We start from the raw sequence: 137044 nt of genomic DNA, 5'->3' as shown, positions 1-137044 counted from the left end.
AATCTTTTAAAGAATTTTTAATTTTTTCAAAAGCAAATTATAAAGGGAAAAAATGCGAATGGCAAACCTGAAGAACAACATTCAGCATCAACAATTCTCCCCTCATCCCATGTAGCTTTTTTTTTTTAAGATTTATTTATTTTTATTGGAAAGACAGACTTACAAGAAGAGAGACAGAAAGATCATCTTCTATCCACTGGTTTATTCCTCAAGTGGTCCCAATTACAGGGTCCCAAGGCTCTGAGCCTATCCTCTGCTGATTTCCCAAGTCATAAGCAGGGAACTGGACTGAACATGAAGTAGCCAAGACACAAACTGGTACCCATATGGGATGCTGATGCTTGCAGGTAGAGGAGTACCCAGCTGAGCCATTGTGCCACCCTTCTTCTGTGTTTCATAAACTGAGGTGTGCACATAAGTTTATACAAATTGATAGGCTGAGTTGGCTGATGGTGACCAGTAGAGAATGGGATGAAGCAGGAATGGGCAAGGCTTCCTGGCTGACCATCTCATCTCTGCATCTAGAAGCCAACACTCCAAACAGCCCTTAGCCACCTCTCTCTCCAGTGTGTCCTGCAGGGTGTAACGCACCCTACAGTACTGGCATCCCCAGAAACTTCTCCACTGCCTCACCACAAGGAAGCAGTGAGATCTGCCAACATCAGAGACACTTCTGACAGCAAGACTACCCCTTCCAACATCCAGTTCTTGGACCACAACTCTGTGGGTTACTCCAATAGGCTGGGCCTTGTGCCTGGACCCACTGGGAAGATCCATCTTGCTTATCTTCTGCCTTTGGCAGCCTGAGAACAAGGAAGAGCTAAAAGTACCAGGCCAACCAGGCCCCAGCCGGCCCACATTGCAGCCATGACACAGGAGGAGAAAGTGAACATCCCACCTCCTGGACTCTTCACTGCCCTTCCAGGACTCATCTAGAGGAAAGAAAGCACTGTGATGGCCCCAAATAGGATACATGCAACTATTCCCGGCATCTCCCACAGCAGAGCTGCCATCTTGTTCTGAGGGAAGAAAGCAACCCCACCGCTCCCCACCGGGCCCCTCATCAACCCAAACAAGGTGAGAAGGGGCAATGCGGCATGAGTCTGCCAGGTTGCACATCACCAACACTGACTATGCCAGTTCTGCCCTGGCCCTGATCCCCGGGCCTCCTGCCCTTGCTGTATTCTGCCAGGCACTGAGACACACGTCTCTCCGCCAACTATTTCCCCAGGAGACCATGATCACTGAGGCAGAGGGGAACAAAAGCCTCCAAGGTCTCCAGTGCCCCATCCGGTCGCTGCCCGGTTTCCAAGTCCCTTCAGCCCGGCCCACAGCCCACTCCCCAGTGCCCCCTTTCTCTGCCCCAGGCCCCATCATGGCAGCTGTTGCTCCACTCCCAACCTGGGAACATTGAGGTCACCCACCTACCTCCTCTCTATTGTTACCCACTCACCAGGAAAAGAGACTGCAGAAAGCCCCCGTTTTTCAGATCTCTGCACGGTTCCTCTTGGGACCATGAGCAGAAGACCCTAAAAAACAGTCTCAGTGAGTCTGGGTCCAAAAAATGTCTCAGAGGCAGCCTTTCCTGAGCTGTGCAGCCCGGGGAGCTCAGAATGAGATCTGATGACCATCAACCAGCATCCAGCAGGCAATGGCCATGCCAGGGATATGAGGAGTGAACCAGTAAGGACCAGCTCCTCAAATACCATGCTATAGTGGACACAAAAGACAGGCACCTGCAGGGGAAGGGAGGGGCCCACACAGTAGGTTCAGCCCACTCCCACCATCTCCCCCAACCTAGGGGCTATCCCAACTCCAGCCTCACCCCTCCACCCTCCCTTAGAGATAACCAGACTGGTGTACCCAGTCTGTGTTCTGGCACATGGAATGGTTCAGAAACAATGATAAGACGATGACAACAGTGTAGCAAAGATGTGGCTACCAACTCCACGCCAGCCAGCACTGCCCTAACAGCGCCTCAGAGGTATCCCCAACCCTGCAAAATAGAGAAAGAAATTGAGCTGGCAGAAGTGGTGCGCTGGGCCAAGTGCGGTAGCCTAGTGGCTGAAGTCCTCGCCTTGCACGCGCTGCAATCCCTTGTGGGTGTTGGTTCTAATCCTGGCTGCTCCATTTCCCATCCAGCTACCTGCCTGTGGCCTGGGAAAGCACTCAAAGATGGCCCTTGCACCCACATGGAAGACCCAGGAGAACCTGGCTTCTGGCTTCAGACTGGTTCAGTTCCAGTTGTTGCAACTGCTTAGGGACTGAACCAGCAGACAGAAGATCTTTCTCCCTGTATCTGCTCTCCAATTTAAAAAAAGAAAAAAGAAAAGGAAAGAAAAAGTGGCATGCCAAGACCACACAGCTAGCAAATGGCAGAGCCAGGACCAGATAGTGACTGACGGTTCCCTAGTCTACTTGGGCTGGTTATGGAAGCAACCAGAATGCTCCGACTTCCAGGACTGAACCCAATGGCTGCATTTCTCCTCCCCGTGCTCATGCTGCATGGGACCCCGAGAGAGGAGGGACTGGCAACCAGATTTGGGTAGACTCTCACCTCACCAACACTACCCGCCCATCATCCGATGCCAGGATGTTGTAATGCTGGACCATAGCCAGAGGGGGCCCAGGTAGCTTGGGACAGCACCTCCCTCCAGGCTGGGACTTTGTACCTGTGCTGGGACTAGCAGCTAATACCACACAAAACACCCTGGACGGATGGCGCCTTCAGGAGATAAGGATCCCTTGGCTCTAGGCCTCCCCACTCCCCTGCCAGCCAGTCTCCCGACATTTTGCCACTCACGCTTACAGTGGGAGCGGGAAGCGTGGAGATGTCTTGGGATGGATGGGTATGGAGAAGACACAGCAGAAAGGCCTTGCAATGAGAAGGAGAAACTGGGCTGGGACAGGGAAGTCGGAAAGAAGGATCCTGGCCTCAGTTGTACAACCAGAGCTAGAATGCCCCGTCCTGGGCCCGGGCAAAGTCCCCCTGAGTGTGTGAGACCCCTCAAAGGAACAGCCAAGTAAAGGCACCGCAGCAGAATCCTGCCCTCTGACGTGCGGCCATCAGCACCAGCTCCCTCAGTGGTCTCCAAGGGGGGCTTTTCTTCACTTTGTTCCAGGGTCCATTCCACCATCCTATCAGAGGGAGGACTTGTGTGGCCACCACTGCATCCAGCAGGAGTGGCTGCCCACTGCCCACCGCCCACCCTGTGACCCTCCAGGAAGAGAGGTCAGACAAGGCAAAAACAGGAACATGATGCCGTTTATTTGCATTTCTCAGAATACTGTACAAAGGGAGTAAAAATCCTATTCACACTTTGCTTAGAAAGGTTTTGAGGTGAAAGTTCTCTAGGATCCCTGGGGTGGGGGATGGAGGGCCAGGGACCTCCAGGCCCCTCTCTCAAGAACACCAGCCCTGGTCCACTGGGGGGGTACCTAGGCTCCCACCGTCCTCTTCTACAGCACCTGCTGGCCAGCCCCTACCTGTGGGCCATGAACTCTGAGTGGGGCCTGCCACCCGGAAGCCCTGCCCCAGCACCTGTCTGTGTGAGGTGGTTACAAGGTGAGGGGCTGGTGAGGGGCTGTAGCAAGGACCCCCTCCCATGGTTCCTAAAACAGCGCCACGGCAGGCCACGTCCCACTGGACCTGAGCTGCCTATGACTTCAGGCTTGTCCACCCACATCTACCCCTGGATACCAGCCCCAGAGCTCCAAATCCACAGCGGCCTCCCTTCCCTAAGTACCACCCCAGGCAGGGTAAATGACCCCTCCAAACCTGCCACCCTCCCTCCTGTACACCACCACCCCCTGCCGCTGCTATCCCATACACCTCAACTCCTCACCCCCACCCTGCAGCAGGGCCAAGGAGGTTGCAGCCCCAACCCCTCACCTCAAGGACCGGGCCAACCACACCCCCACCCACCTTCCCTCTCCTAACTCTCCTCCCCCCACTGCCTGCCCAGCACCCGGGATGGGCACCGAACCAGGCTGAACCCATTCTAGAGCCAGAGCAGGGCACCCTCACACACCTGCACTCGTCCAGACCAGCACACACTGAGTGCCACCCAGCAGACCCAAGGGGGAAAAGTACCGTCCCTCCACTCCCCTGGTGGGGTTAAAGTGCGTTGGCTACTTGAGGGTCAACAAGGGACAGGGGTCTCCGGCCCTGACCTTGCAGACCCATGTTCAGCCCAGGAGCCCGGCCCATTCTATGACCACCCCCACAGAGTCTTTTTATTCAAAAGGCAAAAGGAAAAGATCAAAAAATCAGGAGTCAGAGCCCAGAGGGGCTTACCCCAACCCCACTACAAGCTACTCCAAGTCAGCTACTGGGGGAAGCAAGGGGGAAAACGAGGCCAAGAGGCTCGGCCCCCATCTCTGGCAGTGTCCAGAGGCTCCTTCCGGCTTCAGAATCACGGCCCAGGCCCTCCAGCCCTCCCCCGCCGTCCAGGGCAGGAGCAGGGACTGCACTCTCAGTACTTATTGATTCCAAAAATGCGGACTCCGTGCAGCTGGGGCAGCTTGGGGATGAGCACACTCATCAGGGACACGGTGTTGAGGATGAAATGGATCTGGTCGTACTTGGTGTAGAAGCTGGTGAGGAAGTACCTGCAGAGCCCAAGGTTGCCAAGAGATCAAGACTGGCCAAGGACCGTCCCCTACCTCCTCCCCTTCCTGGTCAGAAGACCTGACAGCTAAGAATTATGGAAAAGACTCCCACACCACAAGTGATCAGTAGGGCGCTAAGATTTCCCAGGCTAAAGCAGTCCCTCTAATGTCACCCTAGGCTGTGGGCCTCCCCGACTAGCAGGAAGGAGCTCCAGCTGGGGCCAGACAGGACCACAAGTGTCCCAGTACAGGGACACTTAGCTAAGCCCAGTACAGGACCCCAAAGACTCCAAACTACCATTCCGTTCCCATGCCAGAGATCAGAGCTAGGGATGGGGTGAGCCTGATTGGGCTCCCAGCTCCCAAGACCTAACCCCGTCCTGCCCTGCCCCACCCCGTCCTGCCCGGCAGTGTCTTCCTCTAGCCCATGCACTCACAGCACAATGGGGGTGATGGTCAAGAACTTCCGAGAGGCTGTGAACTGGACCCCGTAGTCCATCTGCTCCCAGTGGGTGAGCAACCGTGCCTTGCCCTGGTCCGGAGTCTCGAAGGGCGTCCCCTTCACTGTGTGCAGGAAGATGTACATGCCCTGCAAGGAGAAAGGCCCAGCTCAGCTCCTCACCTGACTCAGTCACAGGCAGCCATGGCTCTGTGTGACCAGGGCAGGGGGATATGGGCTGGAGGTCAAGCTGGAGCAGCTGGGAGCCTGGCAGAGGACGTGGGGACCCGCTGGAGGACAGGGCAGGCCTGGCCTGAGGAAAGCGCACATGGGAAGGAGTTAGCCATGGAACAGACACAGAATACTGCCTCTGTAGCCCCATCTAACCCCCTCGGCTGACGGGGAGGGAGCAGGCTGCAGCAGGCAGTGAGGGGGCAGAGAGAGGCAGGGGTGGGAATGAGCTGAGACCCAACTTGGGAAAGGGGCATTTCTGCATCCGTCCAGGCAGCACACTCCTGCTCCTGGGACCCCCCCATCCAGCTCTCCGTGGTCCCCCTTCCAGGCCCATGAGCCCCCCAACCCCAAAGGCACGGACAAATCTGCTGATGTGATTCTTCTTATCGATGTGCACGGGCTGGAACCCAGCCCAGCAGGGGCAGTGGGGCCGTCAGATAGGAGTGGGGCCCAGGCTCTGGCCACAGATGTAGACAGTACAGCACCCTGACATCTGGCCTGTGCCCACAGGCTCCTCCCACCCTGCAGCCACGCCAGGGAGCAGCCCACACACAGCTGCAGGCAAGCTCTCACCATGTTGTGGATGAGGTTGGTGAGGGTCCAGACGACGGGCACGCTCACAAAGGGGATGCTCAGCAACACGACATGGAGAAGCCCAATGGCCAGCACGTAGGACAGCCAGATGCCGCGGCTGTTCATCACCCGCGTGTTGGGGTTCACCTCGCTGTGCGCTGTGCCCACGTTCATCGTGCCACCCCTCTGCCCCGCGGCCCTGCAAACAGGCAGCACAGGTGAGACGGGTCACACCACTTTCCCTGCCCCCTCACTCCCTCTGCATCCCGCGGACAGGCAGCAGGCTCGCCCTTCCTCACAACTCTCTAGGCCTGCTTTCATTTTCCAGCAAGGCTGGACAAAGTCTATCTGGCCTTAGCACTGTTCACTCCCTGCTGCTGGGCAAGGACCAGCACCAGGCCAGCCCAGGAGGCAGTGTCTGGGAAGACAAGTCAGCAAACAGCCTCTAGCCCAGAGCAGAGAAGTCAGGACCCCGGGCTCACCCCAACCTCTGCAGCACTACCTTAAGGGTCCTCCTTCCTGCCTTCCCTTGTTCCCAAATTCTCACGAAGCAGAATTCCCTCACCAGAGGCCTGACATGAGGCAGCTCCCTCCCTTATGCCTTTTCCATAAGGGGCAAAAGGAGGTGTGAACACAGTGGGTGAAATATTTGGGTGGAAGGAGTCACTGCTTCCACCCACCACCCTTAAATCTCCCACCCTGGATCCCCCGGTCTCAGTCCAGAATTGAGAGGGCAAAGAGGAAGGAAGGAAGAACAAAGGAGAAAACAAGACGGAGTAACCTTTGTCCAGATCTAGAAGGCTCTCTCTCTCCAAAACACCTTCATTCATTTGGCAGCCACTTGGGCTCATGGCTGTGATGCCACCCACTCTGCGGCCAAGCCAGCAAGGCCTTCTGTCCCACCCGAGTGAAGGCATAGGTGGCCAGAGCACAGCCAACATCGGCAGCCCCCATTCACGGAGCTCCCACAACACACCTCTACACAGAGCCACCCCAGGGGCCTCGCTCCTGCCCTCCTGCTCCTCGGCCCTGGCCATGTCCACCTTGGCCTCCCTGCCCAGCGGCCTGCCCGCCCCCGACCAGCTCCAACAGAGGAAGCTCTACAGCAGGAGGAGCCCAGAGGGCTGTCCCTGCCACCTGCAGTGGAGAAGGAAGCTGGGGAGTGACATGTGCCCTTCTCACAGCCCAGCTGTACACTGACCACTGAGGGCCCTTGTGAGCAGAGGAAGGACACCAGTGCACTGGCTCATGGCCCTACCCGAGTTAGGCTCCTGTCTACTAAGGACCCAAGGTTGTCCCCAAGTTCACAGTCCCATGTTTCTTGCGAATGGAGAAGCACCCAGCAGCCTGCCTTCCTTCCCTTGCAGTGGCCACCCCCTGCTGGGAAGTCACCTATCTGGGTACGGGATCTTCACCAAACCTGCACAGGGGCCAGAATGCTCAGGAACCAGTTCCTTACTTCACGGAGAAGGAGAGCAAGTTTCCTCTTCTGGGACAGCTCCTGAGCTCAGGGGTATGTGGCCCACAGCACACCTTCCCAGCAAACAGACCTAAGCCGGTCTAGGGTACAACCTGGCTAAAGGATGCTCCAAGGGCCAGCAGGCTAGATCACTGGGCCTAACAGAAACCCAAGGAACCAACAAACCAGGGCTGGTGCATTTGTTTACCATGGGGCTCCAGTTACTGTAGCACAGCCCCTGGGATGCACAGCTTGCTGGCGTGGGGGCCTCATCTGGCTGAGGAGTGGTATTCCAAAGCACTCACTACTGATGGAGCAAAGGAGGGCCCCAAGTCTGACCAGAAACTGCTGCCCTTCCCTTCACTGTAACCAGACATACAGGGCTGTAGAAGTGCGCACGCACATGCGTGTGTGTGTGTGTGTGTGTGTATTTGGGGGATGAGGAGGAAGAGCTAAGGCTGCCAAGAGCCTTACTGAGTCCCAGCACACAAGACCCTACACCGTTTTCTGGCTGAGAAGAGGGCATGTAGCAACACCCGACAAGCCCAGGAGAGGTCCAGGCCTGAGTCCTAGCTAACACCCAGAGGGAAATATGAAGCCTTATGCTGACAACAGGAAAACCCCAGGAAACTCACCCAACGGCAGAAAAGATCAATAAACCAAAACCCAGGCAGGAGGCACTCCTGAGACTTTGCTGTGACACCAAGCACTCATCAAGTCCACCAGCAAGCTGTAGAGAAGCTGGGAGAAGTGGCCACGAGCAGTCCAGGCTGTAAGTTTTGCTGCCACAGCTGGCAGGTGGCTGCCAGCCCCAGCACCCCCCTGCGGTTTCATAACCTGCCTCCAACCAGGGCCTGCACCAACTCTGTCCTGCCAACCACTTTCCTACTGGAAGCTCTTTCCTTCCCTTCCCTCCCCCTCAGCTCCACACCCACACACAACCCAGACGGTCAATAGGACTGAGCCCGGGGCAGGTGAGCTGTTTCCCATTCCCTCCTCCCCCTCACTTCAGGGCGGCCTTTTAAAGAGCAGACCTCTGGATGAGGGGCGCCGGTCGATCAGCCACACCTGTAGCCCGAGGACCCCAATCTGGAGTCCGTGGCAGCTGGCACAGCGCCTGTCCCGTCCTGCCCACCCTTCCACCCACCGGGCCACAGCTGCTCACCTCTCAGCTCTGGCCCAGCCTCCCGCACCCAGAAGTAGAAAGAGACGAACCCAGAGGCAAAAAAAAAAAAAAAAAAACCCGAACCCAGAAAGAGGGAGGAGCGTGGAGGCGGAGTCCTGATCATTGTTGTTAGGGTTTTGTTAAGTGGGACCTCGGGGCCTCCCCAGCCCAGGAACTCACCCCAGGTCCAAGGCCCCACCTCCACGCGCTCACACAGCCCTTGCAGCAGACAAACCTTTCTCCCCGAAGCCCAGCCGCTCCCCACCCCCCACCTCCGGCTCCTCCCGACGTCCCACTCCCACTTTTCTCCTCTTTGGCCATCTGCTCGGTCGTTGCACTCCCACAGACCCAGTCAGCCGGCGCGGGGCTCCTCCAGCCTGGGACGCCAACCCAGCACCCCCGTCCCAACACACACACACACACACACACACACACACCCCTTCACTCTCGTCCTTCCTCTAGCCCCGGGGGCCTCCTGGTTCGGCTCTTCCGAGGCCGCGGGCGCCGACTCACCGTGCGGGGTCGGAGGTCGAGAGCCCGGGAGCGGTGCTCGGGGGCGGGGGCCGCAGCTACTCCAGCAGCTGTAACAACCCGCGGCCACGGACACCCCTGCTGGCAGCTCCGGCCAAATCAGCTCCCTGCGCCGGCCCCTGCGACGTCACCGGCCCGCGCCGGCCCGCCCGGCGCCGCCTGGGAATTGCAGTTCTCTCCCTGCCTCGGTGCGTGCTCGCCCGGCGCCTCCTCGGAGTTGTAGTTTCTCCGGGCCCTCGGGGGCCAGGAGGTTGTACTGTGACGCAACAGGAAGATCGGGCGATCTTTGGTAGCCGTTTCAGGTTCTGCGTCTGCGCTCTTCCAGTGTGGTTTACCCTTGCCCGGCTTTTGCCGATGAAGAAATTTGGAGTTTTAAATTAACGTGCGGACCGGAAATCACATATTCTGACTTCCACAAGTGTGGTTTTTCCATTTAGACTTGCTGCCTCCACCCGGAGTTCCCCACTTTGGCTGCTCAGAAGTGGACTAGCTGGACTACGTCAGACGTCACCACAGGCCCTGTGTCGCAGAAAGGGTCTTTGATAAAAGAGTTTCGCCCCCGGTGGGCTCAGGGTACCTGGGTAGGAGGCCCTGAGCTGCAGTTTCTTTGTCGGTAGATTTAGCCTGGAAAGACACCAATTGAGCACTTCTGTTTGCCAGGCATGACCTCAGGCAAATTTCACTCCAGTCTCAATCTCTACTTCCACCTGTGTGGTTGTGTGAATTCAACAGAACACGGGACTGTTTTCCCATAAATGCTTCTTGAGGTCTCCTGAGCCACTCCCCCCTCCCTCAGAAGGCCTTGCCTGAGTGGTTTCCAACCTTTCCCCCTACCATCAGCTGCTTTCTATCCATTGAATGCAGGGCAGAGCTGCCATGGCAGGTTCAGGCGACATCAGGGCATGCCAGCCCCACTGGCTGGAAACCCACCGAGCTCCAAATGTGAGGAGACCAGGAGGAGAATGCCCCATCTGACCCAGGGAACCCAAGGTGCATTTCCCTCAGAACCCAGCCCTTGTGGGGTGAGAGGGACTTCCTGGACACAGTGAGAGGACTAGAATGAGGCTACCCTCCCCCCACCAACAGGTGTCTGAATCATCCAAGACGGAACAATCAGCTGCTCCAATAGTTCCAGGCCCAGTGACTCATAAGGACCCACATCAAGACCTAAACAGACAGCCTAGAGGCTGAAAAAGCTCTGCCTGGGGCCTCCAGAAGTCCCCCAACCCCGGCGTGGGAGTGGGGGGTTGCAACATGCAGACCCCTTTCCATTCTGGTCAGCCTGCTGCAGACAGAAGTAAGCAATTTTTCACAGAGACCTCCTGGGTCTCTGTTTCTTTCCATAACCCCTTGTACAAAACCCCTTCAGGCCTCGGAGCGGCAATTACGTCCCTGGTAGCTGTTCTATAGATGTCACATTGTGGAAAAGGTGCTGGAAACAGCACGTGTGACAGCTTATGTCAGTAACATGCATAGTAGTAAAAAACTGAAAGTGACCAAAAGCCCAAGAAAAAAATTGCTGGCTGTCTCTTAGGTGGGATAGTATAAAACGGTCCCCGGCGGCGTGGCCTAGCGGCTAAAGTCCTCATCTTGAACGCGCGGGGATCCCGTATGGGCGCCGGTTCTGATCCCGGCAGCTCCACTTCCCATCCAGCTCCCTGCTTGTGGCCTGGGAAAGCAGTAAAGAATGGTCCAATGCTTTGGGACCCTGCACCCATGTGGGAGACCAGGAAGAGGCTCTGTGTTCCTGGCTTCGGATCGGCGCAGCACCGGCCGTTGTGCTCACTTGAGGAGTAAATCATCGGACGGAAGATCTTCCTCTCTGTCTCTTCTCTCTGTATATCTGACTTTGTAATAAAAATAAATAAAAATCTTTTAAAAAACTGTTTACAATATAGTTGTAAAAACTAGGTGGCATTATGGAAAAATTTTGCTGTATTGTGGGCTAGCATGTTAAACTTCTGCCTACAACACTGGCAGCCCATGTAGGAGTTCCAGTCCAGGCCAGGCCACCTGGCTTTCATTCCAGCTCCCTGCTAATGCATCTGGTAACACAGCAGAAGATGGCTCAAGAGTTTGGGTCCCTGCTGCCTATGGGGGAGACCTGGATGGAGTTCCAGATTCCTAGCTCAGACCCAGCTGCTGCAGGCATGTGGGAAATGAACCAGCAGGTAAAATATCTCATTCTCTTTGTCTCTCACTGTGTCACTCTGTTTTTCAAATAAATAGGTAACAAGGAAGAAAAAGAACTCCAATTGGTAATGACCATTGGGAATCCCCTTTATAAGTATTTTTTCTGGGACTGGCATGATGGCTCAATTGGCTAATCCCCTGCCTGCAAGTGCTAGCATCCCATATGGGCACTAGTTCATGTTCTGGCTGCTCCAGTTTCCATCCGGTTCACTGCTTGTGGCCTGGGAAAGCAGCAAAGGATGGCCCAAGGTCTTGGAACTGTACACCTGCATGGGAGACCCATAGGAGACTCCTGGCTTCAGATCAGCTCAACTCTGGTCATTGCAGCCATTTGGGAAGTGAACCAGTAGATGGAAGATCTTTCTCTCTGTAAGTCTGCCTTTCCAATGAAAATAAATATTTTTAAAAATTTTTTTCTATTAAATTTTCTCTTTTTAAAGATTTATAAATTTATTCACAAGGCAGAGAGAGAGAAAGAGGTCTTCCATCTTCCATTTCATTCCCCAAATAGTTCCAACACCCAGAGCTGAAACTCCATCCTGGTCTTCCATGTGGGTGCAGAAGTCCATACACTCGGGCCATTTTCCTCTGCTTTTCCAGACACATTAACAGGAGCTGGATGGAAGTGGAGAAGCCAGGACTCAAACTGATGCTCAAAAGATTTTGGCGTAAGTGGCAGCTTAGTTCACTGTACCACAATGCTGGTCCCTGACTATTCGTTTTATTTAAAAACCTCCCTTATCTTGGACCCAGCACGATGGCCTAGCAGCTAAAGTCCTCACCTTGAACACACCAGTCCCCTGCTTGTGGTCTGGGAAAGCAATCGAGGATGGCCCAATGCCTTGGGACCCTGTACCTGCATGGGAGACTCAGAAGAAGCTCCTGACTTCGGATGGGTGCAGCTCTAGCCATTGTGGTCACTTAGGAAGTGAATCTTCAGATGGAACATCTTTCTCTCTGTCTGTCCTCCTTTCTGTATTAAAAAAAAAAAAGAAAACCTCCCCTATCTTTAAAAATCAATCTGACTAGAGCTGTGTAGACATAAAAGAAACAAGATGGGCCAAGAGGTGATATTTATTGTAGTGTCATAGAGATGTTAGGTTCCTTACATTATTTTCTCCATATTCTTATGTTTGAAATTGTCTCCACTAAGGGTGTTTTCAGGGGCTCACATTGTGACACAGTGAGGAAAGCCACTGCCTACCCTTCCAGCATCCCACAGCAGAGCCTGGGTTCTGTTGCAGTCCCATCTGCTTGGCTTCTGACCCAGCTTCCTGCCAGTGTGCTTGGGAGGCAGTGGAAGATGGTTCCAGTCCTTGAACCTCTGACCACCCATGTAGGAGACCCAGATGGTGTTCCAGGTGCCCGACTTTGACCTGACCACTGTGGCCATATAGGGAGTGAACCAGTACACTCTTTCAGTCTCTCTGTGTGTCATACTGCCTTTCAAATAAAGAAAATAATTTTTTAAATGTGTTTCTAAACCCACCTATGCATTAATGATTATTCTAAGCAGAAGTAGAGCAGCCCCAGGAAGCTCTTGGCATCATATTGCTGGTAGATTCCTCTACTACCCAGTTGTGTGACCTAAGTCAGGTCCCTGAGCTTCTCTGTGCCTCATTTCAATGATGGCCACAGTAACACCCACCTCTGTAAGGGTTAATTGTAAAGGTGACTGTACTCCTGGAAGTCTGGAATCTCCAAAGAGACACCTGCATCCTGTTACGAGCAAAGCTCCTGCTTTCTGAAAGACAAGGAGGCTGGCAGGAGATAGGGATAATCTTGGAGTATTTGGATTTATGGGAAAGACAGCTACCTTCGAGGCATCCTATTTTATTACTGTCTGCGCTGAAGTGATCAGGACCCCCAAGCCCATAGGTTGTAAATTCCTGTCTCATGCTTTCTGTTTTGTGTCACTGCTAGCCCCTAATCATGTACTTGCTCACTGTCACGTAGCTTTTCATTCTTTTACTATAAAAACCCCACGATTATTTCCTTCGGGGCGCTTCTTGCTTATGGCAAGAGGTTGCCACTTGGACTAGACAATAAAATCATCTCACTCGCCTTGGAGTCTTGCTCGGATTCATTGAACCCCAACATCCTCAGATTCAGCACGTATGCAGGGATCACGGGGAGTAATTCCTGGCACACAGTTAGATGCTCAATATGTGCTGCCCTTTATCAGTTCATCCCACATTGAACATGTGAGCCTCCACCTGACTATGGAAATTCAACAAAACAGAAACAACAGAGCCTGTGTTTGGCTCAGGAGACTCTGGGTGATCTTTTTCCTTCTTGAGTTTCAAACCTTGTGTAACATGATAGTACTTGTAAATATTTTATGAAACGTGTGCTTGAAATGGAGCAAGTCCACGTCACGGATTCTCCCTGCCCTCTGAGTGCCCTGTGCCTGCTGAGGCAGACACATTCCCCAGCCACGGGGCGGATCCGTCTATGGCAGACACACCCTTTGTGGGCCCAGATAGCAAACTCAGGCAGGATGATAAACAGGGATCCCAGCAGCCACACAAAGCTGGGAGGAAGGGCATCTGAAAGAGAAGCCTTGCTCCAGCCTGGCCACGGGGCCAGGGCGCCATAGCCCCAATTCAAACGAGCCCTGTTCACTCATCCCTGGTCCCCTACTTCCTGTGTATTTACTGTTGGGATATTCTGTTTGGGCAGGGCAAAAGTGAAACAAAGAAGCGCGGAGGGAACCCCCGCAAAGCCCCAGAGCCGGGAAAGCCGGGAACCAGACAGAGGGTACTGGAAGCCTCCACTCAAGCTGGCCTCCCTCGCCCCACTGGCCGTTGGCTCTTTGGGGCTGCTCCTGAGGGGAAGGACAGAGCGAGCCAGAGCGCGGAACAATCACCTGGGAACTGGAAACCTCCTCCCTCTGGGAACCAAGGACAGAGTCGGGCTCTAGGAACCCCTCAGTCTTCATATTCTTTGACCTGGACAATTAATAGTCTCACCTGTGAGTGATATCACGGAGCAACAGGACCATGAAGGGGCACTTGTCTGGTGCAGCCGTTTAGGCAATGTTTCAGACACCCACAGCCCGTGTCAGAGTGCCTAGGCATTGCAAGTGAAGCCACTGTCTGCAGCTCTGCACCCCGTATGGGCCGCTCCATTTCTAACCTGGCTCCCTGCTAACGCCCCTGGGAAAGTAACAGAAGATGACCCAAGTGCATGGGTCGCTGTACCCACATGGGAGATCAGAAAGAAGCGCCTGGCTGATGACCCGTCTCCAACCACTGTGGCATTTTGGAGAGTGAACAAGAGTAGATGCCAGAGCTCTCTCATCTCTATCTCTCTGTAACTCTGCCTTTCAAATAAGCCAAAAAAAAAAAAAAAATTAAGATTTATTTATTTTTATTGGAAAGGCAGATATACAGAGAGGAGGAGAGACAGGAAGGAAGATCTTCTGTCTGTTGGTTCACTCCCCAAGTGACCGCAATGGCTGGAGCTGAGCCAATCCAAAGCCAGGAGTCAGGAGCTCTTCCGGGTCTCCCATGCGGGTGCAGGGTCCCAAGGCTTTGGGTTGTCCTCAACTGCTTTCCCAGGCCACAAACAGGAAGCTGGATGGGAAGCAGGGCCACCAGGACTAGAACTGGCGACCATATGGGATATGGGCGCGTGCAAGACGAGGACTTTAACCACTACGCTATTGCGCCGGGCCCAAATAAGCAAAAATTTTAAACATTTTTTTAAGAACCTCCATCTAAAGAGAGAGAGCTGCCTCTGCTTCCTATTCCAGCTTCCTGCTAATGCACACCCTGGGAGGCAAGAGGTTCAAGGAGTTGGAACCTGCTGCCTACCTAGATAGGGTCCCTGGCTTTTAGCTTCAGCCTGGCTCAGCCCCTTCTGTTGTAGTAGATGGGATCTCTCTCTTTCTATTCAAAGGCATTAAATTTATACTTAGATAAATAAATTTAAGGGAAATAGATATAAAAACAGTAGCTCTAAGACAAAACCCCCTAACACCCTTCCAAGAGAGGATTGTGTTTATTTATCTTTATTTAAAAGGCAGAGTGGCAGAGAGGGAGAGACAGAGAGATCTTCCATCAGCTGGCTCATTTCCCAAATGTCCACACGTCCACAGCAGGTAGGTCTGCTCCAGGCTGAAGCCAGGATATCAGAGCACCATTCAGGTCCCCCCCCCCAAGGGTGGCAGGGGCCCAAATCCTTGGGCCATTTCCTGCTACCCTACCAAGTGCATTAGCAGAGAGCTGGATTGTTAGCAGAGGAGCTGGAACTCAAACCTATGTCCCCAGTATGGAATACCAGCATGCAGCTAACTGCACACCGTGTTGCTCCACAGTTCTTCCATGAGGCCTCACCTATCTAGAAACTATCTAGAAATGTGGGGTGGCTACTACCCCCAAACCATCATTGCCCCTTGTGTAGGGCCAGTTCTTCCTTCAATAACAAGCATAGCAAATATTCCTCCAGGTTTTCTGTGTATGAACTCCCCACTAGAGACTTGCTCCATGTCTCACCTTCGTTTGCGTTTCCTGCACTGAGTGAATTCTCAGTACACATGAGCTGAAGTGTGCCGCTACAGCACATCTTCCGGACTGCAGCTACACTAAACTTTTCACCTTCACCAGAATCTGCTAACTCTCCCTCTTTCTCCTCTCCCCGACTATAGCATTTCCCCTGCTACTCATTCCATGTGGCAGACTCCTCCTCGTCACTCTACAAAGTCTAGCTCACCCACTACTGTCCCTTGCAACACCTTCTCCAACATCTGGGCAAGGGCTTCTCTGACCATGGCAGATACTTCAGCCACAGCTCACCCCCAAGCTCTGAGATGGCTGTATTTGTGGATACACTGCCTAGAAAATGTTTAATTCTCTCTGCAGCTCCAGTGCTATACAATAGGTGTTGTATCCACAGAGCGTATCCAGGGATGGGGGCACAAGGTGCTTACGTGCTTTGGGAGAGTCCTTTGCTGCCCCTCCTCCCTAAACCCCCCAGCAGCCTAGCTTTAGGTGGGCTCTCAAATGACCTGATGGGAAGTATCTAGCCCTTCTCCTTTTCTTTTGATTGCTCCTGATTCAGGCTGTACATGAGGGTCTCCAACATCACGGAGGAAGAGCCCAGAAACCTGCTGAACTTGTTTCCCTTTCTATTCACTCTATGGTCCCGAGCTCCGGTAAGCACACTGCTTCCCCATGTGGGAAACCCAGCCTTCTCGGCCTTGAAATGACACTGCTCCGTGAAGCCTTCTCTGATAGCCTGGGGAAAATGAGCACACCAGTTTCAAATGCTCTCAGTGGAAAACTGCAAAAAACTCAAGTGAGGATTCTGACCCTGGGTTGTCATTAGAATCACCTTAGGAGCTTTTCCTAATCCCCATCCCTGGACACACGCCAGATCAACACAATCAGAATCTCGGTGGGTGAGCCCAAGCATCAGTAATTTTCAAAGCCTCCTGTAATCGAATGTGCAGTGGAGAGGAGAAACACAGAAGCCAAGGTTTGTCTTTCTTAACTAATGAGCCTAGAGGTGGGTGCTTACTGGGGCTGCTTGAATAGATCAGTGATGGCCAGGTCAACATCTCAGAGATAATTTTAAAGCTTTTATCTACTCGATTTGAGAGACAGAGAGACAGACAGAGCTCCTACCCACTGCTTCATTCCCCAAAAGTCAGTGAGCCAGGAACTTAATTCAACACAAATGGCAGGGACCCAACTACTTGAGTCACCACCTGCAACCTCCCAAGATTCACACCAGCAGGAAGCTGGACTCAAACCCAGGCACCCCAACATGTAGGCAGGCATTTGGCGTGGCATCCTAACTGCCTGGCCCTCAGTGATATGCCCTTGGTCTTTTTTTTTTTTTCCTGTTCTGCTGTCTCACCATCACAAACAAGCCAGAGTTCATCATGTTCAAAATAGGAAAAGTCATAGGGGAAAATGCAGAACCCAGCTCCATCCTCTGTCACAACAAGTCAGACTATCCCAGAAACCGCATCAACAGACTTCTATCAGCTACTGCTATCACACCAGGGCCACCCCAACCCTGCAAAGCAGGCTGGACCAGTGGGCAGCAGGATATCTTATGGGTTGAAGGATGAATCTGGCTCTGTCCTTGGGGGCTGAAAACATTGGTATTCCCAAACTGGTGTGTGTTCTCAAGCAGGTAGCTAGCGGGTTTTTGCTGTGTCGTGTGTGCTCTTTGTGTGCCTCACAGCTCCTTGTACACACCCCAGCTAGGGTAGACATCACATTAATGCATGTGGGAGCATGTGGAGATATGACTGCATCTCTCTCATGACTGACAGTTCTCATCTCCAGCTTGCACGTGAGAAATACCCAGGGAGCTCTGGAAAGACGTCACTGCTTCCAGCTCATCCTCAGCAATTTTGATTTAATTGTTCCAAATGAAGTCCTGGCATAACTCATTTCTCAAAGCTCGCCAAGTGACTCTAAGGTGCAGGCTGCTTCACATCCAGCACTGCTTCATAACCAGCGCCTTAGAGCACCTGGGCGCGGGGCTTGTGGTGCAGTGGGTTAGATCCTCCTGTCCAGGCTGACGCCTTGGGATGCTTACAATCTATAGCCGGGCTCAAGGAGCTGGTTCAAGCCCTGGATCCTTCACTATCAACTCAGCTTCCTGCCAATGTGCCTGGGAGGCACAATAATGGCTCAATTATGTGAGATCTTCCACTCCCCCTACCGACACTCCCGGACACAGAGAGACCCAGATGGAGTTTCTAGTTCCTGGCTGTGGTGTGGCCAAGCTCCAGATGTTGTGGGCATTTGAGTGAACCAGCAAATACATCTGTTTCTCCCTGAAACTCTGTGAGTCTACCTTCGAAAGATAGATTAGATAAGTAAATAAAGCCTTTAAAATTTTTTACACCAAAATTTCTTTTCTTTTTTCCCCCAAAGATTTATTTATTTTTATTGGAAAGTCAGATATACAGAGAGGAGGAGAGACAGAAAGGAAGATCTTCCATCTGACGATGCACTACTAAAGTGGCCACAACGGCTGGAGCTGAGCTGATCCGAAGCCAGGAGCCAGGAAACTCTTCCAGGTCTCCCACATGGATGCAGGGTCCCAAGGCTTTGGGCTGTACTCCACTGCTTTCCCAGACCACAAGCAGGGAGCTGGATGGGAAGCAGGACCCCTGGGATTAGAACTGGCGCCCACATGGGATCCCAGTATGTGTGAGGTGAGGACTTTAGCCACTAGGCCACCACGCTGGGCCCTGATCAGATTTAAAAAAAAAAAGAAAGAAAGAAAGAAAAGGAAAAACAGAAAGATTTTCCATCCACTGGTTCACTCCCTAGTAGCCTCAACAGCCAGAGCTGAGCTGATCCAAAGCCAGGAGTCAGGAGTTTCTTCTGGGTCTCCCACGTGGGTACCAGGCTCCAAGGCTTTGGATCATCCTCAACTGTTTTCCCAGACCACAAGCATGGAGCTGGATGGGAAATGGAGCAGCTGGGACACAAACTGATGCACATATGAGATCCTGGTACTTGCAAGGTAAGGATTTAGCTATTGAGCCATTGCAACTCCCCCCGCCCCCACCTTTTTAGAGGAAATAGAGAGGAAAGGGGCTCCTCTCTGGCTGATTCTCTTCCCAAATGCCCACAACAGCCAGGGTTGGACCGGGATAGAGCCAGATGCCAGTAACAGTCCAGGCCTCCACATAGGGAGCAGGAACATGAGCCATCACCACTGCCTCGCAGGGACCACATTAGCAGAAAGCTGAAATCAGGCACCAGCACCAACAAGTGAGCCCAGGCACTTTGGTATGGGACATGAGCATCTTGACCCATATCTTAACCATTAGGCTAAATGGCCACCCTATAAACTTATCTTCTAAATCCATTTTTCTATAAAGTTTTAGAAGTACCCTCTAGGGCTGGCAGAAATCATGAATGAATGAATGAATGAATGATGGCAGAGGAAGAATTTCTGCCTCAATCTTTGTCAGTCCACAGAGGGAGGGGTATGCTGTCCTGTGTCTCTCTTCTTCAAATCCTGCTTCTTTACTGAGTAATGTATTTAGCTGCCCTTGATGAACCACATCTGCAGCCCAGCTGGACTCTCCTCCAAGCCCACACCACCTGCTTCTCCTACAGCTGCCGAGCCAAATAGCTCAGTCCTGCTCTGCTAGCACCTGCCCTAGTCTGAGAAGGAGATAACTGGCTGTTAACAACCAGGCCCAGCCCATGGGGCTCAGCTATACTGTCTGAACAAAGTGAGAGAACAGCAGGATGGGGGGACTCCCCAAGCTTTCTACCCCACAATCCACCATTGCCCCAAAATGGACACCCAACCATTCAGCAGCAGAGTGCCTGGCCTCATGAGCAACACACAGAGAAAAATTTTGCTTCTCCTGCCCACATGTAGAAAACGAATTTTACCTGATTCTCTGGACCAATGTGAGTCTGAGAAATGCCCCTACTGACATCAGAGGGATGAGTCAGGGGTGAGTACATCCCAGAGCTGATATCATATGGTCCCTGACACCATGTGCTTCTGAAACTACCTGTTCAAAGGTAAGCCACAGGCTGGCCTTCCAGAGCGGGCAACCTGTGCACTTGTCCAAGGCCCCAGCTCTGTGGTCACAAGCGCCCTACACTTGATTTTACTCTCTGCTACCACTGCCATGGAATCCTTAATAGTTCTTGCACAAAGCGCCCCACATCTTATCTTGCACTGGACTTGGCAATTACATGTCCAGTCCTGCTCACCTATAATCTCTTACAAAATCCAGCCAGGTGTTTCTTCTCAGAAAGCTCTGCACACCATCCAATCTCATCTTGCTTCAAGCAAATCTCTCCTCCTCAGGCTCTGTGATACCCTACTCCGTTACTCCCCTCCACCCATCTCGCCTAGCAGGAGTGACCCAAGGGGTCCCTACTCTACTGTGAACATCACCAGGCATTACAGGCTTATGCAGGACATGGCAAGGGTACCATAGGGGAAAGAGAGCTGTTGACGGGAATGGAACAGGGTTGGAGGAATCAGGAAATGTGGCCACTGACCTGCCGTGTAGTTCTGTTCACACTCCATACTCTTGGTCTCAGTTTACCTGCCTGTAATCTAAGAGGACCAAACTAGACGGTCCATTGCTTAGAGATCTGTCCATCAGTTGAGGTTCTAAATTCAAGAATAAATGGGAGATTGTTATGAGTGGAATCGGATCACAGGAGACAAGGCTGCAAGGTAGCCAAGGCAACCGAGGTGTGGATCTGAGGGCCAAGGGAATTAAGGGAACCAGGCTCCAGAGCAACAAAGGAAGAGGACTGTCTGGCCTGCAGGATGTATAAAAGCCTGCAGAGTCATCTGAGCTGGCCCCACCAGGCAACCAGAAGCTGGACTCAAAATTTAATAAATCTCTAGCAGGCTAATTTTTAAGCTGATAATTCTGTATGGCCCATGAATGACGTTTTAAATATCTGAATGGTCCTTGAAAGAAAAAAAGTTCCCCACCCATGAGTATAAGATGGCCTCATCACACTCGTGATCCTTGTCACCACCCTTGCCCCTGCAGTCACAGGAGACGATGTGGGTGGGAAAACCCCGACCTGGCTGCTAAAATCATACAGGAAGGCTGTAGTGTATTCTGGAATACCTTCACAGGCACCTAACCCTAGGTGACCCTGTCAACCCTGCAACAATGTCCCCCTGTCCAAAGGCAGACACAAAGGTTCAGAGGGGTAAAGTGATGTGCCCAAAGTCACAAACAAAATATTGAGGCCAGTTTTGTGGCCCAGTAGGTTGAGCTGCTCCTTGCAATGCTGATATCCCATAACTGAACACCAGTTCAAGTCCCAGCTGCTCTGCTTCCAATCTATCTCCCTATTAATGCAGCTGGTAAAACAGCAGAAGATGACCCAAGTACTTGGGTCCCTGCCACCCACATGAGAGACCCTGATGAGGTTCCTATCTCGTTGCTCCTGCCTGGCACATCCCCGGCCACTCCAGCCATTGGGGAATGTGAACTAGCACGTAGAAGATCTATTTCTTGATCTCTGTCCTGCCTTCGCTCCTTCCCCCACATCAGCTCTGCCTCTCAAAATAAATAAATAAATAAATAAATAAATAAATAAATAAATAATGGGTCCTCCAGCTTCAAAGCCTTTTTTCCCACCATGCAGTGGACATTAGGAGAGGATGGTGTATTGAAGTGGCATGGGCTACAAATGAGGCCCTGGGGAATAAGTCACCCAAGTCTTTGGTTCTTAGGCATGAGGAAAAGTTCAAAGCACCTACCTGGAAGTCCATTTCCCCACTACCAAACTGAGAGAATTTGAGTCTGTCTTGATCCAAAACAAAATATTCAGCATGAAAGCCCCTGGATGACCTTGTCAGATAGGCAGGCCTTCCAATTCCCAGTTACCATCCACTAATCACACGGAATACAAACTAAAATTTAACCATAGCACCCCCTGGCTGGCAAGAGCTTTGGGCACTGTGAGGAGCCAGGAGACAACATTTCTAAGAAAAAGTCTGGGGAAAGTTTTCCTACCCAGGAAGAGGATGTAATAGGATAGGTGGCAGGGCAGAGGCCAGTAGGAGGAGAGATGGTGCTGAGGGGATACAGGTTGCAGGAGGCAGTGGATGGTGAGATAGGGCCCATCCTGTTGTGCTCACCAGGGCTGCCAAGCAAGGATCCTACTATTCAGCCAGGTTTTGGACAAGAGAAGTTTGGGAAGATAGTCTCAGCCCCTACTGGGTAAGGGGTGATGCAAGATGGCAACATGCAATCTTGGGAGTGGAGGCCACAGGCATGGAATAGAATTGGGGTCTCCCAGCAGCAGTTTATCAGAGTCCAGGATCTGCCCTCTCTTGGCATCACCTGGCCAGGCCATGGCTCAGGTATCCGACACCTGGGGCCCAGAGTCATATGCCAGGAAACCCAACACTGCCGGGGCCCCAGCCCCCAATACCCAGCAACTTCACGCAAACAGGACATCTGGAGGAAGAAGAGGGTCTCCAGAGCCGGGCAAGCACTTCTGGGGAAAGGGCAGCAACTCTGAAGGCTCTGCCAGCAACAGGGGTGAGAAGCGCTGGGAAGAGGGAGAGGATGGGAGGGCATGCAGGGCAGAGAGGACAGAGCTGGAGCAGGCAGGAAGAGTGGATGCTCCTGGGAAAGCACTGTGGAGCCAGAGGTGCGTTGTACCCAGGTGTCTGTCTAGCTGGACGCTTCAAAGTCCTAGCACTGCTCTGTCTTCCTTGTCTCCCTTCTTACTAGTGCCAACCAGACCCTAGGTGCCCACCTGGCCAAGTTGGCAGCCACCTAGGTAGGGAGGTAGGAGGGAAAAGACTTCATTCTAAGGAAGGAAATCAATTCATGGGCAAAGACAGAAATTTAGAGACCCCAAGATCTGGAATGACCATCGGGGTATTGGGCTAAAAACTTGGTTAACCCTCTAGAATTAAGAGGCCCTAGCAGAGGTTCAAGCCTGGAAGACCTTTTACTCAAGGCTCCTACTGAGGAGTCCTAGATCAAGAGACCCACAGCAGAGAACAAGAAAGTCTCTCCAGCTAAGAGAGTCCCCAAGGCAAGGTGGCAGCCCAAGAAGACCACAGAGGGCCCCGAGAAGAACAGCACTGGCAGTGGGGATGGAGTTCTCTGTACTGACTCTTCCCTGGCCTGGTCTTTTCTCCCCCAGGTCCTGCTCCACTCCAAGACTATGCCAACCTATGGCCTTGCTCCCATCAACCAGCTGCCTCCTGTCCCTCCTGCTGCTGATAGGCACAGGGGGTACTGTGCCCAGCCCCCAGGCGCCTCCTCAGGGCTGCTATGTGGCAGAGGAAGCTGGTGAGCGGACGTTCCGCTGCAGCCAGGCAGGCTTGAGTTCCATGCCCACTGGCATCCCCAACGACACCCGCAAGCTCTACCTGGATGCCAACAAGCTGGCATTGGTGCCAGCTGGCGCCTTCCAATACCTGCCTGTCCTGGAGGAGCTAGATCTGTCCCACAATGTCCTTGAATACCTCTCAGGGGCTGCTTTCCAGGGCCTGGAGGGCACCCTGCACCTCCTTGACCTCTCTGCCAATCAGCTGGCCTCAGTGCCTGTGGAGGCCTTCGTGGGGCTACAGATTCAAGTGAACCTCTCTGCCAACCCATGGCGCTGCGACTGTGCCCTCCAGGAAGTGCTCAGGCAAGTGAGGCTTGCACCGGGCACCGGGACAGGCATTGTGTGTGGCCCTGGAGCCCGACCAGACCTGGTCGGACAGGAGTTCCTGCTACTGGCCGGGGAGGAAGAACTGTGTGGGACCGGACATGGCGGGACCCAGAGGAGCACCGATGTGGCCCTGCTGGTAACCATGGGGGGCTGGTTGATTCTCGTGGTGGCTTATCTGGTCCACTATATGTGGCAGAACCGGGATGAGACCCGACATCCGCCCAAGAGGGCCCCGGTGGTAGCCGTGCGCTCAGAGGAATCTTCTACCCTCAGCACAGCCGTGTAATGATGAGAGAACCGTACCCTGCAGCCCCACTTCCTCCTCTGCAACCCCACCCAGCCCCTCATCCCACCCCACCCTGTAGACTCCATATCTCCTAAATATCTGGTCTCTCTTTTTCTCCCAACACTGTCTCAGATGCCTGATTTTGAAGAGAGTCTACTCTTCGGCTGGATTTGCTAGACTCAGAATCCTTGGTGGTGGGATAGGAAAAAACACAGGGCGACAGCAGGTGGCCTGCATGCTAACACGGAAGTGGCAGCAGCAATGGGGGAACAGAGAGTGACGACAGGTGGCCTGCATGCTAATACGGATGGATGTGGCAGCAGCAATGGGGGCACTGAAGAGGGAGCCAGTCCCTGGTGGTGGTTGAGCTTGAAGCTTTCTTTGTAGAGATGTTTGAACTAATGCTTACAGAATGAGAGGGAGGGATCCTAGATGAAAGGTTGTGTACAAAGCCACTCCCCTCCTGACTTCTTATCCCACCATGCTCTTCTCACACATGCTCCTGCTACGATGCCACCTGCTCTGACAGGATGCACCATGCATGAAGCTGTTTGGACCGCCCACCTCTAAAACTGTGAACTAAATAAACCTCTTTTATTCGTAAGTCACCAGTCTCTGATATTTTGTTATAGGAATGGCAGATATTCTAACACCCTCCATTCTCATCTCTGTCGGGAACCAGGAATCACAGGGCCCGGTCCTGAGATGCCACTGGGCTAAAGCCCCCAGGGCAGCATCCGGGTGCAGGAGCGTGTGCCACCTATGGTGACAGAGCACGGCCCTCTCCCTCCACAGGGTCCTCCGCGCCCACTGAAAACACTGCAAGGAGATGAGCATCCCGCACAGCCCACTCGTGATCCTACCCTGAACCATCTTTCCTGCCAAGTGCGGTTGCAGGGAAGGAACAGGACTCAAGCCCCAGACCTGTGCCTGGGAGTCGGGGGAGCTGCAAAGCGAGGCGGGTGCAAATGCGGGCGGTCCCGGGCACCACCGTCCTGTACCCCAACCTCAACCCCGGGCTGAAACGGGGCGCTGCAGGGTGAGGCAGTGGACGAGAGGCTGAGGAACCAGAGAGAACCGCCCGCGAGAGCGTGGACTGTGGGGCGGGGATACGGAGGACATCAGAACACGCAGTGCGCAGGCCTCGAGGCGAGGGGGCGGGGCCGGGGCGGGGGGCAGGACTAGAGCGGAGTGGGCGGGGTTGCGGACAGCGAGGCTCGGGGCGGGGCTGAGTGGTAGCGCGGAACTGTGGGACGGGAGGCGGGGCCCAAGGCGGCTGTGGGCGGAGCTGCGTCCAGGAGGCGGGCACGGACGCCGAGAACTGGAGTTGGGTTGGAAGGGACTTAATCTAGGAAGCTTCATCTAAAAAACTGCTAAAAAGATTATTTTATTCATTTGAAAGACAGAGAGGCGAGAGAGAGGGGCATCCTCCCTCCACTGGTTCACTCCCCAGATGGCTACAACAGCCCTGGGCTGGGCCAGACAGAAGCCAGGAGGTCCGTGAGGGTCTCCCACAGGGGTGCAGGGGCCCAAGTTCTTGGGGGTCCTGCATTGCTCTCCCAGGCGCATCAGCAGGGAGCGGGATCTGAAGCAGAGCAGCCAGAACTCCCAACAGGTGCACATACGGGATACTAGTCATCCCATGATGTCTAGGGCCCGGCAGCGTGGCCTAGCGGCTAAAGTCCTCGCCTTGAAAGCCCTGGGATCCCATATGGGCGCCGGTTCTGATCCCGGCAGCTCCACTTCCCATCCGGCTCCCTGCTTGTGGCCTGGGAAAGCAGTCGAGGATGGCCCAAAGCTTTGGGACCCTGCACTCGCATGGGAGACCCAGAAGAGGTTCCAGGTTCCTGGCATTGGATCGGCGCGCATCGGCCCGTTGCGGCTCACTTGGGGAGTGAATCATCGGACGGAAGATCTTCCTCTCTGTCTGTCTTCCTCTGTGTATATCTGGCTGTAATAAAATGAATAAATCTTAAAAAAAAAAAAAAAAAGAGTGAACCGGCTAGTGGGGACTCTCCATCTCTTTGCCTTTCAGGTTAAAAAAGACATATCTATTTTTTTTTAAAGATTTTTATTATTATTGGAAAGCCGGATATACAGAGAGGAGGAGAGACAGAGAGGAAGATCTTCCGTCCGATGATTCACTCCCCAAGTGAGCCGCAACGGGCCGATGCGCGCCGATCCAATGCCAGGAACCTGGAACCTCTTCCGGGTCTCCCATGCGAGTGCAGGGTCCCAGTGCATTGGGCCATCCTCGACTGCTTTCCCAGGCCACAAGCAGGGAGCTGGATGGGAAGTGGAGCTGCCGGGATCAGAACCGGCGCCCATATAGGATCCCGGGGCTTTCAAGGCGAGGACTTTAGCCGCTAGGCCACGCCTCCGGGGCCCGCCGGTTCACTCTTCATATGCCTGCAGGAAGTTGCAGTCAGGAATGGAGCTGAGACTCAAAGTCAAGCGTGCCAGTGTTGGGTGATGAAGGTGCCCCAAGCAGCCCACGATATGCACCAAATCGCCTGCCCCTGTTTAAGATGCTTTCAATTGAGAGAAAGCTGGGCGACAGTGGGCATTCTGGGCCAGGAGACCAGGGTCCAACCCCACACCACACACACATACTTCCCACCTCTGCAGGGTGAATGGGCCTGGTCCTAGCAAGCCAGTTTCGGGTAAGGAGGCAGAGATGTGAGCAGTCACGGCCAGCAGCATCCTCTGCTTGCTGGCGCTGGCCAAGAGGTGAGTTGGGTGCAGTGTGTGGTGTGCCAGCCTCCCAGGTTAGGCCCGATGATACCAGGAGGACCAGCCACACAGTTCATGGATGCCAATGCAGAGCAAAAATGCAAAGCTCCTTGTTCAAAAATGTTTACCAGTTATTCATTTTTATTAGAAAAGCAGATTCACAGAGAGAACGAGAGACAGAAAGATCTTCTGTTCATTGGTTCACTTCCCAAATAACCACAACAGCCAGAGCTGAGCCGATCCGAAGCCAGGAGCCAGGAGATTCTTCCGGGTCTCCCATGCGGGTGCAGGGTCCCAAGGCTTTGGGCCATCCTCGACTGCTTTCCCAGGCCACAGGCAGGAAGCTGGATGGGAAGTGGAGCAGCCAGTATACGAACAGGTGCTCAGATGGGATCCCAGAGGATGAAAGGCAAGAATTTAGCCGCTAGGCTACTGTGTTGGGCCTTTGGATATGGTTTTATTACAGGGAAGACATACTTGTACTGCCATAAATAATTGCCTTTGTAGTGTAGGAGATGGAGGGACTGTGAATGTGATGTTGTTGAAGTACAAAAGGGTGTGGAGGCAGCCAGTGTTCCAGGCCCTGGTGGAGCCCCAGCATAGCATAGCCCCAGCATGTGTGTAGGGATCTTCCACACAGTGACCACTAGTTACCCACATAGGGAGGAGAGTAGGGAGAGGAGTGAGGGATCCCGGAGAACTCTCGCAGGCCAGGCCCTGCCTTGCTGGCCCTGCTGCACTGCTGACCACGAGGGGACAGGAGAGCAAGGGAGACCTGTGAGGTGGCATCTGCTTCCGGGTGTAGACCAGGACTGTGCAGCGGCCTCCTTTTCAAAGACAGTCCAGAGAGGACGACAGTGAAGAGGGTCAGCAGCATCGAGGAGAGAAGAGCCAAGGCCAGCAGTCTCCAGAAAGAGCAAAGTCAGCAGCCCCCAGAAAGCCCTAAGGCACAAGATGGCAGAGACAAAAGCAGCAGCTCCACCAGCTGAGACTTCACCCTGTTCCGAGGCTGAGTAAACGCCATCCATCTGCTGTAGTCACCCCGCAAGAAGACGTGAGTGTAACTGGTTGCCAGCTTGCTCTTTGCCCGTTGACCAGATTGTGGGACTGTCTACATGTTCTCTGCAGTGTGGAGCTTTGATTTATTTACCTAAAGATGTGTCTTTTGGATAAAGATGTGTGTGTGTGTGTGTGTGTGTGTTTCTCAGTACAAAAGGTTTTTACTGGGCATGGCGCAATAGCGTGATGGTTGGGGTCCTCGCCTTGGACGTGCCAGGATCCCATATGGGTGCCTGTTCTAGTCCCAGCAGCTCCACTTCCCATCCAGCTCCCTGCTTGTGGCCTGGGAAAGCAGTTGAGGACAACCATTCAAAGCCTTGGGACCCTGCACCTGCGTGGGAGACCCGGAAGAACCTCCTGGATCCTGGCTTCGGATTGGCATAGCACCAGCCCGTTGCGGCTCACTTGGGGAGTGAATCATTGAACGGAAGATCCTCCTCTCCGTCTCTCTTCCTCTCTGTACATCTGCCTTTCCAATAAAAATAAATAAATAAATCTTTAAAAAAAAGGTTTCTACATTATTTCATGTCTGATCAAATTGAGATTTTTTTAAGAACTTCATTTTAAATTTGTAATAAAAGTTTACAACGTGCTTTTCACAAGGTCAGCAAACTACAGACACCTGTTAATAAAGGTCTTTTGAAAGAAGAATTCCTGGGGCCGGCATCTCAACAGGGTCATCCTCTACTTGCAAGCACCAGCGAATGCTCCACTTCTGATCCAGCTCTCTCCCTGGAAAAAGCAACAAAACAATGGCCAAATGCTTGTGCCCCTGTCGCCCACGTGGGAGACCTGCCATGATGACCCACTGTGGCATAGCACTAGCCACTATTCAGACATGTTATCTGCCAACAATCCCCAGCAGCCATCACAGCTGGGGCAAGCAGAGCGGGGCTTGAATATGGGTCTGGAGCAGCTGTTGAAGATGGAGAGGAGGTGGGACTCCAAGCCTTTCTTAGCTTCAAAAGCTCCATGCAGGAGCCTGTCTCTCTCTCCCTCTCTCTGTCTATCAATATTTGTTTACATGAAAAGCCCAGAAACAGAGCAGGAGATCTTCTGCCAACTGCTTTGCTTTCCATATGACTACAACAGCCAGGGCTGGGCCAAGCCGAAGCCGGGAACCAGGAACTCCCTCCTCATCTCCCTGCAACAGCTTCTCCACCCTGGGACCCAGTCTCATTCCAATTTTAGTGTATGTGCTGCCCAAAGCTCTGAAAGTTTTGGGAAGGCCCAGCAGTGACAGCGAGGACAGAGCCTTTTGCTGTAGCCAGGAGGGAGACAGCAGCTATAACACCTGTTCCTGCTGCATCAGCATGGGCCGGCCACAGAGTCAGCTGCCTGAAGGGCAGTGCCTGCTCAGCCAGAGGTTGAAGAGGTCCTGGGCTCCAAAATTGACCTGGAAATCTGGTAAGTAACCTCAAAGGCATTCACTGGATAAAAAAAAAAAATACCATGAAGATTTTCCTCTGCTTAGAAGGGATCATTTATCTAAGCAGAGCTCACTATCTGTGCTCCCAAACGTCCAACCTCCCATACAAGGTTTGAAACACACACCAGCCCTGGACAGCATTCTCCCTGCCTCTCTCCCTTATTCTACTCCATCTTCATCCCTAACCATTCCACCTCCTCTTGCTCAGAGCAGGTGCTGGTCCTGACCTGGCTATTGCAGAGTGTGACGAATGAGCCTGCCATTGCAAGCCCTCTCTGTGTCTAGCTGTGTTTCCAACTCATAACTTTTAAATATATGACTTCAAAAAATAAAAGAGAGGAACCAGCTCTGGCCATAGCAGGTAAAGCCACCACCTGGACACTGGCATCCCGTAACGGCACCGGTTCTAGTCCTGGCTGCTCTATTTCCAATCCAGCTCCCTACTAATGTGCCAGAAAAAGCAGTGGAAAATGTCCGAGTTCTGGGCCCTGCAGAAACCCGAGAGAAGCTCCAGGCTTCTGGCTTCTGTCTGACCTAGCCCCAGCAGTTGCAGCCAACTGAACCGGCAAATGGAAGATCTGATTCTCCATCTCTATATAATAACAAATATTTTTTTTTAAGATTTTATTCATTTTTTTTATTACAGCCAGATATACACAGAGGAGGAGAGACAGAGAGGAAGATCCTCCATCCGATGTTTCACTCCCCAAGTGAGCTGCAACGGGCCGATGCGCGCCGATCCGATGCCGGGAACCTGGAACCTCTTCCGGGTCTCCCACGCGGGTGCAGGGTCCCAATGCATTGGGCCGTCCTCAACTGCTTTCCCAGGCCACAAGCAGGGAGCTGGATGGGAAGTGGAGCTGCCGGGATTAGAACCGGCGCCCATATGGGATCCCGGGGCTTTCAAGGCGAGGACTTTAGCCGCTAGGCCACGCCGCCGGGCCCAACAAATATTTTTAAAAGAAAGAAAATAGTGCAGTTCCCCGTGGGTGTCTGTCTGGAATACATTATATGTCACAGAGAGACATTAAGGAGGCTTCCTGCCCTAGCTAAACCCTTTCCTTTAATCTCACCTCCTAACAACCCCACGAAAGTCCCTGCCTTGGTCGCCTGGCAGTAGTGATCTCTCATCACATACCTTGACTGACCACCAGAGGGAGATAGAGAGCAACGCCTGCCGTGTGCCTCAGTGCCTGCCTCCACCCTCCAATTTCAACATTAAGCTGCTTTTCACGGGCCTAGGGAGCCCTGATGTACTAAACTTAAGTCTCCTCCAATGCAAGGTAAATTTTATTCCATCTCCTCATGATCATACACCAGCACTCACTCCAAGGAGGAAACTGGATCCTAAAGTGACTCTGGTCCCTCCCTAAGACCACGGATGTAAGAAGTAAAAAATAAATAAAAACATCCTAATTGCTCCACTTCCAGTCCTGTGGACAAGCTGATGTAACATCTGTAATCTATCTATCTATCTATCTATCTATCTATCTATCTATCTATATAAAATACCACACCATATATATATACACCATACCATATATATCGGGCCATATATATATACCATCATCTATATATACCATCTATATTTGGCATATATATAAAATATGTTTAAATATTTTTATATTTATATTATATTTATTTTTATATATTTATAAATACAATGCAATATACATTCTATATTATATATAATATGATATGATACATTCTATATAATGTATTATATATTATACATTTTATTTATATATTATATAATATTATGTGTTCTAATTATATTTTATATGTAAAAACATCCTGCATGAGAAGGACATAAAGAACAAGCCTGAATGTGGATGTTGTCATTACAAAAGCACAAGATTTCACCCTGGTTGACCCCAAGGGTGAAACTCTCGAGTCCGCTCCTGGAAGACGGTTAGGCAGTTTGGAGCAATGGGGGATTGGGCAGGGAGACTGAAGGAGGGCTGATGGAGTGCTCCGAGGTCACAGTGGATGAAGAAACAAGAGGAATGAAAGGAGGAAAGTCTGGGGGTCAGAGGAGAATGAGCCAGCTGGGCAGTCTTGGGGTCTGCCAGAAGAGACATGTGGGTAACTTTGCAAACCCACTGTTCTCCATGTCTTGGGAAGATGAGCTGGACCAGAAACCCTGGCTACAATAAATGGGAGGAGACACCAGGAACAACCTCCCAGGGATCAGTGTTGGGGCACTTTAGGTTAAGCCACTGCTTCAGACACCAGCATCCCCTATGCGGGCTAGTTCAGGTCCTGGCTGCTCCACTTCCATTCTAGCTCCCCACTAATGTGCCTAGGAAAACAGCAGAGGATGATGGCTCAATAGCCTAGGCCCTTACTATCCATGTGAGATACCCGGATGAAGCTCCTGGCTGGCTCCTGGCTTCAGCTTGGCCCAGCAGTGGTTATTGCAGCCATTTGGAGAATGCACATCAACTCTGTGTGTGTGTGTGTGTTACTCTGCCTTTAAAACAAACACATCTAAAAAAATAAGAGTCCCAGAAGTGTGCCCAAGGCACCAAAGCGGGGTGGACTTCCGATGGGGCGGGTACTGGAGCTGATGAGAGGCAGAGCTGATGCAGCCCGAGGACTTGCAGGTGTCAAGAGAGTGATCATGAGATGGAGCGGAAGAACCTGGAAAAACAAGACCTCGAGATGGCAAGACCACAACGCACGCTGCCCCTTTTGACACGCAGGTGCGGGTGAGGCAGGGGCCAAATGACACCTGACAACCTCCCCACACACGTCCGCGGGGCAGAGAGCTCTCTGGCTGTGCTAAGAGAGCTGTCGGAAGAGGTGTAAGAGACGGGCATGCCTGGGAAGGGGGACGAGCCAAAGTGGCAGAGGTCAGGGGCCAGAGAAGCAGCAAGGCAAGGTTTTATCTTGTTTTGTTTAAAGATTTGTTTAAAGACTAGGAAGAAGGAGAGAGATCTTTATCTTCTGATTAACATCCTCAAAACCCAAAACAGGCAGGGCTGGGTCAGATGGGAACCAGGAGCAAAGCACTCCAACTGGATCTCCTGTGTGGGTGGCAGGGACCCAAGCACTTGGGCATCATGCATGACCTCCTAGGTGCATTAGCAGGGAACTAGATCAGAAGCAGAGAATAGTACTGAGAAGGGGGACACAAGTGTCTCCCTGTGCCCCATGCTACGCATCTCCGCTGTCGGTGCCTGCATGGTACACGCTGTCCCATGGGAAGCAGTGTCGTGGAATACTGAGCCTTCTTAGACCCACACATCTAGGGGCACTTGGGGCTGCCTGTGAGCTGAAACAAAGGGAGGGAGGTGCAGAGACACACCCTGCTGAGTGGAGAGGAGGCAGGCCCATTCTGTGTCTGCTAGACTCTGTGGGCCAACAGAGGACTTCTCATCCCCTTATCACGCCTGCACCTGCAAGGCAGGCGACAACAGGACTTGCTGATGCCCACGACAGTGACAGCATAGATATGTCTTCCCTCATCACTCACACATACGCCCTTGCCATACAGCTCCCCAACAGCGACTACGGGCCAGCCTTGAGCTGTCACCTCTTTCCCAGCCCTGGCTGCTCCCACCCACGCTGGCACCTGCCTGGCAGCTCTCCACCCACCCCCTCAGCCCTCAGGAGGCCAGTGCCCAGGGCCTGGGGCAGGGCACACGTGGAACAGGTTGATGCTGTTCTCCCGGAAATGAAGCAGGAGGAGGGAATTGGGTCCCTAAAAGCCTCCATCCCTGCCTCCAGAGGCATAAAACAGCCTGTTCTGGCAAGGGACAGTCATTCACTCAACCTAGAGACCGAGGGAACCTCGCACCATCCCCGTACACCCAGCTGTGGACAGGACCCAGCACCACTCCCTGGTAAGAGGAGGCAAGCCTGTTTGGGGTGCGGGGTAGGAAAATGGGTGGGACCAGAAGGGCATGGGCCTCTCTGGAATCCCACGGGGGAGATAGGCCTTGGGGAGAACAAGGAGGGGTATCCCTGTGAGCCCCTCTCTGGTGAGGCCATCACAGTATCAGCTGGTCTAGGAAGCTATACAGCCATCCTGGCCCTCCCAGCACTGAGCGGTGAGAAGGCACCTTGGATCTGGTAGGATGACTCCTCATATACATGCCCATGCCTCCCACTCCCCTACCTTCCAGGAGGCACCTGCAGGAAAGGTGGGGTGCTCCTAGGGTAGCTGGGCTGCCCTTTCCCACCCACAGGGATAATTTGGGTGTGCCGGCTGGCCACCCAGCCAGAGCGCCTAGACTTGAAGTTCAAAGGCAATGAGCTAAGGTAGTAAACCTTTGGCCGTCACAGCCGTCACGTCTCTGGGGGCCCTCTCACCCCAGAGCTGCAATCTTCCATCTGTTCATTCTTTCCACACACACACATACACCGAGCTCTGGCATGTTGCATGGTGCTGATGCTGTGGACGTGACAGAGATCCAGTCAAGTGGGTGGGAGGCATAGGAACGGATCAAATGAGGTGGCAGGTGTTTCAGAAGGAGATGGGCAATGTGCCAGCAGCTGCCTAAGGAAAATGTGGGCAGGGGTCATGGGGAAGTGACCCTGCCTGGGTCCCAGAGGGTGACTGGCACCTCTTCAGATAGGGGGAGGGATGTGGTGAGCAGGGGGAGCAAACACAAGAGCATCAAAGCCCTTGGCTACGTGGGGTGGGTGCTCCCTGGAGGGAAGTGGTCTACACGTGCCCCAGAGCCAGGAGGTGGGCATAGGAAGGGCCAGGGTACTGCGGCAGAGTGTACCTGTACCCAATGAAGGGACAACAGGGGCAGGTGCACAGCTCTCCCCACCCAAGGAGTGGCCACTTCCCTTCCCTGGGGTTGTTTTCTGATGTGAGAGGAAGCTGATAAAATGCTCCTGGTAACAGTCTACCAGGAGAAGGAGCGTGCAGCGAGAAAGATCTTTGTGCCCTTGACAAAAGAAAGGGTCGGACTGGCTTCCCTAGTCAGGGTGGGAGTTCTGGAGCTCTGGCTCACTCACCGTGCCAAGGAGACACCTCGGGTGGGGCTCCACCAGGGCCTTGCCCTGTCCTGGTTCCTCTGGGCAGCCTTTGGAACCTCTCCCCTCTTTCCACTTGGCCCTCACAGAGACAATGACTATGTTTGAAAATGTCACCCGGGCCCTGGCCAGACAGCTCAACCCTCGGGGGGACCTGACACCCCTTGACAGCCTCATCGACTTCAAACGCTTCCACCCCTTCTGCCTGGTGCTGAGGAAGAGGAAGAGCACGCTGTTCTGGGGGGCCCGATACGTCCGCACTGACTATACCCTCCTGGATGTGCTGCAGCCTGGCAGCGCCCCTTCAGGTGAACCTAGGCCTGGGCTCTGAGGGTGGCCACCTGGCCTGCGGGGGAGGAAGATTCTGAGAGTTCCTCTGGCCAGACGTGGGTGGCCAAGGCAGCAAGAGGCACAAGGGGTGAGACTCGGCCCAACCCGCTTTTATCTCCTCCCTCCTGCAGATCCAACAGACTCCGGAAACTTTGGCTTTAAGAACATGCTAGACGCCCGAGTGGAGGGAGAGGTGGATGTGCCAAAGACGGTGAAGGTGACAGGGACGGCGGGGCTGTCACGGAACAGCACCTTGGAGGTGCAAACGCTCAGTGTGGCACCCAAGGCCCTGGAGGCCTTACATGAGGAGAGGTGAGAGGCATGGGGGGTCCTGAGGCTAGCAGGGAGCCAGGGTGGGGCAGCACGTGGAAGGGTGCTTTCAGTGTGAGCTAAAGGGTGAAGCCTTCACTCTGGCCTGTGCCCATAGGGCCACTATGACATTGCCCTGTGCGGCCTGCCTGTGCGGCCAGGCCATCCGCTGGCCCCTGCGGTTGTCTGCCTCCCCACAGGTGGGATGAGAATGCCCATATGAACTTCTGGTGTGATCTCTTGGGACCCTGATTTTCTTCCCTGCAAAATGATGAAGTACCAAGCATCAGCGCTAGGACTATGAAACGTACCAGAAAGGCGGGGTCGCCCTGGCCTGCTCTCTTGCGGCCGAGCACAGCGTGCTGCTCCCATAAAGGAAGCTTCCCACCCAGCGTGAGGCACACACTTGGCATGCCCTCAGGAGCGCTGCCCCAGCAGTAAAAAGGGTGTGGCTGATACCATGCTGATGTCTGGTACTCCGGATGTTTGGCCTGGCCGGGAAGCTGACTTTTAAGTAGTAGTTAAGTAGTGTTTGGATGGAGGGGAGAATTGGACCGGCCAGAAGGAAGGGCTGAGGCGCTCAGGCAGCCAGCAGCAAGCCTCCTGGAGGGCAAAACGCCCTACTTCACGCTAGGGTTCATGTGGCACATCCTTCTCCAAGAAGTTTGGAAGCTAGGAGAGTGATGAAAATATACAACAGTGACTAGAATCCAAGGCAAGCAGCTGTAAGTGCTCCAGAAATTATCTTGGTCTTGGGGCAAGTCAGAGGGACTTCTGGCTGGGAAGGTAAGGAAAGTTCTCTCACAGGCAGGTGGTAGCCCTTGACCTAGGCCTTGAGAGGCAAGCAGAAGTTGGACCTGCAGAGCTGGTAGAAAGATGTCTCAAAGGCAGCCAGTTGAAAGAACTCTCAAAATTAACGTTGGCGGCAAGGGCTGAGCAGGAAGAAAAGAGGATGAGAGTTTGGGGCAACAGTCAAGCCACCGCTTGGGACAACCATATCTCACATTGGAGTGACCGGGGTTCAAGTCCCATCTCTGCTTCTGATTCCAACTTGCAGCTAACATGCCCTCTGGGAGGCACCAGGAGGAAGCTCAAATCCTTGGGTCCCTGTGGGAACTCAAGGATTCCACCCACGTGGGGGGCCTGAATGAACTTCTGGTTTAGGCCTGCCCTTTCCCCAGAGGCTGCAGGCATTGGAGGAATGAAGATAAAAGGTCTCTCTCTGTCTCCTTCTCTCCCTCTTCTGTTTTTTGGTTTTTTTTTTTTTTACTTTTTTTTAAACCAATAAGGGACCATGAATACTTACAGTGACCCAAGCAGAAAATATATGAGTGCAATAGGTAGGTGATGCAATGTGGGTCAAACCACAGAGAAGCCAGGTTGAAACACCTACATCCTATAGACAGAGCGGCCTTGATGAGGCTCTGATGTGTCTCATGATTAATCTGGCCACATGGAGCAAGTGCTTCAGATGGAGACAGGGATTGGAAGTGGGCAGACTGGGCAAGACACGCGCAATCTGTGCATCAAGAGAGGGGGGACACTGAGACCTGAGCTGGGGGTCAGTACTTAGGCAGACGAGGGGAGGACAGCGGCCAGGGCCACTGCAGCACACTGCAGGGCAAGGCAGAGGGTTTCATGAGAGGGGACCCTGAGACCCCATCCACCTGTGGCACTGCACACTAGGAGATGGCCCCTGACAGACAACAGGGAGGCAGAGGGAAAGGTGGATCTGGAAGGGACCTGGAATGGGTTCCTGCTGGATGTTTGAACCTGTGGCTCTCCTGAGAATGGTCAGCAGGTAGTTAGAACAAGGATGTGATGCTCAGAAGAAAGGCTTGGGGGGATATATAGCTGTAGTGGGTAGTCATACATAGATTACAGCCACGGGAAGTGGACAAAGAACAGAGATGAGAGGATAGAACCTCAGAGGACATAGCATTTCAGCAAACCAAATCAACTGGAAAGCGGGATGCAGGCAGAACAGACAAAACTTGGAAGCCAAACCAGACAGATAGGAGACCCGGGATCAGACAGCGCGAATGGAAGGTGAGAGAAGATGCTGCTCTGTGCAGTCTGCTCAGCAGGACCTGGTGTTGTCATAGCCGGGGAAGGTCACTGGGCTGGTTGGGAAGGAATCGCTGTGGTTTCCACAGGGAGGAGAAAATGGAAGCCAAACAGTCAGGAATTCAGGAGTGGGGAGTGGGGAGAAGGGAGGAAGGAGACAGACGGAGTGTGTGTGTGTGTGTGTGTGTGTGTGTGTGTGTGTGTGTGTTTGAGACACTGGCCAAGGGAGTGAAGGGAAGGAGGGTGGTGACATGAGGAAGTAGCAAGATTAAAGAAGTGAAATGCTTAGCGTCAGGGAGATGCGTACATTATGAAGCACACAGAAGGAGCAAGCAGTGAGGAGGAATTGGTGTTACAGGCAAGAGAGGGGAGAGAAGATGGAGAGAAACAAAGAGGGATGGGAGGAGGAGGAAGCAATAGGCCCTCCTCCTCCTCCCCTCCTGCTTCTCCACCTGTCCGGGCCAGGTGCTGCACCACGTCATCACGGTTTATCTTAACAACCCTGGAGCATGGCATCACCACACTCATTTTGTAGTCCAAGCAACTCAGACCCAGATGAGCCCCAGCTGGTCAGCAGCAGCTCTGTGTTTCAAGCCTGGGGCTCTCGCTGCTCCCCCAATGCCGCAGCATGCAAGAGAAGAAGACACGGCATGTGTGGGCAGGGGTGCCCAACAGCCTCCCTGGCATTTCTACCCCTGCAGGAAGCTGGCAGCAGACCACCCATTCCTGAAGGAGATGCGAGACCGGGGAGAGAACCTGTACGTGGTGATGGAGGTGGTGGAGACGGTGCAGGAGGTCACGCTGGAGAGAGCCGGCAAGGCAGAGGGCTGCTTCTCCCTCCCCTTCTTCGCCCCACTGGGGCTCCAGGTCTGAGTCAAGTTCACAGTCATGCACATGCGTGCACACACACGCACAGTCATGCACACCTGTGCACCCCCTCATACTCACACAGTGACACACACACGGCCAACTGATCCCGGAAGAGAAAAAGCAAAGAAGGGAGGGGAGGAGGAGGCGGCAGCAAGGGAAGGCCCAGGGAGTTCTTGCTCACAGAGCAGACACGTGTGCTGAAGTCCAGGGGACACAGGTTTTGGAAGATCCAGCAGGAAGAAGCAACGCTCCATCCACCTATCTTCACTGAGCCTGCCAGGGCTGGCTTGGGATTTGGAGCCTGGAGGAGGAGCTAAGTCACAGAGGCTGGTTAAGTTAGGTGAGCATGGGACAGGTGGCAAAGTACAAGCAGGACCCAGGGCCTGCCTGGGAGCTCGAGGTGGGCCAGAGAGGTGCACAGGCAGGTGACGGCACAGGTCTGCCCAGTTTGGTTCCAGCATCTGAAGCCAGAAGACAGAGGTTGTTAGAGAAAATGTCACAGGAAGGGAATGGGAGGGCTTGGAAGCCCCACTCACCAAGTGCAGGCCAAGAAGAAAGCTGATCAGAGGCAACACTTTACCCACTTTCTTCTCTCCCCAGGCACCCCCAGCCCTGGTTCTAATCCTGCCCTCCCTCTGCACCCCCATCCCCAGTCTTAGGACTCACACATCTTCCTCTTCTAACCCTAGGGATCTGTGAACCACAAGGAGGCTGTCACCATACCCAAGGGCTGTGTCCTGGCCTTCCGAGTACGACAGCTGATGGTCAACGGCAGAGATGAGTGGGGTAAGCAGAGACAGCACCTCGTCCCTGCAGAAGGAAGACGCATAGCAATCCCAAGGCCTGCTGGCCCCCTCTTGTGGCCAGGACAGGAAATGACCGAGGGAGGCCAGGAACCCCCGGGCTGCTCAAGAGGGAGGCGTGAAGAGATTTCCAGGTTCTGAGGGTGTCTTTCGTGGGAGTTGGCGGAATGGGTACAAAACTGTATAAGCACAGCTTCCACCCGCAAGAAATCCCTGGCTACAGGTGGAAGCAGGAACTAGTACTTAGGAGAGAATTTACAACTTCCTTGAAGGCACTGGATGAGATGGGAGGGGTGAGGTCCCAGTTCTTACAGAGCCCTGGAGCTTGGGCTAGGAGCAGGACTGATGGGGCGGCTGCGAAGTGTCATCCTGCTCTCCCTCACTGTCCATCACAGACATTCCACACATCTGCAATGACAGCATGCAGACCTTCCCTCCCGGGGGTAAGTGCGACCACTGCCCGGTCCTGCGTTCCCTGCTGCAGTACCCCGCCTCCCCTAGAGTGCACACAGCGACCCCTCAAGGCGCCCTGTCTTTGTCCCGCAAGTCCCTGGAAGTATCGAGCCCCAATTTCAGGAAACCCAGAGACATGCAAACCCTACCCACGAGGGACAGAGGGCTAGAGGGAGACCAGAAGGCACCCCTGGAAGCAAGAAAGGCCACGTGGAGACAGGGTGTGCTCCCAGAAGGCGACTTTCCTAATCAGCCTAGATCAAGTCCCCCAGAGAGCCACCTTAGACAAAAAGGCAAGGTGAGTTTCATGCTGATGGTTGCCGTTGTTTCCACCCTTAGAAATGCCAGAAGAGAAGTTCACACGTAAGTGCGTCCTTTCCTTCTACTGACTTTCTCACTCAGAAACTCCCACCTTCTTCTTTCCTTCTCTGTGGGATGGACAAGGAAGATGGTGGTGCTGGTCTTAGTAATACCCATCCCTGCAAGGTGGCCCAAGTTACAACAGTAAAGAGGGAGCGGGGAGGCCCTTGGACAAGAAGCCCAGGGTGCTGGAGGTCTCACAACTGTGCAGTTGTACAGTGTGCCATCCACGGCCGCTGCCCGGCCACCAGGGCAGGAGACCTTGAGTCACAGCAGTGCCCTCTCACTCCTGGTGCCCCTTCCTTCTCCTCCCAACTCTGCCACCAGAGAGCCACCCCCACCTGCCCCGGAAGATGGATAGGATGTAACCCTCACCCTCAGTAGCTCCGCCCCTGGGGAGGGCTGCCACGCTGAAAGGCTCCGTTCTTACCAGTTTTGTTGTTCTTATTTTCTCAGTTATCCAGGCATCTGATGTCGGTAAGGAATGTTGTTTTTTCCAAGACTTTGGCATAAAGGTGGTAAGAGAAGGATTTGGGTAGAAGCAGAGGAAGCCAGGGGGGCTGAGTCCTAGGTCCTGGAGTTTGAAGTCACTTCCTAGCACTCGGTATCTCCAAAGCAGGCGGATCATAGCCATGGGATGCCAGGCCCCTAGGGAGCCAGGCTACAGCTCCCGGCCCCACATCCCAGACAGACCCACTTCCTTTAGGCACAGCCCTGTCCTAGCAGCCATGCTCTTGCCAAAGTCATTCTCCTTCACCAGTTCCCCAGAAGGGGAGCTAAATGGTCCTTCTCCGCTTTCAGCTGCACTCTTAGGGAACAGGGAGTTAAAGGTGTCCTTCCAAAGGATGGACACCGAGGGGCCCCACCTGCCTCCTCGCCCCAGCCCTCACATGAAGGCTGGTGGACAACTTGATAACCACGCTATTGCTCAAGCTGAGAGCAGGGCACAGGGTGCTGAGGAGGCCCGGGTAGAGGAGCCACACAGGGAGGATGCTTGCTGCTCGGTCGGGTACCAGCTGGCCAGCTGGTGGCCACATTCACCATCCCCTAGGAGAGGCACACGAGGACTTCAAGACCCTCAAAGAAGAGGTTCAAAGAGAGACCCATGAAGTGGAGAAGCTGAGCCGAGAAGGACAAAGCTCCCTGCTCAGCTCCCTCAGCAAACTTCTAGGGAAGAAAAAGGAGTTGCAAGACCTGGAGCTCATGGTGAGGGACCAAGCGGGAAGGAAATGGAAGGTGTGCGGGAAGGAAATGGGGGGGGCAGGCGCCAGCTGAGGATCTGACAGTGACAGAAGGTAACCAGGGCCATGAGAACCCACGGTGACCCAATTGTCACCTTCCTCCCCTGACAAAGAGTAAATAGCAATGATGGCCCAAGGCACAGACTCTCTCATAAGGCCAGAGGGCAGGCAGCAGGCCTGAGGGATTCTCTCTTCTGTGTCCAAAGCCCAGGGGCAAAGGAAGCCGAGAGGCTAGAACTTCACCACTGGATAGCTCAGAACAAGAATGACCGGAAAAGGGTTAGCACACTTCCTGGGATGATTAGGTTCTAAGTGCCGTGTTGGCAAATCCACCTGCCAACATCAGTAGTCACCCATCTTTCCCCACAGCTTGAAGGGGCTCTAGACAAAGGACACGAAGTGACACTAGAGGCACTCCCAAAAGATGTCTTACTGTCCAAGGAGGCTATGGGTGCCGTCCTCTATTTCCTTGGGGCCCTCACAGGTAAGTGGAGAATAAGATCATTTACAGACCTACCAAGTGGCAGGAATGAATCACTTTGAATGAGCTCCCAAATTAATCAATGCTGAGCACATCATACCACAGCTAAGTAGTCTGTATCAATAATATTTTAAATGTTTTGTTTGACAGACAGAGAGTGTGTGCCCTTTCTCTGGCTTACTCCCTAGATACTTGTAACACCCAAGGAGGGGGGAGCCAGAGCTCAGTCCAGATCTCCAGCATGGGTGGCAGGAACCCAACCCCTTAAGCCATCAGCACTGCCTTCCAGAATCCATGTGGAGCCAGGAAATGAGCCTGCCCCTCCAATGTGGGATGAGGACATCCAGTAACTTCATTGCTAGGTCAACCACCTCCCCCATATCTATATTATAAAGACATCATTTTACTTGAAACACAGAGATCTTCCATCCATTATTTCACGCTCCAGATACATGCCACAACCAGAGCTGGGCCAGCAACCCAGAACTCTCTGTGAATCTCCCACGTAGGTAGCAGAGATGCAATATTTTGAACCATCAGCCCTTGATCCTTCTGATTAGCAGGAAGCTGAAAGAGAGGCCGAGCTGATCCCAGTTCGTGGTCCTAAGCAGCTATTTAACCACTGTGCCAAACTCTCACCCTCTTATTGACATTTTTAAAATTAATTTCATTCCTAAGCATTCATTTGGCCACTTAAGGAGAAAGCCTGGTCAAGGACACAGTATGCTATGCCCTTGACACCCAGAGATGGAGAAATAACCCTAGTTTTATCAGCCACCCAGTTAAGTATTCAGCTTGTCACCAAGGTTGATACTGTTGGCTTTAACTGCAGAGAATAACAGCATCTGTTCTTGCCCGTACGTTCTCTCCCCGTCTCAGCATAGACCATTTCTCCACTTAGGAAACCTCCCCAGGGCCCTTCAGATAGAAGCTGAGATGTTTGTTCCATTAGGAAGTCTGCCTTTCTTATGATGCCAAGACCAAGGGAGACCCTCCATGGTAGCTCCTTAACACCCTGGATTATACTGACATGTCACTTTGTCTTCTCCGCAAGACTGTTAGTTCCTTGACATAGTACAAGTTTTAGCTAACATCCAGCAAAGTGCCTGACACAGAGCCAGCATTCAACGTCAATGAATGAATGAATGGAATATCGGAATTGTGGAAATTCCCTCATTTGGAGTCCTGGTTCCATCTGCCACAGCAACACACATCTTGTTTGTTTGTTTTTGTTTTTCCAGTGCTAAGTGAAGCCCAACAGAAACTACTGGTAAAATCCATGGAGAAAAAGATCCTACCGGTGCAGCTGAAGCTGGTGAGAACAAACAAGCAGCTGAGTTGGGGCCAGTAGCGGGCCCTTGCAGGAAGGTGCAGATTTAGCCTAAAGAGAGGAGCAACCCAGTGAGCCCCTGGCTTATCCCGAGCACTCATGCCCACTGCCCCATCCCCTCACCTCTCCTCCTTCTTGCCATTTCCCAGTAAGAAGTACAAGTGTGAATGTCTGGGCAGTGACCCAGATTTACGAGGCTTCTCTCAGGGGAAAAGACAGAGACCTTGGCTTTGCCTCTTCCCAGCCAAGTGTGTGAGCAAACCTTGTACCATTTCTAAGTCAGCCTCAGTTTACCTCTCTGTACAATGGGACTCAAAAATCAATGTGCTGCCCACTATCAAAGATCCAGATGGAGTTGTAGGGGATTGTAGGAGCCATAGCCAGAGGGGTGTGTAGCCTGTTTGGTATTTCTTCGGAGTTAGGAGACAAGATGAGAGGGTTCCGGTTTTTCCCTATTGATTCTGTCTTGGTTATATCCAGGTGGAGAGTGCAATGGAGCAAAACTTCCTGCAGGATAAAGAGGGTGTCTTCCCCTTGCGGCCTGAATTGCTGTCCTCCCTTGGGGAAGAGGATCTGACCCTCACCGAGGCCCTGGTGGGGCTGAGTGGCCTGGAAGTGCAGAGGTCGGGCCCCCAGTACATGTGGGATCCGGACACCCTCCCCCACCTCTGTGCCCTGTATGCTGGCCTCTCCCTTCTGCAGCTGCTGACCAAGGCCTCCTAAGTGCCACTCCTTCCCTAACGCCTTCCCAACCTCAGCATGCTGTGTCCTGACACCCAAGAGCATCTCAGAGCCACCAGACTGAGGAAGACTAAACTTGTTGCTCACCCGCAATAGGCAGTTTCCACCTGCTCTCCAGCACCACCACCTACCAAGCCCATGTTTGGATGCTGAAATCCTATAGAAGTAGAAGCACTTAGACTTCGTCAACTCCGAGCAGTTTCAACCAGAGCATCCCATATCAGAGTGCCAATTCGAGCAGCTCCCTGCTTCCAATCCAGCTCCCTGCTAATATGTCCAGGAAGACAACAGAAGATGACTCAAATACTTGGGTCCTTACCAACCAGTTGGGAAACCAGGATGGAGTTCTTGGCCCAACCCAGGCTGCTGTGGCTACTGAAGGAGTGAACTGATGGAAGATCTCCACGCCCTCTCTCTTTCTCGGTCTCCCTACCTATCAGTCTTTCACTCTCTGCATCACTCTTTCAAATAATAAATAAAAAAAGTGTCCTGTCCTAATTCCTCCTACTTGTCTGCCCCAAAAGGCTTTATTGATGGGCCTGGCGCGGCCTAGCGGCTAAAGTCCTTGCCTTGAACGTGCCAGGATCCCATATGGTCTCCGGTTCTAATCCTGGTGGCCCTGCTTCCCATCCAGCTCCCTGTCTGTGGCCTGGGAATACAGTCAAGGATGGCCCAAAGTCTTGGGACCCTGCACTCGCATGGAAACCCAGAGGAGGTTCCTGGCTCCTGGCTTTGAATCAGCGCAGCTCCAGCCATTGTGGTCACTTGGGGAGTGAATCATCGGATGGAAGATCTTCCTCTCTGTCTCTCCTTACTTCTGTTATCTGACTTGGCAACAAAAATAAATAAATCTTTTTTAAAAAGGCTTTATTGATGTCACTTGTAGGATAAATGTTGGTGTTTTTCTTTAAGGAATTTATCAGAAGGAAAGGGAATCATTTGCCCTAGCCTGGGTTTGATCCTGTTGCAAAATTGACTTTCCATAAAAATAAATCTTTACAAAAAAGATTTTTGTTAGAAGGGTGGATTTTCAGAGAAGGAGATCTTTCATGTGCTGGTTCTCTCCCCAAGTGGTCCACAATGGCCAGAGCTGAGTCATTCTGAAGCCAGGAACCAGGAGCTTCTTCTGGGTCTCCAATGTGGATACAGGGTCCCAAGGACTTGGGCCACCCTCTGCAGCTTTCCCAGGCCATTAACAGGGAGCTGGATTGGAAGTGGAGCTGCCAGAACTCAAATCAACACCCATATGGGATGCTGGCTCTCAGAGGTGGAGGATTAATTTGTTGAGCCCTGCTGCTGGCCCCTGGTCATTTACTTGTAAAGTGTATCCCACATAGCTCTCGTATCCTCCTCTTTCATATTATTGCAGTAGAGTTCCTTGCATTAAACAGCTAGATGGCACAATTTGTGCTATAGTTGTAGGGCACATGCCCTGACTGGTACCTCTCTGTTTTCTTACTCCCTGGGGCTGGGGAACAGGGAACAGCATCTCTGGAATAAACTTGTTGAAGCAGCTTCTTCGTAACACTGTGTCTGTGACCAAGGGAGGAGGCGGGTGGCAAAGGGAGGAAACAGAGGGGCTTTGTTGCTTCCCAGGTCAAGGAGTTGCCCTGCTGGATGGTTAGGTTATTAGCTCACCTGACTATTAAGTTTACACACACAAAAACAGCAAGTCAGTAGATAACCACCCAGTAGGGCGGTGAGCAATTAAGGGAGGAAGGGATGATGTCTAGGCAGGGGCAGGTGACTTAACACAGCTTCTGGCAGTTGGTCATGAATCCGTGGGGAGACCCCAGCAAGGGTGGCTAAGGAGAGAGGGAATCTTAATTTTCAGGGATAAAGTCTTAGAGTACATAGGCCATCTGTAAGTCTGCTGTGGTGTTTTTTTTTTTTTTTTTTTTTTTTTTTTTTAAGTGCTATTCATTTGTTTGAAAGGCAGAGAAAGAAAGTTTTCATCCGCTGGTTCACGCCTCCCAGGCATTCACAAGAGCCAGCACGGAGCAGGCTGAACCAGGATCAGGTTTCCTCCAGGTCTCCCCTGTCTGTGGGAGTGGCCCAAGTGTTTGAGCCATCAGCTGCTACTCCTTACGTTGCTTTCCGCACAGCAAAGGGTCCTCACCTTGCTTTCACGTGCCAGGATCCCATACCGGCACCAGTTCGTATCCTGGCAGCCTCGCTTCCTGTCCAGCTCCCTGCTTATAGCCTAGGAAAGCAGTCAAGGACAGCGGACCCTGCACCCGCGTAGGAGACCCAGAGGAGGCTCCTGGCTCCTGGCTTCTAGCTGGCGCAGCGCCCACCTGGGGAGTGAATCAGCAGACAGAAGATCTTTCTCTCTGTCTCTCCTCCTCTCTGTATATCTGACTTTCCAATAATCATTTTAAAATCTTTAAAAAATAAATATTAAGAAACAAATCTTAAAATGCAAAGACAAAAAAAAGGGGGGGGGGGAGTATATGACCAAAATATAGGCCCTACCGCAGGGCCAGCTTGTACTGTAGTTGTGTTCAAGCTCCAGGGCTCTTCCCACCACTTGAGCCATCACCTGCTGGGTCCCCGGGTGGTGCCTCAGTAGGCAGCTGGAGTTGGAATTGGGGTCCAGCACTCCAACCCAGGCTTTTTTTGTGTGGGATGCAGGAGTCCCAGGTGGAGTCTTAACCGCTGGACGGCCTTCTGGATCTGACTTTGGCAGGTCCCTCGGTGCTGGCCCTGAGCAGCCCAGGAGTGGACCCCCACGCAAAGCTTCGTCCACGCCCCGCGCTCCCAGGCCTGAACTAAAATGTAGTAAGCAAGTGCGGATATCACAGGGTCCTAGTGACCCTCCAGGTCCGTCTCATCCCCAACAGCCTAGCAGCACGAGCCTCGAGTTCCCTCGCGCCATTCGCACCTGGCGGCTCTCCCTAGGGACCCCCGGCTCCAGCGACTAGGACGCAAACCTGCCCGGCAACCACTGACGTCATCTCGCTCTGCTCGCGCGATAGGTCTTACCTGCCTCACGTTGGCGGGGGCGACCTCTGGTGTACATTCTCAGAAATGCACGCAGAAAGGAACAGCAAAACCTCAGGGACCAGTAGCGGCTCCTCCCCGACCGGTAGCGACTCCTCCCCGCGCCTTCCTCGCAGATCCGCCTCCATCCTGCACCTCGGCGATTGATTTCGCTTGCCTCGGTCGGCTCGGTCGTCGGCCCTCCGGGCCTGGCGCGTCCCCAGAAGGCTGTGCGCCGGGAAAGGGTTTGCAGCTGCTCCGTCATCGTGCGGCCCGACGCGAGCGCGCGCTCGTGTGCAGGCCGAGCTCAGTTCCGGGTCCTCGGGGCGAGGACGGACGCGAGGCCCCGGCCTCGGTGCCCGGACTAGGCCGCGACCCCGGGCGCCATGAAGCAGGAGGGCTCGGCGCGGCGCCGTGGCGCGGACAAGGCCAAGCCGCCGCCGGGCGGAGGGGAGCAGGAACCGCCGCCGCCCCCGGCCCCGCAGGATGTGGAAATGAAGGAGGAGGCGGCGGCGGGCGCCGGGGCGGCCGGGGAGGCGGACGGCAAGCCGGCGGCCGAGCACTCGCAGCGGGAGCTGGACACCGTCACCTTGGAGGGTAGGGGACCGCGGTGACAGCGGGGCGGGGGCCTGGGGTCGCTCCCTGCTGCTCCGACCTCGGGCCGCCTGCCTCCGCGTCCTTCTCCGGGGTTGCATGCGTGTGGGGGCCCCTCTGGGCCTGGCGAGCTCGCCTCCCTGCTCCCTGTCCCGGCTCGATGGAGGAATCCCACCCGCCCCTATAGCAGGGGCCTGCTCGGTCCGCCAGAGCGGAATATGGGAAAGAAGTCTGCCTTGAGCACACTCCCCCCGCGAGAGCGCCATTGCCATCTACCAGAGCTCAGTGGACGGCCCCGAGTGCACCCCCACCTGTTTGTAAAGGGCTTAAATACACTCACTCACTTTTGTTGGATAGCATCCCATCTCTGATACTGCTTCCCGCACTTGACCTAAGTTCTGCACACCAGTCTCCCAGTTTCTCTTTTTTCTGTTTGTTCCTAGTTTCCTGTCTCTTCACTTGAAAGGCAGAGCGTTCATGCATCCGCAGGGTCACTTCCGCCAATGCCCCCCAAGAACCCGGGGTTCAGTCCAGGCCCTCCCTGTCAGGAGAAGGGACACGGGTGCTGGAACCGCACCTGCTGCCTGCCCGCGAGCTGGGGTGGACTCAGTCCCCACCAGGTATCGGCCGTGGGGCCCAGGTGTAACAGCCACCAGCACGGTGCCCCGCCTGTTGTTTCTCTAATTAAGGCCGTGCTGGACCTGCCGCAGCCCCATGTGAGCAGCATCCTGTCCACTCCAGCGAGAGCTCTTCCTCGTTGAGATAACCAGAGCCCTGCCCCTGGGACCTCAGGACCAGCTCCTAGCTACCTGAAGGCTGGACAGCAGGATGAGTGTCTTAGTAAAGATGCCGCTCCCTAAACCAAGGCCGGGCGGCGGCTGAGGGGTCACTTAGCCCTTGCCTGCTGGATGTGTGTGTGTTGTGGAGACTTCGCGTGCTAATTCAGGAGTTCCTGCTCATTGTAGGAAAGTGTGAGAAGTAGCAAGCGAGAAAACTCAACCCTGACTTTTGTTTTCCCCCTTGAGCTTTCAGACTGCTTCCCCTTGAGATTCAGGCATAGATACTGCTTAGGTGTGTCTGTAACTAAATACAGACGTGTTCCTATCTTCTGTTTCACGTAGTCCATATCCACTTAATTTCAGAAACATTTGTTGCTGACATAGTATGGAGGTGATAAGTAGAAGCTCTGGAATGTGATTTCCCCGTGTGTGTAAATGGGAATAATTGTACCTACTTCATGGGCTGGTGAGCTCTGCGGGACATGGGAAGCAGGTGTTCATGCTGACTGTTACTGTATTGTTACACGGCCCAGGCACCTTGTGCTGAGGACTGAATGCGCCACAGTGTGGGATGGTGCCCGCTCACTGCATTCCCTTGTTGCTGTATATAACTAATCCTGCAGCAGTCAACACCGTGCATGTTTTATCAGACGCAGGGAGCTCTCCTCCGCTCCCCAGATACACACAGCAGCCATCCCTGCATTAGCAGGAAGCTGGCAGGAAAAGCCAGGTGCCTGACCCCACACCCAAACTGTCTAATGCATTTACAGTTGTTTCTTCCTTCTTACTCTCATTTTGCTTGAAAGGCAGAGACTGAGGTCTTGCAGGTGCTCCACAGATGCCAGCCAGCCAGGGCTGGGTAGGTCACTTGCAGGAACCTGCAGCTCAGCACGGCTCTTCCACGTGGGTGGCAGGGACACGGATGGTTGAGCATTAGCAGGACGCTGGATCAGAAACCAAGCTTGGATGTGAACAAGGTTCTCTTGATACACTACACCGATATCTACCCCTTTAATCCACTTTGATTATACTTCAGTATAAATCCCCAGGATCTATACATCTGACTCCAGAAGGGTGAACATAGGGTGGGACCTATATATTAGAGTGTTAGTTTGAGTCCTGGTTACCTTGCTTTCGACCCTGCTTCCTGCTGAGGCATCCTGGGGAGCTCAGGTGCTTGGGTCCCTGATGGAGTTCTAGGCTCCTGACTTGAGCCCAGTCCAGTCCTGACTGTTGGAAACACTTGTGCGTGAACCAGTGGTTGGAGGATTTCTTTCACTGTCCCTTTCTGTTACTCTTCCCTTCGGTTAGTTGAAAAGTAATCATTCTTTTTAAAAACTTTTAAATACTAGAAAAAAAGATTTATTTATTTTTATTGGAAAGGCGAATTTACAGAGAGATGGAGATACAGAGAGAAAGATCTTCTGTCTGCCGGTTCACCCCACATATGGCCACAACGGCCGGAGCTGATTCAAAACCAAGAGCTTCTTCTAGGTCCCCCACGCAGGTAGAATGTCCCAAGGCTTTGGGCCATCCTCTGCTGCTTTCTAAGGCCACAGACAGGGAGCTGGATGGGAAGTGGAGCAGCCAGGACGTGGACTGGCGCCCATATGGGATCCTGACGCATGCAAGGGAAAGATTGAGCCATTACACTGGGCCCAGAATGGTAGACATTTTTAAAGTTTATGTTGGGTGTTATCCAGAAAAAAAAAATGATGCTAATTTACATTATACTAAAAGGTATATACTATATGCCTTTTCACTACGATTATTTCTTATAATTTTTTAGATTCTGCTAATTTGGTACTTAAGAAGGTATTTGCAATAATTGAAATACTAGTAAAATATATTCTTCAAATGTGTTAGCTATTTGTCTTCTATGTTTATATTGGTATCTTTACTTTGAAACTGTAGCAATATAGTTTCTCAGAGCCATTTATACAGTTCTTAGTACAATAAAATATGCCTAATCACATTTGATGCAAATACTTTTCTTAACATTATTACATAAAAGGTATTTTTCTGAGCTCAAACTCGTCAATTGTGACAGACTTCTCCCATTTAGTCTTCCTTTATTGATACCTGATAAATGTCAGTGTGTTTTTTACTTATTTGAAAGGCAGAGATGGACAGAGAGAGGACTTTTCTAACTGCTGGCTCACTCTCCAAATGGTTATAGTAGCCAGGGCCGAGCCAGGCTCAGGTCCAGCGCTGGGCACGCCCTGTGATCTCCCGCGTGGGTGGCTGGGGGCCCAAGAATTTAGGCGTTACTGACTGTCCTCCCAGGCTGTTAGCAGGAAGCAGAATCGCAGGCAGAGCAGCCAGGGCTTCAGTCTGCACTCCAACCTGGGATGCTTTGTCAGGCTGCAGTCTCTCTCACTGTGTCCCATCGCCAGCCCCTCTGTGTGTTACAGATCAGTGTATGGAATCCCTAAGTACTACTTCATCCTCTGGGACAGAAGAGGTGATCGGCCACCTTCTGCCCTATGTACAAGGCTCCCCATAACTGCCTGCTGTAATACGAGGAATGGAAGTGACGTCCTGTTCTTGTCTGGTCCTCCGCAGACATCAAGGAGCACGTGAAACAGCTCGAGAAGGCAGTCTCCGGCAAGGAGCCGCGGTTCGTGCTGAGGGCCCTGCGGATGCTGCCTTCCACGTCTCGCCGCCTCAACCACTACGTTCTGTATAAGGCTGTGCATGGCTTCTTCACCTCCAATAATGCCACCCGAGACTTCCTGCTATCCTTTCTGGAGGAGGTGAGTGGGTGCTGCCAGCTGGGTGACTGACTCTCAGGGTAGTTGTTTCCTGTCCCCGGGACCTGTCTTGTGCGAGGCCGGAGTAGCCCATTCAGTCATTTCAGGATCAAGGAAGCCTCGCTGTGCTCTGTGGTGTCTTTAGAGTTAGGACCTCACGAAACTCCCCTCCAGACTCTCCACTGCCTCGCAGCACAAGCTCTCCCTGTGTTGGGTGACTTGTCCATTGTCACAGGAGAAGTTGCCCTTTGGCCTGGGACATGTCAGAACGTTGGAGCAGTGATTGAGAGCATGGGTTTGAGGGCTGGAGTGGGATTCAAATTCAAACTCCACAGCTAGTACCAGTGGCACTTGGGCAGGTGGCCTCAGCTTGGGGCATTCTCTGGATGGATGTGATGGGTGGATGAGGGAGTGAGGCCCTCTGGTGGTCGTGGTGGGTGCCCATCACCTTTATGACTAGATGTAAACCCAGGACATCCCTGGAGCCAGAACAGTTGAGCCCTGGGCTGTCCCACGGCCAGTGGCTCCTAATCTGCCTCTCTGACCTCATTGTGGTTGAGGGACTGGCTGTTAGGCATCAATTCTCTGCATTTTGATGACTCTTTCTGGAAATTAGCACTGGGTATACATCAGCTTTCTGCAGATTTCCTTTATTCTAACTTAAAAAAAAAAAAGCTGTTTGACCTTCCTGTTGTTGATCTCACCTTCCTAAAGTCCTATAAGACAGTGCGAAAATCCTGTGATTGCAATGACTCGAGTGCGGTGGTCTCTCATCTCGTCTAGACTGTGGGCACTTGGAGTTCCTTCCATCACCCCATCACCCCTGTGTGTCGTACCGAAGCCCTGCCACTCCAAGCGTGGCCAAGCCATTCCAGTTCTCCCACTATCTAAGGCTTGAGAAGCACTGGGAAATAGAAGGCGGCATGTGGTTTCTCGTGTTTGCACATGACAGACACTCCATAGTCTGTGCTGCCAGGCACAGTGGAGTTACACAGGCAGAGCCGCATGGTCGTGATCGCTCCACTAACCAAGCTTCTCCATGCCGCCTCCTGTCCTCCCCAGCCCATGGACACCGAAGCCGATTTACAGTTCCGTCCCCGCACAGGCAAAGCTGCGTCGGCACCCCTCCTGCCTGAAGTGGAAGCCTACCTGCAGCTCCTCACCGTCATCTTCCTCATGAACAGCAAGCGATACAAAGAGGTACCCCAGGTCGTGGGAAGGCCATTGATGACCCCCGTGCAGTGTGGGGGACTGGGGGCGTCCCTGGTGAAGAACTAGAGGTGATCCTGGGCTCTTAAGAAGCTTTGCTGTCAGAGTTTATGCTTGGCCGTATGTCTGGGCAGGCCCCGGGGCAGGGGGCTGGCAGTGTGTACCTAGCTAGGACACGACCAGCAGGGGCACTCTGGGTAGAAGTAAGTTTGTAGGCAGACCTGAGTTCCTATTCCAGCCTTGGGAAATCCGTTAATCCCCTTTTTTAAAGCATTCTATAAATTAGTATGTTTTAAAATATTGAGGGGGGGTGTTGGCACAGCAACCTCCTGCCAAAAATTTTTTATCTGGAAGATGTAGAGTTCCAGAGAAAGAAGAGAGGTAGACAAAGAAATCTGTCAACTGGCTCACTCCCTAAATGGCCGCAACGACCCAGGCTGAGCCAGGCAGAAGCCAGGAGCCCCAAACTGAGCCATCCCCTGGAACTTTGCCAAGCATTTAACAGGAAGTGGAAGTGGAGAAGCCAGGACTTGAACCAGCACTCATTTGGGGGTGCTGGCACTGCAGGCCATGGTTTGACCCACTGTGCTACAATGCCAACTAGTTTCAATTAATGCTGGATCCCCTATATCCTATTTCAGGTTGCCTGGTTCTAGTCCTGTCCAGCTGCCTGCCAAGTACTTGGGTTTCTGCCACCTGCATAGGACACCTGGATAGAATTCCTAACTGCTGGCTTGGGCCTGACCTAACCCCAGCTATTGCAGGCACCAGGGAGTGCACCAGTGAACGGGAGGTCCTGGCTCTCGCTCTCATTATCACACTCCCTTTCAACTAAACAAATGGAAATATTTGTGCTGTGATCTGCGGACAGTAAGCTCGTGATATTTTAGTAAATGGCAGTTAGTTGGGGACTGCACAGCTCCATTCAGGGCTGCCCCCACTGCCCTGCGAGGGCCAGCTTCCTTGTCAGCCAAAAATGTAAGAGGCACACGTGAAGTGACGGATTCCACTTCAAGTTCCTGCTTTGCTTTTTTGCCTTTCCCTACCACTGTTCTCTTTGCTTTTGAGGTATAATTCACCCTTAAAGGATTTGATTTAGAGGGTTTTAATATACTCACAAGGTTGTACAACCACTACCGTAATTAAAGAAGGAGTCATCAGGCCTGTTAATAAGCCCCTCCCCCATCCCCTCACTCCAGCCCCTGGCAGTAGCTGCTTTGCTTTCTGTCCCCGTGGAGGACATTCCATGAGTAGGATTACACAATATGTAGGCTTTGTGTGACTAGCTGCTCTCACAGCGGGCTATCTTTAAGGTTCCTGCATGTAACCTGCATCAGGGTTTCATCCCTTTTCATGGGTGAATAGTGTTCTGTTGTATGGATAGACCACGGTTTGTTCTCCAGGCCTCCACTGGCAGGCAAGTCCTCGGGTTGTTTCTGCTGTGGACATTTGTCTGCAGGTTTGGGTGTGGATACAGCCCGTTCTCCGGGGTGTGTACTCAACAGGGTATTTGCCGGCTTGGGTGATCCTAGTTGTAACTTTTGGTGGATGACTGCTCGATTCTCTCCAGGCACAGAAAATCTCCGACGACTTGATGCAGAAGATCAGTACTCAGAACCGCCGGGCCCTGGACCTCGTGGCCGCCAAGTGTTACTATTACCATGCCCGGGTCTATGAGTTCTTAGACAAGCTGGATGTGGTGCGCAGGTATGGGCTGTCTCACTTGCCGCCCTTGGGGTTAGGGGCTTGGTCAGTCACTGCTGCAGAACAGTGGACTTGACAAAGGTATCAAGCTAGTAGCTACAGGGTGCGCATCAGGAAGAGGGAGGGACAGGCAACATGCCCCAAGCCAGGAGAGGGCCAGCTGTAGAGGGACATAGGGGTAGCTCTTGGGAAGTTAAGGAATGTCCCCCTGGTTCTTCCCTCCACCTCACATTAAGGGAGATTGAGTGGTGGCTTAGAAGTGGGGAAACAGTCCATAGTGACCCACATTTCCCTCAATATCCTTGCAAGAGTTTATAAAGGAAGTGTAGTCTGGCCCATGGCAAGTGCTTGGCATCTCCTGCCCTTCATCCCCCTTCCTGACTCTCAGCCAGCCTTGCCTTCTGCTTGCCTGTCAGTGTCCCAGGCCCTCTCTTGCTCCCAGCCTTTGCCTGGCCTCTCTCCCCACCTCCATCAGGCCTTGGCCAAAACATTGCCCTTCCCAGTGAGTTCTGCGGAGACCAGGCCACTTAACATTGCATCACCACCTTCCTCACCATGGTATCCCTGCTGCACAGCCCCTGGTCTCCACACAGCCCTGCCACCAGCTGCACGACTGCCCGACAGATGCGGGCCATTTCAGGCGTGGACTTCCCAGGAGCTGAGAGAGCGAGCTGTGTGTCTCCCAGAGTTGAATATTCAGAATTAACCAGAAAAGCAGCTTGTATCACTTTTTAGGGATTGGGAGAAAATGAAGGCTCAGAGACGTTTCACAGAGTTCTGATTTGAGGCCCTTGACCTCTGTTTTCTTTTGTCCTAAAAGTTTCCTGCACGCCAGGCTCCGGACAGCCACCCTTCGGCATGACGCAGACGGGCAGGCCACGCTGCTGAACCTCCTGCTGCGAAACTACTTACACTACAGCTTGTATGACCAGGCTGAGAAGCTGGTGTCCAAGTCTGTGTTCCCCGAGCAGGCCAACAACAATGAGTGGGCCAGGTACCTCTACTACACAGGTGAGCAGGGGGCCTAACCTGCCCGCCAGAGGCTATCTCAGGCTCATCTGGCGTAACTTTCCTGAAGGGTGACTGATCCGTGAGAGGCCCCTTTGGTACTTGGGTTTGCCAGGGACTTGGTGGCACCACGCACCTTTCCTCCACCCGCAGGACGAATCAAAGCCATCCAGTTGGAATACTCAGAGGCCCGGAGAACGATGACCAATGCGCTTCGCAAGGCCCCTCAGCACACGGCTGTCGGCTTCAAGCAGACGGTGAGCCCCAAGGATCATCCCCCCTGTATGCCGCCCTCACCAGAAGCCACTTCTGTTCATGGGCCTGCAGCACAGCCTTTAACTCTGCCTGTGCACAGGATTGCTATGGGTGGCTGTGGGCAGCTGCCAATGGCACACCTGGCATTTGAGCTGGAGAGTGCTCTTGGGCAGATGGGGCTGAGGTGGGCCCGCATTGTGTTGACAAACCCTGATTCTCCTCCTGCCCGTCAGGCAGCAGGTGTGACTGAACAAGGGAAGCCTTCGAACGGGAGATGACCCTGGCCACTGAGAGTTGCCAGTACTGAGTGTTTGACTTGTCCTTGCTAGTGAGGCCCTGGGAGAGAGGAAAGGATAGCAGAGGTGTCTCAGTGGTAAGATGTCAGAGAGAAATGGGGAGTGTTGACTCAGAAGGGCCGGAGAGCCTTGTCACGCAGTGCATAGCCGGAGTATGTACCCAGTGTTCCCCCACTGCCACCCGAAGACACCCCCCCCGCCGTCCTGGGTTCCCCACTCCCCATGGACAGAGAGCAGGATGGATGTGCAGGTTAGTCAGGTCAGTGCTGTGGGAGATTTCATTCCATGTCTGCTCAGAAGGGCAGAGAAAGGCAAATTTTTTAGTTATTTGTTTCAGTTAAGGGATCTTGAAGACAAAGTTAAACTAGCTTTTTAAATATTGAGTAGAGCTTTTTCAAGAAGGAAAAGTGTTTCAGACTTATGAACTGTACAAGCAGGATGTGGAATTACTTGCAATGTAAGACCCTGAAATACTTATATCAGAAATGGCGCTGGCGTCACATACAGGCATCTGTTCTGTCCTGCCTGTTCCATCCAGCTCTCTCTCTGCTCCTGCCCCTGGCTCTGTCCAGCTGTAGCCATTTTAACTATTTGGGCAGTGCACCAGTGAATGGAAGAGCTGTGACTTTCAACGTAAATAAATCTTAGAAACAGTCACCAAAAATAACTGTCCTAGGCTGAGTCCTGTGGTGTGCTCGGAGAGAGACTCTTCCTGTTTTTAAGATTTTTTTTTTAACTTTTACAAAGAGGGAGACAGACAGAAAGATCTTCCATCTGCTGTTTCACTCCCCAAGCGGCCGCAGTGGCCAAAGCTAAGGTGATCCAAAGCCAGGAGCCTCTTCCAGGTCTCCAATGCGGTGCAGGGTCCCAAGGCCTTTAGACCATCCTCTACTGCTTTAAGAATGTTTTTTAAAAAACAATTTTTGTATTTGAAAGGTAGAGTGATGGGGAAAATAGAGCGAGGTCTTCCATCCACTGGTTTATTCCCCACTGGCTGGGACTGGATCAGACTAGAGCTAGGCGCCTGGGTCTCCCACATGGATGATGGGGACCCAAGCACTTGGGCCATATTGTACTGGTTTCTCAGGTACAATAGCAGGGAGCTAGATTGGAAATGGAGCAGCCGGGACTTGAACTGGTACTCACATGGGAGGCCAGCATTGCAGGCAGTTGGTTAATTTGCATCACAATATGGCAGGGCTTTCCAGCTAGATTTTCCTATGGCTGTGTGAAGTCTTGAGAGTCTGCTGCTGAGGAGCTCAATGGCAGGAAGCTGCAGTGCACTGACCTCGTGTGTGTGGTTGTGGAGGGTGCCAGGAGAGGCCAGAAGGGGTAAGGGCTGTGTGTCTGGAAGAGGACAGCAAAAGGCCGCTCTGGAAGCTGTGCCCCGCGTCTGTCAGCCGCCTTACTGGGCGAGCAGGACGCTCACCTGGGTTGTATCGAAACACGACTGCCAATGAGGTGCAGAATACAGTTAGTAGAAACCACACTGCAACCTGGGAATTCCAAGCCTTCCCGGGCGGGGCCTCTCCACAGCACCAGCCTCTAGTGATGTGGGCGGGCCAGTAGCAGTGCGTGCAGTGTGTCGCTGAGCTCGGCTGGGTGCTGTTCGTGCCACCAGTCTGCGCGCGTGTGTGTGTCACTGTGTGTGACTGCTCATGCTGGCACAGGATCTCCTAGGACCTTACTCCGCTCCTCCTGTTCTGGGGGTTAGGCCTTCACCATGGGAACTGTAAGGAGAGACAGTGCAGCCCCTGAGGCTCACTCAGACTCTGGCAGGCACCAGATATCCAGCTCCCACTTGGCGCATACCTCTTCCCTCTGGCAGCCCCACATCTCCAACTCAGCTTATCCCAAACAGGCCCCTAGTGCCTAGCTCCCCAGCCATCCCTCCCTCCTCGTCACTGCCTCACCGGGTCTTGTTTGGCCTGCCCTGATGTGCCCATGCCCTGATCCTAGCCACCAGCATCCTGGGCACGCCCCACTGACCCCTCTGTTGCCATGTGCGGTCACCTCACCTGGCCAGACTGGGTCTGCCTTTTCCTTGCCAGGAGCAGAAGGTCTCCACCCTGCTCAGAGTGGCATGTCCCCAGCACTATGCAGTATGCGGCCCGCGCTCCTGAGAGACCACCCCACCCTACCTCTATTCCCCAGACTGGACAGCCTCCTCTTTCCGCTGTCAGAATCCTTTCAACACTTAATGAATTCTTCCTTACCTGTGGATTTTCCCCCCATGGTAGATGAAGCCAGGACAGCCCCTGGGCATGTGGAGGTGAGGAAGCTGGCCACTTAGGGCATGGCTGCTAACCACTCAATCCTGACACTTGGGATGTGGTCCTGACAGCTTGGGACTCTGTCCTGCCCCATAGGAGTTCAGTGGCTGGCCATTTGCCCCTTCGCTCCACCTTCCTTTGCACTGGCCTAGTCCACATGGACACATCAAGAAATGCTGCACCTGTGTCCCCGGCAGCTTCTGTGTCCACCCATTCTGCTTGCCCACCGAGCTCCCAGGCTAGATGCACAATCCAAGAGCAGCACACTGCTTGTGTCTGGCTCCATTCTCCTGGCCTCTGGGCCATCAAAGCCACTACCTGGCTTCTCCCTGAGTGTATTACCCTGTTGGAACAGCAGTGTCCACTACTTGGCCAGGGGGCAGGAAGCCTAGGGCTTTGTGTGCCTGGGGCAGCCGGTCCAGCACATGGCTCCCAAGGCTGGGCCGTAACAGCCGGGCTCAGGATGCCTGTCCGTGCCACACCGATCTGTTCTGTCTTGGTCCTCAGTGGCCCCTGACCACTGCTCCCGTCTCCTCTGTCAGGTGCACAAGCTGCTCATCGTGGTGGAGCTGCTGCTTGGGGAAATCCCTGACCGGTTGCAGTTCCGCCAGCCCTCCCTCAAGCGCTCGCTTACTCCCTACTTCCTGCTGACCCAAGGTAAGCCTGCCCTCCTGGGACCTCCAGACCTTCCTGTGTGGCCTCGGAGGCCTGAGCCCATTCGCATCAACTACCTACTCCTGTGTTCTGCAGCTGTCAGGACAGGAAACCTAGCCAAGTTCAACCAGGTCCTTGATCAGTTTGGAGAGAAATTTCAAGCAGATGGGACCTACACCCTGATTATCCGGCTGCGGCACAATGTGATTAAGACAGGTATGGATCGGAGCTGCTGGCGGAGTGGGACCCAGATGGGGCTTCTCCAGGGAGACCAGCCCTGGGGGTGCATGTGAGGGGGCTGAGGGCCTGTGCCCACCCTGCTCCCTCCCCTCTTGCAGGTGTGCGCATGATCAGCCTCTCCTACTCCCGCATCTCCCTGGCCGACATCGCCCAGAAGCTGCAGCTAGATAGCCCAGAAGATGCCGAGTTCATTGTTGCCAAGGTGGGCTGGGAAGGGAATCATGTTGGCTCAGGTCATGGCCCTCCTGCCTCATGGCTGGCAGTAGGAGGTGGACCACGTGGTGAGCAGGCAGAGGAGTGGTACAGTCTGTTCAGGACCTGCAGGTCATTCACTGCAGAGCCAGGCAGTTATCTGTGTGTGTGTGTGTGAGAGAGAGAGAGAGAGAGACTATGAGGGTGGAGGAACAGGCTGGAACTTAGAAAACAACTGGGTGGTGACCTTTGCTGTCTGGGGGACACTCAGGCCATCCGGGATGGTGTCATTGAGGCCAGCATCAACCACGAGAAGGGCTATGTGCAGTCCAAGGAGATGACTGACATCTACTCCACACGGGAGCCCCAGCTGGCTTTCCACCAGCGCATCTCCTTCTGCCTGGACATCCACAACATGTCTGTCAAGGTGAGGCCCCTGTGGTGGGCGCATCTGCAGGGGGAGCCTCACAGCGATGCTGTGCAGGGCCCAATCGACCTGGCCCTGAGCCCTGGGACTGCCCTTAACCTCTGCCCTCTGTCTGGATGGCTGCCGGCCTGGTTTGGGCAGAGCTGGATTGGAGGAAGTCTCCGCCTGCAGCACTTGGCAGGGTCTAAGTTGTTTGATGCATAGGAGGGTGGCGGGCAGTTTGCTGCTGTTAGCATTTATCTACTGGTTCCCACTGGTCCCTTCCTTCCAGGAAATGGCTACCTTGCTGTGCAGTGTGTGAGACGTGGAACATGGGGCTTTTGTGTGTGGTCCCTTGGCTTGCCCCACCTCCCGCCACTGCTCCCACTCCTACACCCCTGCCCTCCCTGCATAGCTGCCCGCCAGGCCAGCCTGGAGAGTGCTCAGGAAGGCATTGCTGTGTGCACTTGTAGGACACTAGGGGTACATATAGGTCTGTTGTGTTAAGGAACCAACCCTCCTTTCTTCCCTCCCCCGCCCCACTGTGTTCCAGGCCATGAGGTTCCCTCCAAAATCCTACAACAAGGACTTGGAGTCAGCTGAGGTAAGCACTGCTTCCTGGGTGCAAAGGGAAGTGGGGGCTGCTCAGAAGCCTGGGGATGCCCCGAGACCCCACTGTCCTCCTCCCACTCCTCAGGAGCGACGTGAGCGGGAGCAGCAGGACTTGGAGTTTGCCAAGGAGATGGCAGAAGATGACGATGATAGCTTCCCTTGAGCGGGGGGGCTGGGGAGGGGTAGGTGAGCGGGGACCCCCCACCTGGGGAACTGCCACCTTGTCCCACACTCAGCTCACAGACTGCATCCGTGCAGGGGGTGAGGTGAGGGGTACTGCGAGCTTGCCCCCCACCTCACCCCAGAGCCCTTCCCCAGCCGGTGAACTTGGCACACAGCGACAGGAGAGCTGCAGGCCTCCCCAGGGCAGGGTCCTGGCTAGTGGCATGGGCGGAGGAGGGGAGGGCAGCCTGTGCTCTCCTAGGGAGTAGGGCACTGGAGTTGGGACATGTGTTCAGTTCTGTTTTTTGAAGCTTCAATTATGGTTTTTAAACAATAAAAACATTCTCCAAAGTTCTCTGTGCATCACTTATTATTCTCCGCTCCTTGGCTGCCATATCCAACGGCCCAGGATTCCCCTGAGGCCTGGCGTTGAACAGAGTGAGGGCCTGATGCAGTGGCAGGGGAGGAGGGAGCTGAGGGCTGGGGCTGCCTTGGCCCCCCTTCTTGGCTCACAGGGCCAGGGGACTGCGGCAAGACCATGACTTAGAGGCTTCCTGGTTTGAAATTAGGAACCTCGATTTCTAAAAGCTAGAAAGATGGTGAGTGCTTGCCTGCTAGATGAGGAGAGGAGGGCAAAGGCTGCCCAGGCCCCCTCCCAGCACCACTGCTCCCACACCAAGGCCATGTGTGCTTGGGCTGGCCACTGGGACACTGCTGTCTTGCTCACACCACGCTCTGACTTCTGAAAAGTACCTTTTGTGGCCTTTGCCACTGGCCTCATTTGCCCCCTCCACATGGCTGAATTCTACATCCTCCAGGTGGCCTGGGACCCCCTCCCGTCATCAAATGCTGGTGGGAAAGCTGTTAGGTGTGATATTTGTCCTTTCTGTCCAGTGCCCAATGGCCCAGACTTGGCCACGGTTGCTGACTCCACCCAGCCCTGATCAGTGATCTGCCATCACCGACTTTAAGCTTCTGCTGACCCTCATTGTGTCGCAGACACTTAAAGCAGACTGGGAAACGGCCACCTCTTTCAAATCTCTCCCGTCAGGCTTTGTGGCAGATGTGTTCCTAGTGTCTAAATGCATCAATTTTTTTTTTTAAATATGAAAGATTTTGAATGAGAGTGAAACAGATCTTCCATCCTCTGTTTCACTCCCCAGATGGCTGCACCAGCCAGGACTGAGAGCCAGGAGCTTCACCTGGGTCTTCCCCCATGGGTGCAGGAGCCCAAGCAGCACTTGGACCACCTGCTGCTGCTTTGCCAGGCCATTTGTAAATGGGAGTAGCAGGGAGTCAGAGCAGAAGAGGAGCAGCCAGGACACCACCACCAGGAGCAGCCACCATGGCTCCAGCCCCTGAAAGGACCTTCAGTTCTCTTCCAGGAGGGGAGCTAATGGACACCTCTCTGTGTTCTGGGATATGAGCACAGGTTCCTGTGGGGGAGTCACCCTGCCCTGCCTGGTCCCGAGTCCCAAGTTCAGCTCATTGCCTCAGGCTGCTGCCACCTTCCAGCCTCAGCACGAGGGTGGGGTGGCGGTCCTGGTCTCAAGTTGGCTTGGCTTTCTGGCCCTTGACCAATGAACCTTATCTCAAATGCTGGAAAAGGTTATGTGTACATGGCAAGTGCAGCTGCTCACAACTGTGTCTTACCTGTTGAACATTTCTAGTTGCAACAGTCTTCCCAGGGCTGCCCTGCCACACAGCTTACAGATTCTCACCTGGCCCCAAGGCCTCACCTGGCCCTTTTAGGGTTGGTAAGGGACTGCTGAGTTGATTGCTGTCACAGAATGCTGGAGTCCTTCACTGTGATTTCCCAGTTCTTGCCCACCAGTCTGGGGACTGGAAGCCTCCTGTCCCTTGACTTTGTTTCCTGGAGAATCTCACTTTCCTTCTTGAAGAGCTCACTGCAGTCCTTACTGTCAGGTTTGGTTAATTTCAGAAACATGGAAGTACAAGGAACAACATAACGAATTCACCTGTACTCTACCCAGGCTTTATAAATGTCAGCACTCCGGCGGCGTGGCCTAGCAGCTAAAGTCCTCGCCTTGAAAGCCCCGGGATCCCATATGGGCGCCGGTTCTAATCCCGGCAGCTCCACTTCCCATCCTGCTCCCTGCTTATGGCCTGGGAAAGCAGTTGAGGACGGCCCAATGCATTGGGACACTGCACCCGCGTGGGAGACCCGGAAGAGGTTCCTGGTTCCCGGCTTCAGATCGACACGCATCGGCCCGTTGCAGCTCACTTGGGGAGTGAATCATCGGACGGAAGATCTTCCTCTCTGTCTCTCCTCCTCTGTGTATATCTGGCTGTAATAAAAAAAAAATGGGGCTTGGCAGCGTGGCCTAGTGGCTAAGGTCCTCGCCTTGATCCCATATGGCTGCTGGTTCTAATCCCGGCAGCTCCACTTCCTCTCTGTCTCTCCTCCTCTCAGTATATCTGACTCTGTAATAAAAATGGAATAAATCTCTTAAAAAAAAAATAATAAAAATAAAATAAAAATAAAAATAAATGAATAAATCTTTAAAAAAAAATAAATGTCAGCATTCTGTTGTGGCAAATTCTTTAATCCAAGACAAAAGGACATTTGCTGGCTAGCCCAGTTGGAAGTCTGTGGCTCCCTCCCTGGGGGCAGCCACTGGATGAATTCAGAGTAAGCTAGTTAACATTTTAATACTTTTACTAGAAAACACACTACTGAGCTTTTACATTATTGTAAAGGGTGTGTTCTAGCTACCTGTATGTGGATGGCTATGTCCACTCAACACTGCTGTGAGACTGAACTGGGGATGGCCACGCCTAGCGCAGCCCCAGGCACTGCGCATGCTCCTGTGCTCTTGTCCTGCCGGGCAAGTGGGAAGGTGGGCTGTGGGTGGATGGATTAGTTTTGTCTAGCCTGTCCCCTCCTGACAGATGCTGACAATGAGTTTCCATGGAGTCACCAAGACAGCTGACGCTTCAGAGTGCATCTCCATGTGTGTCCTCACACACACACCAGCTACATACATGGTTTTCAAACTCAGAGCCAGTGTTCAGGCATGTCGTCTATACGGCCCCGTCTCAACTACTTTATTCCACCTCTCTAGCACAAAGGTGGCTACAAACAATATGTAAATGAAGTTCTTATGGACACTGGAATTTGAATTTTTTACACCATATGAAATATTCTGATTGTTTTCACGACTAATTTTTTAAATTATTTGAAAGGGAGAGACACAGACACCATCAGGCATCCACTGTTGGCGGCCATCTGGGGAGTGAACCAGCAGATGCAAGATCCAACTCTCTGCCTTTCAAGTAAAAATGTAGAAGCCATTCTTCACTCCCAGCGAGGTGGGGTCTGCCTGTCCCAGCTCCAAAGCCTAGCAAAGCCGAGTCACTTGGGCACAGGACATGCATAGCTCCGTCTTACTACACATCTCCAAAGATGCTCTGAGTCTTGCACCAGAAGGACACAGGAAGTGCAGGGAAAGCTGCCAGCCAGTTCTGACTGAAGGAGCATGGGGGGGCGGGGGCAGTGGGAAGCAGGAAGGATACAGGAGCCTCCTGCCAGGCCCCTTGTGGGAAGATGAACTTGGTCTCCAAGCTCCCAGGATTGTGCAGCACCTGGGTCCCATGCTGCTGCTAGCAAACTCATCCTCTCTGCTTGGTCTTTAGGAAGCACCCTTGCCTGGGACTACAATGTGGATTGTACCGCTACCCTAACAGCTCTGCCACCAGCTAGTTTTGTGGCCTGTGAGGCCCTCGGGAAGGAAAGAAGACATGACAAATTTATAATGAAAGTGGCCTCACATTTAGGGGTACCTGACAGCAGCTAGGCCACAGGTTTAGGAATGTGGCTGTCCTGCCCTCTGCGGCCTTGTTGGGCCCACCCTCTGCTCCTGAGTTGCTGGGCGCATAGCTGGCAGAGTGGAGGGCACAAGGCAACCAATAACAGAGCCACAGGTGACAGCTGCCAGCTGTGGCCACCAGGGGGCACCCCAGACCTAGAAATGGGCCCACCCAAGCTGACACGTCCCCTTCCTCACCCTGAGAAAGTCATCTTCTTGGAGCGCCTTTGGGTAAATTGTTCAGAAAGTGACAACCCTGGGTGTGGTCAGCCAGACAGCCCAGGCAGGCTCCATGCCAAGGCAGAGGCCCAGGTTGTAACATGACACTGCACCCCATGGCCTTAAGTCAGACACTTCCTTATCAGGCCTAGTCCGCAGGGTTGGTGATCTCACTTTCAGCCCTAGCAGTGCCCAGTTCTGTGGCATGAACACGGCAGTTTCTTCTTGTCACCTCTGGCCTGTGTCCACCTGAGGGCAGTACATACTGACTGGCACTGAGAATGGCCAGGGGAGCCGCAGACTGCACCCTGCCCCCCAACTCCAAAGTCTGGGAGACTCTGCGGTCTCTTGGGCCGTGCACCAAGGCAGTGATTGGGAAGGTGGAAGGGCAAGGTCAGGTGAGCAAGAGCTCAAAGGGTCTTGCTTCATTTGGGACAGGCATCCGGCTTCCGCTGGCCTCTGCCACATTCCGGGGGCTTAAAGGAATGAGTCAGAGCGGGGGGTATTGGGGAGTTCCCAGCTAATCAGCTGGGAATAAGACAGGCTGGAATTTGGGAAGATGCCTATCCTGGGGAGGAAGGGTGGAAGAGGGGGAGATGGCAAGTAACCCAGTGCCCCCATCTCAGGCCCCTGGCCCCTCACAAACCAGTCTCTGGGGAGAGCGGGAAGAGCACAGATGGGGTTTAACAAGCTGCTCTCTCTGAGTTTGGGAGCCCAGGATACAGGTGACCTGACAATCCCAAAGGAGAGAGGAAAAGGGGGCTGCCCCAGCGTGGCTGCCAGAGAAGGGCAGGAAGCCATCCCAGGCCTGGTCTCTACCCCATCGGCCTCCAAAGCTTTTACCAGCCAGTTGGCCTGGGTCTCCAACACCCGGGAATGACATGGACCTGGGAGGGGCCAGAGGGGAGGAAGAATTTCAGGGGGACCAGACGTCAAAGGAGCTGAGATTCCACAATTTCACAAAACTTTCGCAAACAGCTTTTTGTCCCACCCTCCTTGCATTGTCTTGGACACCAAATTTGCATAAATCCTGGGAAGTTATTACTAAGACTTAGTCGCTGCCCCAGGTAATTTCCTCCAGAGCCTCCATGGGGTTCTGTATAAAGGCCCTGAGGCACTGGGCCCTGACAGAACACAGACCCTTGGCCACACATGCTGCTCAGTCTTGTGAAGTCAATGGGTGAGTGAGCAGGCCTGGCGCTGAGCGGCTGCCTGCCCTGGGGTGCGGGAGGGAGGCTGCAGTAGCAGAGGAGTTGGGGAGCCGCAGCATCCCTGGAGAGGGACCCAGGTGGGGGCGGGCTCTGTCCTGACTCCATCCACCTCCAGCCCTGCAGCTGCTGCTCTGGCTCAGTGCTCTCTGGACGGTGCACGAGGCCGCCCCTCTGGCCCCTGGCAGCTCCCTGCCCCAGAGTTTCCTACTCAAGTGCTCAGAGCAAGTGCGCAAGATCCAGGTGGACAGCGTGATGCTGCAGGAGGTGCTGGTAAGGGAGTCACAGGTGCGGGGGGGGGGGGGGGAAAGAGACCTGGAGCAGGTGTGGGGGCTGTCATCAGGAAGGGGTGAGGAGGGAGAGGCACACAGGGAAGAAAGGAAAGGTGGCTGGGACAAGGCTGTGAAAGTGCTGGCTGGGCCGGGGGTCGGGCAATGAGGCCTGGCAGGACAGGGAGGGAGGGGGACTCAGAAAGGAGCAACAGCTGGGCCTGGCAAGTGTCACTCGGTATCTTCTCCCACCCCGCACAGTGCACCACCTACAAGTTGTGCCACCCCGAGGACCTGGTGCTGCTGGGGCACTATTTGGGCATCCTGCAGGCTCCCCTGGGCAGCTGCTCCAGCCAGGCGCTGCAGCTGGTGAGTGTTGGCAGGGAGGGCAGGCAGAGTGGAGGAGGAGGGTCTCGTGGGGCGGGGGGCAGCAGGGCTGACCCTCCTGCTCCTGCTTGGCCCTCCCAGACCAGCTGCCTGAGCCAACTCCACAGCGGCCTCGTCCTCTACCAGGGTCTCCTACAGGCCCTGGGAGGGATTTCTCCACAAGCAGCCCCCACGGTGGGCAAGCTACAGCTGGATGTTGCCGACTTTGCCACCACCATCTGGCATCAGGTGAGCCTTGCTGGGGAAGGCAAGCAGTGAGGGCGAGCCAGCCACTGGCAAGGCAAGTGGACAGGGTGCCCTGAGGATTCCTGAAAAACCTGAGGGTGGGGTGACAGTGACATTCTTGAGGGCCTGGGCACATGAAGCCACCCCCTCTCAAAGCCAGGGCCTTCCCTCTGCTGGCCTTCTTGCAGTCCTCTTGAGGCAGTCAGGTGTGGGTTCTGGAGCTCCCTTCAGTCACGCGGCCTCCACAGTCCTGTCAGCTCTGAGCGTTTCCTCATGTGTGCCAAGGCCTGCAGAGGGAGCCCTCACCTCATCTCCTCTCCCTTACAGATGGAGGTCCTGGGGTTGGCTCCTGCTGGGCAGCCCACCCAGGGCACCATGCCCACCTTCACCTCTGCCTTCCAGCGCCGGGTAGGGGGCGTCCTGGTTGCCTCCCACCTGCAGAACTTCCTGGAGCTGGCCTACCGTGTGCTGCGCTACCTGGCCCAGGCCTGAGCAGAGCCTGCCCCCTCCCCCATTCTATTTATCTCTATTTAATATTTATGTTTATTTAAGCCTAATATTTAAAGACAGGTAGGGTGGAACAGCTACAGACTTCCAGCTCCTTTCCCCTCCAAATTTCAGTCTCCTGCTTTCAGCAGTGAGCTAAGCTCCTGTCACACAGAGCCCGGGACGGGAGGTAGACAGCTAACTCCCTGTAAGGCACTGGAGAGAGTCGCACCCAGGGGTCCTGGAGGGGCCGGCACTGCCTTGCACAGCAGCATTCTCCAGTGGGCTCCTCCAGTCCCTTGCTCTGGCCAGCCAGGTCTCTTGTTTCCCCATGACCCCACGCCACATGACGGCCAGCACTGGGAGGCCGGGCTCTGCATCGGGGACCCTGCAAATTCACCTGTGAAACCATTGTACTGTGAAGAGTTCTGGGGCCTGAGCAGGGCCTGGGCCCCTGGCCCACCCTGCTCCCTTCCCCAGCAGAGAGGAGGGGTCTTCTGCTGTGAACCCTCCCCTGCTCAGATTTCCTCACTGTGACCAAGCTCCCGGGTAATAAAAGGCGTGTCTCCAGAAAATGTCCTCCCTCCTTCTTGGGTTTGACAAGAGCCTGGCAAGACAGGGGTGCTGCAGGATGGGAGAGGCCAGAGGGAGAAAAGTAGGGGTTAGGGTAGCACTCACTGACCTGGGCCCTCCTGGAAGCAGACCTAGGCCAAGTGCCTGCTGACGACACGGCAGCCACGAGAGAGGAAGGCTTCTGGGGGTGGGGCAGACCACTAAGGTGGGAAGCACAGAAGCACTGACCATGTACATGGGGCCAATGGCTTCCTGCCTCTGCCACCTGAGCCCAGCCACAAAGCTCCCATGGCCACAGAATGATGAAGCCGACTGTCCCTGCCCGGACCACAGACGCAACACCTGCCTCCCCATCCTGCCCAACCCTGCTCGGGCAGGGAGCACCTGGTTTCTACCTGGCCCTGCCTGGCAGAGCTGAAAAGGATGGAGCACAACTCAGGAGGGTGGGGATGTAGTGTCTACACTGCAGGCGCCAGGCACACCTCCAGCTAGAGGATCCCCACAAACTGCCCAGGCCAGCCCAGGCCATTCTCTGTGGCGTTTTCCCGGTCCCCAGCATGAGTCACCTCCTGTTCCCCTTCACACACTGGCAGAGACAGCAAGGCTGGAGTCTGGTGGCCTGGCTCAGGCTTCCTTCGGGTTGCTCAGAGCATGAGGCAGCAAGGAAGGGCTAAGGAGTGCTAGAAGGGACAGCTCCACCTGCAGCCTGGACAGATGGAGGGATGACTTGCAGCCCCAGCACCATAGGGTCCATGCCAGAACTTCTCCCACCTCATGGTAAGGCTGAGTGGGTGGGCCACAGGCCAGTGTTGTCACCCCATCCAGGGCTGGGGTCTGAGTGTGCGCACACACACACCCTGGTTCCCCAGTCCAGTGAACACCGGAGTCCCAAGCCCTGCCCTCCTGAGCCTCCACTCCACTGTAGGGGATGCAGGGAGAAGACACTGCCCTGGCCCTGTTGGCACAGACACCCACGACATCACAAGGGACCCGCAAGGATCTTTATTTACAAATGAGCTGAGGTGGGCTTTCCCTCATGTGTTAAAAAAATATACACATGCACACACACATGTGCACATGCACACACACACACACACACACACACCTTACACAACTATGAGGTCCTGGGGGCCAGTCTGCAAAAGGCAAGGCCAGATTGGGGCAGGAGGGAGCTGCCCTGAGCTAAGGATCCAGGCTGCTCCCTGTTTTTAAATATTGGCAGAGGGGAAAAGAAATTATCAACAAACTGGGAGCTGCCTAGGAAGTCAGGAGTGGGAGAAAGATCTGGAAACTGTCAGGAACATGAGCAACCAAGTCTCACCTTCCCTCACTCTCCTCACCTAAGGCACCTAGGGCCACCACCCTCCCAGGTGTTCCTGCGGCCCCTGGAAGCCCTCAGAGTGCAGCAATGGCTTTGGCAGCCACCTGGCGTCCCAGGGGCAGGCTGAGGTCCGTGATGGCTAGAACCACCTTGGGGCTGGATGTGGCCGACAGCTTCACCAGCTCCGAGACCTGTCACAGACAGACACGCACCAGTGGCTCCCCGCCTTCCTCGGGTGGGGTGCTGTGGCCGGAGCAAGGAGAGCCCATCCTCCCCCACACCAGCAGGGGGGGCACTCACGGTGGTGAAGGGCATGAACTGTAGGATGCTGCCTCGGCTGCCCTGCTCCAGGCAGTCCACACACTCCTCCAGGAACCACTGCACAAACTGGGTGTGGGGGCCGGCGGTGCGCGCACTCAGGATGGAGGAGATGAGCAGGAAAAGGTTGGCTGTGCAGGAGGGAGAGGAGCAGAGCTTGTGGGGGACTGGGGACAGATCAGGGTCTGGGGGAGGTGACGCTGAGAGCTCCTAAGTGGGAATGAGCAGGAACGAGGGGAACATGCAAGAAAAGAAATGGCAAGGCAGCCTGGGGACCAGCAGTGCTCACGCTACCAAGTGAGCAGGGACGCGAGGGGCGCAGAGGGTGGGGGCCTCGCCCAGCCGCTGTGCCCTCACCCTCCCTGAGGAAGAGGGGCTCCCGTGGGCACAGCCCCTGGGTTTCAGAGCAGCAGGGGGCACTCACCCAGGACTCGGTTCAGAGGGTCCCTCATGTTGACTGTGTGCAGCTGGGAGGCTGACAGGGAGCTGCTCATGGAGCGGTCGGCTGTGGGACACAGCAGAGGGGACACTGGGGAAATGGCCATCACAGTCTCAAGTGCCTCTGCCAGCAACAGCCTCACCCTTCCTCCCTCCGGGTATCAGCTGACCCACACAGGACCCAGGGAAGCCCTTAGCACCGCTAGGACGGGGGAATTCCCAAAGAGAGTGCACAAGGCAGCAGGAATGCCAGTGGGAACCCCAGAGGCCATGGCCAAGTCCCGTGCTTCCCTCACAGCCCATGAGCACAGGGACACTCAGATGTGCTAAGTCAACTAGCCCAGGGCTTGGAGGCCACAGGATCCCCTAAGAACCTAAAAAGTCGTAGAGAAGCTTCTAGTCTCAACGGAAGGAGGAAAAATGGAAAGGCACTGAAGGAGCTTCCAGTAGGAACCCTGGGGGAGGAGCGTGGGAAGCTGGGCAGGAAGAGCAGGCAGCAGCCTGAGCCCCAGCCCGGACCTGCTGCAGGCCACAGGGCATGTCACAGGGGAGGAAGGAAGGGCAGAGCGAGTGAGTCAATGGCACAGGATGGCCGAGGCAGTAACCCTACCGAGAAGACCTGTCACCCCCCTTGACCCTGTGGCAAGTGGGGAGGGAGGAGCTTAATGCGGAAGGGCACAAACAGACCCATTCCTGGTCCCCACTGGACAGGCGGGTGTGCCTGAGGTGGGGTCTGCATGCACCCCCGGCCTCACTCACTGGGGCTTGCAAGGATATTGGCGTCGTCCTCATTGGAGCTTAGCAGGCGCATCAGCTTTGACGGCTGCGTGTCGTCCAAGGGGAACAGGCTGCTATAGTCCTAAGGGGTAAAGTGGCCACTGCACATGCTGGGCTGGGACTGCTGCCCACAGTCCTGCGTTGCGTGTCTGTGCCCACACGGCTCTCCGGTCTCACCACCCCGGGGAGGACCAGGCCCACAGGAAGCGCAGACTGAGGGCAACCCCTGAGCCACCTGTCCAAATGGTGCCCAGCCAGGTCTAAATAAAACTGCACTAAGACGGGGGACCATGGCTGAGGCCCCCAGCGTGAGAAGGCGCCCCTCTCTGGCACATGCTCCAGGAGTGCCTGCTGGACTCGCACACGGGCAGGTGGGCAAGAGCCCCTACCTCAATGTCCTCACGGTGTCTCTTCTTTTGGCGGGAGGATGCCTGGCCCTTGTGGGATGAATAGGAACTCAGTGCACACCACACGGCGAGCCTAGCCAAGGGTTTCAGGAAAAGAGGACCAGTCAGAGGGGCTTAAGGGAGAGTTTCTACTCCCCACTGATCAAGCCCCATTTGCCCAGCTTCCAGGGTGGGCACAGGTCGGGCTACATGACTGGGTGGTGGGCGGGGTGGAGGGATGGGGTCTTCAAGCTCGGCAGGTTCTGGGAAAAGTCCTACTTGGCTAGCGCAGTGCCAGGGGGATCCATGAGACTCTGCCACTTGGAGGAGTCGGTGAGCAGGCTGGGCAGGATATGGCCCAGCAGGACCAGGGTCACCTGCTGCATGTCCAGGCAGAAGATGGAGTACAGCAGCTCCACAGCCCGCAGTGTGTGCTCCTTCCGCGTCTCCTTCAGCAGCTCCTAGATGTGCCACAGGGCAAGCAGGTGAGGGGCCCCACACCTCGTGCCCCTCCCACGCCTCGTGCACCACAGTCTCTGGCCAGAACTGCTGCCACAGTCAGCTCCTTGAAGCCAGGACAGTGCTGCTACCCCCATAGAGCTGACCACAGCTGCCCCTGGGCCAGCCCGACAGCTGCGGAGCCAGGGCCAGTACAGAGTCTGGCCTGCTCAGGTGTTCTTGCAGCCTTTTCTGGGTCTGTAGACACCCGTGGCCATGACCCACATGCCCGGCTCCCACGCGGTAGCCCAGTACCTTGATCAGATTGTTGCAGAACCAGTAGACGCCCCCCATGTGCAGCAAGGTGTCGAACACGTGGATGGAGCGGCTGTCCACCCAGCCCTTCTCCAGCACCTTGGCAAACATGTCTGTCAGCACCTCCTTGATGGGCCGCTTGGGGGGGAGCAGGTTCCAGTAGGGCATTGTGTCCACACCCGTGGATGGGAACTTAATCTGCGTGGCAGTCTGCTGCAGCACATCTGCACACATGTGCTCCAAGATGGAGTTCATGATCACTACCCTGGGCAGGTGGAGAGGATCGACAGGTTGGGCGCCATGGTGGGCAGGGGAGGCGTCATCCCAGCCAGACTTTTCCCTTCAACTAGGGTTACGGAAATATTCCGTAACAGATGGGGAACAGTCCTCATCTGGTACTGGGGCTGGAGACAACCCCCTGCGGAGCTGGCGGCGCTCTCCCTGGCCAGGCACCAAGCCCTTCGAGGCCACAGAGCAGTGCCTTCCCCCCTTCCCACAGCTCCAGCACCACACTCCCCCTCCAACCTCCCCACCCCCGGGCTAAGCCCTGCCAACCCTTTGACATAAATAAACATAATCACTTCCCCCTGGGCCAGTGCTTGAGGGGGGCTCCCCGCCTAGCCTTGGCCTCCTCCCAAGGTAAACAGTTCCTTCCAGGGCAGAACCCCTGGGCTGCCCCATACCACTATTCCCGGCCCTCAGTAGCTGGGCAAAAAAAAAAAAAAAAAAGTGTGTATCCAGGAATCTTCCATGCGGGTCTTGACTGCGACAGCAGACCCAGTTCTACGTGCCAACTGTTCTGGAATGCTGGGTGATACTGGAAAAGCTGGTAGGACTTCCAGGGCCATGCCCTGACCTGTACCAGGGAGCCCCAGGTTGCCCACTACTCCTCACCCACCCAGGGACTGCTGTGCTTAGGGAGGGATTAGGGTAACCAAAGTCCCACTACTTGTGGGAGGACAACGTGGGAGGAAAGGAAAAAGAGAACAAGGCAAAGGGAACATAAAGGATGTGATGTAACAGACCCTCCCCAAACGGCATTCTAGCTTTTTTTGTTGTTGCTACTTGTCCTTTCTCAAACGTCCACAATGGCTACCCTGCTGGTCATCACTGAGAACTGACCGGTGGGGCTGCTGATCGTGACACTTAGCACTCCTATACTGGAGTTCAACTCCCCGCTGCTCTGCCTCTAATCCAGCTTTTTACTTATCTGCCTGGAAATACAGCAAAAGACAGTCTAAGTACTTGGGTCCCTGCCACCCATGTGGGAAACCCAGATGGGGTTCCCAGTCTCAGCTGTTGCGAACATTTGGGGAGTGAGCCAGCAGATGGAAGATCTCTGTCTCCTTCTGTCACTCTGCCTTTCACGTCAGTTAGCCAATCTTTATTTATTCATCAATAAACTGATTTGTTGATGAATCCCCCCTCCGACCGTGTTCACAAAATCCAAGAGGGAGATATAAAAAAATCCAGTGTCCACGGAGCTAGGACTGGGAACAGCACGTGGTACAGCCCCACGAAGGAGCCTTAGTCAGCCTTAGGAAGGGAGGAAATCCTGTTACATGCCACAGTATGGATCAACTCTGAGGACACAACACCGAGGGAAATAAGACATAAACAGGCAGACGTTGCCCAATGCCAGTGACAGGAGGTATGGAAAGTGGTGAGAGAGGGAACACAGCATACCAGCTGCCAGACAGCGGCAGTTTCAGATCCACAGGATGAGAAGGTTCTGGAGATGTTTCACAACAGTCCAAGTAATTGCGCCGCACGGGGAAGTGGGGAGTAGGCTGTACAGTACATGGTTTTTGCCACAATTTTAAAGCAAACAACTTGTTGGCTGGGGGGAATGAACAAACACCGGCAAATTCAACACAGCTGAACTTGCTGGGGCCAAGACAGGAAATCCCAAAGGCCAATGGGTGGGGGTGCAGGCCTGCAGATGGACTCAGTTCCTAGAGAGCCAGCCAGCTGCGACCGGCCCTCTGGGCTGTGGCAGGCCAGCTCTCCCCGGAACTGCAGAGCTTGGAGGCAGCACTCCCACGGCGGGTGCCGAAAGCACACACGCACGTGGCACAGAGATGTGTGGAGCATGTTTAGAGTCCACAACATCATGGGTGCCAGCCGGGCCACCCTGAACACCTTGAACTCACTCAGTCTCCAGACCTAAGCAGGGCTAAGTATGGTTCAAGCCCTGATGGGTGGCAGAAGAAATGTGAGGAAATGGGTGAAGAAGGCATGTTTGGGAAGGTGAGGGGGCACCGGGCAGCTTTCTCATGCCCTCCTTGGCAGGGCGGGGGCAGCACTGACCTCTCGTTGTAGAACTGCAGGGTGTTCTCGCTGTAGAGTGGCCCCGCCAGCTGGCGGATCATCTGCAGCGATTTCTCCCGCTCGTCCAGCCCCAGCATCCGGACATGGGCCACGAGCCAAGCCACAGCACACACCGCCAGGCTGCACACTTTGCCCTTGATGTTATCGGTGATTTTCTGGGGGCAGGGACAAGGGTGACTTAGCTACTGTCTGCCCCTCCTGGGTCATCCCTTCCCTGGGCCTCCATGGGCAGCTAAGTGCAGTGGGCCGAGTCTGGTCTACATTCCCACATTCCACACCTCTCCCCAAGGGACGGGATTCTCCCAGAGCCACTGGTGGGGGATGGAGGGGCTGAGACTATGGTCCCAGGATGATCAACATCATGAAGGAGTGCCCAAGTCCAGGGTCACGTTGCTCACATGACAAGCTAATCCATGACTAGCTGAGAGTCCTGGGAAGAGAGGTCGTGAGAAAGGCAGGGTTACCTGGATGGACTCAAAGGCCAGCACCCCATTCTCCCAGGCGTTGAGGATTTCCAAGATGGCCGCCGAAATGCTGAGGCAGGCTTCGTGCCATTTCATCTGCCTACAGGGGGTGGCAAGGGAGGAGAATCACCACAGGGAGCAGAGCATGGGTCATGGGAGGAGGCCCTGACCCTGTCCCTCCCCTCTGAGGGGGTGCCCAGGCACTGACACCAGCTTCATCTCTGAGGAGTTGTTGAGCAGGGCTACCAACGACTCCACTTTGGTCGAGTCGGGGCGGAAGCAGGGGTGCTCGGGGTTCAGGATCTTGCCCTCCTCGGGCATGCAGGTCTGCATCCAGGTCTCAAAGAAGGGCACCTCTTGCCCTGGGCTTGACTCGGACAGAATCACCTGTGAGAGAGGGCAGGGAGAAGCAGAGTGGGCCAGGGAACTGTACCCCAGTTCCCTGCCACACTGCAATTTCTTCCCTACCCTGGAGAACTAGGACAAATCGGTCTGCCAGAGGCTGACAGGGGGACTATGCTGCCACCTAGCGGCCCTTCTAGGACATGGCTATGACTGGGGTGTCTGCTGACTGTCCACAGGGATCACCTGATCTAAGGCCAGTAGAACTAACTGGCTGGGGAGACTGATGGACCTGGGGGAGGACAGAGCTCTGAGTTATTCCTCTGCCCGCTGCCCCACTCGCTGGGCACCCCTTAGTCCTACCTGCTTCCAACACACTCACCTCAGAACCATAGGTCTGGGCCACATGGCACAGCATGAGGAAGGAGATATCGAAGAGCAAGGCACGAACGGAGGCCGCTTTGGCTGCGAGAAGATGTGAGGTTGAGGCCTCAGCCCAGGGCAGCACCCGAGCCCTTGGCTAATTCAGAGGGCCGGGATTTGCCCAGGAAGGTCAGGGATCAAGTGGCACCCTCAAAGCCAAGGCTCAGAATCCTTTTCTTGAGTCTCAGGGGAACATCATTCCTTCCTTGGGGTCAAAGACTTCTGGGCCCCTCCTTCCCCCTAAGCCCTGCTGAACCATAATGTGGGACAGGAAGACAAATGAGGGGGCAGCTTTAGGAGAGTTTATCCCCTGCACCATCTTCACCCAAGGCTCCCCAAAACCTCCTGTCAGTCATAGCTCAGCAAGGAGGACAGACACTGCCTTCCCAGGATGAGCGAAAGTCTCGCCTTCTTCCCGTCTTTCCTCCCCAGCCCCCCTCCCAGTGTCCATGGGGGTCTGCCACTGGTCGCACTGCTGACTTACTGCTTTCTCCATTGCCGTGGGTTGTGAACTCATTCAACTCGTTCAAGCTGCAAAAGGAATGGAGAGACAGTTGGCATCAACCAGGGCAAGAGCAATGGGCAGGCGCTGGGGGCGCTGCCATCACCAGAACCTGAATAACAGACAAAGCCTGCAACAGGAGACCCGGATGGAGTTCCTAGCCCCTGCCTTCCAGCAGGCCCAGCCCCTGCTGTGGTGGGCATTTGGGGAGTGAACCAATGGGTAGAAGATCTCCATTTCCCTCTTTCTGTCACTCTACCTTTCCAATAAATAATAAACAAATGTTTTAATTAATTTTTTTATTGGAAAGTCAGATTTACAGAGAGAAGGAAAGACAGAGAGAAAGATCTTTCATCTGATGGCCACTCTCCAAGTGGCTGCAGTGGCTGAAGCTGAGCCAACCCGAAACCAGGATCCTGGAGCTCCTTCCAGGTCTCCCACATGGATACAGGGTCCCAGGGCTTTGGGCCATCCTCTACTACTTTCCCAGGCCACAAGCAGGGAGCTGGATGGGAAATGGAGCAGCTGGGACATGAACCAGTTCCTATGTGGGATCCCGGTGGTTGCAAGGCGAGGATTTAGATACTAGGCTACTGTGCTGAGCCCAATAAATAAATCATTATAAATTTACAATAAATAGTATTGCTACAGAAAAAAAAATAAGTTTGATCTATTATTAAAGGGCTTTAGGCTTAGCGAATGGGTGACTGAATGAGACAATGTTCCATGTGCCAGATTCTAGATCAACCAAAACAGGCAGGAGATGTGCAGCCGGATGTGCATGGAACTCCTCCAGGCCTGGTCACCATCAGACACCTCTACCTCAACCTTCGCTGAAGAGGAACGGGCCAAGTCTGCCCACCAAGGCCTCCTCCAGCTGGAATGCTCACCTTGGCCGGTGCATCTCTGACATAGGAGGCCTTGGCCCAAGTGCCTCACCGCTGCTCTGCCAACTCCTCTCTACACACAAGCCCCCCGTCCACCTCCCACACAGTCAGGAGCTCAGGTTTCCTCACTTGATGAATTTCCGGGCAAAGGATTTAAGCTTTCCGGTGGCAGCGGCGGCAGCCAGTAGCAGGTCCAGACTCTTCCCGGACAGCATGTGACCCAGGACTCCCAGCAGCCCCTCTGGGGACTTGGAGTGGTCTGCATCCATCGTCTGGGAACGGGACAGGAAATCAAACCCGGAAAGAACACAGAAGAACCCTCCAGATAAATGGTCTGGCTACATTTCCTCTTGTGGTATGTCTCCAGTAACTGGTACATCATGGTTCACGTTATTGCCATCCTTCTGACCTCCACCTGAACATCACTCTCAAAATCTATCAGCACACACCAGCACATTGTGGGGCAGGGCAGAGGAAAGGTTTGGAGTGCCCATGGCTGGGAGTGTCTCGCCGACCCCCACCATAGGGGCCTGGCCAGCAAGCAAAAGGCACAAAGTCAGGTTGCAGGGCCAGCTGCCCTTGCCTTTCTCTCCCTCCACTTCCAGAGCAACTATGCGTGAAAAGTGCACCAGAGAGCTCTGTGGCTCTCGGTTATTGATCTGGAAGTAGGGGGGCGGCGGGGAAGAGGCAAGAGCAGACACTGGCGGCAAGGGAAGGGCGCGCTCACCTTGAGGATGTTGGTGACGGTGGGCTCTGCCCGCAGGATCAGCCCAGGATTGGGCTGGATGTTGGCATTTTCTCCTGACTTCAGCTGGGGTGCCTGCTCCCGGTCTTCAGTGCTGCGGTCACAACCAGTTGGCCGAGAAGAGAGAAGAGGAACGTAGCCAGCTGTTTGACCCTCCCTCGTCCAACCCCAGAAGCAGGGGCACAGAGAGGGTGGGAAGCTGTCAAGAGCCTCAGGGACCGGGGCAAAGTTTGGGAAAGCAGATTTGGCTCGGCAATTGCCTCGACTGGTCATCAACCATTGCCTCTAGTTTGAAAGCTCGCTGGAGATTAAAGGCAGATGTGGGATTCTTATTTTGGCCACAGTGGAAGGTATGGGTTAAAAAGTATCAACTAACAACACCAAACTGTGTTCCAAAGAACTGAGTGTGATCTTTTTCCTCCTATTCCCTGTCCCCTGGTGGCATGGTCCCAGTCCCTGGCAACCTGAACTTCAGACAGGAGTGGGGAGAGACACCAGCAGCCCAGTCACCAGGAGACAGACAGGCCCTTGGGTGCACACACTTACCGCTTAGCTGTAAGGCTGTTGACGCTGGCTTCGGATAGCAGCCCCTGCTTGCTACACTCTGTGAGCAGGAAGTTTGTACAGTCGCAGCTGCAAGGAAAAATGATGAGGGGACAACTGGGCTCCCAGCTGGGAGTTTGAAGGGACAAGGTTTTGAAGGGTGAGGACAGTCCGGAGAGAAGAGAGTGGGGCTCTGGGTTTGCAGCAACTCAGGGCTACTGCTTCCTGCCATGCCAAGGGGAGCAGACAAGGAGACAGTGTCCCTTGAGGCGTCTGTGGCCCAGCCAGCAGGCCAAGGGCCCAGAGCACCTTCCAGAAGAGCAGGGCTGAGCGGGGGCACTCGTACTTGCAGCGCTGGTCAGCTTTGTCCAACAGGGGGGTGAGCTTCAGCAGGTACTCGAAAGCAGAATGGACATCCTTGGTAAAGTCCTGCAAACAGTCAGACGTTGCAGCTGGCTTCCGGCACCCCTGCTGCTCCCACAGCTCTCGATGCAGGCTCACACGGCCATCCTGTCAAATGCAGGAGCCTGCCGGGCGGCCTGCCTGCCACTAACTCCCTGGCTGGCGGCCTGCTGTCGGGAGCTGGGGTGCGTGTGTAAGGATGCATGTAGGGCCCCCGACCCTCACACATGCTTACTGTCTTCCCCAGGGCAGAGAACACAGGCTGCTGCCCAGCCAGGGTCTGAGTGGGTTTCCCTGGCCCTTGCTTTTCCACCCACTTCTGTACTGTGCCTGTCTCCTTCCTTACACTCACCTTGTCCCCGTGACAGTACTTCTTCAGCTTCACCAACACCTGTGGGATCTAAGGGCACAGGGGAAGAAACAGGAAGCTCACTTCCCTCCCACCAGGCATCCCGCTCTAGCCCCGGCTCCGGGCAGTGGAGCAACAACGTTCCCAACTAGAAGTGAAGGCATCCTTGGAGCCCAATCAGAAAGTTGATAGGCGCCCAAGGGCCTAATGCCCCACAGGATACAGGGAACCACCTGCTTCTGCCAGACAAGAAGGAAATACCATGCACAAAGGTGGGACCCCAGCTTCAAGGAAGACTGAGGCCTGCATCCCTTGGCTCTCGGAATTGCCCAGCACCATGCTGGCTGCAGCTCAAGCTAAACAGCACCCTGTGGCGAGAAATCACGGTCCTGCCAAGTGGGCTAAATATAGCTCTGGGGCTTTCAGAGAACATAATCAATGGGTGCTGGTGCCGGGAGACCTGCAGGCCAGGCGCCCAGCTGGCGGAGGGGCCAGCAGGGACCTGGTGCCTCTGTTTGTCCTGTGACCCAGGCAGCCCCCAGGTACCTTGAGGAAGGTGAAAGCTGTCCATTTGAGTTCCTCTGTGCCCTCAGGGGACTCGATGAGCCCCACGAAACAGGCTTTCCAGATCTCCAGCACAAAGAGTGGGGTGGGGATATGCTGTGGGGAAAGCAAGGGTGAGGCCTGAGCACATGCCCCCGACCCCTGCATCCTTCTCGGGCTCTAGGGACAGAGCAGGGATGCTCCCTGGCTCTGGAGCTCGAGAACTAGGGTCAGAGGTCAGAACAGATGCACATGTCCCTGGCACTCCCTTTTCACCAAGGACACAGGAGACTCCTCCCCCTGCTCCAGCCTGCCCACCACCAGGCTCAGGGGAGCCACTGGGCCCCCTCCCACCTGCATGCGCTTCACCATCATCAGCTGCTCCACCAGGGGCTGTATCTCGCCTGTCAGGTTCATGGTGCCCTCGAGCAGGACCACGGCATGGACTGTGGGAAAGCCGGTCTTGTGTAGCTGCTCCGAGTGCACAGACAGCATTGTGGGGATGCTGAGGGGACATACACACACACAGGGGACAGCTGTATGGCACATGAAGGCGAGGATGTCACCTGTGCCCCAGGACCTCTCCCTCCCTTCCTTACCAACACCCCAGGGGCTGGCTACCTCCTAACGAGTGTGCTGCACTGCTCAGCCTGGCTCTGGAGCTGGGGGTTGCTGAGATTGGCCAGGACTTCCCCAAGCTTCAAGAGAGAGTGTTCAATGGCCGTCCAGGAGGCTGGGGGTGGGGAACAGGAAACACAGAAACACGATGGGTGGTGGGGGTTGTCTGGCTCCAAGGAATCAAGCACCCCTGGGCCCACAGAGCCACGCAGGGAGGCTTCCCCTGAGGATGACACAGAGGCCAGGGGCTGGAAGATGGCATGCACTGTGTGTAGAAGAGACGGCTTGAGTGGCAGGGAAGGGTGGGTAGGTGGCATGCCAGAGTCCACAGCTGAACAGGGATGGCAGCAGCAAATGACTGCAGGACTAAGCCCGTGGGAAAGGCCAGCCTTGTGTGGCTGTTCCGCTCCACTTGTCGTCCAGTTCCAAGACTGCTGTCCGTATCCAGCACCTCTCTTCTGGGCCCGGCCCTCTACTCCCTGCTTTGGGAAGACACCCCCACAACACACACACACGCGCTCCATCCCTAAAGTCCCTGCTCAAGCCTCAATTCCTTAACAATGTACAAAACTCATTTAAACCACTAATGCCTCTCTCGACACGCCAGCACGCATGGTCTCCACTACGGTACTGAGTTCTAAGTCACTTATCCTAGTGATGACTGCAGAGGGTTAGATGGTGGGCAATGGCATCAACTAATCCATGACCCATGCAGCCAAGAGGGAAGAAAAAGACAAGCCCTGCGACACTCAGAACTAAGAACTCATCCACTCTGCAGCCAGCAAAACCCTTCACTGAGCACATTGGCCGGAACGGTCAGTGCCACCCCACAGTAATTATCTCCCTAGACTTCTCAAAACCAATCAAGTACACTTGGAGAATAAATACACTAATCTTCTGAGAAGCTCCAAGCCAGATCTTGAAGATTTGGATATTACCTGTTCTGGCATTCTTGTTACAGGGAAACAAGAAAGCCTTAGCAGGGGTTCCCAACCTGTCCTGGCTATTAGCAGGCCTGTGGTCTTTTGACCCCACTGCCGGAAGTCAGAGTGGACCCTGCCAGCAGGTGATCCATCTGCTCTTTTTTTTTTTTAAGATTTATTTTTATTACAAAGTCAGATATACAGAGAGGAGGAGAGACAGAGAGGAAGATCTTCCATCCGATGATTCACTCCCCAAGTGAGCCGCAACGGGCTGGTGCGCGCCGATCCGATGCCAGGAACCAGGAACTTCTTCCAGGTCTCCCACGCGGGTGCAGGGTCCCAAAGCTTTGGGCCATCCTCGACTGCTTTCCCAGGCCACAAGCAGGGAGCTGGATGGGAAGTGGAGCTGCCGGGATTAGAACCGGCGCCCATATGGGATCCCGGGGCTTTCAAGGCGAGGACTTTAGCTGCTAGGCCATGCCGCCGGGCCCGATCCATCTGCTCTTAGGCTCTGGAAGCATCCAACATTTAGCATCTAAGCCTGAGTCAGTGTGGCACCACAGGCTGGCCCTGGGCTTGGAGGGACAAGTCATTTGCCTTCAGATGAGAAGTGACACAGAGACACACACAAGAACAGATGCTAGGTCCACCATGATGGCTTAACTGGCTAAAGCTTCTCCCTTCAAGCGTCAGAATCCCATATGGGTGCCAGTTCATGTCCCAGCTGCTCCACTCCCCAACCAGTTCCCTGCTTGAGGCCTGGGAAAGCCATAGAAGACGGCCCAAAGCCTTGGGATCCTGCACGTGCATAGGAGACCCAGAAGAAGCTCCTGGCTCCTGGCTTTAGATCGGCTCAGCTCTACCTGTTGTAGCCATTTGGGGAGTGAACCAGAGGACAGAAGATCTTTCTTTCTGTATCTCTTTCTGAAAAACAAAATCTACCTTTTCGGGCCTAGCACAGTGGCTTAAGTCCTTGCTTTGAACGCGCCGGGATCCCATATGGGCACAGGTTCTAATCCCGGCAGCCCCACTTCCCATCCAGCTCCTTGCCTGTGGTCTGGGAAAGCAGTTGAGGATGACCCAGGGCCTTGGGACCCTGCACCCGTGTGGGAGACCCAGAGGAAACTCCTGGCTCCCGGCTTTGGAAAGGTGCAGCACTGGCCATTGCAGTCACTTGGGGAGTGAATCATCAGACGGAAGATCTTTCTGTCCCTCCTCCTCTATATATATCTGCCTTTCCAACAAAAATAAATAAATCTTAAAAAAATCTACCCTTTTCAATAAAAATAAATAAATCTAAAAAAAATCTACCCTTTTCAATAAAAATAAATAAATCTAAAAAAAAAAAAAAAGGAACAGATGCTGTGCTTATCTCATTCTCCAGTTTCCTCCAGGCATGTGATGGGCTAGGCTCACTCCCCACCAGCACATATGCCTGTTGAGGACAGGGGTCCTGCCACATGTTGCTTTGGTGGTCCCCCACCCTACCCTCAGCACCTAGCATGGTGCTGGGCATACCACAATGCTCAATAAGTACCTATTGGTTGACTGGCTCGGGTGCCACATAGCCCAAGTCCCTGGGATGTATGCAATGCTTATGGGGAGAGAAAAAAGGAAGTGGGAATGTTTCAGATCCAGCTGGAAAAAAGGTCTGATGGCAGCCAGGCTCTCCCCTACCAATCAAAGGGCCAGCTATGGGGGACACAGGGGAATCTGGGCACATACAGGCCTCCTCCAGTTTGGCGATGTGCAGCAGGGCTCGGTTCTTGGTGCTGCTCAGGGTCTTCTCCAGGCGCTGCAGGCACATGGCAAGCTGCTTCTCTCCGGCGCCTGGGCCTCCTCCCTCCAGTCCCTCCTGCAGATGCTCCGCAGAGGCTGCCGTGCAGCGCAGCAGCCAGTGGAGGGCGCTGAGCAAGGCTCGGCACAGCCCAATGCACTCCTCTGCTTTGCCGTGACAGCTAGGAAAGGACGCAAGATCTGTCTCTGTTCCCAGGGTTGAAATCCGACCCAAGCCAACATGCCTAAGTCCCTGGCACTCCTTGGCCAGGAAAGTGCACAGGGAGGATGGCACAGCCCCGGAGGAGACATCTAGCCCTGTCACATGTGCGACTCGGAGTAGAGGAGAGGCATCTTGTCCTAAGGGAGTGCACAGACAGGGAGGGGGATTTTGGAAGGGATGGGCAGGCAGAAAGAAGGAACACAGGGACCTGCAGCGCTGCTCTGGTCCCAGGGGCCAAGAATCTCTCCTTTGCACTAACAGACCCTTACCTCAGCCGGTCACAAAACATGTCCAAGATGTCCAGCAGTGCTTGGACACACAGGTCCCGGGAAAAGTCATCGAACTGTGGGAAGAATGCATGGTACAGATGCTACCGCTACCCCCTGGGTCTTACCCAGGGAGCTACGGCCACACTTAAGACTCTTGTGTCTCTCTTTTCCAACCCCAGGTTTGGGACACAGCATCCTCTTGCTGTCTAAAATCGGCCCACTTCCCAGACCTTCCCCTTCCGTGGATGTCCAGCAATGCTCGCCAGAGGCAACTGCCATGGCCTGTCCAACCTCAGTGAAGTCACTTAACCAGAGCAGTCAGGGAGTGGGGGCTTGTCCATCACATACCCTTTGGTCCCCTGCCCTCCCACTCGGCTCCAAAGTGGCCAGGATCCTACCTTGCTGATGGCTGTGAGGACAGAGGAGTAGGATACCATCTGAAAGAGGAAGTAAAACAAGCTTCAGACAACTGGTCTCCCTCACAGTCAAGCCATAGGATCAGGGATGCCTGAAGGGCTGCAGCTACTCAGACCTCAGCCCCTTGGAGAAGCCCAGACTGATCCACTTAAAAGGAGAGACTGACACTACGCCCTGACCTCATTCCTGTGCTGGACAAGCCCACTGCATAGAACATCAGCATAAGTGCACTGGGATGGATCGGGCTGCTTGACAGTGTCACGCTGCAGCAAGCATTTAGTCCAGTGCTTAGGACACCCACGTCCCACACTAGAGTAGCGTGGGTCAACCCTGTCTTGCCCGTGATTCCAGAGCCTCCTGGGAAGCAGCACGTAAAGGCCACATGGAAAACCTGGATTATGTTTCCAGCTTCTGGTTTCAGCCTGACCCAGCCCAGCACCCCCACCCAGAGCACCCTTCTGGGAATTCAAGGAGTGAACCAGCGAATAAGAGATTGAACACTCGCTTACTCTCTCCATCTCAAATACACACAAAAAAAAAAATTGTGAAAAGGTGCCAAGTTATTCATTGTCTACAATACGTTTAGTCTGGTAACCAGTGGGCCAAGGTTGCGCAGGAGTTTGGTGCTGAGTTCTAACAACCTCTGTGGCGAAGTGCTGCTTCACTGGGCAAGGACAACTACCAAGCATTTTGTGCACTGACTGGATGGCACCTGCGCCTGCAGCCAGGGAGTGACCTGTCCTGCACCAGGCCTTTCCTGCAGGATATGTTGGTGGCACCTTCCCTGGCCAACTTCAACCTCCCACACAAGGGTGAAATGTGAGCACCCTCTGACTTACCACCCCTCTAACCAAATGGGGTACCAGCAGCCTCCACTAAACTGGCAGCTCCCTGAAGACAAAGGCATTTCTTTTGAGTGACTACCACAATCCCAACATTTGCAGAATGACTAACAAAAAACACATCTGGGCCCGGCACAGTAGCCTAGAGGCTAAAGTCCTCTGCTTGCATGAACCAGGATCCCATATGGGCACAGGTTCTAATCCTAGCAGCCCTGCTTCCCATCCAGCTCCCTGCTTGTGGCCTGGGAAAGCATTGAGGATGGCCCAAGGCCTTGGGACCCTGTACCATGTGGGAAACCCAGAGGGGCTCTGGGCTTCTAGCTTCGAACTGGCGCAGTTCCAGTCTTTGCGGTGGCATGGGGAGTAAATCAACGGATGGAAGATCTTCCTTTCTCTCTCCTCTCTGTAAATCTGGCTTTCCAATAAAAATAAAATAAATCTTTAAACACATACACACACACACACACCCTAGGTCAGCACTTCCTTAAGCTGCCCCCGACAAGCTACGCTGTCACCAGGGGAACCACCAGACTCACATGGCTGTTAATCACAAGTCACATAAACAATTACAGTTCTTCAGTCACAGTAGCCTCATTTCAAGTGCTTGTAGCTACTATACATATCAGCACATACTATACATAAGACACTTCCTGTGAAGGAAATTCTGATGGACCACAGTGTTCTAAAGGACCCTAAGAATGATTAGAAATGCTGGTATTCCGAATGGGATGTGGGACAGACTGGACTAGTCTCCTACACATACTGGCAAACCAGGGTAGGGGGCGGGCCTGGTAGGGGTTATTGTGGGTCGCTCCGACTAGGCTGCAGCTCCCACTGGTTTGTGTGAGGGCCAAGTATGTGCTGGGCAGAACCAGGCTGGACTGCAACACCCATTAGTTCCAGTGGAAGACAGGACTGGAAACAGAACCAACCCAGCAATTGTAACCACCAGCTGATCAGGGCAATGGACTGTACTTGCTAGTACATACAAGAATCTGGTCGGGGAACACCTCAGACAAAGTTTCTTTTGGGATCCCTCTAAACGAACTGCTGGACTCAGAACCCTAAACATGAAGACAGAGGACAGAACAAGTCAATCAACCAAATGTTGGCAGTGAAAAACTGGGCAAACAGAGACTCTAAGATGGACTATGTAAATCAGTGGATTCTTCAACAACCTCATCGTGCCTGGAGTGGAGAGATTGGCAGCAATTCACAACTGTTCAACTATCAAAACCACTTGAGCAAGACTCTTGGAGCATGCCCCACATTAGGGACCTGGGGTGGGTGGGAGACTGGGTGGAGCTTCTCCCTTAAAATCCCCCTTTACCTCAGATATATGAAGGAAACAATACGGAAATAATAGTCTTAGCCACTTTCCTGTAGCTCTTGAACCTTTTTACCCTAATTAACTATGTAAAGATTGTCAAAAATATAATAAAAAATAGGAAAAGTTATAAAAAAAAAGAGAAATGCTGGCATTCTACAGCCATTTGCATGTGCACAAGCAAACACATGTTAACTTGAGACCTGGGTTTTGGAGCCAGCGCTGTGGTGTTGTACACTACAACTTCACCTGTAGGTTCATGTATATACATGGACCCAGTCATGTCCCAGCTACTCAACTTCCCATCCAACTCCCAGCTTATGGCTTGGGAAAGCAGCAGTGGATGGCTTAAGTCCTTGGGCCTATGCCACCCAAGAGGGCATCCTGGCTCCCAAGATGGAGTTTCTGGCTCCTGGTTTCAGCCTGGTCCAGCTCTGGCTATTGAAGCCATTTCAGGAGTGGACTAAAGGATCTCTCTGTCATTGTTTAAAAAATAAACAATTTTATTGGAAAGAGAGGATTACAGAGAGAGAGAAGAGAGAAAGATCTTCCATCACTAGTTCACTCCCCAGTGACTACAATGGCCGGAGCAGAGCCAATCTGAAGCCAGGAGCCTCTTCCAGGTCTCTCGTGAAGAGAGTAGATTAAGTACATTGGATTAAGACACCTGTGATAACCGCATCACATACAGGCACTGGTTCATTTTCTGGCTGCTCCACTTCTGATTCAGCTCTCTACTAATGTACATGGGAAGGCAGCAGAAGATGGCCCAAGTTCACAGGCTCAAGCCACACACATGGGAGATTTAGATGGATTTTCAGGCTCCTTGCTTCAGCCTGGCCAGCCCTGGCCATTGCAATCTTTTTCTTTTCTTTTTTTTTTTTTTTTTAAGATTTATTTATTTTTATTGGAAAGGCAGATACACAGAGAGGAGGAGAGACAGAGAGGAAGATCTTCTGTCCAATGGTTCACTCCCCAAGTGACCGCAAAGGCTAGAGCTGAGCCAATCTGAAGCCAGGAGCCAGGAGTTTCTTTCAGGTCTCCCACATGGGTGCAGGGTCCCAAGGCTTTGGGCCATCCTCGACTGCTTTCCCAGGCCACAGGCAGGGAGCTGGACAGGAAGCAGGGCTGCCGGAATTAGAACTGGCGCCCATATGGAATCCTGATGCATTCAAGATGAGGGCTTTAACTGCTACGCTATTGTTCCAGGCCCCATTACAACCTTTTGGAGAGTAAATCAGCAGATGGAACACCTCTCTCTCTGTCTTCCCTCTCTCTTTTGTTTTGCTCTCAAAATAATTCTTTAAGAAAGAAAATATTGGGACCGGCGGCGTGGCCTAGCAGCTAAAGTCCTCACCTTGAAAGCCCCGGGATCCCATATGGGCGCCGGTTCTAATCCCGGCAGCTCCACTTCCCATCCAGCTCCCTGCTTGTGGCCTGGGAAAGCAGTCGAGGACGGCCCAAAGCTTTGGGACCCTGCACCCATGTGGGAGACCTGGAAGAGGTTCCTGGTTCCCGGCTTCGGATCGGCACGCACCGGCCCATTGCGGCTCACTTGGGGAGTGAATCATCGGATGGAAGATGTTCCTCTCTGTCTCTCCTCCTCTCTGTATATCCGGCTTTCCAATAATAATAAAATCTTGAAAAAAAAAAAAAAAAGAAAATATTTTTGGACCAATGCAGTGGTTCAACCTGCTAATCCTCCCCTTGTAAATGCCAGCATCCCATCTGGGCACTGGTTCATGTCCCAGCTGCTCCACTTCCCATCCATGTCCCTACTTGTGACCTGGAAAAGCAGCAGAGGGTGTGCTTGAGGCCACTTGGGGAGTGAACCAGCAGATGAAAGATCTTTCTCTCTGTCTATTCTCTTTGTAAATCTGCCTTTCCAATAAAAATAAATGAATCATTAAAAACAATTTTTTAAATCAAGCATACAGAATTTACCGTAGAAATTCCAGAGCCATAATATACAATGTATAGTATGAATGAGGATATCTAAGATGGCAATGAGATAAAACAGGCAATAATCTTCAAATTTATTTGACCAAAGAAAAACTCTGAGTATTTCCAAAATACATCCCAGGACATTGCACCTGCACAGCAGGCCTCTCTGGAAACACAGACAGGACTGAATTTCTACCTTTTCTCTAAGCAGCAAGCCTGGGACCTGGAACATAATATGGTTCTCAGGTGTTTACTGCTTTAAATAAATAAAATCTATTAAATACATGCATTCTAAAAAATAAATCTACCTTAACATGAATTTCTGTCAGTATAAAAGCTTTTCATCACCATCACAAATCACAAAGATTGGAGATTTGGTTTAAGAAGAAATTGTCCTAAATGAAATTATACCCTACATGAAATTTTTTATGGAGATCTAAGAAGAAAACTGTCCCTAATAAAATTAAACCTTATATAAAATCATTCAGTTATAAAATATTTTTTTAACTTTTCAAGTGCTATATGGGCCCGGCGTGATAGCATAACGGCTAAAGTCCTTGCCTTGAATGTGCCCCAGGATCCCATATGGGCACCAGTTCTAATCCCAGCGGCCCCACTGCCCATCCAGCTCCCTGCTTGTGGTCTGGGAAAGCAGTCGAGGATGGCCCAAAGTTTTAGGACCCTGCACCCGTGTGGGAGACGTGGAAGAAACTCCTGGATCCTGGTTTCAGACTGGCTCAGCTCTGGCCGTTGCAGTCACTTGGGGAGTGAATCATCGGATGGAAGATATTCCTCTCTGTCTCCCCTCCTCTCAGTATATCTGCCTTTCCAATAAAAATAAATAAACATTTTTTAAAAAAAGAAAGAAAAAGAGGGCCCGGCGGCGTGGCCTAGCAGCTAAAGTCCTCGCCTTAAAAGCCCCGGGATCCCATATGGGCGCCGGTTCTAATCCCGGCAGCTCCACTTCCCATCCAGCTCCCTGCTTGTGGCCTGGGAAAGCAGTCGAGGACGGCCCAATGCATTGGGACCCTGCACCCGCGTGGGAGACCCGGAAGAGGTTCCTGGTTCCCGGCTTCGGACTGGCACGCACCGGCCCCGTTGCGGTCACTTGGGGAGTGAATCATCGGATGGAAGATGTTCCTCTCTGTCTCTCCTCCTCTCTGTATATCTGACTTTGTAACAAAAATAAATCTTTAAAAAAAAAAAAAGAAAGAAAGAAAAAGAGATAGTTATAATGAAATAGAATCAGTGGCCAGAAACACCCAAGTTAAAAAGCAGCGTCAAATAACAGGTGGTCAGGGTGCTCATCAGCCTCGTGGGGTAGGAACCCCAAGGATTTAAGGGGAAAGCTGAGGCAGCCTCAGTAAGCTGAGCTCAGCGAGGTTTTTCTCATGTGTAATTCAGCCATCACCTGAACAGGCTGCTCTCTGTTGAGACTGGAACAGGACACAGAGAGGGCTTAAACACAATTAGCTTCCAGACCCACCCTTGGCGGCAGGACGCAGTGTGAAGCCAGAGCCGGTGTCTGACAGTACTCAGAAAGTTGGGAGCCTGCCTGGGCAGGATGACCACAGCGGCCCAAGCGAGTGTTTGTTTATTTATAACTGACATCCCCATAGCAAGAGCTTGGCAAAGAGCTGAGCCCGACTGGATACCAGCCTGTAGGGGGAGCTGAACATTCTCACCAACAATAGACCCCAAACTACCAGGGCAGAAGCCCCCAATTCTGCAGGAAGGTCCTCAGGGATACTCTTAGTCAGACTGGGCTTAATGGGGCTCAAACTCCGAACTCTGCTCAGTGACAGTGTGCTAACTCTATCAAGAAAACTGTGCTACTCCAGAGACCTAAAAATAGTCTCCACCTGGTGAACTGTTTTTCACTGTAGGATTCAACTGATTCCAGTCTTAATAATTCAATCAACGAGGAAGCTCGGAACCACAAGCCCCTGAGGCTGGAACTGCCGCTGTGGCCACGGCCATGTGGCTGGCCCAGGGTGACCTCGCAGCTGCTCCCTAATCCCCTCTGCTCTTCTTCGTAGTCAACACCTCCAACGACTCCTAAGTGCCCTCTTTGCGCCACACTGGACCAAAGAGCCTCTTGACGCTTAAGGAAAAGGAACTCGGTGATTCTGACAGCCCACCCCAGTCCTTTGGATGTATTTCTCTCTCGCTTTTTATTCCTCCTGCCTTTCCCATCACTGTTTAGACATCCCCAGATTCTGTTTTTAAAAAGAGCTCCCAGGAGACATCACATTTCCATCTAAACACTTGCTGTCCTCCACAGGACAGAGTTCTCCACAGGCTCTCACTATGGCTTCACATTACAACTTCTTCTAGTCACCTCTATCCCGACCAGCCCATGGATCCGCTCATTAAAGTCCTCAACAACCTCTTGACCACCAGGTGGAGTCCCATTCTACCTGACTGCTCAGCAGCACTGGGCGCTGGGAGCCACTCACTGCTGCCCCCCAGGCTCTCTTCCCTACGCTTCCCTTGACACCAGTCTTATCTTCTCTCCTCCCTGATCCCCTCATTTCAGACTCCTAGCAGGGATTCCTTTCATATGTTTAAGTTTCTAAAAATGTAGTTGGTTCCTCAGAGAAATGACTAGGGCCTCTTGGTTTATTTTCTTAATGATCCATGACTCCCACTACTATGTTTTTATTAACTTTTTTTTTTTTTTTATCTGAAAGGCAAATTTACAGAGAGGAGAGATGAGGTCTTCCATCTGCTGGTTCACTCCCTGAATGGTTGTAATAATCTGAAGCTGGGAGCCAGGAGCTTCTTCTGGTTTCCCGTGTGAGTACACAGGCCCAAAGACTTGAACCCTCCTCCTCCACCGCTCTTCCAGGACATAAGTACACAGCTGGATCAGAACTGGAGCAGCCAGGACACAAACCAGCACCTTGTGTGATGTCAAGGCTTGTAAGCAGAGGATTAGCCTGTTGAGCCACTGTGCAGACCCCATGGCTGGTGACTTCTAAACCAACAGTTCCAGGCTAGCCCTCTTCGAGGACCCTGACAAGTGAGTTCAACAGCCCACTGAGTCTCCTCTCTTTGGCAATCCACACAGGTGCCTCAAGTCTGACAGGACCAAAATCAACATGCCGCCCTCGCCTGCATCCACTCTGCACCACTTCCACTATCTTCTTTCTGATCCCCTCAGGCACCCAAGTGTCCAAACAAGGAACTCAAGAACTATCTTTGACTTCCTCACCTTCCTCTCCTCCAGCTAATCCCCAGATCCTCCGGATGCGACTTACTAAAACACTCCCAAGAAGAAAAAATAAATAAATAAATAAATAAACAAACAAACAAACTAAAATACTCCCGAACTCATCTTTTCTACTGCTACTTTCCCGGTTCATGCTAATATCATCTCTCACCTGAATTACTGCAATCGCCTAAAATGGGGGGTGGGGGGGCGGCAGACAACTATAGCTCACAAGTCAAATCTGCTTCATCATATGTTTTTGTTAATAAAATTTTATTAGGGCCCAGTGTGATGTTTCAATGGCTAAATCTTCAACTTGCAAATGCTGGGATTCCATATGGATGCCAATTCATGTCCTGGGTGCTCTACTTCCCATCCAGCTCCCTGCTTATGGCCTGGGAAAGTAGTACAGGATGGCCCAAAGCCGCCCACCATGTGCTTTCATGGCAGACCCGGAGGAAGCTCCTGGCTTCAGATTGGCTCAGCTCTGGCCACTGTAGTCATTGGGGATTATATCTGTGGATGAAAGATCTTTCTGTCTGTCCTTCTCTCCATAACTCTGATCTGCCTTTCCAACAAAAATTAATAAATCTTGTTTTTAAGTTGTATTAGGTATGGTAGTGCCCACTTACTTATAGACCATCAATCTGTTTACTAAACAGTGCTTTAGTAATTTGCTAACTTAGTAAACAGTATGTACTATTTACATGCTCTCTGCTTGGGGGCTATAACGACAGAAGAGTGGAAACAGAACCCAAGTGGCCTGCCAAGTTGCAAAGCTGGTGTTTATAGTTAGCCCTCCATATCCATAGAGCCCACATCCATGGATTCAACCGACAGGAGGTCAAAAATCTTGCAGTACAGCAGGTCAAGACACTGATTGTGACACCAGCATCCCAAATCAGAGTTGTGAGCCATATCCCAGCAGCTCTGTTTCTGATCCAGCTCCCTGCTAATGTGCTTGTAAAAACAGAAGATGGCCCAAGTGCTCAGGTCTCAGCCACCCATGTGGGAGACCAGAATAGAGTTCCTGGCTTCTTGCTTTGGCCTGGCCCAACCCCAGCAGTAGCAGGGATTTGGGCAGTGAATCAGTAGATGGAAGATCTTCCTCTCATTCTTTTGCTCTTTCAAATAAATAAAGTAATAAATATATAAACAAGCTGTACATGTATTCCAGGAATTTTATAACAGAACAAACTGGACAACTACTCCAAACAAACGATGACAGCAAAAAAAAATCTTAGTGAATGGAGTCAATGGTCTCTGGGAGGGTGACATCATCCTCGGATGGGTGAAAACGACAGCATTTCAGAACTATCCAAACCACTTGGACAGACTCCTCGGAATATGTGCACACTGAGACTCTGGGGTGATATGAAGTGGTGGTTCCTCATCCCTGGGATGTGTGGAAAGTCATGAGTCGTCTCCCCCTTGGCTTCCTCCCTTCCCCCAGGAACAACAAGAAATATCAAATTTGGAAGCAATGAGTTTACCCAATTTTCCCTAAACCTTTATCCTTCCTATCCTGATCAACCATGTAATTATTATTAAAAAATAAAATGTATAAAAAGAAAACAAATTGATTTTTTTTTTATTTTTGGAGTTGGGCATTTTTTAAGATTTTAAAGGAGAGGCAGATTTACAGAGAACACAGACAGAAAGATCTTCCATCCGTTGATTCACTCCCCAACTGGCCACAATGGCCAGAAATGAACCAATCCAAAGCCAGGAATTTCTTCCGGGACTCCCATGCGGGTGCAGGGTCCCAAGGCCTTGGGCCATCCTCTACTGCTTTCCTAGACCATAAGCAGCAAGTTGAAAGTGAAGTGGAGCACCTGGGATGTGAACTGGTACCCATATGGGATCCTGGCACATGTAAGGTGAGGATTTAGCCACTAGGTCATTGTGCTGGGCCCTGGAGTTGGGCATTTAGCTTAGAAGTTAAGACACCCATTAAGATACTGTAATATCCCTGTGCCGTAGCCTAGCAAATAAAGTCCTCACATTGCATGTGCCGAGATCCCAAATGGATTTGGTTCCCCCCAGCAGCCCTGCTTCCGATCCAGCTCCGTTTGTGGCCTGGGACAGCTGTCAAGGACGGACCAAAGCCTTGGGACCTTACACCCATGGAGGAGACCTGGAAGAGCTCCTGACTCCTAGCTTCAATTGGCTTCAGTCGGCTCATCTCCAGCCCTGAACAAAAGATCTTCCTCTCTATCTTCTGTCTTTCCTCCTCTCTGTATATATGAAAGTAAACCTTTCTTTAAAAAAGTTTATATATATATATATATAATCATATATATAACATCATATTATATACCACATATGTAATATGTGATATCATATATCATATATATTATATAATATAATATTATATAATATATATTATATACTATATAATATCTAATTTATTATATATGAGATATAATATGTGATATTATATATCACATATATATAATATTATATATATATATATATAATATCATTTACCCCTTCACTCTCACCCTCTCATAGTTGCACAATGGAGCATCCCAGAGGTTCCAAGACATGTGATGACATAATTAAAGCTGTACCAACTGGAACATCTATATAACTCAGTCATGAATATTTGCCAAATGACCAATTCATGATGATGCAACAAAAACCATGCAGGTCAAAACGATCTAATCAAAGCATAAGAGGAAGACCGACAGGTTCTAATATAACAAAGAGAAGTTCACAGCTAGCACTGTCAGGGATTCACACAGCCTGTTGAATTTTACTGCAGTATCAAAGAAGAATATTCACAATTATCTGAAAAGTTTATTAAATACTTCTGTCTTGGGCCCGGCGGCGTGGCCTAGGGGCTAAAGTCCTCACCTTGAACGCCCCGGGATCCCATATGGGCGCCAGTTCTAATCCTGGCAGCTCCACTTCCCATCCAGCTCCCTGCTTGTGGTCTGGGAAAGCAGTCGAGGACGGTCCAAAGCTTTGGGACCCTGCACCCGCATGGGAGACCTGGAAGAGGTTCCTGGTTCCCGGCTTCGGATCGGCACAGCACCGGCTATTGCGCTCACTTGGGGAGTGAATCATTGGACGAAAGATCTTCCTCTCTGTCTCTCCTCCTCTCTGTATATCTGACTTTGTAATAAAAATAAATAAATCTTTAAAAAAAAATACTTCTGTCTTGGGGCTGGTATTGTGGGGTAGAGGGTTAAGCTACTGTTTGGGACACCAGCACTCCATATCAAAGTACCAGTTTGAGTTGCCCAAGCTTCACTTCTGAACAAGCTTCCTAATAATGTGCCCGGAGAAGGCAGTGGAAGATGGCTTACATCAGTTGGGCAGACACCCACATTAGAGACCCAGATGGAGCTCTTGGCTCCAGGCTTTGGCTTAGCCTCTTCCTGGCTATTTTAGCCACCTGAGGACTGAACCAGTGGATGGAAGAGATACCTCTTGTTGCTCTATAACTCTTTCAAATAAATAAATAAACGTATTTCAAATAAACAAATAGAAGCAGCTATAAGAAAATACTCGGGCCCGGCGGTGTGGCCCAGCGGCTAAAGTCCTCGCCTTGAACGCCCCGGGATCCCATATGGGCGCCGGTTCTAATCCCAGCAGCTCCACTTCCCATCCAGCTCCCGGCTTGTGGTCTGGGAGGGCAGTCGAGGACGGCCCAATGCATTGGGACCCTGCACCCGCGTGGGAGACCCGGAAGAGGTTCCAGGTTCCCGGCTTCGGATTGGCACGCACCGGCCCGTTGCGGCTCACTTGGGGAGTGAAACATCGGACGGAAGATCTTCCTCTCTGTCTCTCCTCCTGTCTGTATATCTGACTTTGTAATAAAATAAATAAAACTTAAAAAAAAAAAATACTTTTCGGAGCCTCACCGTGGCGTAATAATTTAAACCTCCACCTGCAGCAACGGCGTCCCATATGAGCAGTTTAAATCCCAGCTGCTCCACTTCTGACCCACCTCCCTGCTAATGGCCTGGGAATCCACTGGAGACAAGCACAAAGCCTTGTGCCCCTGCATCCACGTGGGAGACTTGGATGAACCTCCTGGCTCCTGGCTTTGGACAAGCTCTAACCACTACAGCCACTTAAAGAATTAATGAGCAGATGTTAAGATCTCTGGTTCTCTCCTTTTGTTTACATAATTCCATCTTTTCAATTAAGATTAAATAAATGTTTTAAAAAATACTTCTGTTTCCAAACTAAATATCTGATGTGTCAAGACTGATTCCTCTCCTCACTTTGAATAAAACCCTCTATGGCAAAATAGAACACGGCCGACAGGAGAACCCATCTGTGCTCTGTTAAAGTCAGACATTAAAGAGGTCTGCAAAAACAAAGAAACCAAGACCATTTTCCTAATAATTTTTGTTTGTTTTGAAAACAAGGTTCTTTTCAATTAAAATGTTATTAACATCCAACAATCTCGTTGTGTTATTTTTAAACAAATCATAAATATTCCTTAAACTTGCTGGTTTTAATTTCCGAGATGATAAATGGGACAAACAGCACACATCCCGGGAAGCTCTGTGCGAGTCTTTGAGCGGAATGGATCCTGAGAGCACAACTGTGGCTCTAGGCACACAGAATGACTTTCAGCTTCTACCCAACATCACCTGCCTTTCTCTGTTTTGCAGGTTCGCATCTGCCTGGCTCAGTCCCACTCAACGTTCAGATCTTGGTTTACATGTATCTTCTCCCAAAACGCCTCCCCTGATGGCTCAGACTAAATAAGTTGCCCTCCCATGTCCTCCCACAATACCTGTACTCTGGTCTTCAAGAAAAAAAAAAAAAAGTCTTATTTATTTGAAAGGCAAGGTGACAGAGAGAGGCAGGAAAAGAGATCAGCCATTTTCTTGCTCCTCACCATCCAACAACAAGGGAGCCTGGAACTCCAGCTGAGTCTCCCATGTGGGACACTTGAACCATCTTGTGTTGCTTTCCATGTGTATTATTGGAAGGACTTGATCCTGCACTCCCATGCAGGATGCTGGGGTAGCAGACGGCAGCTTAACCTGCTGCCACAATGCTGGGTGTCCACCCTCTGTTCTAACACTTACTATAAACCCATCACATGACTACTCCTTCACACATCTGTGCATCACCTGCTACATTCCTTATGTGCTGGGATCAGGCACTGCTCATGAACACTCGCTCAGAGCATCACAGTATCTGGCGCATGTAAGTATCAACACAATAGGCCAACAAAATACCTATCACAGCAGATGACATATTCTTTTTACAAGAAAATCGAAACTCAAAATGTGATCTGTTTGTATACCTAAGAAGCCGTTGAACTTGACTGGACAATAAGATGCTGGACTCTATGTTTGGTATACGCTTGCAATGGGGAAATCTCAACTGAACTTGAGCTGTGGTTATGCAACAAGGTGGAGGAATCCACCATGGTGGGAGGGTTTGGGGAGGGGTGGGGAGAACCCAAGTACCTATGTAACTGTGTCACATAATACAATGTAATTAATGAATTACAAATAATAAATAATAAAAAAATAAAAAAAACATTAGGAAAATTACCCTATGGTTATATTCAGTGAAGAAAAATTAATGATAAAAAAAAAATGTGATCTGTTCAAACAATTCTCGTGCCAAGTACGAGTTGACAACCATATTCCAGCCAAGTGATATAGCTCCAAAATCCTCATTCAGCGTTGGGAAGGGGGTGTCGTTTACCTGGGAGCTGATGGCATACTTCAGATAGGACAGGATGAGCGGATTGGGGGAGGGCCCAATCATGGCCTGCTCCAACAGCGCTTCTGAGAAAGGAAGGACAGAATACTGCTGAGCTGCTACGGCTCTGCTAGGTTGATCCCTCCAGCCCCTCGTGCCCACCCCCCATGAGACCTGCCAAGTTGAGAATGTCCCAGGTGGCTCCTTTGGGAAAGAATTTCTTCATGTTGATGGCCCACTGGTAGTCACTCCATCGTTCCTTCCAGGCTTGCAAAATGGCTTGCTTCAGATTTACCACCTTCATGATTCCACTCGGAGGAAGCGGGGCGCGCGGTGACCCGTTCTGAAGTGGGAGGAATGGAGACGCTACAGCGATGAGGCTCAGGGGAGAGAGCCCAGGGCCAGCTTCCACAGCAAGGAGACGAGGGCAGCTTTAGGCAAGAAGATGATAGGCAAATACGGAGGAGAGGACAAGGTGGAGGTCCTGCCAGCAGCTTCCCTCCACATCCATCCTTCTTGGAACTGTCAAAGCGGCTATTACAAACACTAAGGAGGACAGCAAAGGGTTAAGCCGGCTCTATTGGTCAATCACTCCCTGAGCTCTGGCAGCCTCCCTCGATCACCACCACCCCAAGTCCAGATTCCCCCTACCCCCACTTCCATCTTCTTCAACCCTGAAAGTATAATCCCCTATTTCCTTTTCATCCTCCGCTTCCCTGCATTTAAACCTACCGGACAATCGAGTTCTACCTCCTAGAGAGCGCCATTTTGGCACATATCAAAGAGCCCAATTTCTATTGGCTGAGAGTAGTAAACATGAACCAATAGAAACTTAGCGAAAGACCAGTCTCATCACAGTATCTTCTGGGAATTGTAGTCCTTTGTACTGGGGTCGTATTTGACTTAGAGAGAAAACTAAGTGACTATTCTTGTCAGTCCTCTCCTTTCAGAGAGGACAGCCAGGCGCGAGACACCGGAGTCGCAGGGTGGGAGGAACTGGAGAAGCGGCTTGCGACTGGGCGTCGCCTGATGACGTCATACCGACCGGGTCGTTCACGCCTTCTCTGACACCCTTTCCTTTCCTTATAGTTGAAAGACTTAGAAGGGCGTGGCGTTCCCTTTCCAGATCTTTCTTTTTATGTTTTTAAAGCCAAACTGCTGGAGTTATGAGACTTTTCATTTTCACACCTTGTATCCCCCAGACCACACTGAGGCGGCTAAATTGCACACACATCACCACTTCACCTCCAGGTCTGACAGTCCTCCCAGACTCTTCTGGTTCTGCATAGTGCTTGAATGCAGTGGGAAGTACTGGGGAAACTGAGGTTAAGTGTTTAAAAAAAAATAAAACTACTCAACACGACCTAACAAGCCACAGCAAAAGGCAATGCATTATGGATGAGAATTTGAAAAAGAACATTAAGTTAAAACTAAAGATTACTGATTCATTAGCTATTACAAATGTACCATACTAACATTATGCTCATAAAAGGGGAAGCTGGGTGCAGAGCTCTGATTTAGCCAGCCAGGGTTAGGCCAAGCTAAAGACAGGAAAACCAGGAACTTAATCTGGATTTCCACAAGGGTGGCAGGGGCCCAAGTGCTTGGGCTATCTTCTGCTGCCTTGTCATTCACATTAGCAGGAAGCTGGATTGGCAACAGAGTCCCTAGGATTCAACACTGCACACAGCTGTGGGATGCCAGCATCAGAAGCAGGCAACTTAACTGGCCACAACACAAGCTCACCCCTTTGGCGTTGGCTTTTCATTTATCAGCCAGGCATGCCACAACTTACTACTAGTGTTGCCTCCAGGGACATCTGAAACCACTGTTGGCATGCCTATCCCACAGCTCTGCTTCTGATCCAGTTTCTTGCTAATGTACCTGGGAAGCAATAGAAGATGGCTCAAGTACGTGGGTACCTGTCACCCACATGGAAGACCCCAGAAGCAGCTCTTGGCTGCAGGTGTTGGCCTGGCCCAGCCTCCGTTGTTGTAGCTATTTGGGGAGTGAGTCAGCAGATGGAAGATCTCTCTTTGTTCCTCTGCATTTCAAACAGACAAATTTTCAAAAAATAAAATATGAAAAAAAAATTCTACTTGTTTGAAAGAAGCACATTGTAGTAGATTCCAGTGTCCAGGGCTGTAGACATTAGCTCTTCTCTCCCTCCAGTGAGAAGCTGAAAAGTAAACGTGCCCCTGGTGATGTCTGAGCTCCCCCCAACCTGTCCAGACCTGTGGACAAATGACCCCTAACATTTACAAAGAACGAATATGGAACTGCATCTAGTGTCTGCTACCCCTCCTTTTAGCCCCAACCCCACACCCTGAGGAGCCTGAAATCCCAGTCTGCAAGTCCCAGCCTTGTCCCTACCCCACGATAAGCAACTCGTGGCTGCCTTTCCAGTCCCAAATAAAGATGCCTCTGGGAGTATCTTTGGACCATCCAGGCAGAGAAGAACAGGATCCCAGGTACTCACCGTGTGGTCTAAGCAGGGAAAGCAAGGACTCCTGTGCTGACGGGGTAAGTGTTAGAGAAGGGCCAGATTTTCTCTGTGCCCCTAGACCTAACCCTCACCCTAACCCTCACCCCACTCTGTGATGCTCCCTTTACAGCTGGCCAAGTGGCATAACACTGGGGACCAGTGTTTACACGAAAGCTGCTGAATATGTGTAGCAGGAAGGAAGGAGAACCCAGACCCCCTTATGCTTCTCTTCTAGACTCCTCGTGGCCACATATGCTTCCCCCCACCCCCGACCCTGCTACAAACTGCGTGGCCTCTCACATACCCGACTGTCCTTCATGCCACAGGCTCCTTGCTCCGCCTTTGCCAACACCCCACTTCTTCTTTCCCAAGGCTCACATTCTGGCCACTTGGCAGCCTGCGTCTGATCCACAGTTGGGTAGAGTGTGCCACCCGTGCACGGAGGAGGGGGGACATTCTGAAGCTCCGCCTCCATCAGCAAGCTGGGCCTGTTTGTAGGCAGAGGCCTCCCGCCCTCCTTGTCCTCCCATGGCTCACCAGAAACCTTTCTTGAGGCCTGACAGGGCTTCCTCAAGGCATGGCCACCTAGGCGCAGGGTTCTGGGTCACATTCAGCATCTCCACTGTGCCCTTCTGGACTCTCGCTAGTCTGTAGCTGCCCCTCTCCACACCTTCGCTTCCCTCTGCACCACTGCTGCTCCCTCGGTTCCTCTTGAACTCGCAGGTTCATCCAATGCAGGGACAGGAATGTCTGATCATCACTCAGGCAGAGAGAGCACAAACACTGAGGGCCCATCCACTACACAAGGCAGGTTCCTCCTAGGCCTCTCCTACTTCCCTTCTCTTGTCATCTATTTCTCCTGCCTCAGTGCTGATCGAGGCTCCTGTTCCTGTACTCCTGGCCCCAAATCCCCACCTCCTTACCCTGCTTGCTTGGTCTGATGGGGGAAGGGGCCCTAGCTGGAGAAGAGGGACAGCCGGGAGCCCGTCAGGGAGAATGATGTGACAACCGGAACAATGGCAGAAAAGTAGCTGGGTGGGGCTGGCACTGTGGCAGAGTGAGCTAAGCTGCCACTTGCAATGGTGGAATCCCACATCAGAGCCCAGCCTCCAGTCCCAGCTGCTCTGTTTCTGATCCAACTACCTGCTAATGCACTTGGGAAAGCAGCCGGGGATGACCCAGGGACTTGGGCCCCAGCCACCTGTATGTGAGAGCTGGATGAAGTTTCTGCCTCCTGTCTTCAGCTTGACCCAGCTCTAGCAATTGCAGCCATGTAGGGAGTAAACCAGTAGATGGAAGATCTCTCTCACTCTCCCCCTACACCACCTTCAAATAAGTGAATAAATTAATCTTTTTTTCTCTTTTTTAACATTGATTTATTTTTATTGGAAAGTCATATTTACAGAGAAGGAGAGATCGAATCTTTGATCTGCCTGTTCACTCCCCAGGTGGCTGCAATGGCCAGAGCTAAGCCAATCTGAATCCAGGAACCAGAAGCCTGGGTCTCCCATGTGTGTGCAGCATCCCAAGGCTTTGAGTTGTCCTCGACTGCATTTCCAAGCATCAATCAGGGAATTGGAAGGGAAGTGGAACAGCCGGTATGCCAACCAGCACCCATGTGGGCTAGGATCTCAGTGAGTGCAAGGCGAGGACTTCAGCCACTAGATTACCGTAATGGGTCCAAATAAATTAATTTTAAAACACACACACACACACACACACACAAACAGCAGCTAGGCCAGTGTAGGATAAGAAGCTATGAGAAACACAAATTTGGGTTCCTGGGGAAAGGGGGCATTCCTGGTATCCACGGGAACATGGAGTCATTCCCCTCCCCTAAATGGAGCATTTTCCTCTGGACGCCTCAGTGTCCCCACTATGGGTGTTAAAGGGATGCACAGACAGGCCACTGCCACACCTCTCCTGCACCGCCAGGTCCCAGGTCAAAACACCTACTTTCTGTCTGAAATCAGAAGGTTGGGAAAGAGGCCTACAAGAGGACCACAGCTCAGGGACAGCCCCTGACCCACCAATGGTCCCTGCCCCTGTCACTTGTCCCAAGAGAGTGAAGGGCAGGACATGGAAGCAGCCTTTGGAGCAGTTTCCTCTCTAACACCCTGGAGTACACCTGCCCACTCCACACTCCAGCATAGGGGACAAGAGAGCTGCCGAGGTCCTGAGGGCCCTGCAGGGGACAGGAAATGACAGCCACTCTGTGCCATTGACTTCTTCACCGAGCTGCTCTGTCCTCGCTTCTAACTTGCAGGGGAGGGCTGATGGATGGGGGCCCTTGGACTCTGAGAGTAAAGGAGGTTGCCACCTGCTCACCTTCCTTCTCCCTAAAGCAAAAGCAGAATATGAAGGGGCTGCACTGGAAAATGAAGCCAGGAGCTTGGAACAGTTACCTGATACCTGATGCATGTGAAATGCAAAAAGAAAATACTTGTCAAATGAAGGCATGAAGATAGCATGCACCCTGAAAGACAGCCTGGAGAAGATGTCAGCATTTTTTTTTTTCACTTTTGGTTTAGCTACCCAAAAGCAAGGCTCAGCCAGACCTAGTCCCTGTCCCAAATTCCTCTTTAAAAAAAAACAAAATTTATTTATTTTTATTGGAAAGTCAGATACACAGAGAGGAGGAAGAGAGACAGAGAGGAAGATCTTCCTTCCAATGATTCACTCCCCAAGTGACCGCAATGGCTGAAGCTGAGCTGACCCAAAGCCAGGAGCCAGGAGCTTCTTCCAGGTCTTCCACACGGGTACAGGGTCCCAAGGCTTTGGGCCATCCTCGACTGCTTTCCCAGGCCACAGGCAGGGAGCTGGATGGGAAGCAGGGCTGCCGGGATTAGAACTGGTGCCCATATGGGATCCGGTGCATCCAAGGCAAGGGCTTTAGCTGCTAGGCTATCGCACCAGGCCCATTACCAACCCCTTGATCTCCAACTTCCACAAACTGTCCCCTCTTTCCACCATCATTTTTTTGAAAAGCAGAATTTTTTGAAAGGTCTTTTTTCATTTATTTGAAAGGCAGAATGAGAGAGAGGTCTTCTATCAGCAGCTTCACTCACCAAATGGCTGCAACACCCAGGGCTGAGCCAACATCTGGATCTCCCCTACAGATGGCAAGGGACTTGGGACATTTTCCACTGCTTTTCCAGGTGCATTAGCAAGGAGCTGGATTAGAAGTGGAGCAGCCAAAAAAAAAAAAAAGTGGAGCAACCAGGACTCTCAAATGGGCACTCTTATTCTACTATCTCTTCTGATTGGGAGATAACTTGGGGGAAATACCTTAGGCAGTGGTTCCTCAGTTTCCCCCACTGTTCGTCCAGAGGCACCCCCAATAAGTGGACCATGTCTGCAGAGTCAAGCATCGCCCACTGGGCACCTGATCATTTGCTGACATCACCCAGATCCCAGCAAGCCAAAACAAGGTGGGTGAGCAAAACTGCTAAGACTGGAACCGAGGGGCTTGTTGCGGGGCTGGCTGGCAGAAGGGCTGGCTGGCTGCTTTCCCTAATTTGCTGGGCAGTACAGGCGTCTTGCACAGGTGGAGGATGTTGTGTAGGGTCTTAGCTGACAAGCTTCTGGGAGAAGCTCTCTAGCTCCTGGGGGGTGGAGTCCACAAGAAATCTTGGGGTGCTTCCTAGCAACAGCCTTGGAGGAAGGGAGGGAGAAGCAGGGGAGAGGGAGGGGCCTGGGCATGGCGGTGCTGATGGGAGCCCAGAGAATAGGCTGTTCCTGCTGCATCCTAGGCAACGGAAATCCAAGCTGGAGAGGATGGTCAGACACATATCTTCAGAGGGTCTCCACCCAACCTCTCTTACGGCTTGCCCTCTCCCTCCCCTGCACCCACCCTGCTCTGCTTCTGGGCTCAGGACATGCTTGAGGCAGAGGTCAAGGGTTGGTGGGGGGTGATAGCTCAGGGGTTGGTAGGTGGCATGGACCAAAGGAGAGCTGAGGATGAGCTGCATCTGAGAACTAGAAACCTTAAGGAGCAGGCAGGCAGGGCAAGTGGGGGGTGGAGGGGAGGATGCTCTAACAGGGACCTGGGTTGGATCCTGGCATCAGGTGAGATGGGAGGGTGCTACGAGAGCAGTGCCCCCTCCACTCTCCACTCTGCCTTGGCCCAGGTCTGTCCCTGCCTGTACTGGGGGCACAGGAGAGGGGAAGAGGTAAGAAGCAGTCCAGCTTGTCTGAGGTGCCCTGCTGGACCTACTGGGCACTTTTCTCTGGCTCTGGGTCTGCCATTTGGGAAAGTCTTCCCTCCCCACCCAAAAATTTCAGGATCCTACAGCAAAGAGAGAGCTGTAGTGGAGAAAGCCAGGAAGGAAATCCCCACCTGTCCAGATGGCTGGGACCACTCCTCCCTCGGTTGCCTGGGTGTTCAGCCTGGAGAAGACAGAGTATCTCACGTACGCCCTCATGTCCTGGGATATTCTCCCAAGGCGGAGGGCAGCACAGTTATAAGGGCCTTTGTCCATACAGGATAGAGCAGCGCACATGGCGGCCTCGCTCCCTAGGGTTTCCGTCAAACCTGATCATGGCGGAGGTGGCTTCACCTGGAATATAGCCACCCTCAGATCCCCGCCCACTTCATGCTGCAAGCTGCAGCCACCTTTCCCCACCCTCTTGATGCACCTGTTGCAAGTCAATGGCAAGCCAAGACAGAACACGGGCTCGCTCACTGCACGCTCACTCTGCTGGCTGCAGCCTCCATTTCCCACCACAGCTACCACACTGCATGCTGCGGGCTCCCTTCAGCCAGTGCATACCCCTCCTCACAACCTTTTCACCGCGAGTCTCATCCCTGGGCACACCCAGGAGCCCCAAGAGAGGCAGCCTTCTCTCCCCCATTCCATACAATGCAAACTCCCCCAAACCACCACCACCAACACACACACCCACCCAGCAATAAGGACTCCAGTCGAACTGAAGTGGCTGAGGCTGGATGAGCAAGGACAGCCTGCTGATCAGAACTCCACGCTGAACAAATCGGTTGTCCGGTTATAAACCATTAGAGCAGATCCTCTATCTGCTCCCTACATACACACACACACACACACACACACCCCTCCCCGAGAGCAGAGCGTAGAGACAGGGCCCCGCCCTGGGAGCCGTGGGAAGGCTGTGGCCCCCGCTGGTAAAACTGAGCTAATGACAGCGGGGGGGGGGGAACCGGTGGGGCAAGAGGGGGTGCTGCAGTAATTAGCCCTCTACCTGGTGCTGGAAGATCCTGAGATGAAAGGAGCTCTGGCGTCACTGCCATGGTTTTATGCCCATGCATGCAGGGGTGTGTGTGCGTGCGTGCATCCACACATACATGCATGCATGTTTGTTTGTAGGGGCATGGGGCTGGCATGATGGAGACCCCTTTGTGGGCAGAGGGTCCGTTTGGTTGCAGCCCACTCTCCTGAAATTGGCCTTGGCTGCATCACATTGGGGTGAGGATAGGCTTAGGAGTAAACACCACCTTGGTAAAGTTGGCTACACCAGGAGAGGGTCTGGCCGATTTTGCCCCCTGGGCGAGCTCAGCAGGGTAAATGATTTGTTGGCAGTAAATAAGTGAAGTAGGGTGAGGGTTGAAAGGGGAGGCATTGGCTCAGGAGGGCTGTTAGAAGTGAGAGGGAGCACCAATGTGCTCCCCCAAAGGATTAGAGACAGGGTGACCGACCGAACGCCCCAGAAGGTAAGGGAGCACCTGCCCAACCTTGCAACTGGCGCCCGAGGAAGCTCTTTCCCCGGCAGTCGGAGGGGGTTTCCTCAAGGTCACACAAGGGAGCTACTGGCTGAAAAGGGACCCGAACTCCCAATCCAACTCCTCACGCCCCAGCCTTGGCATTCAGACCTTCGGCCCCTTTGACAAGGTGCGCGGGTGGCTGGTCCCCACCTCCTTCTGCGGCACCCGGTGACAACCCTGAAAAGTGCCCCCACCCACCCTCCACTCCCCTACTTCTCCCAGCAAGCACAGGCTCTATCTTTCCAGGGCCAGTTTCTCCAAAGATGTCCCCAAAGCGCCGCTCGGCCCGGAGCCGCCTGCAGCCGGGAGGGCGCGTCCGAGCGGGGCGGCCGGCTGGCCGGGGTCCCGGGGCGCGGCGTGGGGCGGGGGGCGGGCGCCGGCGGCGGCGAGGCGGCCTGCAGGGAGCAGCCGCGAGCCGGCCGGGCGCGCCGAGCCCGAGCCCCAGCCGGAGCGGGGCGGGGGAGGGAGGAGCCAGAGCGGCCGCCGCCTCTGCCGGAGGAGCCGCGGGGCCGCCACACTCGCCCCCCGCCCCCCCCGCGCGCTCACTCGCACTCACACCCGGGCGCTGGAGGCGGGCGGCCCGGGCCCCACCGGCCCCCCATGGACGCCCCCGGCACGGGGCGCTGAGACCCCCGCGCTGCTGCCCAGTCCGGTCCAGCGCGCCACGCCGAGGTAAGGAGGAGGGAGCGGAGGGGCATTAATATGCAAATGCATAGCGATTGATTATGCAAAGCCGCGGGTCCCTACGGTCGGCTCCCAGGCGGGCTGGGGGCGCCCAAGGGGTACCCACTGCCAGCCTTAGTCCTCCGCGGCACCCCGGTGACCCTGTCACAGCCCGAAAGCTTGCAACTTGCGCCCGGGGAAGGAGTTGAGGGGGGAAGGGAGGTGTTGCTGGGAGGTTGGTGGACCCCGGGGTTCGGTGGCGGAGATGGCGTCTGGGCCTCCCCTTCGAGGGCCCGCCCGGCCTCGGTCCGCCCGGTGTGCTGCGCGTTCCCAGGCCGGGCCCCGCTGTCGGCCGCCCGGGCTCCCCCGCCCGCCGCGCCGCGGTTTGTTTACGGTGCTCGGGAGGCCTGCCCCCCCAGCCCCCACCCCAGGCTCGGAGGCCCGAGTGGCTCTGCAAAGCTGCCTGTGGCCGCGAAGGGCAGTAGGAGTGCAGTGGGGAGGGGTGGGCTTGCACCGATCGAGGGGAGACAGAGCGGACCTTCCTCCCTCACCCTCTCCCCAATTAAGCATGGCTCTGTGGTTGCAACACTCTCGTAATTGCAAAAAACGCGGCTGTTGGGGCGTGGGGTGGGGGGCGTGCTCGATGTTCCCTGGATGATTAGGAGAGGTGCTGGTGCGGGGAGCCGGCTGGGAAAGAGAGAGGGGGAACGGGTCTGTGTTATGTGCCCCCCTCCTTGTCTCCCTCCCCTTGCAACGTGTGTCTCTGGCAGTCTAGGGCCTTGTCCAGTGTGTGAAAGAAAGGCCTGAGGATGGGGGGATGGCAGAGGCAGTAGAGAGAGCTGCCGGCTGGGTGGGGGGTTGGGGGGAGAGAAACAGAAGGAAAGCCAGTGAGATGGGAGCCTGCCCCTCGGAGCTGGCTCCAGGCACCAGGAGGGGGAGGGGATGAAGGGGACTGTTGTCCAAGAGGAGGGGAGAAGCAGAGGTGACACACAGAGCTGTGCCCACACGGACAGCCACATGCACACCCAGGGACACCCAGGCAGACTCAAGGACAGGAGCTGCTGGACACACCCACACGGGACAAGGGAAGAGGCAGGCTGCCGCTGCCCGGTCAAGTCCAGAGGGGCGGGACACACCCACGAGAGACCAGGAGTGGAGAGGCCAAGCATGCGCGCGCACGCACACACACACACACACACACATACACACAGGGTCACAGGGAGAGACTATCTCACACACACATGGACAAGGAGTTGCTGTCACCCACACAAGGAAAGTCACTATGGCATGCATGGGTGTACACAGAGCCATCGCATGCAAAGACCCTGTCACTCACAGGCACACACGTGCTCCCCTGAGCGCAGTCACGCAGCCATCATCCCTTGCCATGACAGTTGCTGTCAGTCAAAGGCAAGCAGAGTTACACATCAACACATGTGGACACAACTTAGCAGTGAAACAGAACTCAGTGGTTCTGTCACCACCACTGCTGCCTCGAAGAGGATAGAATGTGTCTATATGAGAAAGACTTCTTCGTGCATCGTGATACAAAGCATGCATTCCCGATAGTATGCTGTCTGTGTCAGTCCCTTGGGCTTGTCAAATCTGCCTGCTAGGGTGCCAGCTCTGAGTGTTCCTCCCGCCTGTCCCTTACCCTTCGGAAGACTAGCCCAGGGGCTGCTCTGTAAATACTCCTTGATTGACTCTGGGCAGCACGGGCACAGGTGCACATGTTGGCACGGGAGCCCCTGGGCTCAGGTGCAGAGCACATTCACACGGCTTGGGCCATGCTGTCACAGGTCCACGTGGACAGTGTCAGACAGCCCCAGGTGCACTCCTTGCTGCCAGCACCGCCGTTGGGCACACCTCCGTGCCTCGGTGCCAGCCTCCCCTCCAGCTTCCGCCTGTCTTCTGCCATCAGCCTTTTGTGGGAATGGGCAGCTATATATATATATATATATATATATATATATATATATACATTTTTTTTTAAGCGATAGAGAAGCGAGAACAGAGACCGGGGTGGGAGTGGGGGGGGCGGGTTCCAGAGGGCCGAGTCATGGGTCGGAAGCATTGTCCAGTGCTTTTTAGCTGCTGGGACTGTCCTGGCTGCAGGAGAGGGGGTATCTGGGGGAGAGCTGGCTCCTCGGAAGTGGCTCTCATCCCTCTCCTGAAAGCTAACAGGGTTGGGGAGACCTCCCCACCCTGCTGAAGGGCCATTTTCCTGGGGACACTCCGCTGAATCCCTGCTCCCCACCCCATGAGGCTGGCCCCTTTTCCCACCTCGGCTCTTCTGTCCAAACTTGGCCGCTTTCCTTGGGAGGCCGTATGCTGGCAAGTGTCTGCGTGAGTGATGTGTATTTTTGACTCGGAATTTCTCTCTGCCTGTGTGTCTCTGTTGCTGTGCCCTGTGGTGTCTAATTCTCCCTCTCTCCTTGTTTCACTGCCAGTCTGTATCTCTCTGTTTCCCTGTCCTTGTCTGTCTGTCTGCCACAGCCCCTTTGCTGGGAGCTGGGAACTGGCAGGGGCTGTCTTCATACTTTTCCAGTTGTTAATACTCAAACTCCGGCCCTCTGCCCCGGCCAGCCCCGCCTCTGGGGTCAGCGGGAGGTTGGGGTGGGGGGCGGGGGGCTCAGCCGGCTGCTCAGGACATCCTGCACTTCCTTAGTGCTGCAGCTGCGCAGGCCAGTTTGAGGGGCTGAAAACGGCGGCAGTGGGGGGAATGGGGGGAAGGAAGGGGTTGGGGGCTGCCACACTGCCCCCTTAGGCTGGCAGGTCCAGCCAGGGGCCACACTTGTTGTGCAGGCTGCAGCCAGTTAAATCTTGGACAAATCTCCACCTGTGATTCCTGCTGGAAAAGAATTGACCCCATGTGGCCAGTGGCGGGAACTGGCAGGTTGTGCCCTGGCCTGTCTCTGCTCCCCCTGGCAGCTGGAACCCACCTCTGAGATGCCCGACAGCTGTGTCCTGCTTGCCCAGCCTCTCAGCCTGATCCAGCTGTCCAGGCTCTGTGTGGGGCTGAGTGAGGTCCCTTCCCCCACAAGGAAGGGAGCTCTTCTGGACACCCAGAACCAAGGGATCTCATGTGTTTCTGACCAGCTTCCCGCTGTGGCCCTAGTCCACTTGGTGGCAGAGGCCGTGGTGATGATCCTACAGGAAGAGAATGGGCGGCGAGGGAGAGTGGGCTGGGACTTGGTCCCAAGGAACGAGGGGGCATGCCTCTAGCAGCTGGTGGGCTGCGGTGGACAGGAGTCAGGCTGCCTGGGTTGGAGCCCCAGCTCTGAGACTTGCTGTTTGTATGAAGTGGAGCAAGTGGTTTGCCTCCCACCTCCTGTTTCTGCGGGAATGATAATGTCTACCTCATTTAGCTTTTTGAGGCTTGGTGGAGTTAGCAAGGCCCTTGTGGGCAACAGGCTGGGTGCGTTTAATGTTATGAGGAAGACACCTGTGGGCCCGGCAGCCCTCAGATGTCTCGAGAGATCTTGATGGAGCATTGGATCTCCTGAACCTCACGGGGATGAAATGAGTGGGGAGCAGCAGGTCTCTGACCCTGTTTCCTTCCTTCCATCCCTCCTTCCCCTGTATCATATCTCTTTCTCCCACAAGTTTTTGCAGCCTGAACCCAGTACATGCAAAGGAGCCCAAAACAGAGGTCCCTCTGCCCCGCCCCCCCCCATTTAGCTTCAAAGGAGCCGTTGGCATCCCAGCCTGGGACACACCTCACCAGCAAAAAGCTCAGACACCCCTGCATGTCCCCTGACACGCGTCTAAGCACCGGGGAGTGGGAGAGCAGAACGAAGGAATCTGTCTCCTCGCCCCAAAACTGTCTTCTGCATGTATAATCACAGCAAGGGGCTCATAGAGGAGACAGCCTCCCTCCTGTCTCCCAGGGGTGCTGCATGCTAGCCTCTTACTACAGGACCAACAGGACCCAGTCCCAACTGACAAACACCTAGGTTCCGCTCCCCAACACAATAGGCCAGAGTGCAAAAGGTGGTGACAGAGAAGTGGAGGTGTTGAGCGGGGTTGGCTAGACTCCTACAGATCTGGGGTCACTCCTAGGTTACCTCTCCTCTGAACCCCTGATCCTCAAGGTGAAGCAAGGACAGAGTATGTGGCGGGGGATGCATAGGGGAAGGCGATCAGAGTGGGAGCATATCCCAACTGTAGTTCTTGCAGCAGCAGATGTACTTGGGGAATCTCTGATCCTCGTGGGGTACAGAGAGGCTAGCCCGACCTGACTGGGAGGGGCAGGCGAAGGAGGCTAGGCTGTGTTTGGTGTTGACCAGTTGTCTGGCTTTGGGCTTCCCGTGTTGTTATCTGGCTAAGAGTAAAGGTGGGTGGCATCAGGTGGGAAGACTGCTGTGTTCAGTCCACCTTGCCTCCTGGCTTGGCAAGCATGCCTGTGGGCTCTCCTCTCCTCCCAGGGTTGGGTACGTGCCAGGGTGGGAATGCACATGCTATCTGGAGCAGACAGTCTTCGATCTCTCAAGGAGACAGCTAGGGCCGGTGTGGGGTGGGCACATGTGGAGTGAAACCTGGCAGACCACAGATAGGGTGCTTAAGGGGACCTCCTTCCCGTATGCCATTGCATGAAGGGATCCACAGGGAGACGACAGAATTTTGCTGGGCACACAAGGGGTGCCAGGCAGGTGCCATCGTGCCCAGGAAATGCTATCCTGCTTTGGAAGGGAGAGACCAGTGGGCTAGGGGTTGTCAACAGTGCCAGAGGCACAGCCACACACCTCAAGCAGCAGCAGAGAGCGGCAGAACTGGGCCAAGCCCCCAGCCCTCTTCCTCCTCTCTGTCTTCTAACAAGGAGATGGGTGCTTGGCTCTCTGGAGTCCCTGCTGTCTGTTTCATTTTCTCTTTTACCAGGCGAGGCGGGTGGCGTGGGGAGGGGCTGGGCTTTGGTGGCTATTGGCATTTTTTGTACACATCAGTGAGTGGGTGTGTTGTGTGCGCATCCATGTGAGAGTGTTTTGTGCATGTGTGGGCTAGGGAGGGCTCTGAATATCTCCTGGAATGAGCCAGAGCTGGGCAGCTCTGCGCATGTGTAGTGAGTGTGTGTGCCTGCACGTGTCCGTGTGTGTGCTGGAGATTCAGCTGCATTTGCTTGCTCGCTGGCGCTCTCTCTCTCTCTCTCTCTCACACACACACACACACACACACACTCTCTCTCTCTCTCCCTCTCTTCTAAATCTCTCCCCCACTCCCCTCTTCCCTCCCTCGCTCTCCCCACTCCTCTCTCTTTCTCTGCTTCTGCCAGTTCTGCTTGGGCGGGGGCTGACTCCCGCCTCCCTGGGGTGCTTGGGAGAACATCCCTGCCTTTCTGTTCTCCTCCACCATCCCCTCCCCTGCTAGGTGATGCTCTCCAGGGGCTGGCAGGTAACTTCTTTTTTCTGCCTTAAACGTGGAAAGTGAAGGAGGGAGAAGAACCCCATGCCCCGTGCCCATGATGCCATCTGCAGGCAGTGCCTTGGCCCCGTGACATTCATGCCTCTAGCATTCAGCTGCCCCAGCTCCCAGCTCCGGTTACCCACTGGCTGCTGGGGGGACAAGTGAGGGGGGGCAGAATGTGCCATGTCCAGCTTGGGGGTGCTTCCAGTTCTTGACTACTGGACTCTCTTATCTCCATGCACGAAGGATACTCGGGCAGGGGGCTGGAAGGAAGGAGCTGAAGACCCTGGGCATGAGTAGGGGCACAGTTGTCCATCATCAGGAGCATGGGGGAGGATCCATGTGGCCAGGAGATGACCTCTCAACCTGGGCACCCAAGTGGATGGCTGGGCTGGGCTGGGGGAGGAGGGTGAGGAGAGCAGCAGGTGGGTGGGGGTGGGGGCAGCGGGTTGGGAAGCACCGTCTTTTGATGTTCGGGCTGGGCATCTGGCCCAAGTCAAGGCTGCTGTTTATGTCTTTCTGTCTCTGACCTGCAGGGGAGAGTTTCCTGTTATATTCTTTTTTGGGGGTGGGGAGGATCCTTTGTTTAAGTAACCAGCCTCCCCCTGAGGGCTATCCCCCACCCCATCTCCCTGTCTCTAGCCTCTTGGACCTCCCATTGCCTGGGAGACTGCAGTCCTGAGTCCCACCTCCTTGGGGGTCCCCCCCCAGGAGTGCTGTTGCCCACTCCCCTGCCCTCTGCCACATCATACCTGCCCAATAGGACTCTCCTTCCTGCCTTCCCTCCTCCTCTCTTTCCTGGCACCAAGGTAACAGATTTGGGTGGGGCAGTCCTGCCCCATCCAAACGTGAGAATAGAATAAGGGTGGAGGAGGGTGGGGGGTCTGGCAAAGGAGAGAGAGGTCCCAGCCTTTGAGAGGTAGCTTCCCCTCCATGGTGGGGTGGGGAAGGTTGCTGCTGCAGCTCCTGGTGGCCACAGGCCATGCTAGGGCAGGGGGCTGTGCATGCTGGGAGCCCACGTTGGCCCCAGGCTGTGTGCACACACAGATGCCTTTGCCCGTGCATGCCCGAGTGTGTTTGGGCTCAAGTGGCTGCCCTGGCCTGGGAGCATCACCCTTCTCATCTGTTGTGGCATGGAGTCAGGGTATCAATGCCAGTGATTGGGGGTGGGTCTCCCCCCACCCCTAGCAGCAGGCAGAGGGTTAGGGGAAAAGGAGGTGTGAACCTACCAAGAGCACTATTAATAGCCTACATGCCAGGCCACCAAGAACCAGCTGTCACCGTGGAAACCATTCCTACTTTCCCCTCCCCCAGCCTCCGTGGGGTGGGACTTAGGCGGTACTGAAGCACCCCCCACCCATCTTTCTTTGTTACCTTTCTCCCTTTGTCTCCCCCTCCTTCAACAGTCTCCCCTCCCTGTATCTGTTCTCCTTTCTCTCTCCCCCTTCCTTTTCCATCTCCCATCTCATGGCTTCCTGTCTTTCTGCCCCAGTACCCCATGTCACCTGCATTCTACAACCTCCTCCAAGTCCTGCCCTCGGTCTTTGTCCTTCCCCTCCTCCCCAGCACCCCTTCTGCCCCTCTCCTCTTCTTCCTCCTCGTCCCCTCTCTTCTCAGCGCCCTCTCTGTGCACCTCCCTCTGTGTGCTTTGGGAGGAGGAGGGGTGTGCTTTCCTGCAAACAGTAAGGACAAAGTTCAGGGGCCCCAGAAAGGTGGGGCCAAAGGCAAGCCCGGGTCCTCAGGAGAGCTATGCGCATGCTATTTGGTGCTAGGTCCAGGGGATAGAGAGTCCTCGCAGGTGGAGTCCCAAGAGTCCTTTCAAGGGGGTGTCCCTTGGATGATCCGCAGGGCTGCGCAGTAGGACGAGCAGCAGTGGGAACCTGGCGCTGTGCCCTTGGATGCCGCACTGGCTTCTTGTCCCTGTCCCCAACCTCCCTCCTTCCCCTCCCCAGATCAGCACAGAAGCACTTAAGCTTAATGAAATGCTTCCCCCTGTGTGGGCACCTTGCCCACGCTGCCACCCGGCAGCTCCTATCTGACAAAGAGCAAGTGGGTGGCCAGGCCAGCCAACAGGTGGGCCTCACTGTCCTGCGGTCTGGGCCAGCCTCAGAACCCCAGAGCTCCGCCTTACCTGCCTCCTCCTTGGAGGAAGGCAAAGGGACCGCCCTTTAGGGTAGGTATCCCTGCCCCTTGCCCGTTGATCTTTCTCTGCACACAGCTAACACTGGATCTGTGGTTTGTGCTTCCTGGCATGCTGAGCCCTTGGCAGATACATCATGGACTCTCCAGGGGCTGCAGCCTCTTTTTAGGTGCCAGGTGAGGGTGCCCTAGGGAGTGAGGGCAACTTCTGGGTTCTCTGCCCACAGCCAGGGCCTAACCAGTCCTGGGGTGACACCACCTGGCACGAGGGCCCCATTTAGGCAGAGAGGGAGCCTGCCCCTCCTCCCAGCGGGCACGTGCAAGCCCTTGGCAGTGCCCAGGCACATTTGGAGTTAAGGCTAGGCTGAAGAGGGGGAAGGGGAAACAAACAGGGTGGCTTAGGTTGGCACTGCCCCAGGTCTGCCCCGTTGCAACTGGTAGTGTGGGCTATGGGGGGAGGGGTCCAGCAGGGCCACAGCCTGGGGCAGGAGCTGTCCTTGTCACCGTGTCACTGTGGGGCTGCTGCAGGTGCTCCCTGCTGCTAATGGCTGGCCCTTGGCTGCTGCTAATGGCCATTCCGATGCACCCTGGCCTCTGGGCCTGCCCTGGGGGCCTGCTCGCCATGGCTGCCCCTCTCAGTGTGCCCACTCCTGTGCTTGCCTCCTCCCCTCCCCGGGGGCTCTTGGGCCTCCGGCTAGCGAGTGGATTTTTCCAGCTTCTGTAAACAAGTGGTGGCAGTGTGCCAGGCGGGCAGGAGACAGGCGGGGGCAGCACCGCAGCCAGGGTGTGCCAAGCACCGAGGCACAGCCTTTGGGGGCGGCGGGGAGAGACAGGGAGACACCCAGACCTAGAGAGGGAGAAGAGAGAGAGTAGAGAGAGAGAGACACTCAGATACAGACAAGCAGACCAAACGAAGGCTGACTGGGCCCGGGTGGGAGGGGAACGCAGAGGAGCCTCCCCTGCCTGGCCCAGCCCCCACCGCTGCCCTTGCCCCCGACCCCCCACTATATGGCTAGGAGCAGCAGGCCCCCATGCCCGGCCCTTGGGCATCCCCACCCACTTTTCTCCCCACCTCCACCCCTTAGGGCTGGCTACGCCATTATAAATTTATAACAGGAATTTCTCCACAAGCCAAGAAAAACTTGACCTACTTTCTTGACGGCTCCCTGGGCTAAGACTCCCTGCTAAGGCACCCCCCCTCAGTCTCCTGTCCAGCCCCCAGTACCCGGTCCCAGGCCGGGGGGTATTACAGGCAGAATGGGCCTCTTCTCCACACTCCTCCCACACACCCACACCAGGGGCTTGCCTGGCAGCAGAGGCCCTGTCCACTGGCCCTGCCCCACTGACTGACTTATCTCTCCCCCTCCCCACACCCTCCTTCTTATCAGCTCCTGGGGGGTGTGGCGGGGGGCCCCAGGGGTGAGGTCTGTGGTGCCACAGCCACGTGATGGAGGTTGTATGTAGGGAGCTGCACCCTTTGTCCCCCTCCCACATGCCTGCACCTGCCTGCATGCACGCAGTGAACCAGGGATAGGGTGAAGCATGGAGGGGTGGTAGGCACACAGCCTGGGTGCAAGGTGGCAGAACGAGGCCGGCGCCAGAGACAGGCTGTGAGGGTTTAATCTCTGGGCCACCCATCTGCTTAGCAGCTGTGGACTGGAATGAGGGGTTGAACTTTCTGAACCTCAGCTTCTTCATCTGGGAAGGTCTGATGCCCGCTTCAGAGGGCACCAATCGGTTCATCTGCTCACACCTGTTTATTCATTCATGTTGCTGGCCCGGTGGGTGGCAGCTCATCCAGACCTGCCAGGCAGTCTGTTCCTCAGCCCCGGGGCGGCAGTGGGCCTGGGAAGGGGAGGACTCTGGAGTTGCCTTGCTAACCGAGGAACGGTCTCATTACACCTTTGCTTTCCGGAGGGGGAGGACTCTGGAGTTTCCAAGGGATTGAGATGGGCAGCCACAGCCCGGCCTGTGACAGAGGCGTCCACCTCCCCATGGCCTTCACTGTCTCTCTCTCTGATGGCTCTGAAATGGGCACCTGTATGCTGCCCTTGTGCCCTCCCCACTCACTCTTCCTCCACGGGTACCCTGGTGCCCTGCTGGGGACCCCCCCACCCCCACCCCCACCATTCTGTCGGGCTTTCCAAGGACTAAGCTAATGTTTGCCAGGCACGTGTTGGTCTGGCTGTGAGAGCAGAGTGGTGCTGCCTAGTGCCCATCTGGCTTCATTTTTTCTTTCTTCCCTCTCCTGCATGGGGTCGAGGACATAGGTATCTGATCTTGCCTGCCCCTGGCCTCATGCCTACCTTCCGTGCTCACTGCTGTCTTATTATAGCACCCCAGAACCCCCAGTGTGGCCACCAAAGGAACTGTCCCTCCCCTACCCACCTTGGCCTAGCAGCATGTACTTATCCAGGCCTCTCTCCTCTCTCCACAGGGATCTCTGGATAGGACAAGACTCTGAAGTTACTCTCCCCCAGCGTCCAGCCCAGGACCCCCGCCTCAAAGACCCAGCTTGCCCCCAGCCCTCCCACCTGTCACTCCCTGGCCCCTCCCACCTGTCACTCCCTGGCCCCTCCCACCGCCTGCCCCCTGCTTTGGGGTGCAGGGCATGGTGTGAAAGGCCGAGTGTTGGGTGGGTGCCATGGGTGCTGTGCCCTAGGGCCTGGGTGGAGGGGGGTGGGTGGCCTGTGGGCGTGCCGGGGGGGCCAGCGTGCCCACCCCAGTCTCTTGGCGTGCTGGAGGGCATCCTGGATGGAATTGAAGTGAATGGAACAGAAGCCAAGCAAGGTGGAGTGTGGGTCAGACCCAGAGGAGAACAGGTAGGTCATGGGTTCGGTGACTAGGTCATGCCAGCGCTTAGGTGTCCAGCGTGTGAGCCAAAGAGAGCACTGTGTCTTGAGCATCCCTGGGAGACAGGGCATGGAAATAGCGAGCGCACCACCCATCTCCATGCTGGAGATGATGAGCCGCTCAGAGATGGGGGGAAGAAAGCACTTACCTTAAGGAGAGCTGTCTGTCTAGCAGAGGGCAGTGCCAGGGACCTGAGACTGTAGGTACCAGATCTGCGGTCCCTTCCTGGCTGGCGCTGGGCAGCCTTAAGCACGCCCATGCCCCCCACTTGTTACCCTCACCTGAGCCCCTGGGGTCCAAACAAACTCGCTCTTTCCTTCCTTGCTCTACCCGTCCATTCCCCTTCTGCCTGCGTATATAGGTACACTGCCCACCAGTTGTGGCGCACATGCTGTGCACCTGGAACCATTGGTCACAGCCTGCATTTATACCTGGAATCTATCGGGAGCCCATTCGTGGTCAAAGGCAGACACTGCTGTGGGGCTCCTCCCAGGAAGTGTAAATGCACATCAACCTGGAGGTTTTGCTTACACACAGGAGGTGTCTGCCAAAGGCACCCTGGGGACAGGGTCCCTGTCTCCCGCCCTGCCCTTGAGAAGCCCAGAGGGTCTCTACCTCTCCCACTGGATCCAAGTGGCACAGAGCTCTGTCCCAGTTGGCATGGAACCCTGGGAGCTGGGTACAGGCTGTGCCTATGACCAGGGAGAGTGGGGGTGGGGTGCTCTGGGGAGCAGTGTGGCTGGCTGTTGCCTAGGAGATTAGATTCTGAGCCAGAAGGCTGCAGGCCTGGCCAGGCAAAGCCCTGGGGCCCAACGCTGGGTCCCTGGAGGGCTGGAGGAAGTGGATGGAGTTCCAAATGGTGTTGGCACCAGGATAAACTCCACTCCCAACAACCCCCTGAAGGCCTCACTCCCAAGTGGGACTCTAGGAAGGCTCTATGTGGCTGTCACTTGCATCCACTGTAGTTCTCTGGCCAGACGAATGTGGGTCTAGAGAGTCGGCCCCTAAAGCTTGGACAAAGGCGAGAATGCCATTCCTCAGGCCCTTAGGACTGCAGCTTCTCCCCTCCCCCACGTCCTTGCGCCACCTTGTGGCCCTTCTTGGGACTGCACCCAGAGACTAGGAGTCTGGTGATTGTCAAGACGACTGCTGCACTTGGGCCCTGGGTGGCCCGAGTTCTCCTGTACCCACCTCTCCAGGAGGCAGGAGGCAAACCTGACCCTCTAGCCTCGTAGGAACCAGACAGGGGTAATCCCCAGGGGGAGCGTGGAGCGTGAAGCTGTCTGTGACTGTGACCCTGGCCAAGGTCACTGTGTCAGTGTGTTGGGAGCTGCCTCTGGCTCCAGGGGGAGGGACCCTGCAGCATGCCACACACAGGGTGGGTGAGGGAAGTTATACAATCCTCACAGGCACGTAGAGCACTTATGTAAGCCGTGTGTGATGAGGTTATGTAACATGTATGCAGAGCCTGGTGACATATATGTGCAGGAGCTAAGGGCTGCCAAGAGTCCCTGCTGTGAAAGGAGTCCTCGCCCTACCCCTGACCCCTGTGTGCTGTGTCCTCCGGTACAAAGGGGGACTTTGGTTTGCTCTTGTGTTTAATGGAGGCCATAAACAGGGTGACTGTCGTGCTGTCGTTTGCTGTAGGTTACTTGGCATACATGTGTGACCCGGAAATCAGCTGACGTGTTCACGCTGCAGGGAGAGGGTGGTGTTAGCAGGTGCCTGTCTAGAGAACTGTGTAACACGTGGGCATATCCTTGAGGTCTTGTTATACATCTGAGAATGTTCTGAAAGTGGCCTAGGTCCTGATGCTTATTTATCGTACCTGAGTGTATTGTGAAGGCTGCAAAACTCTGAATACGCGTGCTGGTGTCACGTCACGTGTGTGTGGGGGGTGTAGTTCTGAAGGTTCAGCATGTGCTATGCCTTCGCTCAGCATGATTGTCATGTACCGAAGGCATGAGTCTATGGAAGACTCGAGAATCTATGGGATCCTGTGATTGTGGGTGCTTGAAATCTGCAGTGTAGGTGTGCATGTGTGTGTTTGTATAGACTGTGCATGTGTGTACCTGTATGTATGTGCTTGTGTGGGTGTGTGTATGTACACTGTATAGGTGTGTATCTGTGTGGGTGCATTTATTTGTAGATGTGTATGTGCGGTATATGTGTATCTGTGCACGTATGTAATGTGAATATGTGTATTTATGTGTGTGTATATGTGTGTATCTATGTGCAGGTGCCCTGTGGGTGTGTATGTTTATAGCTATGTGTGTGTGCTGTGTGTATCTGTGCATGTGAATGTGTTTGTAGGTGTGTATGTATGGGTTTGTATGTGTGCATCAGTGCAGATGCCCACGTGGGTGTGTGCATGTGCCTTGTGTAAGTGTGTGCGTGTGTACAGGGATGCTGGAGCACACTTGTGCCCCAGCCAAGGCCCCTTATCTTTGTCCCCTGCAACTTTCAGATAGCTGAGCACTTGGTAGGGCTGTCAGCTGACCCGGGGTTGGGGGACAGTGGGAGGTAGAATGAGGACAGTGGCTGCAAGGAGTGGGGGGGTCTGGGGGGCTGTACAAACCTTGTGAATGAGGAGGGGCTGCCCCAAGGCCACTCGGTAATGCTGTCTACTTTGCCCCGTCTAGTGCCAGGTCACCAGATGGAAAGCGAAAAAGAAAGAACGGCCAATGTTCCCTGAAAACCAGCATGTCAGGTGAGCCTGGCTGGATAGACCCCTCTTGCTACCATTGCTCCCCCATTCCCAAACCAGGCCAGGTTCCTGTGGGCCATGGGGGTGGGGTTTGTCTGGCCTGAGAGGGCTGAGCAGGGCTTGCCCGAGCCTTTGAGGTGCCTCTTCTGCTGCAACCCCAGCTGTTCACCTCAGATCCATACCAGCAGCCCCCGGAGCTCCAGTCCATGGGCTCCCACCCCTTAGATGGGAACGAGCAATCAACATTGAGGGTCTCCATCTTTGGGGGGTTGTGGACAAGATGACCTGTGTTCTGTCAGGGAGGCGGAGTGGTATTCACAGGCTGGGAAAGTCCAAGCTTGCAAGCCATGCCTGCCTCCTCCTTCCCTCCCTCCCAGGGTATATCCCTAGCTACCTGGACAAAGATGAGCAGTGTGTCGTGTGCGGGGACAAGGCAACCGGCTACCACTACCGCTGTATCACTTGTGAGGGCTGCAAGGTATGCACCAGCCACCTCCTGCCCCTCCCCTGCTTGCTGAGCCCCTAGAACCTGGTGTGGCAAAGTCACCTGTCATCTCAGCATTTTCCTCTCCTATTTATTCATTTCTTTGTTAACAGTCCCTGTTCTAAGTAAGTGATCTAACTTCCTTCAGCCTCCATTTCTCAGTCTATGAAATGGAGCTATCAAACGACCTCATAGAGTTGTTAGGAGAATGAGATGTAGTCATTCGCATGAAGCATTTTTTAATTCATTATTTATTTATATTGGAAAGGCAGATATACAGAGAAGAAGATCTGGTTCACTCCCCAAATGGCCACAATGGCATGAGCTGAGCTGATCTGAAATCAGGAGCCAGGAGCTTTCTTCCAGGTCTCCCATATGGGTGCAGGATTCCAAAGCTTTAGAGCCATCCTCTACTGTTTCCCCAGGCCACAAGCAGGGAACTGGGTGGGAAGTAGAGCAGCAGGGAGATGAATTAGTGCCGCTATTGGTTGCCGGTGCTTGGGGGTGGAGGATTAGCCAATTGAGCCAATGCACTGGACAGTACGTGAAGTATTTAACACACAAATTGGGCATGGAAGAAGTAGTTAAGAAATGGCAGGTCCCACAGTCCTGTTCTCAGAGTGAGGATTGCCATAGGTACCCTGCCCCCAAGCTGCCTACAGCCCACCAGAGAGGGACAGACTTCAAACAAACCTCAGTATTTTTTTTCCTTCCTTCCTTCCTTCCTTCCTTCCTTCCTTCCTTCCTTCCTTCCTTCCTTCCTTTTTAAAAGATATATTTGTTTGAAAGACAATTACAGAGACAGAAATAAAGAGGCCTTTTGCTTAGACCATTTTCTGCTGCTGCCCCAGGTGCATTAGTGGGGAGCTAGATCAGAATCAGCAGCCAGAACTCAGGCTGCCAACAGGCAGGCAGCCGCTGAACCTGGTGTGCCGTAGTGCCAGCCACCACATGTCAGTGCTTTGCAAAATGTGGATCATGGACTATGTGAAGTACTAGTTAAAATGTTGGTTCCTAGGTTGCATCTTACCCTATCTTTTGTGGTGGGGTCCAGAAAACGCCCTCAATGCTGTGCCACACCTGAGTGGGTGCCAACCCGTGCTGGGGGCCATGGTGGGTACAGATGCAGATGGCAGCTCTCCCTGGAGCAGCCAGGACACAAACCTGCGCCCATATGGGATCCTGGCATTTGAAGGAGGAAGACTAACCAGTTGAGCCATGGTGCTGGGCCTGCTGTTTCACTTCTGATCCAGACCTCTGCTCACAGCCGGGGAAAAGCAGCAACAGACAGGCCGATTCTTTGGGCTCCTACATCGACATGGGACACTCAGGAAGAAGCTCTTGGTTCCAAGCTTTGGATCCGCTCAGCTCTAGTCATTGTGGCCATCTGGGAAGTGGACCAGTGGTTGGAAAACTCTGTATACATATATTTAAAAGGCAGTATGACAGAGACACAGAGTGATCTTACACATGCCAATTCCTGCCAGAAGCCAAGAACCCAACTCTATCCGGGTCTTCTAAGCACTTGGGCCATCTTCTATTTTCCCAGGCACATTAGAGGGGAGCTGGATGGAGAAGTAGAGCAGCTGGGGCTCCAATCAGTGCTCAGAGACGGGATGGTGGGAGCAGGGGACAGGAACAGCGTAGGATTCACCGCCTCCTGAAAATGCAAGGGCTTCCAAGAAATCAAACTATTTGAAAATCTGTTTTGAGATTTCTGTCAGTGTCATGCAAACCAATACTGCCAGGGGTTTGGCATTTCTGGATACGACACAAGCAGTGTGGCTCAGAGTGGTCCCCTGGGAGCTTCCTAAAAAATGATGGCAGAAACGCCTTGGCTCGCTGCACAAAGCACTTGATTCCTGCAGGTCACACACCCCCACTCCCACCCTGCGCCAGGCCCAGGAGTTTGCATCTCTGAGAAGTGCTCCAGGTGATTTTCAGCACACTGAGAATCAGAGCAGCACTCAGACCAGGGTCTCTCCACTCTGACCCCAGTGTAGACAGACAGGGCTGGGCCAGTGGCTTCCTCTACTCTGCAGCCTGGGAAATGGTAATAGTTTCTACCTCCTGGGGTTAGCATCAGGGTTAAATGTCAGAAGGAGGAAGAGGAGAGGGTGTGATCTTTTACTCTGCTTAGCATACAGTAAGTGCCAGCCTGAGATTTGAAGTTTTTCCATCCCAGCAAAGAACAGTCTTGCTATGTGGAATTAAAATGGTTCCACTGGAGGTTCTACCCAGTTCCTTCTGGTGGAGCCATGCCCTATAGCTCATAAATTACACCTGCCATGGCAGCTGGCAACATACTGTATGTGAGAGTGGCTTAGGATTCTTTTTTGTTCTTCCAGTAATTTAGCAAGAAGTGAAATAAGATACTGACTGAACTTCCAAATCACGCATAGCACCCTGCTCTCCCACTGCAGTCCTTCCCCTCTTCTGCCCCTCCATGGCCCAGGTGCCCTTGCCCCTGCACAGACAGTCTGGTTGGTGCAGGGGGCCTGTCAGAGCCCCTTGCTCCAGGAAGATGCCAGCTTCTTTCACTGCTCTTCCTCCTTTGCCATTGTGATTGGTTCTGCTCCATCTCCCTGTCCCTACCCCCAGGGCTTCTTTCGCCGCACAATCCAGAAGAATCTCCATCCCACCTACTCCTGCAAATATGACAGCTGCTGTGTCATCGACAAGATCACCCGCAATCAGTGCCAGCTGTGCCGCTTCAAGAAGTGCATCGCCGTGGGCATGGCCATGGACTGTAAGGGGCATGGTGGGGAGAGCTGAGCCTGGTGGCTGGGGTTGGGTGGGGTGGGAGCTCCAGAAGAGCAGCTCCCTGCAGGGTAGCCATAGGCACCACAGGAAGAGTGACATCCAATGAGGGTCAGGCTGATGGGAGGGTGTTCAGTGTATCAGCCCTAGATGCCCTCATCCCTGGGTGGGAGACAGGAGGAAACAGGCTTCCTTGTGTGGGCCCTGTACCCACCTGAGACCCTCACAGAGGGGGTTGTTGATAGAAAGAGCTTCTGCATACCCCCAGCACAGGGTTCCTGATCCACTTCCAAGTAAGGGGGTGGAGGTGTCTTTCATGGGTTAAGGGTTGGATGGCAGGATCTTCCAGGATCATCCATAAGTCGCTAAAACCAGAATGTTATATTCCTCTGGGGGTCAGCCCAAGTGGGAGTTGATGTGGGGCCAGCCAATTGCTGGATGATTTAGGAAAGTCACTCAAGCTTTCTGAGCCCTCCAAGCCGTGCACTCAGAAGAGGAATTTCTGAGATGCCGGTGGGAGAGGGGAGGCCCCCCTGCAAAGGGCTTTGTGTCTCCTGTGGTCAGTGGTTCTAGATGACTCCAAGCGAGTGGCCAAGCGCAAGCTGATCGAGCAGAACCGGGAGCGGCGGCGGAAGGAGGAGATGATCCGGTCCCTGCAACAGCGACCGGAGCCCACCCCTGAAGAGTGGGCCCTGATCCATGTTGCCACGGAGGCCCACCGCAGTACCAACGCCCAGGGCAGCCACTGGAAGCAGAGGCGGAAATTCCTGGTGAGGAGGATGCAGCCGAAGTGGGAGTCTGGGGGTGGGGAGAGAAGCCGAGTCCTCTTGGTACGATCCAACCCTGGGCTGGCTGGCCGTCCTCGCTGCTGTGCACCCTGCAAGCATCATGGCCATCTGGGTTGGGAGTTCTGTGAGAGCAAAGCCTGGCTGTAGTCATTGGGTTTGCAGCAAACGGGGACAACCTCTCCTCTTTCTCCTGTCAGCATGCAGTGACTGGGAAGGGAGGGTAAGCACACAGGCGCATGACCATGTGTGTGAGCACCTGCTGAATGCCTGACACTGTGTTAGACTCTGACCAAGCAAATTACCACACAAGTGGTCAGTTGGGGAGGAGACAGTACGTGGTTGGGGGAGGTAGAAGATTGGCACCTGGTTGATGGTGGAGGGTACCAGGGAGTGGAACACAAACCAATACTTCCCTACCAGGCAGATGTGTGCATAGCAATTGGCAGTCAGAAGCCTGGGTTCAAATCCTGTTTCTGCCACTAACTAGTCATGGGACTTAGGCACTTGTGTAGGTCTCAGTTTCCTGATCTGTGAAATGGGCATTACTGTAAATAGCTTCCTTACAGAATGAGGAGAACATGCAGCCTCTGCCTGGCCATGTATAAAGTGCCCAGTGGTCACCATTGCTGTTGGGATAACTCCCCTGCTGCTGCAGCTATCCAGGGCCCCCCCCCCCCCCCGTGGCCCCATGTCCCCGAGCGGCCTTGGAGCTCCCCCTGGTGGGGAGGTGAAAGGGGTCTGTAGCCTCAGCTGACCACACACTTCCCCCCTCCACACCCCACGCCCCTCTGCCAACATAGCCGGATGACATTGGCCAGTCTCCCATCGTCTCCATGCCGGACGGAGACAAGGTGGACCTGGAGGCCTTCAGCGAGTTTACCAAGATCATCACCCCGGCCATCACCCGTGTGGTGGACTTTGCCAAAAAACTGCCCATGTTCTCCGAGGTGAGTGTCCGATGGGAAGGGAGACGGAGACGCGTGCTAGGGCTGGAGAGGACCAAGGGCAGCTCCTCAGCGCTCCTGGGGCTGGTATTTGCTCACCTGAGGTTTGCTAGAGAGGGAAAAGGTAGGTAGGTCAGTACACACCCAGCATGTGCACACATACACACGTGCACTTTAACCCGGGTATACCTATATAAATACATATTCACAATGCACACAAAATGCACACTAGCATGTATATGTGTGCAGCAACACACACGGCCCTGCGTATGTGTACATGTGTGTTCATAGGCATCCACACAAATGCTGTTGTGCATGTGTGTGGATACACACCTACGCATGTGTACTAGCATGCTTGTATGGATAACACATACACTCACATATGTGCATGCACAGTACATACACAAAGTGCACACTCATGTATATGCACACATGCACACACACTATAACTCTTATAACACATGCATAAGGTATACACGCATACACATGTCTGCACACACATATACCATCACATATGTGTGGATGCACATATGCACATACAGCCATCGTCATGTGTGTATGCATACTCACACCCATACAATACACATGTGCTTGTGTGGCATACATACACACTCATGATGTACATAAAGCATACACAAACACATGTGTGTGTACATGCACACACACATACACACATATGCATTGCACACTCCAGGCCAACTGATCTAAGGATGGGCTGACCCAAGGGCCTGCCTCCCCAGCCCATCTCCCCTCAAGTCTGCATGGCCAACTCACTATGGAGCACACTGCCCTAATGGCTGCTGGACTTTGGCCAAGTTCCCTGACTCTCCCGCACCTCAATTTTCTCATCTGCAGGGATTCTGGGGATGGTAACAGGACCTAAGGCACAGGCGCGTGTGTGCTCATGGGTGCATGGGTGCAGGGAGAACATGTCTTACTGGCTTTAGCTAGTGGTGGTCTCGCAACTCCCTGGAAGGGGCTCTCCAGGGTATGGAGTAGAGGGTGCTGAGTACTCCTGTGGCCCTGCCACTCTGCAGCTGCCTTGTGAAGACCAGATCATCCTCCTGAAGGGGTGCTGCATGGAGATCATGTCCCTGCGGGCGGCTGTCCGCTACGACCCCGAGAGCGACACGCTGACGCTGAGCGGGGAGATGGCCGTCAAGCGGGAGCAGCTCAAGAACGGCGGCCTGGGCGTCGTCTCGGACGCCATCTTCGAACTGGGCAAGTCACTCTCTGCCTTTAACCTGGATGACACGGAAGTGGCTCTGCTGCAGGCTGTGCTGCTAATGTCAACAGGTACCTGCTGGAGGGCAGGGAGGGCACGGCGCAGGGCTACAGTGGGACCTGGGGCTCTCCCCCAGCCTGGATCTCATGGTCTCTTGGCCCCTGAGCCCACTTCTGTCATCCAGGACCCTCTGCTGCTCAGGCCCTGCTCTGTTGTCCTCCTAGTCCCTCAGATCCAAGCCGGTCTCTTCTCCCTAGCCCCTGCTTTCTCTCTCCATTCGCATGTCCTTGGGTTCCCCACCCACACTGGATTCCCATCTCTGGTCCCCAATGCCCTCCCATCCCACCTCTCTGACACCAGCCTTTCCCAGGAGGTCTCCCAGTCTCCACTGTCCTATGCCCTCTATCCTCTTTGAGCTTCAGCTCGGGCCTTGCAGCCCCTCCCACATGTGGCCTTCACTACGATTCCCTGCCTTGCTCTCTCGCAGCCTCTCTGCCTCTGTCTCCGTTGTAATTTCCGGCCCCTTTACTCCCAGCCCGTGTCTCCCCTATGCCCTTGGCCGCTCAGCCCTGGCACCCCTCCCTTCCTCTCCACAGACCGCTCGGGCCTGCTATGCGTGGACAAGATCGAGAAGAGTCAGGAGGCGTACCTGCTGGCGTTCGAGCACTACGTCAACCATCGCAAACACAACATTCCGCACTTCTGGCCCAAGCTGCTGATGAAGGTGACTGACCTCCGCATGATCGGGGCCTGCCACGCCAGCCGCTTCCTCCACATGAAAGTCGAGTGCCCCACCGAACTCTTTCCCCCACTCTTCCTCGAGGTCTTTGAGGATCAGGAAGTCTAAAAGCCTCAGACGGCCAGGGGGTGTGCAGAGCTGGTGGGGAGGAGCCTGGAGAGAAGGGGCGTAGCTGGGGGCTAGGGAGACACCCCCCCATACCTCTTCTCTCCTTCCTCTCACCCTTGGATAGATTCCACACACACACACAAACACACACACACACACACACACACACACACACTGCCCAGGTCCCTCCTCAGAATTTATGGCACTGGGACAGGGCAACAGATGAACTTCCTATGGAAAGGACAGTGTGGGAGGTGAAAGGGAGGAAGGTAGAGGAAAGGAGAGAAAGAGTGGACAAGCCATCTTGATGGTAGGGAAAGGGGGAAGTAGGGGCAGATGCCCTCAGCTTTCTCCCCATTCCCACCCCCCAAGCACACACACGAGCATGCACACACACACACACACACACACACACACACACACACGAGAGAGAGAGCCCCCTGCCTGGGTCCTTGGCCGAGGTGGCTCCTCCAAGCTAAAGCCTTCTGTTCTTCCAGATGTCTGGGCTCCAAGAAGGGCTTGGCTCGGCTCCTCCCCCTGGGGGTTACACTTTCTAGTTGTTCTAACTGCACTTTGGAAACAAACAAGGGGAGAAGATAGATGAAGAAAACCTAGACAGAGAAAATGACAAAAAAAGAGCGCGAGAGAGAGCGAGAGAGCGAGAGAGCGAGAGCGAGCGAGAGAGATGATATTAAGTTATTAACTAAGGCTGGCCAGAGGGGAAGGACCCTGCCCCCCCCCAACACACACACACCCCATGCACTTTGAGAGCTGCCCTGCTTCCTCCTCAGATCGGAGAGACCCCCCCTCCCCCAGACCCCACAGGTAGGGCTGCTGATCAGAGCTGTGAGTACACATGACAGGGTCCTGGCCACCCCCTTGCCTTGCCTTGCCTGTCCCCTCCACCCTGTGTTCCTTTGGCAGCCCACCCTCTCCCCGGCCCAGTACTTCCTCTGCTCTCTGCTACTCGTGCCCGCTGAGTTCCATCTACCTCTCACGCTGGATGCCAGCTGGCCCCTCACCTCCTACCCTGCTGACCGCACAGCTCCTCTTTCAAGTGCCCAGCCCCAGGGGCCTCTTCCCCTCCCCCTCTCACGCACACATAGCACATACACACAAACACACACATACACCTTGGCACTCACACAGGAAAACGGTAGCTCTGGCTCCCGCCCTCCTCATATCATGCAGTATTAGCCACAGTCCAGACACTGCTGCGCAGGGCACGGGCTGTGCGTGAGCATCATCTCCCCACCCCCCTGGAATTGCCATGCCTTCCTTGGCCATGACATGGTGGGACTTGGTGTGGCCCTACTTCCTTGTCTGTCTTCTGGGCTCTCTAACCTCTGCCCTCCTCCCTCCTTGCTCCCATGCAATGTACTCATCCTAACTGGGCGGGCAGGCAGCAGAATGGGGGTGTCCAGGTCAGTAGCACTTCTTTGGGGCCCTGGGGGTGGGGTGATTGGATGCCTCCTCATCCCTTGGATGCTTTGCAGATCAGCCATCTTCTGCCCCCTGGAACCTCTTCCCCTCTTCTTTTCTCTAATTCAGGGACTTTGGCTTGAGCCCCCTCCCACCCGCCTGGTGAGGAGTGCTCTGTTGGTCTGCACTTGGAGCAGCTGGCTTCCTCCTCTACTTCCTCCTCCCTTTGGCTAAAGCAGCTCCCCAGGGGCGCAGGGGCAGGAGGTATAAGGGAGGAAAGGAGGCAAGAAGGAGAGGGCAGGGAGCGCCAGCACAGACCAGCGGTCCCTGGGCTCAGGGCTGCAAGTCGGCAGGGATGGATGGGTGGACATAGATGCCCCCCGGAAGCCATGGGGACTGGGGCAGGGGTGGGGGGAGGGTGCCAGGGCTTCCTGCGCTTTGCACTATTGGGGCAAACATGTCTTAAGCAGTGGGGAACCTGTCACCTCACCCCGACCCTCAGCCTGCCGCAGCCCCCTCCACACCACACACACACACACACACACACATATACACATACACACATACCACGTGTGCACCCACATACACAGGAAGGCAATGCTATGCTGCCCACCAGGGTAGGGTCCTTCCCTGCTGTTCAGGTGTTCCCACGGGGGTGAAGGGCCTGGAGGAGCATCTTGTCACCTGTGCATGTGCCTGCCCCGCCCCACTGGGGCCCCGGGCTGCCCGTGCCGTCTTCGTCTCTGTGCCCCCACCCCACCCCACCTGCTATGTCTCTCCTGGGATACTGAGTCCTATATGGCTCCAGGCCCATGGAGAAGCCCTTTTGTACCTGGCTCCCATGCCTGGGAGCCCCAGTGGAATTCCTGACCTGTCTGCTGTCTACCCATTCCTTTCTTCCCATCCCTCGCCCTCCACACCTGCTCCTCCTTTCCAGCCATGGACTTGCTGAAGGAAAGGCCCAGAAGAGCCTTGGTCTGCTCCAGGCACTTGGGAGACCTCCCCTCACCCCACCCTTCCCGCCTTCCCCAATCATATGAGCTGTGATCCCCTTCCACCCCAGGGGCCCCTCCCCCTGCCCCTCAGCAATGTGGGGTGTATGTGTGCGTTTCTCTGCGTGAATGTGTGAGTGAGGACGCATGGTGGGGGAGGAGCCAGGAGACTCAGGAGTGCCACGCATCTGTCTCCAGAGGCAGCTGTCCTAGTCCCTGCTGAGGAAGTGGGGGACAGGGCCCTTCCTGGGGGCCATTGGTGCTAATGAGGGGGTGGCCCTGACATGGGTGCTTGGCACACCTCCCCCAGTATTGGCCTGGGCACTAGGGCAGGCAGGGTGGGGCAGCAGGTGCAGTATTGATGGGCGGATGGGTTGCTGGGAAGAGGATGGGGGGGGCCAGGCCAGGACTAGGGAGTGCCAGAGCCATGACCACTATCCCGCCCCACCACCCACCTCTCCATCTCAGTATTCCCCCTCCCATCACTTAGAACACACATACCTCATCCAGTCTCCTCCCTGCTCAGAGTTTGGGAGGGTGGAGGAGGAGGAGCTCCCACCCCTTCCCCAGGGGGCGGGTCTACAGGGCTGGGAGAGGCCAGGGCGGGTGACAGACACCGTCCAGAAGGGGGGACAGGAATTCCTGCCCTGGGAACTCCTGGGTGGGGGGAGGGGACACTGCCCAGAGGCGCTACTGAATGTATGAGAAGCTGGTGCTGGGGTGGGGGGAAGGGTTGGGGGGAGGGCTGTGGCCAGAAACAGGGAAGGAGGTAGGTCTCTTCCCCAGGGAGGGGCGGGACCGGTAGGGGTGACATGAGGGGCTCCTACTCCTGCCCCACGTTGACAATCAGTATGTCTGTTATGTGCGATTTTTCACCCCGTTGTGTTTTGGGTCAGGATTTTAAAGAAAGATATTTTTATGGTAATTGTTGCTCGTCTATTTTACTATATATTTATGTAATAAATATATGATGAAAATCACCCCCTTGGACACCCCCCTTAGACTTGCGTGCTGTTTCCCTATATCCTCCCATCTGTTGGCAGAGTACACCCCCCAAGCTGACCAGATGGAGAGGTGTCCCCTTCCCCCAGCCTTGGCAAGAGTCCCACCTTAGCCCCATCCCGCCCCATCCCCCCAAACGAGCACACACCACAGAAGCCAGCTCAGCTGTGAACTATTGGATTTGAGACAAGAACAGAACAAATCGGGGGGCCATAGAAGGGTGGGAGCCAGGGAGTGGTTTAAATAGGGAAGAGGGAGGGGGATGGGGGAGGGAGACAGATATTTACAAGAAGGCTCAGGGGGCCCGAAGCTCATCTTGGAATATTTTATAACAATATAAATAAGATTCTGGTTTGCTTTTCCTTTTCGTCTCGTAAAGGAGAGAGAAGTGCAGAGTTCGATTCTGTACAAGGGGGCAGCGGCGGCAGGCCGGCCGGGCGGGTCACTGGGCGTCCACCCGGAAGGACAGCAGCTTCTCGGAATGCATGTTGTTCAGGGTCCGCAGGTCCGGCAGCTTGAGCAGCAGCTTGGTGAAGCGGGACGTCTCCGAGGGCCGGTTCTTCAGCACCAGAGCCCGAAGAGCCCGCAGCAGCGTCTCCTGGAGCTGCTCCACCGAAGCGGAATCCTCCATGCCCGAGCGGTCTGTGGGGAAGACGACAGCAGTGAGGCAGACTCCCTGAGTTCCTCTGACGAGGAGGACCCGGAGGGCTGCAAGGAGGAGGAGAAGGAGGAGGAGGACCGGGCAGGCAAGGCAGCCTCCCCCTGAAGCCTACCCTCTGAGGGGCCACCAGCCCGCCCAGGGAGGGAGGAGGAGCTGCAACTCCTCCTCCCAGGCATGGATCCCAGGGCTGGAGGTGCCTGTGTGTGTGTGTGTTGGGGGGGGGGCGGGAGCTCAGCAGGGCTGGCCACCGCCCATCCCACCAGACCGCCCTTCCTCCCTGAAGGGGCCACACCTGGCCAGGCTCCCTCACTTTTTTGGCTCTGTAGTTCCCTCCCTCTGCCTGGGACACCCTTCCTCGCCCCCACCCTACCCCCTTCTCTGCCTGGCAACTTCCTAACTTGTCCCTGAGGCCTCAAGTGTCACCTCCTTTCCCAGCTCACCCAGGCAGAAATAGTTGTGTGTGCTTCCCTTGCTTCTACTGTGACACTTATCTCACTGTTTTATAATTAGTCAGACATGAGTCTTGTTTCCCAAGCTAGACTGTGTCTGAATCGTGTCTGTATGGCCAGTGCCCAGTGCAGAGCCTGGCATAGGGTAGGTATTCATAAAAGGTGTGTTCAATTCAACTGCGTCTGCCTCCTCCCCGCGGGCGGCTGGGGGCTGGACCCACCTGCAGAGACAAGCACCACCGCCGTGAAGAGACCCAGCTCCTCCTCGGTCAGTGCCAGGGAGTTAAGCTTCTCACTGAAATCGAACATGGCATTGAGCAGGTCTCCCATGCCCATGGCGCCGAGCTCCTGCAGGCTGTAGGTGGTACGGCTTAGGAACATTACGGTCTGGTCTTTCACGTTGAACAGAGATGCAAACCGCACCATCAGTACCTAAGGCAGAGATCACTGTGGGTGAGGTGGGAAGAAGCCCAGGGGAGTTTGCCTCAGGGTTGAGGGGTGCTGCCTTAGATTTCTCAGTTGGTCAGGGGAGACCCAGGCTCCCTGGAAGGCCAGGGAGCATAGGCTTGAAAATGTGACAGGCCACGGACCTTAGGTTAGACACTGCCCCCGAGGTAACTGCCTCCTGTTAGGAAAGGTATGGGGGGCAACATGTACCCTGAGGTGTCATTTTAACATAACAGGTTGTTGTGATTAGTAGAGATGACAGGAGTCCTTGATCCAGTGGGAGGAGGGGGAATGTCACTTTGCCCTTCTGCCAGACTGTCTTTAAGACCAAGACACTGGGGTTCCAGAGCCTTTTGGGGCCCCTCCCTACCTCAGGCACCAAGTCCTTCTGCTCCACTTTTCCCAAGGTCAAGGGTAGGGAGGACAGTGACTTACCTCAAAGGTTCCCGCCTTAAGCAGAGTGACCTGGTCGTGCTGAGAAAGGTCACGGAAGCCGGGGATGTGCTTAGCAAATTCCACCACCTCCCGCACGGCAGGCGTGAAGCTCATGGAGAAGTCTTCCCAGATCTCCTGCACGGTCCGGCCACTGCGCCCGTGGGGGTACATGTTCATGGGGCATGCCTGGGGAAGAAGGGGAGTCAGCCAAGCAGTATCACTCACAGGAGATTCCCCCAGCCAGGGAGGGCTGTGCCCCAGATTCCACCTGCACTGGGGGCTATGGCCCCAGAGGATGGATGTTATAGGCAAAGTGGCAATTAGGTGCCAGGTGGAGATGAGGGATTCTCAGACCAAGCGTTGGACTGCAGGTCAGGAATCCTCTCCTGGGAAGAGAGTTATCCCACACTCAGCTTCTAGGCACCCCCAGCTGCCCTAGGCCAAGTTCATCCTTCCCAGCCCCCTGCCCTCCTCATCCACCCCATGCCCTCACCAGCAGAACATTCTTGGAGTTGCCTTGCCGTGGAGTATTGGCAGGTGCCTCTCCTTCTGGGGCTGCATACATATGGGTGGGGCATAGACGGTGCCCGTTGCTGTTGGGCTGGTGGCAGCTGTGATGGGCAGGGCTGGGGGACCAGGTGGGAGGGTAAGAGGAAGGGGTCTGGCGTAGACCATTGAGGGCCTCATTATGACGCTGGGCAGCCAAGGCATTGTTGTCATTGGGGGCAGGTGGGCAGCCCTGATTTTCCCAGCGATGTGGGGTGGTGGCCGGAGGGCTCCCCACTGCCTGGTTGGCATTAAAGTTGCCAGGTGACGTTCCCAGCTTGTCATGGGCATAGGTGAAGATCTCTCGGTGGGCCCGGGCCACCTGGGATATCACATCCTCCACGGTAGGCTCAGGGCTTGGCGATCTGGGTGGCGTCAGCTGTTGCGGGAACTGAGAGAAGCCCACCAGGGGTGAGGGCACTGCAGCAGGAGGTGGCGGCGAGGGGCCCATGGGGCCTGGGGTGGGGTGCTGCATGGGAGAGTTCTCCAGCGGACACTGGCTGCTCAGCTGGTTGTTGGCCAAGTTCATGGCACTCTGCATCTCAGCAAGCATCCGCTGCTTTTCTCGTTTGGGGATACGCCCAAAACGCACGGCTGTGACAAGAGGAGAAAAACATCAGGAAGTTCTCACGTGCATTCACACACATCCCTTCCTTCCCTTCTCTCTCCTCAAAGGGCAGGATCCCATACGCGGGGTGGGGATATGAGGGATGTTGCATGTTAAAAGTAAAATGAGTGAGGCCACGCCCATCAAGGGGCTTTGCCAAATAGGAGTGTCCAGCAAGGGAGTGACTGAGCAGACACAGGACAATGTGTGTACGTGAGAATGCAAGACACAGCTGTCTCGGTGTGGGATCTCGCAAGGGAGGGATGAGCTGAGGAGCTGGCTGGAAAACAGGGTGGGCTGTGGGTTGCAGCCTCACCATCTCGGGACATGCCCACGGAGAGACACTTCTTGAAGCGACACTGTTGGCACCGGTTGCGGTTGATGCGGACGATGGAGCAGTTCTCGTTTTTCAGACACCGTTTGTACTGGATATTCTGCTGGATGCTCCGACGGAAAAAGCCCTGGAGGGCAGGAGCGCCTAGTGAGCCCAGCCGTCCCCTTCCGGCCCTGTGACCTCCCAGGGGAGGCCTTCCTCTGCCTCTGCCCTTACCCTACATCCGCCTCACCTTGCAGCCCTCGCAGGCATGCACTCCATAGTGGAAGCCCGAGGCGACATCTCCACACACTTTACACAGCAGCACCATGCCATTGAGCTCTGTGGGAAGAGGGGACTGTGACTAAGCTGGGGAAGGCTGGGTTCAGTGGCCAGGGATGGGGGAATGGAGGCTTTCTGGGTGGGAGACAGTGAGGAGGAGATCCAAGAGCTAGGAGCACTTGGTAACCAGACAGAGCTGGTGGGGGGTTGGGGCAGCTCCAGGAGGAACCCCCAAGACCAGGGGAGGCCCTGAGAAGAACAGTCCCATGGACATCAAGTCCAACCCAGCCCTCGCCTGCTTCCCTGCCTCCAAGTCAGCTGGCAAGTCTACTCACTGGTGATGTTGCTGGTGCTTTTGCTAGGGGACACTCGGCTGCTGTCCTCCATGGCCACTTGTAGACTCCCTGAGGGGCTCCCATTATAGAAGGAAGATGAAGAGGAGGTGGAGGAGGAAGAAGATGAGGAAGAAGAAGGGGAGCCGTCATCACCCAGGTTGGCTGGAATGCTCCCAAAGGAGCGAGCCGGGTCCTGTGTGAGGGAGCCCGTGGGTGATGGTGGCAAGTACGTGGGGCAGCTGTGGGGCAGGGACTGGAAGCTGCCGTTGGAGCTGTCGCTGTAGAGGGATTCAGGGCTGGTACGGCTCGGGGAAGAGCTGCTGGACCCAATGTAGGTGATGACGCCACCTGGTGAGAGATGGCAAGAAAAAGAGAATCAGGCGCTAGGCCTTGGGTGCCAGAATATATCCACTCCTCTTTCCCAAACCCTGCTGGTTATACTCAGAGAGTTAACCTCTTGGAGCCCCTAACCTTGAAGTTGCTAAGCAGCTCCTCAGGACATACAGGTTATGGCATGGAAAGCCAACAGCTGCCACGCTTTGCAGAATCCACTCAGCTCCTACTCTGGGTGTGAGGGTGACCCCTGTAGACACCTCCCTTGTGTGCCTCTCTGTCCTAACCACCTTCCTCATGGCACAACTCCAGCTAAGGACTGAGTTCACAGCATGGCAGAACAAGGGATGGGATGAGCTGCTGAGAACTCGTCACCGTGCCCTCTCTCCCCAGAATCATCATCATCAACTGCCCATTTTCATCCTGGGACCATCCTGGGGATGAGATCAGGGGTCACAGCTGCATGGCTGAGAGTGAACAGGGTGGGGAGCTTCACAAAACGAAGACAGCCACCTGCCCACTTCACCAGGTGACCTTTCCTCCAAAGGAACAGGAGGAAGGAACATACCCTGCCAGGCTGCCCTGGCCTCAGAACATTATCACAGTGGACTCTCTTATCTGGGAGTCCAGCAAAGACTGGGTAGGGCCAGACTGAGCAAGGTGGACCTGCAGTGTCAACAGTCCAACCCATGGCTCTGGAGTTCCCCCTTTCAGATCACAAGCTGGGTGCTAACCCCCGTTCTCTGGCCACTCAGGGACCTCAGTCCCCTAGTCTCCCTGCATCCAGGTGGCTCTGCTCCCTCGGTATTAGGAGAAGGTGGTGACCTGCCCAGCACGCCTCTGCCAAACACCTAGTTTGGCCTGCCCTGGGTGCGGCTGGAGAAAGGAGGCTCCCAGCACACGTGTGAGCTGACACATGCCATGCCACCGTGTCTGCAGAGGCACATGTCTTGCTCACCCACTGACACACACTAAACTGGGCAGGGCAGTCTTTAAATAGCTCAAGGTTGATCAGGGTGAACCTAGCTCCCTATAAAATAGTTGCACAACAGATAAGCTTCTGCAGTTTCAGGACCAAGGCGGGGGATGGGATATTTATTTGGTGGTAATGAACATGACCCGGTTCCCTCATCCCACCCACCCCAAAAGGCAAGGTAAAGACTTTCATACAAAGTGACTGGAAAATGGAAGTGAGCAACAGGCTCAAAAAAGTCTCTTCTCACATTTATCACCACCAACTTGCTTAGTGACCTAAAGGAAATCAACTCCCCCACCGGGGCTTGCTTTTCCGGAGAGGGTGTGGGAAAGAAGACAGAAAAACAGGAAGGTATCTTGCTGGGGATCTGGGATGCCGGGGCTTTGGGGGAAATCCTAAAGAGGTAGGCTGCCTTGTGCAAGGTGGATGGAGGTCAGGGCAAGTGCGCCTACGGGACCCAGGAGAGAAAAAATGTGGGACATGAAGGAGCGGAGTCTAAACTCAGCACCAAGCAGGTGCTGATAAAACAGGGAGCAAAGCAGAAGGGTGCTTGGGTGGGAGCCCCCCGTGGGGAACACGAGGCCATCAGAGGTCAGGGATCTCCATCTTCTCTAGGGGGAGGGTGGAGGGGCCGGGCAAGCCGACAGGAAAAGCAGGCAGGCGGGGGCGGTGAGTCAGCCCAGCTTCACCCAGATCTCGGCAGGGCGGGGCGGGAGCCCGGCCCTCAGCAGTCCTCACGTCCCCGTTCCACGTGTGCCTCTCGCACGTGGCTCCCCAACGAGGAACCCCGGAACTCTGGGCCCCGCCCTCCCCGCTTCCCGTCCGCAGGGAGCAGCGGCCCCTCCCCGGCGTCCGGGGCCCAGGCTGGCCCGGGACAGCCGAGAGGAGGAGAGACAGGAACACGCGTTGCCGGGGCAACCTGGGGGGCGGAGCTCATTATGTAACGGGGCCGGGAGGTAAGGACCAATGGGGTGGCGGCCACGGCTTGTGCTGAATGAAAACAAACGCAGCACGTGGGCCCGGCTCGGTGGCCATGTGAGCCCTGGCGGCGGACGGGGAGCGGTGGGTGCGCTCCCGGAGCCGGGCACCACGCTGCGGGACTCCGCCGGGGCTGTCACGGAGGATTCCCCCAGGGACAGCCAGCTCCTTCCCCGGGCCCCTGCTGCCCCAGCCCCGAGCGCTCCACGGTGTGTCAGGTTCCCTGGAGCCTGCGGGAACTGGAGGAAGGGTTAAAAGGCGGAGGGGGCCGTGCTTCACCCGGGGTTAGAGATGCTGCAGCTGCAAGGGTGGACACGTGGGGCCTTTCGGCAAACTGCCCGGAAGCACCCAATCTCCCTCAACTCTTCAGGACCGCACGCCTACCGGTTCTGTTTCCTTCCTGACCCGGGATTCGAGTTCTTTAGGCTCAGGGCAGCTTTGGGGCTCGGAGGAGCAAGAACAGCCCGCTCTGCCAGTCCCACCCTACGTCCCCGTCGTTTCGCTGGCCATCCCCTGCCCCTCCGGAGTCCCCTTTCAAAGTTGTTCTGGTCAGAAGGCGTAGAGGGAGGTAGGGAAGCAGCGGCGGGGCCAGGATGATGACAGGAGGAAAAATCTCAGTACCTGTGTTATTGTTGGAGTCCAGGGTCGTCATGGCTTCACTGGCCACCAGCGGTCATTCACACTGGGCCTGGACACGGACTGGAGGTTGCGATGGTCGCTGGCGCCCCCGGGGCACTGGCTGAGGGCGGGGAGTGGACCCCGCGGCTGACACTCAGGCTCCGAGGCGCTCTGCAGCAAGGTCTTGAGGCAGCCCGACTGCAGTCCTGAGGAAGGCTAGGACGCGGAGGACACGGAGCTCTGCTTCGCATGGAAGGGCAGAGAAGAGTGTTGGAAGGCAGGGAATGGAGAAGCAGCCTGCGGTAGCTCTGCCTAGAAGGCGGCAAGGAGGCTCGGATCTCTGCAGTGCACCGGCTGCCGGCTCCGCAGCGCTGCAGGATAGCCGAGCTAGAGCTCCCTGTGCAAACGTCCCAGAGGGAGCGAGGCTGCAAGCAGGAAGTTAAGTAGGTGATGGCGAGAAACTGGGCGCCCGGGCGCACAGAAGCGAGACGTGTGCCCCGCTACGATCCCTCAGCAGCAGTATTTCACGCTGCCAAGCTCAGCCGCCTTTTGCCCGAGCCTTTGCCTGGGACAGAGTGCTCTGCGCAGGCGCCAGCAGCCCAGGGTTCCCGGGCCGCACGCGGCACTGGAGCAGGTACCATGTGATCCCAGGGAGCGCCTCGTGCCCCAGTGACACACTTTTCCAGCAGCCGGCACGTTGAGCTCCATGCGCCTGCGCGGTGCTGAGGCTGTCGGGATTTGTAGTCCACTGGTTAAGGTCCCCTTTCTGCTTTGCTAACGCGCTTGCAGGAACATGAGAGGAGCTGAGAGTGGAGTGGGGAGGAGTGTGCTCCACGGACAGGGTGGTGTGTTTGGAAAGCCTGTGAGGCAAGGGCATGTGAATTCCTGGGGCGGGACTGGCCATCTTGGCATCTCCCCAGGAGATCAAAGCATACAGGCTTTTTCTGCAAACCTTGCAAACGTGAGGGCTTCACGTGATTGCAGGGCTGACCTCTCTCTGAGGTTAGGTTGGCGCTGCAGGGAGAGGCGCGGAGAAGGGTGGTGGTGGAGGGGGGAGTTCGGTAGGCAAGGGAGGGAGGTTTTCCCCGGAGGCAGGAGCTTAAGCTGTCTTCTGCTGTGGAAGGCAAAGAAACGTGATCCTTTTTTCTGTTCTTCTGGAGAGAACCCACCTTTTACCCTTAGGGAAAGAAGTGCCTGGAGGTGGGGATGACCCCAGGGAGTCCCTGTTTGCTTATGTGACACCACCCCACCCACTCGAGGTGACTTTGGGGTGAGTCATTTCCCTTTGTGTGTGTGGAGGGAGGGGGGGAGGACAACAACAGAAGGGAACTTTACGGTGAAAGTGCTCCAAGGCCCTGGGATAATGGGGCAGAGGTGAGGCAGGGTCTGGGGACAGAGTTCCCACTCTACCCCTCAAAAGTTGAGGACGGCCTGTGGATTACACAGAAGGCAACTTGGGGGTGGTGGGGGATCATGAAGATCCCCCTTCATTCTTCCTCCTCTTACTGGAGAGGAAGATGAGGCTTGGAGGAAGGGAACTGGGCCAAGGTCAGACCTTCCTGGCTGGTTTCATCTACCCAGCCTGAGAAGGGTGGAAGAGCAAGGTGAATTCATCTGCCGCACTGGTGAAACACACAGGCCTCACAGAGCAGCCTGTGCTGTTAGGAGGGCTTGGCTGGCAAGGAAAAGCAGGGAGCCAGCAACCATGTGAGTGGGATCCTCACTCCTCCTCAGCCCAGCGTTTTCAGGGAGCGCTCTCTTAACTCAGGAAGCCCCTGTCTCAAACACACGCAGCTCCAGGGGCAGCACTGATGGATGCCCAGGCAACGTGAAGGCCACAAGGAGGCCGAGAGAAGTACAAGGGCAGCCAGGTTGCCAGTCCGTGAGGCCGACTGAAGGGAGGGGATGAGCAGCTGGCCTGAAAGCTGACAACCTGCAGGAGGGGGATGCCCCAGCACGAGCTGGTTTGCACCTTTGTCTCCTAGTCCCCAAGAAAAGTAGGGTAGAAGAAACTGTGGACTGGGCCTTGGTCTGCCCTTGGCCCTCAGGCACACAACTGGGAAGCTGCAACCTGGCAGTGGCGGGTGGGTGTGGGCGGGACTGGGAGGGACTGGGACAAACAAGGAAAGAGGCTTTTCAGGAAAACTTGGTTCTGAGCTCTGCCAACCCCTTCTTCCTCTTCCCACAGGGCTCTGGAGGGAAAGCTGGGAAGTGAACTGCCAGCTCCTGGACTGTTCGACTCTGTGTCTGAGCCACAACCGGAGCCCACGGGGCTGGACCTAAATCAGGCCCTTGGCGAGATAGCCAGCTCCCCACAGCTGCAGAACTGCCTCAGGCACATTCCTTTTAACTGCTGGCATCTTCGCCAAGTCCCTCTACTCTGCTTGCTGCCCACCTGCTTCCTACTTGCTAGGTGTTGGTGCCTGCAGGGAAAGGGCCAGCCCTCACCATTCCCTTTCTGAGTCTGTTGGATGGAGAACTGTAAGGCCAGCCTCCCTCTCCTGAGGAGGAGGGGAAGCTGAGATTCAGTCAGCCAGGGTTTTGGCAAGAAGCCCGCTGGATTCAGTCTTTGTGTGGTATGAAGGCCAAGACTGGGGGAGGGGGAAGTTGAGGGAGGGGTTACCTCTGTTCCCTTCCGCCTCTGTATGTCTTATAAGATCATTCCTTTTCTGCCTTGGTAATTCTGGGGTC

General features: G+C 54.3%; 8 protein-coding genes and 1 non-coding gene across 12 annotated transcripts; 5 read left to right on the top strand and 4 right to left on the bottom strand.

Moving 5' to 3' along the window:
• Positions 1-3247: 3247 nt before the first annotated feature.
• On the bottom strand, positions 3248-9245 carry ORMDL3 (ORMDL sphingolipid biosynthesis regulator 3). 2 transcript variants are annotated; one of them, XM_058675909.1, is made up of 5 exons: positions 8995-9245; positions 7952-8057; positions 5858-6056; positions 5049-5200; positions 3248-4611 (listed from the first exon to the last, which is right to left on the bottom strand). In XM_058675909.1, exons 3-5 carry the CDS (start codon positions 6029-6031, stop codon positions 4476-4478), a joined length of 462 nt encoding a protein of 153 aa, XP_058531892.1. In that variant the 5' UTR covers positions 6032-6056; positions 7952-8057; positions 8995-9245; the 3' UTR covers positions 3248-4475. The 2 variants fall into 2 exon arrangements, with proteins under 2 accessions (XP_058531892.1, XP_004591213.1); XM_004591156.2 differs by lacking the exon at positions 7952-8057 and having other exon boundaries at positions 8995-9242.
• Positions 9246-22817: 13572 nt separating this feature from the next.
• LRRC3C (leucine rich repeat containing 3C) lies at positions 22818-23796 on the top strand. The gene has a single exon (XM_004591238.3). The coding sequence runs from the start codon at positions 22879-22881 to the stop codon at positions 23647-23649; it is 771 nt and encodes a 256-aa protein (XP_004591295.3). The 5' UTR covers positions 22818-22878; the 3' UTR covers positions 23650-23796.
• An 8648-nt stretch (positions 23797-32444) lies between these two features.
• Positions 32445-43247, top strand: GSDMA (gasdermin A). The gene is made up of 12 exons (XM_004591159.2): positions 32445-32718; positions 33952-34170; positions 34324-34504; positions 37270-37435; positions 38128-38224; positions 38637-38684; positions 39034-39057; positions 39511-39531; positions 40106-40260; positions 40665-40779; positions 42018-42091; positions 42587-43247. Exons 1-12 carry the CDS (start codon positions 32550-32552, stop codon positions 42827-42829), a joined length of 1512 nt encoding a protein of 503 aa, XP_004591216.2. The 5' UTR covers positions 32445-32549; the 3' UTR covers positions 42830-43247.
• A 2798-nt stretch (positions 43248-46045) lies between these two features.
• On the top strand, positions 46046-59321 carry PSMD3 (proteasome 26S subunit, non-ATPase 3). The gene is made up of 12 exons (XM_004591160.3): positions 46046-46426; positions 49768-49958; positions 51018-51155; positions 52735-52871; positions 53689-53879; positions 54030-54133; positions 57243-57357; positions 57451-57570; positions 57693-57796; positions 58058-58213; positions 58746-58796; positions 58890-59321. The coding sequence occupies exons 1-12, from the start codon at positions 46216-46218 to the stop codon at positions 58965-58967; spliced, it is 1596 nt and encodes a 531-aa protein (XP_004591217.1). The 5' UTR covers positions 46046-46215; the 3' UTR covers positions 58968-59321.
• Positions 59322-64191: 4870 nt separating this feature from the next.
• Positions 64192-65803, top strand: CSF3 (colony stimulating factor 3). The gene is made up of 4 exons (XM_058675853.1): positions 64192-64195; positions 64342-64511; positions 64754-65107; positions 65432-65803. Exons 1-4 carry the CDS (start codon positions 64192-64194, stop codon positions 65594-65596), a joined length of 693 nt encoding a protein of 230 aa, XP_058531836.1. The 3' UTR covers positions 65597-65803.
• Positions 65804-67222: 1419 nt separating this feature from the next.
• Positions 67223-104157, bottom strand: MED24 (mediator complex subunit 24). Of its 2 annotated transcripts, none has more exons than XM_058675220.1 (26): positions 104002-104157; positions 95100-95268; positions 94929-95011; positions 81895-81933; positions 81497-81570; positions 80954-81186; positions 78309-78420; positions 78042-78192; positions 77691-77804; positions 77148-77195; positions 76740-76822; positions 76397-76483; positions 75833-75944; positions 75235-75377; positions 74201-74247; positions 73676-73758; positions 73160-73338; positions 72952-73051; positions 72467-72642; positions 70157-70421; positions 69683-69864; positions 69407-69497; positions 69000-69099; positions 68227-68307; positions 67785-67933; positions 67223-67675 (listed from the first exon to the last, which is right to left on the bottom strand). In XM_058675220.1, exons 2-26 carry the CDS (start codon positions 95227-95229, stop codon positions 67559-67561), a joined length of 2979 nt encoding a protein of 992 aa, XP_058531203.1. In that variant the 5' UTR covers positions 95230-95268; positions 104002-104157; the 3' UTR covers positions 67223-67558. The 2 variants fall into 2 exon arrangements, with proteins under 2 accessions (XP_058531203.1, XP_004591218.1); XM_004591161.2 differs by lacking the exon at positions 104002-104157 and adding an exon at positions 95658-95929.
• Positions 73833-73931, bottom strand: LOC118759735 (small nucleolar RNA SNORD124). The gene has a single exon (XR_004996388.1). It is a non-coding gene; the product is annotated as a small nucleolar RNA SNORD124 (small nucleolar RNA).
• THRA (thyroid hormone receptor alpha) lies at positions 103535-128657 on the top strand. Of its 2 annotated transcripts, none has more exons than XM_004591165.2 (10): positions 103535-103819; positions 113787-114171; positions 116845-116912; positions 117287-117387; positions 119995-120142; positions 120718-120923; positions 121742-121888; positions 122923-123181; positions 123707-123834; positions 127870-128657. In XM_004591165.2, exons 2-10 carry the CDS (start codon positions 114119-114121, stop codon positions 128137-128139), a joined length of 1380 nt encoding a protein of 459 aa, XP_004591222.1. In that variant the 5' UTR covers positions 103535-103819; positions 113787-114118; the 3' UTR covers positions 128140-128657. The 2 variants fall into 2 exon arrangements, with proteins under 2 accessions (XP_004591222.1, XP_004591220.1); XM_004591163.2 differs by having other exon boundaries at positions 103594-103819; positions 127753-128657.
• On the bottom strand, positions 128652-131500 carry NR1D1 (nuclear receptor subfamily 1 group D member 1). The gene is made up of 6 exons (XM_004591240.2): positions 131449-131500; positions 131085-131173; positions 130835-130979; positions 129859-130505; positions 129366-129551; positions 128652-128915 (listed from the first exon to the last, which is right to left on the bottom strand). The coding sequence occupies exons 1-6, from the start codon at positions 131498-131500 to the stop codon at positions 128652-128654; spliced, it is 1383 nt and encodes a 460-aa protein (XP_004591297.2).
• Positions 131501-137044: the final 5544 nt, after the last annotated feature.

Source organism: Ochotona princeps, chromosome 17 (genome assembly GCF_030435755.1).
Source record: "Ochotona princeps isolate mOchPri1 chromosome 17, mOchPri1.hap1, whole genome shotgun sequence".
Taxonomy (NCBI): Eukaryota; Metazoa; Chordata; class Mammalia; order Lagomorpha; family Ochotonidae; genus Ochotona; species Ochotona princeps.
The sequence above is the reverse complement of the archived record's forward strand: the minus strand, read 5'-3'. Positions and strand labels throughout refer to the sequence as shown.

Excerpts from the sequence above, each read along its gene's own strand:
- ORMDL3 (XM_058675909.1), bottom strand. The coding sequence starts at position 6,031 with ATGAACGTGGGCACAGCGCACAGCGAGGTGAACCCCAACACGCGGGTG. Across the intron at positions 5,201-5,857 it reads CCAACCTCATCCACAACATG|GGCATGTACATCTTCCTGCA; the intron begins GTGAGAGCTTGC and ends TTCTCCTTGCAG. Across the intron at positions 4,612-5,048 it reads ACCATCACCCCCATTGTGCT|GTACTTCCTCACCAGCTTCT; the intron begins GTGAGTGCATGG and ends TGGGCTCTGCAG.
- LRRC3C (XM_004591238.3), top strand. The coding sequence starts at position 22,879 with ATGGCCTTGCTCCCATCAACCAGCTGCCTCCTGTCCCTCCTGCTGCTG.
- GSDMA (XM_004591159.2), top strand. The coding sequence starts at position 32,550 with ATGAAGCAGGAGGAGGGAATTGGGTCCCTAAAAGCCTCCATCCCTGCC. Across the intron at positions 32,719-33,951 it reads GGACCCAGCACCACTCCCTG|AGACAATGACTATGTTTGAA; the intron begins GTAAGAGGAGGC and ends TGGCCCTCACAG. Across the intron at positions 38,685-39,033 it reads GCAGACCTTCCCTCCCGGGG|AAATGCCAGAAGAGAAGTTC; the intron begins GTAAGTGCGACC and ends TTCCACCCTTAG.
- PSMD3 (XM_004591160.3), top strand. The coding sequence starts at position 46,216 with ATGAAGCAGGAGGGCTCGGCGCGGCGCCGTGGCGCGGACAAGGCCAAG. Across the intron at positions 57,797-58,057 it reads CCGAGTTCATTGTTGCCAAG|GCCATCCGGGATGGTGTCAT; the intron begins GTGGGCTGGGAA and ends GGGGACACTCAG. Across the intron at positions 58,797-58,889 it reads AGGACTTGGAGTCAGCTGAG|GAGCGACGTGAGCGGGAGCA; the intron begins GTAAGCACTGCT and ends CCCACTCCTCAG.
- CSF3 (XM_058675853.1), top strand. Across the intron at positions 64,512-64,753 it reads TGCTGGTAAGGGAGTCACAG|TGCACCACCTACAAGTTGTG; the intron begins GTGCGGGGGGGG and ends CACCCCGCACAG. Across the intron at positions 65,108-65,431 it reads CCACCACCATCTGGCATCAG|ATGGAGGTCCTGGGGTTGGC; the intron begins GTGAGCCTTGCT and ends TCTCCCTTACAG.
- MED24 (XM_058675220.1), bottom strand. The coding sequence starts at position 95,229 with ATGAAGGTGGTAAATCTGAAGCAAGCCATTTTGCAAGCCTGGAAGGAA. Across the intron at positions 95,012-95,099 it reads GGACATTCTCAACTTGGCAG|AAGCGCTGTTGGAGCAGGCC; the intron begins GTCTCATGGGGG and ends TTCCTTTCTCAG. Across the intron at positions 75,378-75,832 it reads CCGTCACCAACATCCTCAAG|ACGATGGATGCAGACCACTC; the intron begins GTGAGCGCGCCC and ends TCCCGTTCCCAG.
- THRA (XM_004591163.2), top strand. The coding sequence starts at position 114,119 with ATGGAACAGAAGCCAAGCAAGGTGGAGTGTGGGTCAGACCCAGAGGAG. Across the intron at positions 121,889-122,922 it reads AACTGCCCATGTTCTCCGAG|CTGCCTTGTGAAGACCAGAT; the intron begins GTGAGTGTCCGA and ends GCCACTCTGCAG. Across the intron at positions 123,835-127,752 it reads GGCCCAAGCTGCTGATGAAG|GAGAGAGAAGTGCAGAGTTC; the intron begins GTGACTGACCTC and ends CGTCTCGTAAAG.
- NR1D1 (XM_004591240.2), bottom strand. The coding sequence starts at position 131,500 with ATGGAGGACAGCAGCCGAGTGTCCCCTAGCAAAAGCACCAGCAACATC. Across the intron at positions 130,506-130,834 it reads CGTGGGCATGTCCCGAGATG|CCGTGCGTTTTGGGCGTATC; the intron begins GTGAGGCTGCAA and ends CTCTTGTCACAG. Across the intron at positions 129,552-129,858 it reads ACTCCAAGAATGTTCTGCTG|GCATGCCCCATGAACATGTA; the intron begins GTGAGGGCATGG and ends CTTCTTCCCCAG.